Source organism: Equus asinus, chromosome 29 (assembly GCF_041296235.1).
Source record: "Equus asinus isolate D_3611 breed Donkey chromosome 29, EquAss-T2T_v2, whole genome shotgun sequence".
Taxonomy (NCBI): domain Eukaryota; kingdom Metazoa; phylum Chordata; class Mammalia; order Perissodactyla; family Equidae; genus Equus; species Equus asinus.
Window position 1 is genome coordinate 25,802,515 of NC_091818.1, and position 144,179 is coordinate 25,946,693.

The 144,179-nt window shown below is 38.8% G+C and overlaps 1 protein-coding gene across 5 annotated transcripts; it reads right to left on the bottom strand.

Moving 5' to 3' along the window:
* Positions 1-5,163: 5,163 nt before the first annotated feature.
* ARMC3 (armadillo repeat containing 3) lies at positions 5,164-97,248 on the bottom strand. 5 transcript variants are annotated; one of them, XM_014865042.3, is made up of 19 exons: positions 97,148-97,248; positions 93,682-93,730; positions 80,926-81,043; positions 69,957-70,082; positions 68,215-68,283; positions 67,799-67,974; positions 64,907-65,101; positions 62,496-62,679; positions 50,960-51,112; positions 50,745-50,850; positions 33,827-34,076; positions 30,276-30,412; positions 29,260-29,428; positions 26,718-26,818; positions 25,924-26,025; positions 25,398-25,493; positions 13,075-13,275; positions 11,010-11,172; positions 5,164-6,417 (listed from the first exon to the last, which is right to left on the bottom strand). In XM_014865042.3, exons 2-19 carry the CDS (start codon positions 93,727-93,729, stop codon positions 6,208-6,210), a joined length of 2,604 nt encoding a protein of 867 aa, XP_014720528.2. In that variant the 5' UTR covers position 93,730; positions 97,148-97,248; the 3' UTR covers positions 5,164-6,207. The 5 variants fall into 5 exon arrangements, with proteins under 5 accessions (XP_014720528.2, XP_044618318.2, XP_070357250.1 ...); XM_044762383.2 differs by having other exon boundaries at positions 25,398-25,505; XM_070501149.1 differs by lacking the exon at positions 11,010-11,172 and having other exon boundaries at positions 5,166-6,417.
* Between the last annotated feature and the right edge of the window lie 46,931 nt (positions 97,249-144,179).

Consider the following 144,179-nt stretch of genomic DNA (forward strand, 5'->3'; position numbering starts at 1 on the left):
CTAATTGGACTATCACTTGATTTGTGTGTCAGATATGTAAGTGCTTAGAGAGAACACTGTTCAGCTGTTCTCATCAGTATGATTAATGACTACTTAAAAGTGCTTGATTCCATTTGTTTGCCAGCTGTTCTTGTGTAGAGCAAACTGGGACTTTCTTAAGATACTCAGAGTTGGCCTGTCTGCAGGATTTGGGGGCTGCTACCTATGAGCTGGAAAAAGAAATTGGTAGCTCTTTGCTCATCACTCTGCGGGCAGACCCAGACACTTGTGACTGACATGTACCTACAGCAGAAGCTGACTACTGGGGACTTGTAAAAACAGGGGCCTGCTCCTTTGAGAATTCTGGTTGGTGGAAAGATCTTAGCCAATATGGAGCCATATGCATGGTTAGCAAGTTAACCTAAGTAGTCTTAACTACACAAACTAATAGTACTTTAAAAGGTAAATATTCACGATGAGTCATTTAAAATCACAGACAAGCTGGGCCCAAGCAGTAGTACAAAATCATGGAACCATGGAAATAATGCTGTATCCATTCCTAAGGAAGCGGCCACCACAGGTTACACCGTGTGGGCGGGCAAGGTGTTGGTGACGGGGGAATGACACATGCCTAATGGGGAATGATTTCAGACATAAGCTCCAAAGACAGCATTTTCATTTCCTGTTGTTCAAGTTCAAAAGAAGCTGTGCAATCTTTGTACGTGCTACACTGAAAGGCACGGGGAAGTCAGTACCTCATCAGAGATAGGAGTGCTTTTCTTTACCACCCAACCCCTTTCAAAAGTATCCAAGTGAAAATGAAAATGAATGAAAATCCCTTTAATCTTTAAGGTCACTTAGTTTAAGGCATACAGTCAGTCAACAAATATTGCTGCAGACATCCCTGTGCTAGTAACTCTGCCAGTAAGGTGTACGCCAGTCCCGCAGCATCTCTGTGTCCCGCTGGGGGAGATAAAGCATAATAGCTAACAGTTGTCAAGTGCTTGCTGTGCTTAGTGCTGTACTGAGCACATCGCGTGCACTATCTGTTTTATTCCTCCGAGCTACCTTATGAGGTCATGACTGTTATTACACGCCCATTTTAGAGACAGGAAAACTAAGACATCTGCTCAACATCCCCCAGTTAAGAATGGCAGAAGCAAGACTCAGACCCTAGTCTCTCTGACTCTGAGGAAAATGACAATGCAAGGCAGTAAACTTACGAGAAAATGCCAAAATGAGTACCAAAGATAGTGTTATAGAAGGTCAGCAGGAGAGCAAAAGGAATCTGGAGAAGCTTAGGGAAGCAGGTGAAGCTTGATTTGAACGTGTAGACAAAAGATGAGTAGGAGGATATTGAGGATGACTACCACACTTTCTCACAAATATTCCTTTAGTGTTGCCAGAGAAAGAATATTGGTGTCATCAGTCATTAAGCTGATTTACTGTGACTTTTCTTATATAATTATATATACACATAAATTTTTATAAAAATTGATATACATAAATATATGCATATTTTAAGGTATACATATAAATATAGAGACAGAGATACTGGCTTGGGTAAGTTCATATAACCATGTGTCAATCATCTCTATTTTATAGATGAGAAATTCCATAAACCCTTGTATACTGTGAGAATTGATGAAGACATTGGCAGACAATTTTTCATGAGTCTCCTTCATTTCTGCATGTCTTACAAACAGAAGCTGCCTGACCGCCCTTTGTTCTGGACTCTCATTTCAAGGGTGGTAGCAAACAGCCTTGCAAGATATAGTGTCTCCCCTCTGGTGAAAAGGGCAGGCATGCTTACTGCCCCTTTTAACAGATTGGGTTCTCTAAGCTCAGGGTTCCTCTCTTGTAACACAACCCACCACACTCGTAGGCATCCATCTGGGTCTCTCTAGGTAGCCCCCATGAGACTTAGGGGCAAGGGAAACTGACGCAACGTGCCATCTCATGCCGCTTGCTGTGCCATGAGTAATGAAGTCCTTTGTCTCTGATCCAGTTACTTAACATCTCTGTGCCTCACTTGCTAACCATGGGTAACACTGCATATACATCATAGGGCTACTGGGAGGATTAAATGAAGTCATAGAAATGCCTCTGACACATAGTAAACAATATGTAAATATTTGTTGTTATTCATCCTCATTTTCCAGAAGAGTAAACTGAGGACCAGAGAGGTTGAATAATTTCCTCAAAGTCACACAGGTAGAAGGAGGTTGATGCAGAGCTTAATCTTTGCTCTGGCTCCAAAACCTAGGCTTTTTATCACTGTTATTATACTGCCTCTCAGTAATAAAAGCTTATTGAATTTCTAAGAAAAATCACCACAATAAAATTTCTTTACCTTTTCTGACAATTTTTTTTACTTTTTCAGTTGTTATTTGTGGTTTATTTATTGGCAGATCCTACAGGTACTGTGCCCGTTCTGCAAGAGTCTTATTTGAATTTGCAGTATTAACATTTTCACACCTGAACTTTGATGGCTGTCCTTTGAAGTCAAGTCCACTTTTAATACTAAAATAATTATATTCGTGGCTTTAAAAGCATTAGCCTAAGCAAAGATTTTGCTAGTGGTCTATATAATAACATTCATGTAATTTTAAATAAAGAATAGTACTTTTAAATATAAACTCTAGATAAGTGATTCGATACTATTGTATTGCTCTAAGAATATACCAAAAACAGTGATATTTTAAATATAGTTTTCATAGAGTCATTTTATCCTACCCTTAGTATTCCGCTGAGTTAAAAAAAAACAAACAGAGGCAGCCCTGATGGCCCAGTGGTTAAAGTTTGGCGTTCCCACTGCTCCAGTAGCCCAGGTTCAGTTCCTGAGTTGGAACCACATCACCCATCTGTCAGTAGCCATGCTATGGTGGTGGCTCACATAGACGAACTAGAAGGTTTTACTACTAGGATATGCAACCATGCACTGGGGCTTTGGGGAGAAGAAAAAATAAATATCAACAATAAAAAACAAACAACTACTATCAGTATGTGGATTACAGCCTTTCTGTGAATGGTTCTAATGGAAAATTCACCATCTCCTAAACCCAAACCCCTGCATCTTAGCTCCAGATTACCACCTTTGGCAATGGAGGGCTATGGTGATATCTTGCTGAGAAACAAGTTACTATTTAAAGAATTCTGTGTCAGTAAAAAGAAAAGGTCAGTATCCATTTGGTTTTACTTATTATTTTGAGCTTCTGGAAAAGTATTTTTCATGGATGACAATGCTGCTTCTTTGACAAGGAAATAATACTTTTGAAACCTGATGTGTACTTATTAAAAGAATCCTCATTGATGATACTTACTCAAAGGCTGAAAGCCTATGAAAAGGATTCTAACTGTCCATTTCTCCATTTAATTAATAGCTATTTTAAAAAGTTAGATATTAATTTTAATGAAATGGTTTGATTTCCAGAAGAGAAACTGTAGCTTTTGCTTCTGACACAATTAACAAGTTACTTTGTATAAATTGTTTTGAAATCTCACAACAATAGTTGCCAGAGTTCCCACAGTTTTTCAGTGACAGAGTCAGGATTCTAACTCAGACCTCCATGGTTCCAGATATTATCCAATATTTCCTGGGTCTAGTTCTGACCAAATAACATGTTAGTCCAGTCCAAAGCGTGTAATTCCTGAAGGAGATCCTTAGCACTTTCTCCTTCCTCTGGAGTGACTGAGAAGGTCATATATTCCAGAAATGCAGCTACAAAATGGAGAGGCTGCTGTCAGCATGGGTCCTTGAGTACTGTGTGAAGCAGAGACTCCTCTACTGACCTGTGTTTGACATGTAATGTGATAAAAGACTTTTATCTTAAGCTACTGAGATGTGGGGATTGTTTATTATCACTGTATAGATATCCTATTCAAATACAGTTGTCTTTGCCTATTTTCCAAGTGGATTATCTTTTTCTCATTGATTTATAGAAGCTCTTTGTTTATTAAGGATATGAACATTTTGTCTGTTACATATGCTGCAAATTTTTTTCTCCTTGCCTATAATTTTGCTTATATTTTATTTTGCTGAGCAGAAATATTTTTGCTTATGCTGTATTTTTCTGAACAGGAATTTGAAGGCTTTATGTAGCCAAACTTGTCAGATATGTTCTTCTATGGCTTCTAGTTTTTCTGTCATAAATAGACAGTCTCTCCCCTTGCCAAGATTATAATTTTCCCATTGTCATTTACTGAATAGGTTGTCGACTTCCCCACTGGGCAGAAAAGCTACTTTTATCAATACTAAATCCCCACCTATATATATATGGATCTGTGTCTGGACTCTTAATATTTTTCTGCTTTTCTGCCTGTACCATATTAATTTACTCATTATTGTTTTTAAACATATATTCTGATACATCATAGAGACAATTCCTCTTTTCCTATTTCAAAATATTATTGATATTCCTTCTTACAGATAACTTTTACTACTTGTCAAGTTCCAGAAAAGAAAATGTGTTGGGATTCTAATTGAAATTATACTAAATGTATATATTAATATGGAGAGCACTGAAATCTTTATATTGCTGAGTTTTCCATCAAGAAAACTGGTGTGTATCTTCATTTATCCAGATCTCATTAAAATTTTATAGTTTTTTTTGTGTATTCTTTGTTAAATCTATTTGTAGGTCTTTTATAATTGTGGTTGCTATTGTAAATGTGTTTTCTTTTTATAATAGATTGGCTTATTATTAAATTTTATGGCTTTACACTTACCTGGTAACACAAAATCAACTTCAAAGACTTGTCTGAGAATATAACTTAAACTCATTCCTGTTCAATAATTACCTGGAACTTAGCTGACACAGACGGTATGCATAATTGTCTCAAAGATGCAAAAAAAAAAAAGTAGTGTCTACCTAGACCATATCATAGTGGCTCTCTATGGAACTTTTGCCTCATTCCATCTTGATGTCACCCACCTCTAACAAATAGACAGGATTTTCATGGAGGCATTTGAATTCTAAGCTTATTCTTGGCCTTGTTGAACTTTCTTTCCTACAGTTATACCTGTTTTTCATTTATTTTTATCTTGCTACATCTTCTACATCTTTGTAATCCACTTTAAATGCTTTCTGGATCAAAACAGACTTGAAAATGCTTAGATGGGTTTATATCGTATAATCCATGCTCTAATTCATGAAATTGCAAGATAAATAATTACCACACCGTCTGATATAAAGAACTTTATTTTGAAATAAAGAATTGTACATTCTTTGAAATTACATACAGGTTCATACAGAATAATCTTAGCCTTAATTTCTAAAATCAAACTCACTTTTAAAAACCTTCTAGTAAAATGATTACACAAGTAAATTTTAGACTTACAGCCTGACGAGGAAATAAATACTTGATGAGATTCATCATATTACTTGTTTTTATTTCTCTTACCATTTGAAATGCATGTCTCTCCCATTTTGTGCTCAATATCGAAAACGCAATTCCTGAGTAAAGCTTTACTCTATTTCTATATTTCAAAATTTTCTAGAAAAGAAGAATTTTTAAGTGATATAAATTTAAAATAATAGTTTGTGACCCAGCATTAAAATGTGTAGAAGCAAATCAGAATTGTTTTGAATTGAAGGCATATTTCCAAGTCAACACAGACAAGACAAAGACAGTTTATGGAAATCACTTTTAGAAATATTTTTAGTTCAGTGAAGTATATTAAATAGCCTACTTAATCGTAAGTTTTAAGAAATGCGAACAAAAAATTTGTAGAAAGAATTTATAATACTAAAATAGAGCTATAATAATCAAACTATCAATAATCTTACTTTATGAAAGTGGGACAAAGTGACTGAAGACAATAAAAAAACATGGAATTTATTTAACCAAGTGTTCCTGAAGCATTCTGGGTATGAAGAATGACAGTCATGAGGCCATGGTGTTGTCCTGAGAACAGCAGCTGGATGCTTTTCCACATGATTCCCAACAGGCAGAGATGCCCCTTAGGAAATAGTGGGTTGGACTAATTTTGACAATAACAGGCTTTCCATGAGGGACAGTGCCCATAATATGATCTAATCAGACTGAACTCTTCCCAAAAGCCCGGAATCAGAAGCACAACCAAGTTTGATCCAATTCTCCTCATTTCTACACAGAGAGAACATTTCTAATACTTCTATTTAAAGAAACAAAATCAATTGGTGAACTCCGTAGAAAATGCATATAATGAATTTCTGGCTTGAACCCTTTTTGTGTTCATTTGATGGTTTAAAGAAATCTATACAGATCTGCCTCTCTACTTCTCAACTTCATCAGTCCTCCTGGATGGAACATGAGGTCAACTATGTATACCTCGGGAGGAGGCAGACCCCCAATCGCTCCCTTACGAGATTCATTCATCAGCTTAACTTCATTCCAAGCTCTGCCATACTCCCCGCGAACCAGAGAGCAGCCGATGCCAATTTTATCAGCCAGAGCCTGTGGGAGAAAACACGAGATCAACCAAGAGTGAAGAGGGAGGCGGGTGGAGGAAAATCCTCAGTTGTAAGACCCACCTTGGCTGAAGGTGAAATATACAACTCTTGCGAAGACATGCTTAGAAAGGAGGCTGAAAAAATGCGAAATGTTGTGATAGGAGCCAATAAGATGTGATAAGTTCCCTTGTTCCTCAAGATTCTGTGCACTCAAAATCTCTGTGTAGGCCCTGCTGGGAAGTGACATTTTCCAGGCAGTTACGCTGCATTGTATCAGCACAAGATTGATGATGTCATTGCAGAAAAGCTATTCCGCGGGCTTTCAGCGCTGGTACATCTATCAATCTTCCCCTGTTTCTGGGCTGCGCTTTGGGTGTGATACGCGGTGGGATTGCATAGAGGGATCAGATTGGTGGGGACGTGTCTCTAGCCGGTTTATTCTGTGTGACGGAGATGGGTGATGGGGCGCAAGAGGAGGAGGACTGTGAGTGTCTGTCCTGGTGCTGCCTCCTGCCACCTCCTCAGGGGTTGCTTAGCTTCCTTAGAAGCTGTCTCTTCAATTTGTCCTGATTTTGAGGTTACTAAAAAAGTGCCTTTAAAATAATCTAGAAACTTCTTAGCCATATCATAGTGGATAAGAGAGCTGCCTCAGACTGCCCGGGTTTGAATTTTGGCTCAGCCACATACTAGTTGTTGTCACCTCAAGCAAATGATTCAGCCTCTCTGTGTTTCCCTCTTTTCCTCTGTGAAACCAGGCTAAGAACAGTATACCTACCTTCCTTGTAGGGTGGTTTTAAAGATGAAGAGAATTAATACGTGTCAAGTGCTGACAGCCGTGAATGCTGGCCCAGGGCAAGTACACAACTAATGTTCCTACTACAAGAAGGCAAGGACTGTGTTGTTTTAACAACCCATGTATTTATTTATGAATGTAATTTATCAATTACTTACTATGTAATGACGGTACCAGGTAGTCTTGAGTGGATCAAGATGATTAAGACCTGACTGTCATTTTTAGGGCCTCCTGTTCTATCTAGCCTGAGACTGCCTGGTAAGCAGTCAATTCTAACACAGCAGTATCTGAGCGTATGGCACGCATAGTCTAGTGGGGCAGAGAGACAAAGCTAAACATCTAATTATATGATGTTTTCCAAAGTAATAATTACCGATCTCTTATTCTACATCAAGGCACTTTAAATCGTCAAAACAACCTGTGGAATAGATGCTATTGTATTCCACATTTTATAGAGAGTAAAACTGAGGTCAGATACTTTTCCCAACGTCCCAGTAAGTGATGACCTAATGGGAAAGCCAGGGACTCTCAGAGTCTGAGTTCTTAACCTCAGGGTGATACTGCCTCCAACTAAGTTGAATGAGTTTCCATCTGAAAGTCTCTATTTCCTTTGTGAAGCGGGAAACAAGGTCATCTGCTTGGAGGAAGAGGGGGAGATGAAAAGGCTGAGGAAGAAGGGCAGATGTGGGGCGCAGCTGCTGAGGAGGAAAAGCCTGAGACTGGAGCTGGAAAAGGGTGACCAGGCAACACGCATGTGCACCCGCATTGGACACCCTGAATCAGCTGGGGCATTCCCCACTGTCATGCTCTGCAGCCTGAGTATCATCATGGAAAGGGGCAGGCCAACTGGATTGGTGCAGGGTGGGCTGGTAAGGCAAAGGGGTGGAAGGATGGGGCAAGAAAATGAGGGAAATGAGTGAGCCAATTCTAAGGTCTGTGGACGAATTATCTAGGCTGCTAAACAAGAGCCAAAAACCTGGAAGAAAATGGTGGAGATGAAGAGTATATGTAGGGGGAGTGAACAATTTAGGAGGTGGAAGGATAAGAGGTTCTATCAGTGAGTATTGGTGTTCAGGATTTCAGTGGTGGGCAAGAACTGGTAATTAATTGCATGACTCAGCTGAGGGGTGAGAGTAAGGAATTCATTTTGGCATAATGCTGTGTCCTGGATGTTTGTGTCTTCCCCAAATTCGTATGTTGAAGCCCTAATCCTTAATGTGATGGTAATTCCCAGTGTGGGGTGGGTCCTTAAGGAGTTATTAGGTTTAGATGAGGTCATGAGGGTGGAGCCCTCACTGTGGGATTAGTGCCCTTGTAAGAGGAGGAAGGGACCAGAGCGCCCTCTCCCTCCACATGTGAGGCTACAGTAAGAAAGTGGCCACTGTGAACCAGGAAGTGGGCCCTCACCAGACGCTGGCTCTGATGGCACCTCGATCATGGACTTCTCAGCCTCCAGAACTGTGAGAAGTGTTTATTGTTTAAGCCATTCAGTGTACGGTATTTTGTTACAGCAGCCTTAGCAGATGAATACAGTATCTATGAGACACTCAAGTGCAGCCGGCTACAGGGTAAACAGATACATAGATCTGGGATCAGGAGAGGTTGGTGGGACAGAGGAAAGGATCTGGAAACCTTAGGCATTTTGGTGGTATTTAACACCACGTGTGAGGATGACGTCACCATATGAAGTACATAAAGGGAGAAAAGAGAAGAGTCCGGGTCAGAACCTTGAGGCATCCCAACATTTAAGAGAGGGGTGGAGGAAAAGAGGTGCCCAAAGGAGACTCAGATGAAGTGGAAAGAGAGGACAAAGTTACTGAATAGAGTGGTGTCAAAGAAAGAGAAGGACCAATGACAAATTCTTTGACACATCAAATAAGACAGACAATAGATCACTTTGTTCCTTACTGAGGGAGAAAAAGCCAGACTGCAGGGAGCTGAGGAGAAAAATGAGGTGTGCCAGGGAGGGACAAGGAGCTGAGATCACTCAGAATTTTGACAGGGAATGAGAATTATCTACAGATAGAAGTGGTATGGTAACTATTTTTTTTTTTTTTAAGCTTGGCACCTGAGCTAACATCTGTTGTCAATCTTTTTCTTCTTCTTCTTTTTCTTCTCCCCAAAGCCCCCTAGCACATAGTTGTGTATTCTAGTTGTAGGTCCTTCTGGTTGTGCTATGTGGGACACCACCTCAGCATGGCCTCATGAGCAGTGCTAGGTCCGTGCTCAGGATCCAAACTGGTGGAACCCTGGGCCCCTGAAGGGAACTGCATGAACTTAACCAGTCTGCCACAGGGCTGACCCCACAGTACAGTAAGTCTTGATTCAGATAGGCAAGGGTTTACATTCCAGCTGTACCTCCAGCTGGCCTTGGGTAAATTCCTTCTCTAAGTATCAGTTTTCTTGTCTTTAAAACAAGGGTAGTCATTTCAACTTTTGGCATTTTTGAGACCCTTCACAATTATGTTCATCAAGTGCCTCGTTCATAGCTCAAAATGATGGTGGTCATGGTACTAGGAGCTATAGGAGTATTTGTAGATATTACGAGAAAGATTTATATTTTCTCTTTCAATATTGTAGACTTAAGTTTAGATTTTAAAGGAGAAACAGCTAATAGAGAGACGGAGATTTGAGACAGGAAAGAAGAATTGATAGAGCAAGAAATCCAGAGAAATAGGAAAGACTGGCACTTGGATTATAAATAGAATTAACTTGAAACTGGAGGCAAGATATATGTAGATGCAATGAGGTTTATAGGTATCTGGGAGAGGGTAGGAGTTTTATACACTCAAACCATTCTTCCAATTCCTATTATATTCCAGAATTGGGTATAATGGAACAACAAGAACAAAAAGAGATAATCCTCTCTCAAACCTGAGCCTTCTCTGGTGCCCACCATCTCGGTGAATAATGCCATCATTACCAACTGCCCTGACCACAGCCTGAAAATAATTTTACTCTTCTCGTGCAATCGTACACCACACCCAGGCGGTCACCAGCTCCTTTCAGTTTCATCTCCTAAATCTCCCTCTAAATTCACCCCCTCTCTCACACGCTCATGACCATGGCTTTAGCATAGGTCACCCATACTTCTTGCTCCATTGACCTTCCAATTGGTCTTCCCATTTCCAGCCTGGCCCCTGCTCTAATTGATTCCTCATTCTGCTGCCTGAACAGTCTCTCAAAACCATGTTACCACTTTCCCCTTAACAATATTCAGTGGCTACCCACAGATTTTAGGATCAAGTGCAAACTCACACAGTGCTTTGTGATCTGGTCTTTTAGCCCCAATCAACCCCTTCTCCTTTCTTCAGACAAGCTACTCTACATTCCTCAAATGGACCATTGACTCTACACCTGTAATTTTGTATAAAATGTTTGCTTGGTTTAGAATACTCTCATCTTCCTTCTTTACCTGCTGAAATCCTATGTAGTCTCTCATACTCAGGCTACGTGCCAATTCCTCCCCAGAAACTTTCCTTGACATCACCTTGGAACCCACAAGTCTGCATGCAGGGACTGTCAACTTGGTAACTATAGATTCCCAGACCCTAGAAGAGGCCCTGGCCTATAGTAGGTGTATGATAAATGCTGATGAATACGCTTCCAATAGTCTGGTGAATATGTATGCATGTATGTGTGTGTATGTATCTATATACACGTACATATGTATCTCAAATATAAGTAAATCTAAGTGATAGGATTACTAGTGTCTGGTTAAATGTTAGCAACTGGCTCACTCCATTATGATACAGACAGAACATTTCTACCTAATGGCAAATGAGGCAAAATATCTGAAATACCTTGAAAAGCAAGGCTCGATGGTAGAAGGTTCCTTTTTTGATCTGTCCAATTGGTACAACATTAGATTTAAGTTGATATTTTAGTTCACTTATGTGAAGCTCCCAGCCGAAATCGTGGAGTTTCTCTTTCGGAATTTTACCGCCCATTTTTTCTGCCACATACCTGTGTCAATTGCATTGAGATCAAATCAGTCGAGTTTAAGATCTCATTTGGGATGCTTTGAGAGTAACTATATGTATAATTATATGTGTAAAAACTATAATCCTTCTGATTTTTATTGTTTGCTTTACTTTAAAAAATATACTTACTATACGTAGGTTAATGTTGCACTTATTGTATTCAAACTATCATATATAAACTGAAATTCTAACAATTTCATTCAACACGAAGAAAGAAATGAATGCTAATTCTCCCAATATCTGTAACAAGATACAAATCAATATCACAGTAAATTTGTATCAGTATGTATGCAGTTTTAACATTTTCTTACTCTTTAAAAGTAGTTTTAAATGTTTCAATCTGAAATCCAAGACATCATACTAACATATGATCCTTCTTTTAAGGAATTTAAACTCAGAGAAGACAAACACAGAGGAATTTTCCCATTAGATTCACGAATATCTTCAAGCTTTATAATTATTTTTTCTTAAATTTTTTTTTTTAATTTAGAGAAAGACAGGGTATTTGGCTAACACTGAAGTTAGAGGAGAGAGGAAGAGGTAAAAAGGAGCACTAAGTAACAGTTAGGTGGAGAGGCGGGATGCATGTGGTCTACTTTGCCTGTGGGTTTCTCCTAATACTATAGACGTCACTGAAGAAGTCAGTAAACACATCTGCAAAAATCCTCTGTCAACTAAGGCTACTACAATCTTGGAGTATAGGCAGAATTGCAAATTTTAAGGGAACAATTTCCCCTTGCTGTATGTGGAACAAATCGAAGAAGACAATGGTGAAAGGCAACAGAGGAGGTTGGGGAGGAAGCCACTGAACTGACCCAGGGTTCCACCAGCCAGGTGTACTGTAAGGAATGCTAGGAACCCAAGGCATCGGCACAAATCTCTGTATCTCTAGCTTGGGGTGGGCTTGGGTTAAACCAACAGTTATTTGGAAATGATGAAAAGTATTTCTGATAGGAACAAAGCATGAGGAAATTTGGCAAATGTTGAAATGAGCTGCATCAGAATTCTGCTGGAGTCATCACTTCTCAAGGACACCAGGAAAACTTCAGTAGCCAAAAATGTTCTCTTCCAGTTTGGCTGACAAGAAGTCAGTGATCTGGCGGCTGTGCTTCTTGCAGTTGTCACATCCAGGTTTGATGACTGCAACTCACTTCTGTTTGGAGTAGATACAGGCACCTATGGAGACTGCAGCTGTTGCACACCCCAGGAGTTCACCTACTGGTTGGTGTCAGTCATGAAGCCTCTCCTCTATTTCTACTGATCTCTAATCCCTTACAGTCACCAAATCAAGTTCTCAGCTTTCTCTTAGTGGAATCACATTAAACGCTCTAATTGAAAAGGCAACTTCCCTGCTTTATACGGCGCGCAGAGCCGGCCCAAACAGCCATCAATTAGAATATTCACACTTCCGCTTTAGGGCAACGTAACACACAAAAATCAGTCAGACAACATAAAAACAGGGGACGGTTATTTATATGAGAAAATAATTTGTGAGTTTACACTAATTCACACTAAGATTCCTTTAAATTGTGAACACCCCATATACCTAAGGAATAATTTAATTTTCAAACTTTTGACTCATTCCTAACTTCTTCAGGATCATGCTGAAGGATGAATGGTTTAGCTGGAGAAAATGACATAGGCATTTTTCTTTAAGCAATTTCCAGCTCCTAGCTCTGATTCTTGGTGGAAATATGACCTAAAATAGTAATTGAGAATTTTTTCAATTCATTGTGTTTCTCCTTCAGAGTCAGAGGTAGGGTGCTGTCAAATTCAATTTTATTATGGTGTAGTTATCTGAAAATTGGCTAAAACATGCAGACCACTAAAACCAAAAACTTTTTTTCAGAAAATGAAAATGCATGTGTATATATAGACAACTTACTTTGCAAGAACCTCAATCTGTTCCTTAATACTGGTTATGGGAAGAATTGATTTGGTCACTTCATACACATAAACACAGAAGTCAGAATCAGCTGGAGGGTACCACTCTTTATCATAGTTCCCTTCTCCGGGCAATTTGGGTACTGCCAACACTTCTTCTTCCTCCTTCACTTTTTCCTCTTCTTTTTTTCCTCTGCCTTTCCTTTGAGAGTAAACAATAGCCATCAAAATCACGAAATGAATAAATACTAACTGTGCTCTGAGTTAATCTGAAGCGTATGACAGAAATAGAATATTTTCTACCTCAACAACCACATCACGTATAGTTCTCAAATTCTCAATGACAACGATAAAGTTTCATAGTCTCTAATTATGCAGAAGAAATTAATTTTAAAGATAACATTACATGATTGATATATATTATGAAAGTCATGCATCCGTCTTCTGCACAATTGCTTAGCAAGATGTCTGGCATATGGTAGGTATGTAATAAATATTTATTGAATTGGAAAAAAATAGGTTGCCTCCTCAGGAAGTCTAAGCCAGTCTTATCTCATCTCTTGCTTCAGTTGGGACCTTCTACAAGAAGAATGTGGATCACTATTTTTAAGAAAAATTATCCAAACCATGGAAAAACGCAAACAAAATAAGGATGACACAGAATTTCTATGTCATGCAAGGGCAAATACTTAACCAAAGTTTATCTAGGGAAATGCAATTAGTTCTGTACTTAAGAAAAATGAAATGTACTTAGTAAGCAGTAAAGATACTATTAATTAAAAGTTTCAGACTTAGAGAAGTTACTAGTTAACATATAAATTTTTATTTAGTAGAGATACAAATTATTTCTATCCAATGGAAAAGATACTCCCAAAGGTTATAGTCTATTGTCCTGTAGGATGTTAACCAGTCTTTTACGCACTCAGCAATCTTTTTCTAACACTTATTAATTAAACTGGATATAAATGCCTAACTCCTCAAATGTTCTTTGAACCAGTATTAACATCCTACTGGTTCCCTCATTAAATAATGAGTTGCACAAAAACAATGACACGGGTTCTCCCTCCAGGTAACATGGAGTCAGCACACTTCACCCTGTCTCTCCTGTTGAACGCAGTCATAAAATCCGGACAGGATGCATGCAACAGCTGTTTAAAGACTCTGAAAAGCAAATAGTAGCAGGAACATCAGAGAAGACCAACATGTGAATTACTGTTGAATAGATGGTGAGTTTATCTTTTTATTTTCCTCCAGTATTCTCCAAGCTGAACTAAACATAGCCCAAAATCTAGAAGTGGGCATCGGTACAGAAAGAGAGAGAGCTCAAGGAGAAACGCTCTTGAGAAACAGGGAAGACAGAGAATGGAAGAAAGCTCTGTTTTTGTCTTCTGGTTTTTCTTATTTTTCTGTATTCTCTTGTGCCCCAGTTCCTAAGGAATACTCAGACAGTGCTGGCAGTGGTGACATTGGGGTCTCTTAAGAATCCCAAACCACTTTATACTTCTTAGTCTTCCTGGTGTTTTGGCTGTAGATACAAGTGCAGTCATGGCAAGAGTGTATCAGGGCAGGGTAAATCAAGTTTTCTGGCTTAAGGACCAAAAAGGAGACCTCAAAGAACCAGAAAAAACAAGGGAGGTCATGGAGAGAGAGAAACTCAGGAGAGCAAGCTCATGAAATTGTTTATGAATTCCTAGGCTTCCCCCTGAACTGCACATGCATGGTTCTAACCCTAAACAGCACACCATAGATTTTGAGGATGGAACTATTGGTTAGCCAACCACCCAAGTCCCCAACTGGACGCTAGTTGGCACATATGCAGGACTGCTCCAAATAGCACTGCAAAGCCTTTGAAAACTGGGACTGACAGTGGAATGATGACCCACAGAACAATGGCTAGAATTTGAAGACTGAAACCAGCTGGATCAATTGCCTGTTAAAACACACACACAAAAGGAACATTCTTCTTAGAATGTATCTAAGACCCAAAAATAAGACTTGTTGGACTCATAACATAATATAATATAATTACTCAGCATATGAAGAACAAGGAAAGCTTCAATTCATATGAGAAAAGACAATCAATAGACATCAATGCCAAGATCACACGAATGTAAAATACTTCAATAAGTAAGGTCAAACACTGTTGAAATAAGTAGTTAGAAAGTCTTAGAAAGAAATAGAATATATAAAAATGGAATTTTGGAACCGAAAAATACAATAACCAAAACTTAAAAAAAAACCCACAACTCCATGAATGGGTTTAATAGGAGAATGGAGATAACAGAGGAAAGAATCCATGAACTTGAAGATAGATTTAAAAAATTATCCAATAAGAACAATACAAAGAATGAAAGATTGAAAAAGCATTTGACAGAGTCTTTGGGACTTGTGATGCAATAAAAAAAAAATCTAATATTGGTGTCATCAAAGACTTAGAAGAAGAGGAGAAAGGACGCAGTAGAAAAAATATTGAATAAATTAGGGCTGACATGGCTTCCTCAATTTGGTTAAAGACATAAATCTACATAGTCAAGAATTTCAGTGAATGTCAATAAGGTAAACCCAAAGAAATCCACTCCCAGACACATCAAATTCAAATTACTGAAAACTAAAGACAAAGCAGATGACATGATTGTCTATGTAGAAAATCCCAAGGAACCTACCAAGAATACTCCTAGAACTAACAAGTGAGTTCATCAAGGTCTCAAGATATAAGATCCACACTCAAAAATCAATTATGTTTCTATATAGTAACAATGAATATGTGGAAACCAAAAAAACTTTTGGAGCACTTACAATTGCTCCAAGAAAATTAAATCCGTAGGTATAAACTTCACAAAACTTGCACAGGGTCTGTGAGCTAAATATTAAAAAATGCTATTGAAAGCAATCAAAGAAGCCCTAAATAATGAGACATACTGGGTTCATAGATTTAAAGATACAACATATTAAAGATATCAATTCTCCCTAAGATGATCTCTAGGTTTCATGTAACTCCTATCAAAATTCAAGCAAATTTCTTTGTAGACGTAAAAAATCTTATTCTAAAACTTATATGGAAAAGCAAAGGCCCTGGAATAGCTAAATCAATCTTGACAAAGAAGAATAAAGTGGGAAGAAAAACTCTACTCGATATCAAGTTTTACCATATAGTGACAGCAATCCAGACAGAGTACTGGTAGAGGGATAGACAGATTAATGTAACAGAACAGAGAACCCAGAAATAGACTCACACAAATATGCTTAACTGATTTTTGACAAAGGTACAAAAGCAATTCAATAGTAGCAGTACAGCCTTTTCAACAAATGGTGCTGGAGTAATTAGACACGAAGGATCCTTATGGTGATGGGACTGTTCATTATCTTAGTTGTAGTCATAGATACATGAACCTACATGTGTGATAAAATTGTATAGAACTAAATTCATACACACACATCCATAGAAGTAAAACTGGGGAGAACCTGAATAAAATCATTGGATTGTAGGAGTACTACTCAGCCATAGAAAAAGACAAAATCGTGCCACTTATGACAACATGGATGGACCTTGAAGATATGAGGCTAAGTGAAATAAGCCAGACAGAGAAAGACAAACATGTGTGATTTCACTTATGTGTGGAAGATAAACAAACACATGGATAAGCAGAAGGGATTAGTGGTTATCAGAGGGGAAGGGGGTGGGAAGAGAGAGAACAGGGTAAAGGGGCATGTGTGTGTGGTGATGGAAAAAAATTAGGCAATCAGTGGTGAACAGGACGCAATCTATTCAGAAACTGATAATAATGTACACCTGAAATTTACATAATGTTATAAGCCAATAAGACCTCAATAAAATAATTTTTAAAAATCATTAGATTGTATCAATCAACATCCTGGTTACGATGTTGAAAATGTTTTCATTGGGGGAAACTGGGCAAAGGGTTCATGGGAGGGTTCATATTTCTTACAACACCATGTGAATCTACAATTATCTCATAAAAATTTCAGTTAAAAATATATTGGACATGTCTGTGCCATCTATTATTGGACTCCATTCTGTTCATTCATGCCTCTGTCTATCCCTTTACCACCACCATACTATCTTGGTTACTGTAGCTTTATAGTAAGTCATAAAATCAGGTAGAGTAATTCTCTCAACTTTATTCTTCTTTTTCAAAATTATTTTGGCTATTATAATTTATTTACTTTTCCATAAAAGTTTTAGAATCAGCATGTCTATAGCTACAAAAAATCCTGCTGGAATTTTGATAGAATTCTATCAAATCTATAGATCAATTTGGGCAAAACTGACATTTTTACTATGTTGAGTTTTCCAATACACAAACACAGTATATCTCCTCACTTATTTAGTGATTCTTTGATTTCCTTTATGTTTTATAGTTATCAATATATAAGTCCTATACATGTTCTGTTTCACTCTCATTCTTATTTCACATTTAGTTTTTTAGGACTATTAAAAATGATATTCATGGGGCCAGCCTGGTGGCATAGTGATTAAGTTTGCATGCTCTACTTCGGCAGCCCGGGGTTCGCAGGTTTGGATCCCGGCTGCAGACCTACACACTGCTCATCAAGCCATGCTGTGGTGGCATCCCACATAGGAAATAGAGGCAGATTGGACACATGTTAGCTCAGCGACAATCTTCTTCAAGCAAAAAGAGGAAGATTGGCCACAGATGTTAGCTCAGGGCTAATCTTCCTCACCAAAAAACAGAAAAATGGTTTTCAAAATTTTTTGGTTTTCAAAAAATTTTTTCTTTTTTTGCTAACATATAGAAATATGATTGATTTTTATGTGTTGGCGTTATATTCTGACATGTTGCTAAACTCACCTATTAGTTCCAGGGTTCCAGGAGGGTTTTTTTTTTTAAGTGGATTCCTTAAGGATTGTCTATTTAGAAAGTCATGTTGTCTGAAAATAGGAACAGTTTTTTTCCCCTCATTTTCCACTCTGTATATATTTTAAAAATTGCCCTATTGCAATGCGTAGGACTTCCAATATGATGTTGAATAGGAGTGATAAGAACAGTTATCCTTGTCTTGTTCATGATCTTTGCAGCCTTCCACAGTTAAGTACAATGTAATCAGTAGATTTTTTTGTGGATGGCTTTTATTAGGTTGAGGCAATTCCCTTATATTCCTATTTTGCTGACAGTTTTATTTTTTATCATGAATAGAATGTTGAATTTTGTCATATGATTTTTCTGCATTAATTAATATGATTGGGTGGTTTTTCTTCTTTACATTGTTAATATGGTGGATTACCCTGATTGATTTTCAAATGTTGAACTAACCTTGCATTCCTGGGATAAGATCTTCTTGGATGAATCAATCTTTTTATATATTGCTGGATTTGATTTGCTAAATTTCAGAAAGAATTTTTGCATTATGTTCATGAGGAATATTGAGCTGTAATTTTCTTATAATGTCCTTGTCTGGTACTGTCATTAGGATAATGCTGGTATCATAACGTGAGCTGGGAAACATTCTCTTCTATTTTCTGGAAAAGATTGTTTTGAGTTGGTGTTAATTATTGAAATGTTTGGTGGAATTCACTAATGGAACCATCTGGGTCAGATTTCTATTTTAGAAAGGTTTTATAAACTCAATTTCTTTAATGGTTATAGGACAATTTAGGTCATCTATTTCATCTTTGGTGAGTTTTGATTGTCTGCAGTTTTTGATGACTTGGTCTATTTCATCTAAGTTACTGAATTAAGGTGCTCATATTATTATCCTTTAATGTGTGTAGGGTTTGTGATGATAATTCCCTCTTCATTTCTGCTATTGATATTTATGTCTTCCCTCTCTATTGTCAGTCTTGCTAGAAGTTTATCAATGTTATCGATGTTTTAAGGAATCAGCTTTTGATTTCATTGACCTCCTCTATTGTTTTTCTGTTTTCAATTTCATTGATTTCTGCTCCTTTTCATTTTCTTCCCTCTGCTTCTATTGGGTTTATTTTGCTCTTCTTTTTCTAGTTTCTTGAGGTAAGAGCTTAGATTATTAATTTAAAGCCTCTCTTTCTTTCTATTACATTAGTGAAATAAATTCCCCTTCAGCACAGCTTTCGCTGTATCCCACAAAATTTGATATGTTGTATTTTCATTCAGGTCTCTGTATTTTTAAATGTCCTTTGAGATTTCCTTTTGTCCAATAGATTCTTCAGAAGTGTGTCCTTCAGTTTCAAAATATTTAGAGATTTTCTTGTCGTCTTTCTGTTATTAATTTATAGTTTGATTCTATTTTGGTCAGAGACCATATCCTGTAGGATTTCACATATTTTAAATTGCTGATGACTTTAGATCACATGGTTCTAGGAGTTGCTCAGAGGAGAGTGCTGAAGTCCTCAAGCGTAATTTTATATTTGTCTATTTCTCCTTTCTGCTCTATCAGCTTTTGCCTCTTGTATTTTGAGGCTGTCTTGTTTGGTGCATCTAACATACATTAGATCATTATGACTTCCTCATGGATTGATCCACTTTGTCATATGTAATGTTGTCCCTCTTTGTCTCTAGATATTTTCTTTGCTCTGAAGTCTACTTTATTACATATTGAAAAAGCCACTTTTGCTTTTTTTAGATTAATATTTAAGTAGTATATTTTTCCATCCTTTCACTTTCGATCTACCTATATCAATGAATTTGAAGTGAGTTTCTTTAAACAGTATACAGTTAGATCATGACTTTTTAATCCACTCTGCCAGTCTCTCCCTTTTGAGTGGTTCTTAGCCCTCTGTTTTTCTTTTCTTGTCTTCCTATGGGTTACTTGAACATTTTTTAGTTTCCCATCTTGATTTATTTATACTGGTTTTGAGTGTAGCTCTTTGTATTGGTTTGTAGTGGTTATGGTAGGTATTATAATATAAATACATAGCTTATCACAGTCTACTGGTATCCACATTTTACCACTTTGAGTGAAGTGTGGAAACCTCACATCCATTGAGTTCCATTTACCTTCTCCCCCTTTAAATATCATTTTCTTGAGTATCAGATGGTGTTATAATTTTTGGTTCAATCATCAAATATGATTCATAAAACTCATAGGGAAATGGATAGTCTATTTTATATACCCATATTTCAGCTCTTGTTTGTTGTTTCTTCTTTCTTCCTGATCTTTCTAGATTCTTTCACTATTTTCTTTTTGTTTGAAGAACTTCCTTTAGTTAGCCAATCTGTAAGGCTGGGCCTGCTAGCAATAAACACTTTGTTTTCCTTCCCCTGAGAATGTCTTTATTTCCCCTTTTCATTGCTGAAGGATCTTTATTTCCCCTCTTCACGGCTGAAGGATAGTTTTACCAGATAGAGAATACAAAGTTGATTCTTTTAGCACTTGAAAAATGTTATGCCACTTCCTTCTGGCCTGAGAGAGCTGTACTGTCATCCCAATTGGTTTTTTCCTATAGGAGATTGGAGTCTGCACGTTTATGAATTCTGGAGCCCACCTGGACTCAGTGGCTTCCTCGAGTGGGGCTAGCTCACAGGAGAAAATTGCATCCTATGCTATGCTAGCAGAAAAGAAGGACCAGGAGGCCTGTGTGTGACTTCTCCAGCTTTTGTTTGCGTGTATCTTTTTCCTGCTGTCCCTGCATAGTATCTTTTGCTATAATAAATCTTAGCCATAATTATATATATATATATATAATTTCATATATATATGAAAGCTAAGAAAATGGAGCTAGGCCAGGGTAGGCAGCCAAATCTCCTAAATTATGTATTCACAAGTATTGAGCGTTCTGTTCCACTAGTAGTACATTAGGGGTGGGAATGACCTTTAAGGATTATTGAAGTGGTTGTAAGGGAGGGGCGATTAACAAAAGTCCACACGAGTTTTCTCTTTATTTTGAGGGGGAAAAAACCCACAAAAATAATCCTATCAACTGCTATTGGAGAATTACACAAAACTCTATAATCACAACTAATACTAAAAGGTTTATATTTTCTAATTTAATATTCTATTTACTGCAGTTAAGGAGAGAGTCTAAACATGTATGAAATGCACTAACAATATATTATGATAAAATCTCTAAGCAAAAATGACTATTTCCCAGCTATATCATCTTAACCCTTTGTCTTTTTTGTAAGACAGGTAAACTGAACATCTTCATATACATAGTAAGATTTCAGTAAACTAAGAACCAACACTCGGAAGGTCAGTTAGAATGAGAGAAAGCATAGATGAGTGTACCTATTTTCTAAAATTACAGGGTGGCTTTATAAGATTGGAGAGTTCGGCCCTGTGATTCCTCAGAACCACCTACAAAACCAAGCAGGTGTGCTTCTCACTGAGTGTGTTGCCTGAAGTAAGAAGAATCGTCTGGCATGTAGAAGATGACATCCAGTACACCAGGTGAACGCATCAGGGAGGGCAATCTTATTGAGTGATGAAAAAGAGAGAATTTACTGGAACTCCTGAACTATAGTTTTCTGTCGCTATAAATAGAAGTGTTTCATTTGGACTTCTTTCTCACAAAGGCTGCCAAGTTGTGTTAATAAGTGCTTCATTACTTGAATGAATTTCTTTCTAAATAAATATGGAAACAAGCACTTGGAAATTACAAAATTAACTCCTGTAAAATTAATCCTCAGAAAGAACATCAATGTATGACTAAAGATAGCAGAACTTTTACCTTGCTTGCAGACGTTAGCAAAACTACCTCAGAAAAGAGAGATTTACTGTGTGAATCCCAAACCATAGGGATATTCCATTGGTGGAGGAGTAGGTAATTAGAGAGAGAGATTTGTCTGGCTCCAAATTGAGTACTGACATTTTCAAAATTTAATCACTTGCTCCTTTTTGATACCATCAACTATTTGAATATATAAATTACAGGGCAAGGCTAGTGAGGGAAATATAAGTCATGAATCCAGCCTACTTGGGGTTTCAATTTAAGCAGGAAGATTTTGGTATGTGAAAAATAATCACAATACCAGGTAGCATTTGATAAATTCCACGAGTGATAAACATCAGAAACTGGAGAAGCTAAATATTGAAAGAAATCTATTCCAATTGAGTGTCCTATTCCACTCAATCTACTCCATAAGTATGAGAAGAGAGTATTGTACAAGGTGGAGATACATTTATTCTGGGTGTAGAAGGGTACGTTGTGTGTCTACACGTGTTTGCCTGTGTGTGTGTGTGTGTGTGTGCGCGCGCGGGGAGAGGAAGAGAAAAACCAGTAAGGTAAAAAGAGAGTTTGAGAAAAATTATTTTAAAAACAAAAATGTTTTAGGAAGCCATTATGATTGGAATCAAGATCGTCCAAGAAGCAGAAATGTTAAAGTATGTGCTGTAGATATCCAGAAGTCTCCAGAGATGAACAGACTAGAAGGAGACAAAACAGGAGTCAGAAAAACAATAAACTTTTAAGTGTGTATAACAGACTCAGGTGCAATCAACTTTATGAAAACTGGACCGAATACAAAAATATACTACAGATAGAACTCAAAATACATTTCACAAATAGGAATAATAAATGTTTATTGTAAGGAGAATGGTCTTTATAACGAAAAGCTTTAGAGGGCATATTAGACGTTGGTTTCAGTGAAGTCTGGGAAAGCATCAAGAAGGTGACTGAATAAATGGGAAATAAATTAATCTCCTCTCCTGTGAATGTTTTGCCGTCAACGAGAGTGCAACGAAAACCTTCCAACACGAAAATAACATGGTGGCTGCTCACCCGGTGAGAGCTTCTTGCTGAAGGATTTTAATTTACATGGTATGTGGTAATGATATTCATCAAGAAGAGAGAAATCCATACTTTTTTTGTCCGTATTAGGCCACCGCAAACATAACTGACTTGCTTGTTTCCCATCTCTTCTCTCCTCTCCTTTTCAAAAATTCAGCCACTTCGTGGTTCCAGAGGTCTCACTATTCTTTGTCAGTATCTCTCAGTAACTTTTTGTTAACATTAAACATGCCTGTGACATTATTAGATGAGGAGATCTCAAATATTTTACTCTCTCTAGGGGTCCAAAGTTTTTATAGTCATAGGACAAGAAGAGTTGACCAAAAGATTGACAAGAGGACAACAAGATTATGACCAATCTATCCCCCTGTGGACCCAGGGCTAAGAAGGGGAAAGAGACTGGACTGACATCAATCACTTAAATATGGCAAGGCAATGGTGTAGGCACTTTCCATACATCATCTCACCTACTCTCCCAGCACCTCTATGAGGAAGGAATCATCACTTCCATTTTACAGATAAAAAAGCCGTGGACCAGTTTTGTCTGAATCCAAAATTTGTGTGTCCTCCTTTATGCTAACAATCCTCTTGAATATTGGGAGCACATCAGGGTTTATCTTCAAGCAAGAAGTGAGATGCAAGAATATGCAGAGACAAGGAGGAGAATGGAAATGGTATGGAAGGAATGATTATCCTCATTTGTTTATAATTATTCTCCCTGGGCATATTGTAAGGGAGTCAAACATCTATTCCTTCCAACCACCAGCGTTCAATATTTGAAATAATTTGTGAATATTTAATCAATAAATGCTTCTTTACTGTCCCTGATGTGCCTGATATTATTCTAGGCTCTTTGAATAAAAAGATTGAAAAGGCATGGTCCCAGATCTCGAGCAGCTCATTGCTCAGTAAGAAAAATAAATAAATCAACATCAATCAGTTCAGGTTACATGTAAGAGATAGAATCAAATTCACAAATGAGTGGAAACAAAGAGAATATTTAACCTGGAGTGATCAGGGAAGGCCTCACAAAAACAAAAACATAAAGAGAACAAAGAAAGAACAGGAATTTGCCATGGCTACGAGACATGGAAGGCTCGTCCAAGGTATGCCACGGTTGGAGTCTGGACTCCATCTGGAAGATTTAAGGAGTTCTTATTTTAGGCAGAGTAATATGATCAGACTTTTATTTCCAAAAGTTAACTCTGCAGGATATTGTGGAGGATGGGTTTATGGATGGCTATTCAAAAGGCAAGATGCTCTTATAATAAGGAGATTAATGAGATTGAGATATAATATAAAGGCCCGAACTGGGGAAGTAAAAGTGAAAAATGAAGGAAAGAATGATGCAATAAACATTTAAGACACAGAGTGGATAGGACTAAGAGATTTGTTCAGTGCTGGGGATAAGGGAGAAGGACTTTCAGATGACGCCTAGATTTGGGTAATTGTATGGGAAAATGGACACATTAATCGACAGAGGGAATAGAGGTGGAGGAGGAGGTTTGGGAGTTGGGGAGAACAATGACTTTAGTTTGGACGTTTTGTTTCCTGGGTAACAGGATAGAGAAGTTCAATAGGCAATGGATATACAAAAACTTATCAATATGTAAGGTCTTTGTAGAGGATGAGGAGAGAGCAAAGAGGACCAGAGAAGAAAGGACTCATCCATAGAACAAGGAGACATGGGTCAAATGAGATAACGATGTGAGCGCTTCCAAATGTTACAGCAAAACATTAATATCAAATATCACAATTAAAAACTCATGGCTGTCTGAAGATCAGCATTTTGATACTTACAAGTATATGAAATAAATTTCAACCCAGAAGGACTGCCCATTCTTTTCCAAAAGCTTTAGGATTAAGAATCAGACTGAGCTGTAAGAAAAATAAGATAAAAAGAGCCCAGGATAGGAGAACCACCCAAAATCAAAGCTGAGGTGGTATCAGAGATACCAGAGGGAAAGACGGGCTTTGATTGATGATGATATGTATAATATGTCTGTACTGGTCACTCATCAGACCAGTGGCCCATCGTTCCCTTATCAAGGTGGCAGAAGGCCAATTCTTCTCCAGGACCGCAGTTGGGTAGACCAAAGGGAGACACCTGCCTCAGAGCCAGCCAAGAGGCCACGATGGTCTCTCTCAGTTCTAAAGCCCAACAAGTAACGAGTATAATCTCTGTGAGCAAGACGGGGAGCAGATGTGGAAGCACAAGGCCCGAGAGCGAGAACCACCACACTCCAGGGTCTGGGCTCACCCCTTGCGGGGGCGGCTGTGGGGAAGGGCAGGAAAGGTCATTTTAAGTTCATTACTACACAGGGCTGGAGTTTCGAATGACCAACTGGAGTCTGCTGTTTCTGTTGTCGTTTGTGAATTAGAATGATTGTAGGATTTTACAGTGATCAAAGTGAGTTCTCATCCAGAGGCAGGAGAAGAAATTCCCTCTGGGTAAGTTTTAAAGAGACAAAAACAAAGTTACCTTTTAATTACATCTCAGGAGTCTTGCCTCGTTTATACTGATTCCATAAGAAACACTTCCCATTCAAAAACTAGCCCTTCCCTTTCCAACCAACTTTGTTGCGCAATTACAACCTGATGGGATTCTAACGCGAAGACAGTGACACACTTCTTACCTCGATGCTTTTTCTTTAGCGGTGCCTTTGCCAAGAGCTGTGTTTCGACCGGAAGCAGGTTCTGATTTCTCTTCTGTGGGAGATCCAAATGCGGCACTAAAATGATAACTATTTTTTCTTATTTGAAAAAAACCATAACCAATTTCAATCATATGGAAAATAACAATACATTACATTTGCAAAGCTTTTCATAATCCCTAAGGCATTTTCACTCCCATTATATGTTTTGATTCCTTTCAGTCCTGTGAAGCGGGGCTCCGGGCATTATTCCATCTCCAGAGAAGGAGATAAACGTGTGCACAGACACTGAGTCTTGTGCTCAAGACCTCACTGTAGGTCACAGCAGACAGGACGTAAAACCAGGTTTTCTGCCTCCTTTTCCATCAGCAATTTAAAAAAAGCAATTAGGAAATCACATTACTGTAGGAATAATACGAATTAAGTTGCCAAAGTCTAAATTTATTTTTTTTTACTCCCAAATTAAGGGGAGAATTATTTGAGTATAGATAGAACACCATTTTCTTACTTGGTCTTTTCTTTACTTGCTCTTCTTAAGGAAGATGAAGAAGAAATACTCCGTCCATAACCAACGTCTGATGATTTATCTTCCATAGATGCAGGTGGAGAGCTAAAGTTGTACATATTTGAAATTATGCACAAATTAAAATAATTTATTTGCCAGTATTGTCTTTGTCTTACAAAACAGATTTTTTTCTGAAAATCACATTTGGAGCTGCCTTTTAACAGTGACATATTCTTTGAAAAGCATGAAGGAGAGGTCAAAATAAGACAAAAAGAATATTATAAAGCTTTTCACGAGCCAGAACAGGAAATATTTTTATAAAATGTGTCACATAAAATGTATTATATAAATATACAGGTATACATGACCATTTTAAAGAAGAATGTCCAAGCTATAATTTTTAGCTCTATTATTTCTTATTTTATTAAAAAAATTGGACAGCATATACCTGCATACAGTTCTGGAGATGTGCAAACATAATTGATCTTGGTTTGCTCCTGTCTATTTACACTTTTTTCAGTTACTTCATGTTGCCAGAAGAGGAATAAGTCCTGACTGCAGAAATATACATGGAATTGACTGCTGAAGTGAAGTCAAAGGCAAAACTATGGTTGTGGTTATTCCACGGTCTTGACTACATCAAGCTATGAGTTTATGGACCCGTGTTTATTTTTAGGGTGGTCTAAATACAAGGGAGAAAAAGGTACTGTACGGGGAATCTTTACATATTCACGTGATGATGGACAAACCAAAAAATCATGTGTTTCCCCGGATGCCTCCTCCCCAGAAAGACTCACACTTCAGAAGATTTACTGTTAACTAAGAGTATAGCACGGAGATCACTTGGTTCTTGAAAGGCGAGATCCTTCAAAGGCGGAAGTTTGGTGCCAGGATTTATCTGTAGATAATTTAAGGGTTGAAAAATAATATCCGGATGGGGCATCTTTTAAAAAATGGCTATTGATAGAATATGTTCTCAACTGCTTGAGGGGTCTAGTTTTACACACACACACACTCACAAGCACATAAACACACACATTTAGAAATGGGAACCTGAAGTTTGTGGATAGCTCACCTTTGGGCAAGACAGTTCCCCATAATCTCTATTGCTTTGTACTCAGCTTTTTCACACCATAATTATCAGTTTGGCCTCTGAGAGTATTTGACTTTGCAAATTCATCTATATATATTAGGGAGAACTTATGGTCTGTAGAAGTAACTAGTTACTAAACAGATCACTAAAAATGTCACGAGGATGTCTAAAAATAGGCTAGACAAAGGCTAGTCCCAGCAATTTTACCAGCCTGGTGAAGAGGGTTAGACCAGATCGCCTTCTGAGGTCTTTTTCCAGTCATGTTATAATTAGATTCCTCTCTCATCCAAGATGCTTTTCATGATCCTTGTAAAATAAGACAGATCATGTCATTCGTCCACCCAGAACCCTGCCAAGGTTTCCACTTCATTCAGACCAAAGGCCAAAATCCTTCCAGTTGTCTACACGACTTACATGCGAGGGTCTCTCTCTCCTCTCTGATATAGTCTCTACTATTCTGGCCCGTGGTTCACTCAGCCCTGGCTACACTGACTTTGCTGTGCTTTCAATATGCCAAGCCTGTTTACACCCTGTGGCTTCTGCACTGGTCTCCTCCGCCTAGAAAGCTCTCCCCCAGATATCCCCATGGTGAAGTCCCTCACCTCTGTCAAGATTTTGCTCAGGTATTACCCTCTCAGCGGGCCTACCTGACCACAGTTTCTAAAATTACAACCATCAAGCCCACTAGTCCCCAGCACTACAGAGCCCCCTTATCCTGCCTCTGCTCCACATTCCCCCCACCCATAGCTCTTATTTCCATCCTGTGACTTCATTCATTTGTTTGTGATGCTTATTGCTTATTGTCTGTCTCCTCTCACCGCGACCGTGGGAGTAGACATCTGTGTCTCTTCTGTTCACTGACATAGTCAAAGCCTACAATATTAGAAACTTAATATTTACTGAATGAATGAATTAGAGAACTCTCCTTTATAAAGGGTATTGCCTCATTAAATTTTAAAAAAATTCACGCACAAATAGATTTTGCCACAATTTTATCTGATCCATGGCAACATTTTTCTTGTAAGCGTTCCTTGTCGGTTTTTCGTAAAGCATCTTTGTACGAATAACGTTGTACAGCTTTTTAAAAACTACTCATCATTGAAAGAGATAGGCTGTCTTGGATCAGCAACTTCTCAGCGGTTTGTAGGGGTGTGTGTGTGATGGTAGCTGTGGTGGTGGTGGCCGGGGGAAGCAGAAGGAAGAGATAAAGTTTTAGGCTGGCTGGTTTTCATTATTCAAAATGTCTCAGATTTTGTTACCATGAGGGTGTTTCCTGCAAGTATGGCTCAGCTATGTGATCCTCTTACAGCCTCTTTCCTCTGCTTCTTTGAACCGGATTGGTCCAAGACGGCTTCTGCTGCCAGCCTTGCTCACCCCGATTCCTCAGGGCCTGCGCCCGCCTGGCAAACGGGACATACAGCTTTTGCGCTTCTGAGTCCTCTCATCACCTCAGGAAGTATATATTTTTGATGGTGCCTGCTGAGATCTGCCACCACCAGCTCTCTTGTCCCTCTCTGTGCTGTTTTGTTTTCCTTTTCATTCTCCCTCTTGCACAGCTTCTGCCTGATTTCAGGGACTTTTAGTAACTCTTAAATCTGGGGGAAGTCTGTGGATCCTATCTGTTTCCTAGTTTTGCCTAAACTGGGATTGGTGGATTTTTGAAATTTTCCCCATTCTCCTTATTGCTTTTGGTTTCCAGAAGAAGAAGAAAATGCTGATTTAAGCAGCAATGTCAAAAAGTCCTCAAGATTCTAAATTTTAGCTTCCCATTTCTCTCAACATTAACACTGCATTACACTATATGTTGTTTTTAAAATCATAATCAGAAATGTGAAGTCAAATAATATTCTTCTACATTATATTTTAAAATTCAATATTACGATTTCATTAATTTCAATTAGATTATAATTAATAAAATGAAAACATTATACTTCAATTTTTATCACTAACATTGAGCCCTAAAAGTAACAGAACCCCTCAAATGAAATGCTCCTTCTATCTTCTCTGAAACACAAGACTAGCATTAGTCAGCTGATTTAAGCACGAGTAATCAGATTCTAGTTAAAACTGTACACAAATGCAAACTCTTATAGCCAGACAAAGCTAAGGATGAAGTCTGACCCCCCAGTTTCTGTCTATAAAAATATAAGGTCTGTTAGGTGGTTATAGAGTTGCAATGTAATGGCATCATGACTAAAGAAGAAATTATCACACAAACTAAAAGAAAAATTAGGGCTGCCACTTACCCGACCGTAATCATAGAATCCATCACTAATTATGTTACTTGATGACAAATACCCAGTCTGGCTGTATTTCAGAGACAAGTGGTTGTTGAGCAATTTGTTATGAGCTGCCTCACTGAATTTATTTTTTCGACTTACTGAGAGATTAATTTCTTCAAGGATATCTAAGGCCCTGTCAACAAAAGGAAAAAGCATTATTAGCTTTATACAGGCAATCCAACACTAAGTTCTCATTTATATACCTAGCTAAGATCTTGAAGGAAGAATTCAGACGGAAGGTTAAAGCCATCCACTCTTTGAGATAAAGTGATACTGACAGAATGATGAAGACAGAGCAGGCCTTTTTGAGAACATATATGCCACGTAGTAACCCATATTCAAACAGTTAAAAAGGACGCTCAGAAAAACGGTTCTTCATTTAAAGCAAAATTAGTGTTGGACTCCAACTGTTTCAGCTCACCAGGAGATAGATACAAAGAATAAAAATGGTTAGAAATAGGGTAAACCTGTCCGTAGAATCTTAAAACCCTATTTGCTGATATGCTAAAGGCAACTAACTCATCTGCTGGTGGTGAGGAGAGCACATTTGGGGAGGCCAGTTAACCGCATAATTCTAATGACAAGGTTTGGGTGGGGAAGAGAGAAAAATGGAGATGGTAGTTTGGGCGTGTCCATCTTATTTTAGCTTTGAAAGTCAAATAGGATTGTGTTTAGCAATAGTAGAAGAAAGTGAAAGAGAAGCATTTATCAAGATAAAAAAGTGGAAGAGGAAACGTGGAAGAGGATTTCGTAAAGGTGGTGAGGGAAAGCGCTAAGTGGAAGCGAGAGGAAGGGACTCAGTTTCCGCTAGGCAGTCCCTTCAGAGGTAAGGCCGGTGCTGTGACACGCAGAGCCCCTGAGCGCTCTGCAGCCTGAGGGTGGGAATGCAGACTCTGCTTGACCTTCTTTGGGCCTCAGGAGTGTGCTTCTTCATCTTCTGCTCTTCATCTGAGCCAGAAACTTGAGCCAGCTCCACTCACCCGAGCTTGCATAATTCAAAGGCCATCAGCTCCTCATTGGCGCAGACCATTACAGCCCAGCTGGCATTCTTTCTCACTTCATCATTCTTGGAGCGCAGGAGCTCGACCAGGGGCTCCAGTCCACCTGCGTTTCTTAACTAAAAGTAGAAACCAAAATTTACACATTTTAGAGTACAGGAGATAAACATTTACGCTTTAAAAGAATCTCATTATTTGATTGTTAAAAGGTTTTAACTATGTGAAAACATTTTAGGTTGTGTCTATATTTGGATTTATTAAATTCAAGGAAAACCATCTATTGCAAAACCTTACAGACAGGAGCCCAGTTTTCTGTTCAAAGTCAAGAAGAGACGACAGTAAAGCAGTCGAGGGCGGTCATCATGATGTTCCATGGGGCGGGGACCGGACAAACAGCCTATCGTCTCACTGCCTACAAGTGGGACGTCCTGTGTTCATCCTTCTGCTCCTCAACAAAGAATGTTTGTCTGGCCCTGTGGTCAATGGAATAATGGTCCCCCAAAGACGTCCTTGTCCCCTGAAGGGATTTTGCAGGTGTGATTAAGTTAAGGATTTCGAGATGGGGAGGTTGTCCTAGATTATAGGTGGGTCTAATTTAATAACAAGAGTCCTGACAAGAAGGAGATGAGAGCGCCAGGAGCAGAGAAAGGAGATGTGTGGTAGCAGAGACTGGAGTAACGCTTTGAAGATGGAGGAAAGGGCCACAGACAAAGAAAGCAGGCAGATGGGAAAAGCTAGAAAAGGCAAGAAACAGATTTTCTCCTAAAGTTTCCAAAAGGGACACAGCTCTGCTGACACCTTGATTTTAACCTATAAGACCCATTTTCAGATTTCTGGCCTCCCAAACTGTAAGATAATAGATTTGTATGGCTTTAAGCCACTCAGTTACGGCAGTAATGGGAAACTAATACAGTCCCCAAGGCTGGGCAGCAGGAACTGATGCAGGCAAGTGCCACCCACGTCACTGGACACTATTGCCAAGTCAGCAGAGTGGCCAAAGCAACATGGAAGCAAGTGCCTAGAAAGAGACCCATTTTTGTTATCCCTGCAGTCTTCTCTTCACTTCTCCAAGGAGTGAAAAAGAGAAGAAAGAGAACAAGGAATTGGACAGAGTTACATTAATTACATTATTAAAAGAACTTCCTCATGTATAAAATTATTCCTATCAGAAAAAAAAAATATTTGACAGAGCTCTTGTCTCACTGTCCAAAATGCAATATGGTATTATCAGAACCTGGAGGACAAAAAGAATATTCTACCCGTCTCTATGTGTATTATCTGAAGACAAGAGCCCTTGTGGGGTATGATCCACTCTCAGTCATTTTCTTCTCAAATGTTGGGACTCTGGGAGGGATTACACATCAGCGTATGTAACTTGGACTGCTTAGAAGAGTTTTCTCGAAGCATCTTATGCTTAGCAGACCAAATTTCTGAACATCTTTATTTCTGAGTATAATACAAAGTTATTTAACCCCATGTGTTCTTTTGGCAAAGATCTGATTCATTTATTAATGCCTCCATTCATTCCTCCACTTACTCATTTACTAATTAATTTAACAACTGTTTATTAAGCACACACATATGCCAGGTATATATTAATGACACAGACACAGGGGAGAAAAACCTCAATTCTGTTCCCTGGAGCCTCAAGGAGTTTATGGTCTTTCATACAAGAACCATACAATGCAAAACGGAGGACAAGGAAGGCATGTATAGGGCGCAATGGAAGAAGGATGAAGACGCACCCAAGTTTGAGGACTGATGAAAGGCCCCATAGGGGACAGGATGGCTGAGCTGGGTTTTGACGGAGAAACAGGATTTTATTCGGTGGACAAGAGTGAGACTAGCTTTCCAAGCAGAGAAATCAAGGAGGTATAAATAAGAGAAGAGAGCATACTGACAGAATTACAGATATTTCTGGAGGGTAGTTACTCCTGGGAAGAGAATTTGGGCTCAGGCAGGTGGATGCGGATCGTCAAGAGCTCTTGCATAGCACGCTAAGCAGCTTAACTTTCACCATGAACACTGGCATGCCACTGGGCACTTGTAATGATGCAAGGAGGGTCATACATTTGAAAGATCAGTCTGGAGGCAGTGTGGGGACGAGGAGGTGGCAGGGTAGGGAGAGCAGTAAAGTCAGTTGCAGTATTCCAGGAAATAGAGGACTACTCTGCAAGCTGCATGAAGGTGTGATCAAGACCCTTTCATTGATCACCATGTTGCCAATGCCTGCCATATTGCCTGGCACACAGTAGTTGGTAAATAAATATTTGGTGTCCATCTTACCACTTTAAGGACGTATTGAGTCAATAAGAACAAAGAAGGAGGATAAAATAGATATCTTAAAGACAGAGAGAAAAGATTTGTTAGTTGTCTGAGCAGACAGCATAGTGTGAGAGCATGGGCTCTGGACTCAGAAAGATGTGCTCGCCTATTCCTGACCTACCAACTTACCAGCTCTGTTTAAGCACATTATCTCTTTAAATCTCATTTTCCTCATCTCTAAAATGGGGACTACAAACATACCTATTTCAAGTGAGGTTTAAATGCATTTAAAATGCTTAGCACAGTGCCTGGTGCATGGTGAGTGCTCCATAAATGTTAGCTATTGTTATCTACATTGGGGAGAGAGGAACAAAGTCCTAGGCTGTTTGAATGAGTGCCATATGACAGATAAATATGAGAAAGGCAAGAGAAAAAGGGATGATTGTGGGTTTATATAAAGTGTCTTATAAATAGAACCAAACGCTTTCATATGATGGACTTGTAAAAAGAGCAATTCTATATTTTTAAATTTTGAAATACAAGAGAAACGCAAGATTATGTATAACCCATATGTATAATTTAAAGCATCATAGTAAAAGGCACACTTGTTTGTCTACCATTCAGCTCAAGAAATGGCACATTTCAATGACCTTGAACCCCTGCCTGCTCCTCTCAATCACATCTACCCTCTTAATCCCCCAAGAGGCCACCACTTTCTTGAATTTGGGTTTAATCATTCTCCTGCTTTTTTGATAGTTTTGACTTATACGTACATATGCCTAAACAACATATTGCTTAGCTTTGCATATTTTTGAGTGTTATATAAATAGAATCATAAGTATGTACTCTTCTGCAACTTGATTTTGCTCAGCATAATGCTTGTTGAGATTCAGCTCTGTTGATGTCTGTAGCCGCTGTTCGTTCATTTTCAGGGATGTGAGATCCCATTTTATGAATATACCACAAATTTATTTATCTATTCTCTTAACAATTGGACAATCAGTTTGTTTCCAGTTGTGTAGATATTATAAACAACGCTTCCTGGTGCACAGAGACAAGAGATTGTCATAAGTACATACTTAGAAACAAATTATAGAGTACACTCATCTTTTTTGCTAGATAATGCCAATTTGTTTTCCAAAGTGTTGCACCAATTTTGAAGGACTTAAATGATGAGTAGGTTCAAACACTTGAAAATGTTTCCAATTAATCTATCAATATGGTACGGACCAGAAAAACAAGAGAACAATTGTTACTGAAACTCTCACCTCTGTCCGGGCCTCAGCATCACAGGCAGTTGCAGCCACAGTGAGAGCTGCTTTGCTCTGCACGACCGTGTTGGCAGAATGCAGCGGGCCGATGAGGGCGTGCATGATGTCGTGACTCTGTATGTTTACACGCAGGGGCTCCTGCATTGCCATGTTTGTTAACACTGTGGCCGCGTTGGCAACAGCTCCATCTCGTTTACTGGACAGGATGTTTATTAATGGTTCAATGCCATCAGCTTCGGCAGCAGCACTGGGTAAATGAAGGAGAAATGAATGTCATTCATCCGTGTTCAAGAAATTATCTTTGGAACGTACAACCAAGCTGATAAAACAAATGAGTACATAAAGACAATTTTAGAAAGGAATTAATTACAATGTGATGAGCCCAGAATTGAGGCACTAGTGATTTAAATGGAGTCTGGGAAAATGTCAGGTATAAATGAATTTAAATAATCCTTTTCCTACTTCTACAGCTTTTGGTTATAGAAAAATGTATGACTACTTCTTAGAAACCCTGCTACAGCTGTTCTTTTGTTTTTGGCTCCCCAAACCCCAGTACATGGTTGTATATCCTAATTGTGAGTCCTTCCAGTTCTTCTCTGAGGGCCACCACCACAACATGGCAACTGACAGACAAGTGGTGTGGTTCCGCGACTGGGAACTGAACCTGGGCCCCTGAAGTGGTGACTGTGCCGAACTTTAACCACTAGGCCATCAGGGCTGGCTCTACAGCTGCTCATTTTTAACTCAGTGATACTTATAAGACCAGGAAATTCTATCGAAAGAAAGTCTATTAAAATATTCCTAGCCAGTAGGAAAACAAAGCTTTAAATAAGAGGAATGAGCGAGCATGGCAACTCTTGATTAAGTTAAAATTCTTTAGTCTATCTTCTTCTTCAAGTTAGGTTGTTAATTGTAGGCAGAGGTTAACATATTTGAAGGCAGCAAATCATTTGGGAGGTGAACGTTGCTTACACAAATTAAACATCAAAGATCAAAGTCATGATACTGACATAGATAATTTCAGTAATGTAGGCATATTCAGTTGTTAAATTTCCTATTTCTAGTGTAAAAAGACTACAGTTATCCATTATATATGAACATTTCCTCACAACGAGGAAGCCTAATCTTCCTTTTAAGAATATCATACTTTCTATAGTCCTTGCTTTGCAATCATTTAAAAAGCTCATAAAGTAGTAATAATAAAAAAGGGATCATTTTAACGAGTGGAAGACGATTTAATTATGTTCTGTAATGTTTGGAACTGCTTCAAATAAGAGATGTTCTGAGCAACAAGATACATAGAGCATCCTGCTTTTAAAGGAAGACCCCAAATTATGTGTTAAAAAGAGACTTAAATCATCATGGTGACAGAGGCAATGAAGACAATAAAAACATACTTGAGACTCCAATAACATGAATATCTCTTTATCTTTTCATTTAAGACTATATTAATAACCAAAATTTAAAAGAACAAGTGAGGATATATGATTTAGCCCATCATCTTGTATTCTGATGAATTAAATTGAAGTTGGTACTGTCACTTAAATTTGCTGATCGGAAAGGAGAACTGACAACCTCAAGAGCAGAAGTTACTGCAATTGTCCATCAGAAAGCAGAAAACAAATAAAATCTCCATCAGGAGGCTGGTACTCTAGGTGAAAGGAAGCTGTGATGGAGGCACAGACCAACTCTGAAGGAGACTGGACCACAGCGACTGGGCAGCAATGAAATGATGAGAGGCGGCAGCTCTGAGAATGGAGGGTTCCACTGGTGTTAACCCTGAGGGCACCTCCCAGCCCTGGCTTGCAGAACACACACCCTACTGATACCCAGGCGAAGTCAGCGCCTACTTCCATTTCTCCCATAGTCCATCCAGTCTTTGGTGTATATTTAACCCTTCTTGCGCTATCTCCCACTCTTTCTTGGGGAAGACATCCCTTAAAAGTAAAATTTGGTTAAATGACATGTAACCAAAATTTCCTCCTATAAAAATGTTGAGAGGAAGGCCCTGCGTCTCACTTTGATAGCCTGAGGGCCAGCATTTAATTTCCTTTCCTAGGGGATAAAATAAACACTCAAGATATTTTCACTTTCAATTCTCCCTCCTATTATTAATTGACATGGTGGTCGTTTGATTTTATGAACAAGGGAAAATTTGGAGGCCCTACCATGTTAGTTTACCAGAAACTTCTCTTATTTTCACTTATAGTTGAAACATTGAAATTTTCTTAAACTGCCAGCAAAAATTTTAAATTATGCATATATTCTAGTGAATTAATATATACTTAGACCTTTTCAAAGATCATTTTATTTCCTTTGACTTGTTTTTCAAGCACTTGATGCAATCAGTCCCTTAAACCAAATACTTTGTAGTTTTTAATCATTATAAACATGCACAATTCCTTTGTCTCTCAGTGGTTTTTCCTTTGATAATGTTTCCCCTTCCTTTCCTTTCTTTTTTTTTCTTTTGGTGAGGAAAATTGGCCCAGAGCTAACAGCTAAAATGTTACCAATTTTCCTCTTTTTGCTTGAGGAAGATTGTCGCTGAGCAGAACATCTATGCTAATCTTCCTCTATTTTGTATGTGGGACACTGCCACAGCATGGGTTAATGGGTGTTGTGTAGGTCTGTGCCTGGGATCCGAACCAGCAAATGCCAGGCCACTGAAGTGGAGCATACGAACTTCACTACACCACTGGGCCAGCCCAACATTCACTTTTTAAAATGTCTTGGAGAGTGAAAAAAGAGCACACAATGGAGGTATTTCAGTGGTATCCATGATGGAAGCCAGAAGTATTTTAGGTAAATGCATACCAGTAAATCCTCAAAGGCTTTGTCTTTTGTGATATAAGGGGGTTTTTGGAAAATTTAAGTGAGTACATAGGATCACACTCCATCAATTCAGTTTCTCTTGTTTATAAAACACGTGGGTCCTGGAGACACAGGAATTCTCCTTAGGAGTACCTCTGCTCTGGACCCTTCTGCTTGGGTTGCTTCCTCCCTTCTGTACAAAGGCGTAGTTTTCCCTGGTTCATTTGTATCTCTACCTTCTGCCTTTTCTTTGCTCTTTATGGAGGCAGTAAAGGGAAGTACATAAAAACCTAGCTGTTTAAAAAACCAGAGATTCTGGTACACGGTGGAATACAGCTCTTACTAAATTGAACTTAACTGCCAGCACCGGAGAACAAATCCCACACGCACAGCTGGGAGAACAACTTGCATTATATGTACGTATCTGCCCAAATTTGCAATGTGCAGCTCTGTTTAAGTGTAAAAAGCTTAACAGACTAAATTATTATGGCGGAAAAAAATCAAGCTATTATTCTTACCTTAAAAAACGAATTTCATTGATAGAAATAGAGTGCAGAATCTGTCCTTTTTTTTTTTTGAGGAAGATTAGCCCTGAGCTAACATCTGCCATCAATCCTCCTCTTTTTGCTGAGGAAGACTGGCCCTGAGCTAACATCCATGTGCATCTTCCTCTATTTTATATGTGGGACGCCTGCCACAGCATGGCTTGATAAGCGATGTGTAGGTCCAAACCTGGGATCCGAACCCACAAACCCTAAGCCGCCAAAGTAGAATGTGTGACCTTAACCACTGAGCCACAAGGCTGGCCCAGAATCTGTACTTTTTTTTGAAAAAAGAATTGCATTAATTTTGTGTCTTTCAAACCCAAGACATTCTGTTTTATTTTTCCCTGTGTCTAATACACACACAAGCTGAAGCCTGTCATATTTTAGAAACACATTTCAGTTTCCTAGATAGTATAGCATTATCCAAACGAATGGGACAGAAGTCAAACTGCTTTGTTACAAAATCCAAAATTATAGGGCCATATGTCGTCACAATAATCTGAAAATATTTTCCGATATTTACTATCATGAGTCTCCATCCGGTTGGAATTTAATCAAGCACAAGTTTAAAGTGTAAACTGAAAATAACCTAAAAACCAAATATAGAAACGGATAAAAACAGCTGTTGATTTCTTTTGAGATATGTAAATAGAAGTGAAGTTTGACATGTCTTGTGTATCCATTCTACTACCAGGTCCTGACTGTTGTCTTCCATATTTCTCAAGTCTCTCTCTTTTCTAATCTCCATCTCTCCCACCGAGTCCAGTCCAACATCCTCTCTTATGGATTGATATAAACACTCTCCCGGCAGGTCCCTCCTCTCTCCCTTGAATCCTTTCTCCATCCTACATCTAAGGTGATCTTTTGAAATAATAGATTTAATCGTATTGCTCCCCTACTTAGAACTTACATGGTTTCCCATTGGTCGGCATGCAGCCCCAAATTTCTCACGCCGCCCTGAGCCCTGCATGCACAGATCCTGGCCTCCCTCACCAGCCTCCGCGCTCTCCACCCCGCCCCGCTCCTCTGTGCTCTCGGCCTCTCTGGCAACCTGCAACATGCCAGGCTCTGTCCTCCTCAGCGTGTTCCCCTGTGCCAGCCTCACTTCCCGACATACTCTTTTCCCGGATAATTCCCATTCATCTCTTAAAGTTTGGCACAAATCTGTCTTCCTCAAGGAAGCTATCTTGACCCCAAAACTGGATTAGGTCTCTCTTTTCCATGAGCTCAGAGCATTTGCTTGCTAAACATATATATAAATATATATATTTCTTTTCTTTTTGTTTAAAGAAATGACGTTTTGGCACAAATGTTCATAATCAAAGAGCAGCAACGATCTCGCAATATTATTTTATAGCACTTGTTATGGAAAGGAATTCAGCACGAAGTTTTTCATGTAAGTCCCCAAGCCCACAATGAAAAACCCCCTTACAGCACAGACACGAAGAACATTGGTAAGGAAAAATTCAATTACACAAATAGTGTCTACTTAAGGCTCACTGAAAACACTATGCTATTTCATGGCTGTGTGTCTTTGCAGTCACGTTCTCTTTGCCAAAACGCCCTTCCCAACACACACACCTCTGCTTGAGGAACTCCAGTTCACCTTCAAAACCTGCTCAACCGCCCTTCCTCTGCCAACGCATCCGTGACCATTGCTGCCCCTCCTTGTTAATCGCTCCCTCCCCTCTGCTGTGTCTACACTTGGCGCCTCCTTCTTAAGAGGCAGTGCGTGAGTCTTATTCATATCCCCAGGGCCAAGAAGATCAAGATGTTTTAATTGACTTGAATCAGCTCAAGGGGCGTGATGAAGAAGACCTCTGCAGGTGCGAAGGGTGGAGGGGCAAGAACTCAGCTCAGCAGTAAGTACGTTTGCGAGAAGGGACAGGACCCAACAAAATGGGGCTCTCTCCTTGCGTCACTTCCAGCTGCTCTTGAAATCAGTTTCCTTCCTCCCCACCCTCAATGGCTCTCGAATTATTCAGGGAAGTTATTGTGGAGTTTAATAAATAAAATCTTGTACTTTAGACAACTTTTTAGGGATATATCCATTTCATACATCAAGGGATGTCTGTCTATATTTCATCTTTGCAGACATCATTGACGGTTTACTTGGGTCGTGGCATCAGACGACGCTATTTGGTACTTCTCAGAATTTGATCCTTGCTACAGTGTGGAGGTTCCCATTAACCCATCTGCAGAGGCTGGTTACATGAATCAAGGGTGACCTTGGGCCGTACAGAAATCTGTTTAACAGAGCCCACATACAGGGTAATATGTGGAACTCAATGGAACAGATGGTAATATTGGCAATCAGGACCTTGTTTGTTAACAGTGATTACAACCGTTCCCACCAGCATGACTTTTCACATGTCTCCCTTCCTCACCAAGGAAGATGTATCGGCGGCAGACACATTGCACGTGGTCAGGAGGGTGGAAATGTAGCAGCAACTCTGGTAGCTGCCGTTAAGCCTCGCAGGCTCCCGGTGACTGCGTCCAGGTGCGTGGGGGCTGGGACACTGGCCTCCTGCTTCACACAGCCAGATTTGGAATGCTGCGAACAGGATTCCTGACTGTCTTTCCAGCCACATTTTCAACGAAGGTAATGATCCAAGAAGTCGAGTGTGTGGGTGAAATTGATCAATTTCTGGTCTCAAACAGCTCTCACCCCACTGCAGCCCCACCACCGCAGAAGACGGAAATATGTGTCCCCAAACTCAGGCTGAACTCCGGGATTGACAAAGGTAGCCAGGAGAATTTGCTCCTTTTAAAGAAATATTATTTAAAGAAGCTCATCAGCAGTAAAGGAGAGAGTCACAATTCATTGCAGGCAAAAGCTTAAAATGGAGGGTGTAAAGTAACATGATTATTAAAGTAAAACCCAGCCACAGAAACAAATGCGTGAAATTTTGCCTCCTATAGCAAAACAAGAAAAATGCAAACAAATATTTGAAAGTATGTGAAACCATATAGTCTCTATCATATTGCTGTCCCTTAGTAGGCTTGAGTTGGAGATTGTCAGAGCATGCTTTTCTGCTACAGTTGCTGTGATAGCGTGGCTTCTCAAGTGAGAAGTGCTAGTTGCAAAGAGACTAGGATGTGCTAACCCAGCACCTTCAGGTTTTTGTTACCAATTATGAGGCAGTCAATCAAAGTCTGGAGAAATCAAATGTAATCTTCTTACAAGTGACACGGAATCCTTATTGACCTATCTGTTCCATCGCAATACTTCACTTCCACACATGCCGCCTTCTGTTTCAAAAGCTGCAAAACCTGCCAATAATTAACTAGCTGCCATCAGGAAAGAACAACTGTCTTCATTTTCCATGGCTGACTTGTCTCCTGATAAAACAGGAATAACGGTCAAGGTGTTAGAATATTCATAATAAATGGCTTGTGCGGTTACCAAGTGTTTCTCTTTCGCCTGGAAATCAGTCTATTTACATCTCTGTGGATGACGAGGGACACAATCCCAGAGTAATTAGAGATACTATGTTGCCGATTTTCTTAACTAAATAATAAGGGCGCAAAAACCCCTGGCACCTACCAGGAGTGGCTGATTCGTATCAGCTCTCATGTCACTTCTTCAGAGAGGTCTTTGACGAGCTCCAGGTCATTGCCCCCCGACCCGTTTCGCAACCCCAGTGCCATGCATGCCCTGCTCTACGACACTGCGCTGTTTTAATCTACACTGTTATCACTTCTGAAATTACCTTTGTAAAATTATTCCTCTGCTGTCTGTCTCCCTGACTCAAATGTAAGTTTTGAGAAAACAGTTTCACAGACCCTTCGTCCTGTTCCCTACAGGGTCCCTACCACCTAGAACAGCGCCTGGCGCACAAAGAACGGCCAAGGAATGATGAAATAATCACAAAAGAAACCTAAATTCATAGATAATAACTTCCTTAGCCTTTGGGATAAAATGATAAAAGTGGTAAAGAGTGACCCCATCTAACTCCTAGTGCCAGTTGTGTTCCAGGCTCTCTGTGATACTGGAAGACGGGAATCACTCAGAGGCACAAAATGTAATAGATAATCTAGATTCACTTTTATTTTATAGTTAAGAAAGGTAAAATTTAGAGAGACTAAAATTTGCTGATGAAGCAATTCAATCAACAGACACAGGATGAAAACCAAGGTGTTCTGACTTTTTAGTCCCTTACATTTTTCACAAGTATCCACCTGAAGCTTTAAAAAGCACAGTATTTTCTAGAAAAAGGCTAGAATCTACTTGGTTCACTTTTTCATTCCTCAGGGAATGAGAAATGAGGTGGACTGTTGATGTATAGCATAGTAGGAAATTCTAAACGCTGGATACATTTTTTTTTTCCCTCTTTCTTATTCTCTTTATAGGAGGAGGGGGAAGAGGCGGGGGAGGATGAGAGGACGGATAACGGGGTAAGGGACCTGGGAAAAAGGTGGAAGGAGGGTAGGAAGGAAGGAGGAGATGAAAGCTCCCTCCTGCAAAGCTGTCTGTAGGAGTTCAAGGAGCCCTGGCCAGTCCAGTCGGGAGAATTCAAAGCAATCAGGAAGGTGAAGGGAAACATTTTGGTGGGGAAGACCTGGAGAAGTTCAGAAAGCATTGGGCAGGAGGCAGAGAGAAAAAGTCACAGGGGAGGAGACTGAGTTTCAGCTCCTGCAAGCTCCCTATGGACGTATGTAGCAGACCGCGTGAGTGTCCACCCACCTCTGGGACCTTGGGCAAAGACTGTGCTTTTGTTTCCTCATTTGCAAAGTGGGCGTGACCATAATATTCCCTACATGATAGGACCGCTTTGAGGATTTACTGTCATATTCCATTTCAAGTACTTAGCTCCAGGTCTGGCCCACGTTTGCCAGCTACCATCGTCGTCATCATCCACTCATATTCAGTAAGCCACAAGGGCAGAGATTTTCCTTTGCCCTGTCTCAATTTCCTGGATCATGAGAAAATATGATCGTATTTCTAAATTTGCATGTGTGTATGAAATTTTCATTTTCAAACAACTTTTCAGCTAGACGGTCAAATTTCCAGTACTCTCAGGGTTAGAGCTGGGCAGTTTCCTCAGGAATCCCACCCAAGTCTTTCCCTTTAGGTGTAATCAGTGAGCAATAAAGGCCATTTCCAGAGGGAAGAAAAATCATGGAAAATGATGAATATAAAAAGTCAAGGATGAGTAAAAATGGAATATACATAGGTTTTTAAAGTACTGCTTCAAATTGAAAGGGAGAGTGAGAGAAAAATCACACAATAGAAAAGTATCCAAATTGTTTGCTAATTTCCTCTGAAAATCAGTAACACTGGAAATCAGACCTGAAAGAGGTGCCAGCAACTTTATAAGGTGACGCAAACGTCAGCCTCTGCTCTCTAGGTAATAAAAGCACACGGATAATTTTCTCACTGAAATTTCACAGGATTCACCTGGTCTTATGAAACTGGTAGCTAGTAAAATTCAAATTGTTTGTGAAGGTCGAGTAGGCATCAACTGACCTAAAATGGGGATGTGCAAATCAACTTGCTTTATTGCAAAATCCAGCTTTTCATTGTATATATTTTTTCAAATCCTGTGTGATTTTCCCTATCCATGACAGCCTATGTTATAGCAATGTTCCATCAGGCAGAGAAGGCATCGAGGCTCTAACAGGTAGAGATAAAAAATAGACACTCTATAAACTTGAGTGGAAAGAACGCAGGAATAATTCTTAAGTTTACCATAATGACTCTGCCCATCTATTTTATCTATTCATTTCAGAAGCCTTTTACAGTCATAAATAACACTTTATACAACTTCTTTGAGGTATCATCCTTCATACAAGAGTTTGAGACATCCTGAATACGAAACTGAACTTGGTAAAAGGTTTTGAAACTAGCTTGAGGTATCTCGCAGGATGCTCTTACCGTGAGCCTTCTAATTCAAAGGATGGAGCATCTTACAACAAAGCGATATAAACAAGAATTTTAAAACAAAATAATCTTTTCTATTACACAAAGTCGAGAGCAAAAAATCAACTCTAGATGCACTACAATAACAATGAGATGAATTTACGTTGTCCAAGTGTATTATATTATCCTTTATGGTTACATAGCAGGGCAGATATTCAGCCACCAGAACAACGAATGTGTGGAAACATTTTGAAATGACTGCACCTTACAAAGGGACGGAGACCAACGGAAGCATCTATTGACACACATTTAGCAGTAGAATATGGTCTCTCTAAAAGCATCACAATGAAATGCTTTCCGGATCGCAATCTTTTAATAATGTTTTATAATATTATTTTAGACACACTGGACAGTGTTTCAAATTAAATTAGTGTGCGTTTCGCTAAAATACAGAGCAATCCGTCTGTTACCTTTTCCCCTCCCCCATCTTCCTGTGAAACCGCCACTAGGGGTCAGTGTGAAGCCACGGTTCCCCTCACTGTTGGACGGGAAAATGGAACTGACAACATTTCCCTGCGGAAAAACCCTCGTGTAACAAAGACAATCACCGCACAACGTTAGCATTATTAAGACCAACCAATACATTGAGTCTATACCGTGAGTTTGCATTTTTCATGAGACTGCATTTTAATTTTGTAAATTACCGTGGATTATTTCTACGGCCAATGTTTCTTTAATAAAAAAGTATTCTAAGTGACCAGGTTACTTATTCTAACTGAACCTGTGCGTCTTGGCCAACAAGTACGATCAAGATCAGACGCTAAAATTTATTTTTCGAAGGGTGATAAGACACATCTCTAGCCATCTCAGAGGTAAATACCCCATCTCTTTCTATAATGGAATGGAGAGAAGGGAAAGAAACTTGCGGTATTTTGCCAACTTTGAGAGGTGGGTTTTTTTTCCTTCAAAGTGAGTGTGATCATTTACTGCGGTACAGCCTTCAGTGCACAGCAAAATATAGGCAATTCTAAAGAATAGCATTAGTCCATACTTAGGTCTACAGAGTAAAAGACATGGTAAAAATAAGTATACAAATATATTACCCTCCCCCAACTCTATTTAATGGGGTGGGAGTGGGAGGAAAAAATAGCCTTGAAAAGTGTTTTCTGTTTACACTAGAGAGATTTAACATTCTAAGAAGTCACTTATGGTCAGGCCCTCCCCTGACAGTACTGAAATGACTGACAGAGAGTTGGGTTGCTGTGGATAAATGAAGTATTGCCTTTTCTTGAAATACTCTACAAAGTTCCCTAGGCGGCATACCTTTTAAGCATCTTCTCTACAAATTCCATGGCTTTCTTAGACATGGGCCTCCATGAATAATTCTACTAGCTATTAAAATGATTCGGTCAATGCTTTATTTCTTTGTTAGTGAAGAGAAATATGAATACTGATAATACAAAATGACAGGTCATTCATAAATAATGAGGATGTTCAAAAGTTCCCAACGTACTCAAACATACATCCATATAATTTGGGAGCATTCTGTCTCTTTTTGGAGTCCCTTTGGGGTGTACTCCTTACTCAAATCCTCATTTCCTTTGCTGTGGTCCCAACCATAGGTCACACAACAGTAGGACAGTCCCTAGAGAAGAGCTCTTTGTCTCTGATATTGTGGAGGCCAGCAATGGCCCAGCAATCAATCAAATTTTTTCCTTAAGTAATCACTATGTGCTGCCATTTAGAACTTTCTTGAGTCACTGCTGTTGTGAGAAGTCAAGAAAGGATATTAAAAATAAAAAGGAAATGGAGATAATAAGATTTAAGAATCAGTGTGTTTACACATAGAGATTTGAGTATGTATTTTCTATAGCAAAACCACAGTTTTTACTTACTTATCTATAGGCATTAAAAATAATTGTAGTTACTACTCTTTGTATTTTTATTTTGTTCATTGTGTTTTATTTCCTAAAATAATTGTACCTTTTGAAAAATATCTAGTCAACAATCGTACTATTTTCTAATCTTTTCATAGTTTACCAATAGCCAAAATTTAGTTAATGTTGGCAAACAGAAATGAAAAATATTAAACCTTTTCATTCTTGGGATAACTTAAAAACTTTAATTCTGATCAGGTCCAACAGATGGCAGTGATGTTATAAATTAATAGCTTAATATACTCTTATAATATGTAGGATCTGCTCCACAGAAGAATGTCAGCCAAGAATAATTCTTCAGTACTGGCATAAACAGTGTAAAACTTTGAAACGACTAATTGGACAGAAGAGTACAAGGTAAATATAACAAGAAATTCTGCCAAAAATTGTATTTTCTATTTCAAAAATTAACAACTTTCTCCTTTCCAAAAAGTATTACAAAATGAGAATTGTCAAAAACATTGGTAGTGAACCAAGAAAGGATGGATAACAGTGTCTGAATTAACTAAATGGGGTACATTTTTATATAAAATTCATTATTGCTTCTTGGTTCCATTTTTATCTATTTCTTTCCATGCGGGTTGCTTTACCTTCTCACTTCTTACGTATTCACTTAAAAAATGATTTTACTTTTCTTTCTCCTTTTATCACCTTAAATAAGTGAATCTCACTGTTCTTATCCTCTTTTCCTATACCTTCAAATAGTTACTTTTATTCTTATTCACTGCCTTTTCAGGTTTTTATCCCTTTAAATGACCTTTATTCTGCAGATAATAAAGAATAAAAAGTATGAATAGAAGACTCTTACAGGTAAGTCTCCACTGTTGCTTCTGTGATCCAAATTATGCAAAAACAAACAAACAGAACAGTACAGATCACTTTCTGTTTTATGTTATGGGCGTTGGTTGACAGACCTTCTGTTTTTCACTGTCCTCCTTTTGGTTGTATTTTTGGTCTAAGCCCATTTCCCCTGAATGCCTACTATGGGATGGGCACTATGCTGGATGCTTGGTGTGTTACCAGTGAATTACACGAACAGAGGTGCTCCCTTCACGGGTGCTGGTCAGAGGGAGGGCCAGAAAATAAATCATAAACATAACGAGTGAGTTATGTAGTATGTTCGAAAATAATAAGCGCTATGAAAAAGGGCAGCAGGGAAGGGAGAATACGTGTGGGGGGTGCAACTCTAAACTCTGCAGTCTTGCTAGGCTTCCTGGAGGTGACATTTGAGCAGACTTGAAGGGGGTGAGGGAGCCAGCAGCGGGCATTCTGGGACAGAACAACATTCCACACAGAGAGGACGGGCAAAATACTTACTGGAAGTTGAATGAATGTACTTCCAGAACATACTCTATGACTTACTCTTCATCATTTTACTCCCCAACACTGGCTTATTTGTAAGTAAAGGGATTAGTGTTTGTTAGATTGTTTTTTAAACTACAGTCTCATTTATCCATAGCTCACATACCTGGAAACTTCATATATCCAGAATATATATGAGAACTCTCCAAAAAAGAGAAAAGAAATGGCCTCTGAGGACCAAAACACCATTTAGAGAAGCAGCCTCAGGCCCCACTTATGGCTTTTATATAAAATTTGATAAAGCTTGATTACCTGGTACCCAAGCTTTAAACTGACTGAAAGGAAGGGGTTTGAAGAGGACTTCAACAGGATGGCCCTGCCAATCCGATCTATGGCCAGCAGTGAAAATTAATACTGACAGCCTGCCAACGAGGAGTCCATGAAATGCATCACTCCCAAAGGCACTGTGCCCTGAGGCTGTACTCAGAGCGCGGGGAGAGCACCCGCCCTCCCTGCAGGGTCCTGACAGCTCCACCGTAGAGCGTATGATGCCACTCACTCCAAATGGGAACCATAATACACCCCCCCAAAGTTCAATAACAGTATGATCGGTTTCACAAGGTTAGGAGGGAAGGATTTTAGAAGATTTTAATTCAAACTCATTACAAATTTTTTTTTAGGTGAGGAGGAGATTGTCACTGAGCTCACATCTGTGTCCATCTTCCTCTATTTTGGATGTGGCACACCGCCACAGCATGGCTTGATCAGCAGTATGAGGGGTCACGCCCGGGATCCCAACCTGCAAACCCCACGCCACCAAAGTGGAGTGCGCAAACTTAACCACTATGCCACCAGGCCATTCCCCAAACTCATTACACATTTAAAAAAGCTTTGTTGATTAAAGAAGTAAATTTTCAAACATCCAGAAAACTTGAGTGTCAAGGAAGCCTTGTTCACAGAGAATACTATTAGGTAAGATCTTTTGGTACCAATTAAAGTGATATTTGTAATTAAAGTTGAAAATCTTCCACAAAGGGGTATGGATGGTCTGGCTATTTATTTATCATTGCCACCAAAATTGCTCATCATCTTACTATTTTATTACATATGAGCATGTTTTCTTTTGTAAGAAAGCAAGACGTGAAAATTTGAATTCAGGTATTTTAGATTACAAATTATTTTACATGCATTATAAAATTCTATTTTTAGATTATAAAAGTACTTAATTTTAAAAAGTATTTGTCATTTTTACAAAGAGTCACCACAAAGTATGTTTCTCCTTTTGGGTTGATTTTTTCCTTTAACTTAGAAAATTTTAATTTACCCACAACTTTCCAGGCAAAAATACGTTACATAATGGAAATTACGCTAGCATTTCATGTTATCAACACACCAATGAATACTCAGTTCATGAAACGAGCTTCCAACATCAGAAGGTACCCTGAGTTTACAAATTAGAAATCCATCTGGCCACATCAACATACGGGTATAAGAGAAGGGTTACATTTTAACAAACAGAATTAGTATTCACAGTGCTTAACTATATTTTAGCTTAATTAGGACTAGCAATTATCAAGTATCCAAACATCTACCAAATGCACCTGGAACACATTATCTCTGGGTTTTTGCCTTCTTCCCTTACTACTTAGGTGTGGCGGAAAAGCAGCTTTCAACTCTTTCTAACCCCCCACTCCAGCCACCCCAGCAGCAGAGCCAGGACTCAGCCCAGGTCCTATAGCCCTTTGCTAGGAAAGGTGATGGAATGGACCACTTCCAAAAAGTGATGCTGGAAACACTCACCAATGCTGAGTTTAAGCTAATGATTTTTTAAAGACAATCTGAGTAGAAAATATTTTTTTATTAAAAATAAGCATTCACCTTTGTTTTCTCTTCTGCTGTGGTTAACTTCAGTAGTTAATACTTTAGGAGCCTTACCAGAAGGATGGACAACATGGCTTATTTGTTTTCATTCCTTTTGATTGACTATAGAATCTTTTTCAACTCCAGTCATCAGCGTTTGGCACAAACATGTCAAATCTGACTCCATTTCCTCCTTAAAAGCATTTATTTTCACATCTTTTTGCTCATAAAGTCCAAAGTAAAAACTGTATAGACCTCAAAGGACATCTATAAAACCAATTTCATTCATGTCCCATTTCCGTAACCAAACACAAATCGAAAAAAAAAAATCAGAATGGACAGTATATAATACGCTAAAGAAATGACAGCAGTTAAAAATTTATGAAAATAAAATTAACCTACAAAAATAAAGTTGATTGTCATGGAGGAAATGTCAGGCATCATTTAGTCCTAATTGACTTTTCTGTGCTCACAAAATGAAACTGCAGAGTCAGATGACAAAAATCTGTGAAACAGATAATTGAAAGAGAAAATCTGAAGGCAGTGTTCTCTAGAACTATTTACCATCCTAATTTTCTATGTTTACTTAAAATTGTGAAATGATATAAGCCAGGTAAACTCACATCAAATCAAGACATTTATACACTCTGGAGGTCTGTTAAAGTATTCCAGATAATATGTACCTCTAAAGGCACTGGGGGTGGAAGTGTTTTAGTGTCACAGATAAGATTTTTGCACTGGCATGACTATCTGGAAAAATCACCAAATATGCTATTTTCAAATTGCTACTTACTGGGACTCAATACTCTAGAAATTTGTGTGCTTTCATACCCGATGATGATGACCCCGAATTTAGGAAATTACCATGTCAAAGATCGTATCTATTAAAGGAACACAATTTGGCTTTCATGCTTATGCATCTCGGCTATATTTTTATTGGGCGTTGTTAGATTTTTAGTCATTCCATTAAAATATTTGTGTGGGAGTAGAGGAAGGGAAAGAACGGGTAAGAAATGGATTAAGAATATGATGGGGGTGGAGGCAGATTCATTTCAAGTTAGAAAAGGGTAATTTTAGCCACAATGCCGTAAAACAATAACATACCAAAGTTATAACTAACGTATTGTGATGGTTAATTTTATGTGTCAACTTGACCGGGCTAAGGGATGCCCAGATAGCTGGCAAAATACTATTTTTGAGTGTCTGTGAGGGTGTTTCTGGAAGCGATTAGCATTTGAATCAGTAGACTGAATGAAGATCGCCCTCACGAATGTGGGTGGGCATCATCCAATCCACTGAGGGCACAAATAGAACAAAAAAGGAGCAAGAAGGGCCACTTAGCTTGCAGCTGGAGCTGGGACAACCATCTTCTCTTGGACATCGGCACTCCTGGTTTTCAGGTCCTCTGACTCAGACTGAATTACAACACCATTGCTCCTGGTTCTCCAGATTGAAGATGGCAGATCATGGGACTTCTCAGCCTTCATAATCACATGAGCCAAGTCCTCTAATAAATCTCCTCATACATTTCTCTGATTGGTTCTGTTTTTCTAGAGAACCCTGACTAATTCTCATACGAAATATAGGGAGAGTAAATAACTATTCCATTTATGAAAGTTGCCTTCAAGAAATTCTTACTGTTTTATAAGGCAACCTTATCTTCTGTAGGGGAAATAACACAGACTTCGGAGACCAACAGACGTGGCTTTAATTTCCTAAAAGTGGCTATTTTAATAAATGTATGTTCCCACGAAAATGAAGTAACCTGGCAGAGTCTCATTTTCCTCATTAGTTGATGGATTATCTTGATAATTAAATTTTTAAAAGAATGTAACCCACATGCCACAGTGCTTGGAATACAGAAGACATTCCTTTTCAACCTTTCTTCAAAGTATTTACCCATGATATGTTGTTTTAAATTTATTTCTTTTTTCTTTCTTCTTTTTTTTTTTTTTTTGAGGAAGATTAGCCCTGAGCTAACGTCTGCCAATCCTCCTCTTTTTGCTGAGGAAGACTGGCCCTGAGCTAACATTTGTGCCCATCTTCCTCGACTTTATATTTGGGATGCCTACCACAGCATGGCTTGCCAAGTGGTGCCATGTCTGCACCCGGGATCTGAATCAGTGAACCCCGGGCCACCGAGAAGCAGAACGTGCGAACTTAACCACTGCGCCACCAGGCCAGCCCCTAAATTTATTTTTTAAATGTTTTTAGATTTACCTAATGTTTATGTCCTCTTAAAATAGAGCTTTAAAATTTTTTTCCAGATTTATCAAATGTTTCTATAATGTCATCTTTAATATTTCCATCATTATCCAGTTTGATTTGTACTGGAACCTTCCACAAGAGTTAGCCTGTTGTCTGAATCCAACGGTCCACACGTTTTCCCAACAAGCCCAGATAGAGTCAAGATTTTGTAATATCTTTGGAAAACCGGCCTATCTGATGACTTTTATTTCCATGGAGTTCCTAAGGAATAACCTGAGCTATGGAATGAATATGTAAACTGCCTTGAAAGCCAAAAGATTAAAATGAGAGCATCTCGGACGTTAGCTCTCCCATAACAGGCCGTGCCGAATGAGTCCTTTTGTACTTACTTTGCATTCGCAGGATTACAAGTGGTCAGATTGGCCAGGGCGAGGGCGGCAGCCTCTCTGACCTCTTCGTTGTCACTTTTTAGCAACTGAATTAACTGTGGGATCCCTACACAAAAAGGAAAGGTAAAAATGTGACTTTACAAACATCCACGTAAACTAGAGAAGGTGGTAGGTAACCCAAAAAGGTTCAAGCCGGTTTCCCGCGCTCAGCTTACCCTGATTGTTGAAGAACTCTTTGCTGCCGGCATTCTCAGACATGGCCGAAATGGCCTGGGAAGCAGCAATTTTAGTTCCATCGCTCTCGGAACCCAAAAGGGCTACAAGGCATTTTTCAACTTCTTGTTCGTGAAAAAGTTTTCTATTTTCAGCTTTCATAAACCAAAAGGGGAAAAAAAATCAGAATTTGGCTGCAAAAACTGTGCAAGTATAATTACTTCCGCATCCAAAATGTGATAGGTTTTCAAACTATTTGCTAGCTTTAGTCAAGAGTCTGAACTAAACAAAAAATATATCTATTTAACCTTTAGAACACGGTGATTATGCAAAATGAATTATGGATATTGCCTTTTTTCCCTTTCCCCTTATATGATATCAACACTATGGCAAAGAAAATTCTATAACGAGAAAGAGGCAAGTTTCAGATTTAGCAGGAACTTATTTAATACCAGTCACGTGCCTGGCATGGTTCTGTATTTATACATGCTATCTTCTCACTAAGGACAAAAACCTATTTATTTGATGTTTATTTTAAATACAAAACCCAATATTTAAAGAACTAAAATGTACAAACTGGTGAACTTGATGCTCAAGAGAAGAGGAGAAAGTGAAAAATGAGTAATGAAATATGCTCCCAAGTCTTAAGGAATTTATAATGGTATCCAAAAAATCATAGTCATCTTTTCTCTTAAGTTATAATACATGCTGACATAGCAAAAATTAAAAGAATTATTTAATTGCTAATTCACCATAAACATAATCTAAACATACATTAATACAGTTTTCTTTATTTGAAAACATATAAAGTTATGACTCTAAGTACATAGCATGATATTCACCTCATTTATAAAACAGTAAATTAAAAACCAAAGTATTTTTAATGTTCTTTTTGTTCCCTAATTTTTTCTCTTGATTTCGTTTGATTTTTTTATTAAATGGCAATCTCATAGTAATACTAAAGCAAATACTACATTAAACTAAATTAGAACATTAAAACTAATTTTTTTATTTCGTATTCTATAGTTAGTTCTAAATAAGTTACTATTTACTAAAAGCATGTACTAGAAAAAAAATATATTAAACCAACCTCAGTTTTAATGCCGTAAGGGGTACCAGACACTAGTTTGAACAGAAATAACTTACAAATAATTCTTTTATTTATAGTTCCTTCAAAAAACTTTGTCATAGGTTTGCTTCTCCATTAATTAACCTTTATAAAGTCAATTTACATGATTAAAATAGAAGGATGTGTGATATATGCTCTTAGGATGTTGACATATAAGAGAAGAATATTCCTTTAGAGTAAAAATCTCTGCAAAAATGATGATGTTAATTTAGATTATATCTACATGTGGAATTAATTCATTACTTGAATATATTTTAATTAACTTTTTTCCAGAAATAGCTTCAGAAATCATAGTGACTAGGGTTCCATTTTACAGTTAATATGTGATTTCTGTCTTCTTTCAACAACGATTTTTTAAAATCGCCCCCTTTCCCAGAACCAGTGTCACATTCAGGAGTCACCATGTTTGCAAATACTTCTTTGGCCTGCTACACAGATGTGTGCCAAGCAATCTGGCCATTAACCGGCACATCAAAGTTCATAACACTTCTGTTCATTCATCTCAAACCGATCATGAACCATGTCCTGTAACCCTATCATTTTAATCTCTTGCTCTTTTCATATAAAATTAGAATTCAGGCAGGCCATAAGTGTTTCATAAAAAAGCTGCAATTGATACTTAGATTTCAAGAATGTGGCTCCTAAAATATTTTAAAATATATGTAGTTTTCCCTGAATAAATAAGATCAGAAGTCATTCTAGAGTCTCTGACCTAAAATGTTTAGATGGATAAGAAAGACTTCCCTGATGGCTCTAAATGAGCTTTCCTAACACAACACTCTGAGCATGGATTCTATCAGGAAAACTGGCCAAAAGAGTTAATTTGAAGAGACTGACTTCGGAGTGTGTAATTGTGGCATTCAAAAAACAGTATACATGCCATTATTGGAAAGATTTTTAAAACTATTTAGGTACTGTGAGCAGTTGGTTTCTCAACAGAGTGTTCTGAAAATTCAGCTCTGTTCACCAAACCTCCAAAGTGCTGAGCGCAGCACAGCTGTAATGGATTTCAAAGATGAATTAACACGTTCACCACGTATCTGCACCGAATTGCTACACGGAGAAGTATTTATGTTTTAATTATGCAGATAATAAAGACGGTGTGGTAATTATGCTACTAAGAGAGTAATGTCCTTTAAAAATAACGTTTGTTGAGTATCATTCAAATAAAAAGCATGAGGTTTTGTAACTGAAAATAAATCTGTAGGTAATGATGCTTTTCTTCACCATTCTCAGAAGTTGCCACTGTGCCACCCTTGCTCCTGCTGAGATGTTAATGCCAGTTCATAAACCTCATGGCAACACGGTAATTAACACCTTCCTCTTCCTGGTGCCAGGTCAAAGGCATACCGACTCAGCTTTCCATGGTAGAGATGCATGTTAACACTTCACTCAGTGAACAAAACTTAAAAACCGCGTATTATGTGTTTCTGTGATTCAACTGTGTTTTTGACATGCAATGACTATGCATTACCTAGCCTACAGAAATTTTTTTGACGATAATGGAAAGTAAAAAGAAAATGTTATAAATGAATACTAATGGTTACATTGTTCTTTTTTTTTTTTTAAGATTTTATTTTTCCTTTTTTCTCCCCAAAGCCCCCCAGTACATAGTTGTGTATTGTTAGTAGTGGGTCCTTCTAGTTGTGGCATGTGAGCTGCCACCCCAGGGTGGCCCAATGAGCAGTGCCATGTCCATGCCCAGGATCCAAACTGGCGAAACCCCAGGCTGCCAAAGCAGAGCATGTGAGCTTAACCATTTGGCCATGGGGCCGGCCACCTACATTGTTCTTAATAACAATATAAGGAGTAATATTTGTTAAAACCTACTTATGCAGTTTTCTAATTGTGGAAAATTATTTTAAAACTTCTTCATGATTATTTACTTTCTTTCCCTTTTTTTTTTTTTTTGTGAGGAGTTTGGCCCTGAGCTAACATCTGTTGCCAATCTTCCTCTTTGCCCAAGGAAGATTGTTGCTGAGCTAACATCTGTGCCAATTTTTTTTTCTTGTATGTGGGACACCACCACAGCCTGGCTTGATGAGCAGTGTCTAAGTTCGTGCCCAGGATCCAAACCTGTGAACCCTGGGCTGCTGAAGCAGAGCATGCAAATCCAACCACTATGCCACCAGGCTCGCCCCATGATTATTTACTTTCAATACAGAAATATTAAGAGATAACTTTGTTAATCCTCATTAAGTTTGTAGAGTTTATAACTGTTACTAACATAAAGTCAGGCATGTCTAATGTAAAATCTGGTAGATAGAAGTCAAGGCAGGCAACAGTTGATATAGAAAGGCGTTGACAAGAAATATACGTAGGATCTGAAAAGAAGGCAGAGTTTAGAATGGAGCCAGGGAGGATCTGGCTAGGCAAATAGCATTAGGAGGTAAATAAGTCACCAAAATAGAAGAGAATAATCAGGTAAATGAGGAAGATGCCAATTTATCCTCTGGCACTGGCTCTAGGGAACAGGATGTTGTTTCTGTTCTAATATTGTATTCTGGACGGAAGTGGGCGATTCCGCCCAGAAATGTTGTGGCTAAGGCAGTTCAGAGTTGTTAGGGGAATTCTGCTTCTGGATGAATTTGGAATGGAGAGAGGTTCTCAAAGCCGTGTCCTTCCAATCAGGAGAGGGTTCGCTCTTGGGGATGTATTGGGATATGTAGACAGCGAGAAAGCTTGGATCTTTGTGGAATCATTTCTCTTTCTAGAGACTCCAAAGACCAAGCTTCCAGACTAGAGACCTCCTAGGCTAAGAAAAATAAACCGTCTCTGCACTCGTTGGACTTGAAGCCTCATTTGATGTACTTTTCCAGTGTTTGTTCAGTTACCAAACGTGGAAACAACTTAGAAAGGAAGGAGACTGTGCCAGAAAGGATAGAGGAAGGCTATCCTTCCTCTATCTAATTTCTTGAATTAGAAATGCAAGCTTTTACAGTAATAGCTGAAACCTGCCGGGCAATGGTGAAGGATCTCCACTGTAACACAGATGGGCAGTTGGTTGAGTTACGTTAGGGCAGATGTAAATCTCTTCCCACCTGGAAAATGGAGTTCTGCTAAGCAACGGAAGCTAACTTTTTGTGCTATGCTTGCTTGGTATTCCATAGTAGCAGGGTCAGCCTACCTTAGTCCAAGCATTAATTTAGCATAGTAGGGATAGATGAAGGCTATGGTGGGAGGAAACTGATAGCATCTTTAAAGCAGAGCGGGCTACACTCGGTTAAAGCATGAGAAAGTACATTCTGAAATTTCTTACAGGCAGAAAGAAAAACCAGTTATTTTATTGACACCTCAAAAAGCAATAAAATTAGAAAATTTTATTTTCCCTCTATGCCCAGGTATCTGTAGAACAAAAATACCAATAGATCAAAACAGGATTTCCAAAATCAGAATCCAGACCAAGAACCTAAACCAGAGCAAATGTATACAAAATTACAGCATAAGGTATATGCTTGAGAGCACTATGGAGAGAGTCTGAGCAAGATCCAGTTGACAACCAATGGTCATATGATTGTATGAAACAGAAGAATCTCTGATTCCAAGCTGGGGCATCTGGACTTGATCCTGTTCGTCCTAGTCCAAGAGATAGTAACTTGGGGTCCATGGATCCAGAAGGCATAGATGGGCTTCAGGCAGTCCAAGACTCCCTGAAATTATATGAAGAATATTGTGCATATGCACATTTAGGAGGAGGGACTCTTTCATCAGATTTTCAAAGAAATTCAAGACTCCTCAAAACTCGAGTTTGGGCAACGTTGCTGGATGCGCTTGGAAGTGATCAGAAATACAGGCAGGAATTCAGAAGACAGGTCATAAGTAGATACAGGTTTGGGATTCATAAGCAAATAAGGAGTCAGCTGAAACAGTCATAAGCGAGGCCACTCAGGGAGACTGAAAAAAGAACAAGACAGAAGGTGGGAAGGCGGGTTTAATATTGAAATGACAGGCAGAGGAGAGGAAGCTGGTGAAGGCAACGAGTTGGTGTGCTGATTAAGATAATAATCAGAGGGGAGGGATGTTATGAAAATCAAGGGCTAGAAGAGTTTTAAGGAGGAGGGGGCAGTCAACAAAGTGAAAGGCACAGAGAGATCAAGTAAAGCACAGGCTGAAAATGTGTGTGTGGGAGTTAGGATGTGGGAGGTCAAAGTCAAATTCTCCAAGGACTGTTCTGGCAGAACGGTGGAAACAGAAGTCACATGCCGTAGGTTAAGGGATGGAGATAAGATGAAGAGGTAGGGTTATTTAAAGTTGACTAGTCTTCCAAGGAGGCTGAGTGTAAAGAAAAGGAGAAAAAGAGGGCCATGGGGCAGGGACAAGAGAGGAAGAAACAAATCCCATAAGCTACCCCGGGTGAGTGAACAACCGTGGGCTCTGCAGAATGCTCCAAACTTCTATCAGCTTCTTCCTCTATAACCAGTGGACCGGGAGGAAATAGCATGTTAGGGTTGCAACATCACATTGGAGGGAAGCCCCATCATCATCCAAAACTGGGCTGAAGGATTCCATTGCCATCTCAGTTGATGGGGAAAATAGGCAAAGGGCACCTTGTGAGCCTCATCTGTTCATTTAAACCAGGCCTAGACAGAGCACTTCTCCTTCCATGATGAACTAAACATTAAAACCAAAAGCATGAAAGAGTGTGTAACAGGTACAGAAGAAAGAGAACGGAGATGGTCTAAAAACAATAAATATTCCTGGGGAAAAATATTAAATAAAACAAAAATAATCAAAAGTATAATATAAGTTAGGAAAAATAAACAAAACATGATTCTACAGTTCAAAAGACTTCACTATGTTATAGGCAGAGAGAGAGTCTCAGACATTATTTTGGGAAAATTTTTGAACTCTTAGGATAAAGGATTCTACCCAAATAGAAAAAGAAAGACCTTATATACAAAAGAATGGAAATCAGGCTATCCTTAGACTCAGACTCAACAAAAGCAACAATCATAGTAACTTGAGGAGAAACGGCAATGATGAGAATTCCAAACCCAGCTAAACTGTCATATACGTTTGAAGGCAACAAATATTCAAAGGTCAGGTCTTGAAAAATACACCACTATTGACTATCTCTGAACAAAAAAAAAAATTTTAACTGAAAAAATATACTCTGGTTAATTAAGAAATGAATCGAAACTAAAATCTGAAGAATGGGTACGTTTTATTATGAGAAATTCACAAAGTACACTGAAACAGACCCAATATGTACATAATGCTAAAGGGTAAACGTGGATGAAATTGAATGTAATGGCAAAGTGATTCTTAACAAGGAGAGATTTATGTAGATTTCAGAGAGGAGAATCTGTAACCCCTATGAAATTTACAAACATCAGGGAGGGGAAGAGTTACGGAAGCAAAAGTGTTAAATATCTTAACTATAGTAACTTTATCTTTAAAATAACCGTTTTAAACTTTTTTTCAAATCTATATAACGAAGAGAAAGAAAGAAAACAAAGAGACAGCACAGAAAAATGAAAAGTAGAAAGCATAAACATGATGTCAGAAAGAAGTTCTAATAGTGGCAAAGATAAATCTAAATGTTCTGTCGCCTTGCCTTCAGATCTAGTGACAGTGAAGGTTTCACAATATTGCTCATCTGTGGGAACTTCACCACCTTGTTTGTTCCCTTTTATATTTCTGAAAGTTGTGTCTTTATTTAAATCATCTGGAATTTACAGAGCTGTTTTCTGCCAAGACCATGTTTGATAATACATGGCAATCTTAATATCAAATTAGAATTTTATAGTTTAAAAAATCAGAAGTGGATATAAAGCAATATTAAATAAAGCAAAGTTAGCTAATATAAAATTACAAGAGAAAATCAACAGAAATGACATAGTGGGAAACTTTTAACATACCACTCTTCATCTGTGATAGATCAAAGTAGATAAAAAATAAGGACAAAAAGAACTGTACAATATAATTTATAAAGCTGAACTAAAAGACAAATATCAAACTTTACATTCTACAGGAAATATATCTTTTTGTCTGTTCAACAAATATTTATTCACTTATCTCATTCATTGTTTTTCTAGAATAGTGCCTTGCATATAGCATGCATACAATAAATATTTGTTGAGCATTAAGCAAAGAGTATACCTTTTCAAGATTTCATGGAACACTTGTACACATTGATTATATCCTAGGCTTTGGTGAAAATGCATTACCATCCTTGAAGCAAATTTTGCATTTTTTAAACTACAAATCAAAAATATTAGAATTCAAAACTAAAGGCTTTGTGGGGCCGGCCCGGTGGCACAGTGGTTAAATCTGCGTGCTCTGCTTCTGTGGCCCGGGGTTCGCTGGTTCGGATCCCGGGTGTGGGCCTGTGCACCACTCGTGAAGTCGTGCTGTGGCAGGTGTCCCACATATAAAATAGAGGAAGATGGGCACAGATGTTAGCTCAGGGCTAATCTTCCTCAAAAAGAAAGAAAGAAAGAAAGAAAAACAACAAAATAAAATAAAATGAAAGACTCTGAGCTCAGAGTCCTCACTGAGAAATGGGATCTGGGATCCACTATAGGTCTTTCTCTCAAAGGGTTGGCCCAATATGCTGATATTGTTAAAAGGCTGACTAAAATACTAGATTCCTAAGACTGAAATTGAAAATATTCATAAATAAGCCATCTTTATATTATATAAAGTGATGGCACATGTTTTCGAAATGCTGTTCATAACACTTACCACCACACTGCAAGGAGGGTATCATGAACAAGAGAAAGTCCAGAAAAGCTAAGAAAATGATTACAGTTTGGCCTGAGGACATGATGTATGAAGAGAGACTAAATAAGATAAGGATTCTGTCAGGAACAGTGATGGTTGAAGGGAACGTGAAAAAAAATCACAAATGGTGTAGACCAAATACGTACAAATTTAGTCATTAGATTCTATAATAAAGAGTGAGAAGACACGATTTGGAACTGGAAGGTAGTCATTTTAGAACTAACATAAGGAGGTAGATTCATAAAACATTAAGCCAGATGGGACTTAAAGACTATCTGGTTGAATTTCTTTGTCTTACAAATAAAGAACAGATTTCAACAAGAGGTGCTGAGCAAATTGGATATCCACATGCAAAAGAATGACGCTGGATCCCTACCTTACACCAAAGACACAAAAACAACTCAAAATGGATCAAAGACCTAAACACAAGAGCTAAAACTATAAAACTCTTGCAAGAAAATGTAGCAGAAAATGTCATGACTTTGGATTTGTTAATGATTTCTTGGATATGACAGCAAAGCCCAGGCAACAAAAGAAAAAATAGATAAATTGGACCACAGCAAAATGAAAAACTTCTGTGCATCAAAGGACACAATCAATAGAGTGGAAAGGCAACCTGCAGAATGGGAGAAAACATTTACTAATCATGTATCTGATAAGGAGTTAATATCCAGAATATATAAAGAACTCCTACAACTCAACAACAACAAAATAAACAATCTGGTTTAAAAAATGGGCAAAGGATTTGAATAGACATTTCTCCAAAGAAAATATAGAATTGGCCAATAAGCACATGAAAAAGATGCTAAATATCACTAATCATTAGGGAAATGCAAATCAAAACACAATGAGATACCACTTCACACCAATTAGGATGGCTACTATAGGAAAATAACAAGTGTTGGTGAGAAAATGGAGAAGTCAGAACCCTTGTGCCCGACTGATGGGCATATAAAATGGTGTAGCTACTATGGAAAATAGTATGACCATTCCTCAAAATATTAAACACAGAATTACTATAGTATCCAGTAGTTCCACTTCTGGGTAGATACCTCAAAGAAGTGAAAGCAGAGACTGGAAGGGAAATTTGTACATCCATGTTCATAGCAGCATTGTTCACCATAGCCAGAAGGTGGAAGCAGCCCAGGTGTCTAATGGATGAATGGATCAACAAAATGTGGTATATACATACAGTGGAATATTATTCAGCCTTGAAAAGGAAGAAAATTCTGACACATGCTACAACCTGGATAAACCTTGAGGACATCAAGTGAAATGTCAGTGACAAAAGAACAAATGTTGTATAATCCCACGTATATGAGAACTTAGAGTAGTCAAAATCATAGAGACAGAAAGAATGGTGATGCCAGGGTCTGCAGGGAGGGGAAAGTGGGAGTCATTGTTTAATGGGTACAGAGTATCTGTTTTGCAAGATGAAAAGAGTCCTGTGGATGAATGGTGGTGATGGTCACACAACAATGTGAATTTACTTCATGCTGCTGAACTGTACGCTTAAAAATGGTTAAGATGGTCAATTTTATTATCTGTATTTTACCACAATTTTAAAAAATGAGAAGAATAGAACTCATTTCCTTTCCTTCAGTCAAAACCTGCTCCTCTCCTTGAGTTCCCCGTTTCTGTGAGTGGCATCATTCTACTTCCAGCTGTCCAAGCCAGAAACCGGGCCTTGTCCTTGACATCACCTCCTTCCTCCCCAACCCACTGGTCATTCAGTAAACACTATGGACCCCCATTGTGCCAGGCACTGTGTTGGTGGTTCTTCTGCAAATGCCTCTCAGCCATCTCAATCACCGTGTCTGTGTCAGAACCCTGTCACCCCCCACCAAGACCACCCACTGCAGCGATCCCTGTCCTGGTCTCTCCCTGTCTTTGCACACGTCTTTGCAGCAAGAGTGCTCTTTCTTTAAAAAGTGAAAATCCAGAATGTTCCTTCTCCTCTCTAAGTCACTTCAATGGTTCTTTGTTGCCATGAAAATCAAGTCCACAGTCCTTAACTTGGCTTGCAATGCCCATTAGCATTTGGCTCCTCATTACTTCCACAGCCTTAACTCTCAATTTTCTGCTACCTTCTATTCACTAGCCATTCTGAAAACTTTCAGTTCTGGAGTTTACCACGCTCTGTCCCTCTCTGGCGTTTACACACACTGTTCCTTCTCCTTAGAGGACTGCTGGCCCCCCTCCCACCAGGACCTCCCTTGCCCAGCCGGTTTCTATTATTTACCCCAGGTCCTAGCTTGTCAATCACCTATTTCAGGAAGACTTGTCTCACCTAAGTCTGCATTAGGAGGCCCTCCTGGGGGATCCGGTTCTCCCATCATCAAGCACCTTTAACACCGCCTTGTGATTGCCTGTTTACTTGGCAGCTCTGGGTTTACTAACACAAAGTGAGGACTCAATAAGTCATTAATAAATAGGTCTGGAGAGGCTGTAGTGCACTCACAGTCACATCCCCAGGCCACCGCAGTGCCAGCAGCGGAACCACTAGTAGAACAAGAACACCAGGAGCTCTCTATCCAGTGTCCTTTCCATGACTATGTCACATGATGGCTAAACGACTCATGAAACTCACCATCCCACGAGGGCCTGGAACAATCTTCGAATGGCCCAGCCACACTAAACCAAAGAGAAGTGGAGATCTGCAAAAATTTTAGGTTTGCCATTGTCCCTGTCTTCCCACGGCCCTCTCTTTGGGCCTCAAATAGCTAAGGCGGCGTGGGATAGACAGAAAACTGAACTGACCAGGTATGATAAGGTCTAAGTTCCACTGGACAGAATACTGACTCAACCAACTTTTGCCAATATTAAAAACCTTAATCTTACAGCCTGTCTTTAGATTGGGTATTCATAATGTAACTCACAAAGCCCGTCTATATTAACTATGTCCTAGAGTGGAATTCGGCTGACTGCATTAAAACTCGGCCTTGAAGAAATCCAGCATGGGTTGAAAAGGAAATGTTTCCCATAATATACACACAGACATATATACAGATGTGAGTATATATGTTTAGAATATAAATCACTTTCACTAGTCAAAGCTGTCATCATTTATAAGAGAAGTGATGTAGAAGGGGGAAAATAAAATCACATCTTTTATTAAATAAAATACTCCAAATATACATAAATTAAAACTATAATTTCATCTTCGGTGCTTGTGATGTAATTAATCTCTCATGTTTTACAGATTTATATCAACATAGCTTGCCACTGAAATGAAAATTGTATTATGGAGATGGGAGGAACATATTATTTTTCACAGCTATATAACAGGGCACTGCTGGACTCCAGCTGAAACTTGAAATTACTATATAGATTTCACTCCAAATGTGGATTTATTGAAACAATGTTTCCAGGATCACAAACACTGCATACATTCTATATAATTCCAAAATCAAGAGAAATAAAGGCTTCAAACTTAATTTGGGAGTGAACTGTTTACAAAAGCTGGAGGTCTAAGCACACTGAGTTTATTACATCCTGGACAAAGTAATCTCTCCTTTAACTCATTGGCACTGAGATGAATTTTGGCCTTAAATAGTAGGTATAGCACTGTTCTCAAATGGTCGTTTAAAAGCAGATGAATACCCTAGTGTTTGTTAGCACTAATCAAAATTAAGAATACAAGAGGAAATATGTACGCTTAGTTTGTATAAAACGTGACATACAATCAGAAGCCGCTTTAGTGATGGCTTTGGCTGCATTCTTCTGAATGTCAGGAATTGTAGAGTTTTCTGCAAATGACAGGAGCTTCTTAAGGCCCCCTGTCTGCTGAATCAGCACCATGGTATCCATATCTTCAAGGCAATTGGCTACCACTGAAAGTGCTTCTACGTGAAGGTCATTCCATTCCTAATAATAAAAGCAAATACAGCTCTAGAAAGTTCTCCTAAAAGAAATGTATACTTTCCACATTTTACAAGACAGACTAAGGTCAGTCCGAACATAATGTAATTAATTATGTTGTGACAGAGGCTCAAGGAAACAGTTCTGTTTATTCACATAACATCACTCTCCCTTCTCACTTGCCCCATCTTTTCTCATTTCCCCTGCTCCAAAACGTTTTATGTACAAAAAATAATGGTATCCAAGTAAAGCTGCTCACACAACTTTCCACCACCAACAATTTTAAAATCTCAGGAAAATATTTTTTGAAAAATCAGACAGAAGCTGAAGGAAAGTGTATTCCTTAAAATCTCCAACTGGTAGAGGGAAGCTTTGTGAGTGTGTGGCTTTCTTGCCTGAGGAATCTCCCGAATCCCAATCCTGGAGCAGTGGAAGACTGCAGCCTTATCTGAACAGTGAAAAATTTAAGGTGGGAATCCTTAAAGTGAGAGAAACAGAAAGGACGCGCCCCCATCATGGTGTTTCACACAGCATTGCTTCCGATCAAGGAACACGCGTCGCAGCGAAAGAAGTGCAGCAATGGGCCCAAGCTCGCGGAACTCACTGGCCTTGCCATGTTCCCCACCGTCCCGCAGCAGCTGGCGTGATACAATGGTCTTCTTAAGACTGCTTTACAGGCCCAGCTAGGTGGCAGGGCCCAAGCAAGGTTCCCCAGGAGGCTGTATACGCCCTGAATCAGTGTCTAATATATGGTGTTGTTTCACCCATAGCCAGGGTTCATGGGTCCAGGGATCAAGGGGTGGAAATGGGAGTGGCATCACTTATTATTACCTCTGGTGACCCACTAGCAAAGTTTTTGCTTCCTGTCTCCACGACCTTATTCTCTGCTGGCCTAAAGGTCTTAGTTCCAAAGGGAGGAACGTGTCCAACAGGAGACACAACAATGATTCCATTGAACTAAAAGTTAAGGCTGCTGCCCAGCCACTTTGGGCTCTTCACGCCTCTGAATCAACAGGCAAAGAAGACAGTTATTGTGCTGACTGGGGTGAATGATCCCCACTACCAAGGGGAAAATGGAAGCCACTCTACAGTAGAGGTAAGGAAAAGTACGTCTGGAAGACAGGAGGCCCCTCTAGGGCATCTCAGTACTACCATGCAGTACTACCATGTGTGATTAAGGTCGATGAACAACTACAGCAACCCAACCCAGGCAGGACCACTCACGGCCCAGACTCTTCAGGAGTGAAGGTTTGGGTCACCCCACCAGGCAAAGAACCAAGACCAGCTGAGGTACTTGCTGAGGGCAAAGAGAACATGGAATGGGTATTGGAAGAAGGTAGTTATAAATACCTACTACAGCCATGTGACTAGTTATAGAAAAAAGGACTGTAATTGTCATGAGTATTTCTTCCTTATTTTGTTAAGAATGTGTGTGTGTGTGTGTATGAAATATCTTTATTTTCTTCCCTCTCTTATCCCCTTAGGTAACATAAGCTGTACTGACTTTACAAAATAGTATTCCAGTTACGGGATGTCATGGAGAAAAGTAAACACCATCCAGGGACTTTGCATCCTCTTCTGGGCAAAGGGTCAGTGCGTTTGTGGGGGTACACAGGACAGTTATATCATGTTAGGTGGAAATAGGACCCTGCTATTGTCTTTCTTTGGAGATTAAATATGATTTAAGGAGATACATATGGTGCCAACTTGACAAGGGATGGACCTATGATGCTTAATTTTTATGTTTTAACTTAGCGAGGTCATGGTCTCAAGATATTTGGTCAAACACTATTCTAGATGTTTCTGTGAAGGTATTTTTTAGATGAAATTAATACTTAAATCAGTAGACTGAGTAAAACAGATTACCCTTCACAGTGTGAAGTAAATTACTCTCCTTACTTTACCTCAGAGAAACCTATGGCAGACAAAGGTTAAAAGACTAATTCTAGGCATTTCAGGAAGTCTTGAAGAAGATCATAAACAAGAATTAAAAAATCTTAAATCTTGTAACCAGAAGGTTTAAAAAATTATTTTATAATGGGCTTTATCATTAGTCTGATTTAATCATGCCAATAAAGTATGGAGCAATAAGCAAATTAATCCATCATACTTACTCTCATACTTAAATGTAATAAAACTTCATTTTAAAAAAATACTCTACAATTTGTATTTTATAAGAACATTTAGGAAAGATACATTTCCTCACAGAGAGTTGAATGAAAATTAGAAATACCTTAGTTTCTAGGATCTTAATAAGCTGGTCCACGCCTTGATTCTCTCTCAGCATTGTTCGTGACTCCTTGTCATACGTAACAACACCTAAGGTTTTGAGCGCCAACAACTGAATAATTGGATATTCTGACTTCAAGAGATCTAATATAGGAGGGATTGCATTTAGTTCGTGAAGTGTAGCTCGACATTGAAAATCCTGCCATGAGATACAAATGATCAAATAAGCAATTTTTAAAGCAAAATACAGTGTCAAGAAGGGAGAAATTCTATTTTCTAACAGAGAAAGTTATAATGTTCCCATCTTTTATTCCAGATTCCCTTCCAAAATAACTCACAAACAAAAATAAGCAAACTTGAAAATTAACACCACCAAAATATTCTTTTTAACCATGCAGACATTGTCAATAACAGGAAATAGACATCATCTGTGACTTCTGCAGTACCTAGTGTTGCTTTATTATACAAGAAACTCCTATTACCATAAACAACATTACAATAAAATCGATGCATAATAAAATTCTTTTCACACTCTATATCCTGTTTCAAACAGTATTTGATAAAATGAAATGATGGCATCAATTCCTTATTATCTTCATGCAGATGGATTGCTTATGAAATGCTTATATGCACGCAGTGCTGTTGGCAGGCCCTGTGCATGCAAGCTTACATCAGGTTTAGTTCAGACACATGACCTTTATTTAAGACATTGACAATATCAAGGGGTCATTAGAGTCTAGGCGAGTTGCTCTGCTTTGTGTGTCTGTAATTCTATGTGTTGGGGGGGAGGGGTTGGTTGGGGTGAACAATGGAAAAAACAAGTCAAAAAACCATGAAAAGTCTCCAAACTCTGCCAAATCATGACATTTTAAATCAAAACATGGTAAATATAAAATAGTATTAAAGGTGGAAAAGGCCCCACTTAGAGCTTAGCTTTCCTCTATCCATCCTTCAACTGACCTCTAAAATCCAGCTTCCTTCAGACATAAAAAAACAGCGTTGCTGTTGGTCTAAGGGTTGAATTGTGTCCCTCTCCCCCACCCAACCACCAAATATATGTTGAAGTCCTAATCCTCAGTATCTCAAAACATGATCTTATTTGGGAACAGGGTCATTGCAGGTGTAACTCGTTAAGCTGGGATCACAGTGGAATAGGGTGGGTATTGAATGGTGTCCTTGTAAGACTGGTGTCTTTGTAAGAAGAGACAGAGGGAGAGACGACAGGAATGGAGCTGAAAACCAAACAATGTCAGGGATCAACAGCCACCACCAGAAGCTCAGGAGAGTCAAGGAAGGGTTCTACCCAGAGTCGAAGAGGGAGCATGGCCCCACCGACATCTTGATTTCGTCTTCCAGCCTCCAGAACCGTGCGGGAATAAATACCCATTGTTTTAAGCCACCCACTTTGGGGTACTTTGTGACAGCAGTCCTAGGAAATCAATACACTGTTATCAACTAGGACTTCTGTTGATGAAAAAGAGCGAAGGTTAAGTCTTTTCATTTCCATTTGATAAAAAATATAAGAAAATAGAGCTTTGAGGAGTCTTGGAATGAAAAACACAAACATTTATAGGACTATTTAGGCCTCCGGTGAGGTGAAGTAACTAGAGAAGGGAAGCAGCTGGACTTCCTCTTGAGGACGTCTCTTTTAGGAAGGAGTGAGGGTAACACCAGTGAGCGCCCAGCCACGAGGCGTTACATCCAAGGCCGGGAATGTATGCTTCTGCTGCCTTTTGGCATGAGCCCATTTGTCTCTTTTTTTCTATATAATTTGTCTAGATACTTTGCCTCTCAGTAAACCCTCCCTCACCTTTGCTTTGCTATGTCTTTCTTTTACACTCTACTCCTGACTGTTTAAAAAGGTGTTTTTTGTATTTTCTGTTGATCTAAAGCTTATCAAATGTGTGTGGGAGTTGTTCGGGACCCTGAGCAGGTAAAGGAGGAGAGAAGGCTGTCCAAAGTGTCAGGGAGCCGACCCGCTGTGGGGGTGAGGGTGTGCGCACTGGGCTGGGGCACGGGGAAGCGGGCAGAACAAGCTGGGAGGGGGAGGTAGGCTGTTTCTTTCCACCGCAAAGGAAAACAGCACAGAGAGATACAGCACAGAGAGAAAGCATCTTGCAACTGTGAACCATGAGTTCTGTTCAGCATACTTAATTCACTAGGCTTTCAACAATAAATAAGTCTAATCCAAAATCTTGGTACACTGAAGACAGCATATATTACATCCAGTGGGCGTAGATCACCAAGGTTAGATCAATAGGAAACGGCCCAGGTCAAACCTAGTTCAACATGAGTATTAGGTTTCCTCTATCAGAAGAAATACGTTTTATCTGGTATAATCCCACCTTAATCTGCAAGCTATTCTATTCTTTAACATTTAAGTAGGCTTCTAAAATGCCCTTTCATGGGAGACAATTACTTATAAAGTGTGAATTTTATAATTACTTATAAAACTGAAAGTTATCCCCACTGAACTTCTACTATTTTTTCCCTGAATAGTAACTACCAAGTAGTACTGAGAAATACTGGTTAATCAAAACTGGTGAGTTTTTAAAAGTTTTTTCTTTTTTTTTTTCTTTTGAGGAAGATTAGCCCTGAGCTAACATCTGCTGCCAATCCTCCTCTTTTTTGCTGAGGAAGACTGGCCCTGAGCTAACATCCATGCCCATCTTCCTCTACTTTATATGTGGGACGCCTGCCACAGCATGGCTTGACTAGTGATGCATAGGTCTATACTCAGGATCCGAACTGGCAAACCCTGGGGCCGCCAAAGCAGAATGTGCGAACTTAACCGCTGCACCACCTGGCTGGCCCAAAAGCTTTTTCCTTTTTTTAGCAGGGAAATAAATTCTATAATCAGTTTTTGTCAAAACACATTTTTAGGAATTCCTCTTACCTGGACCAAGTTGTAAATGCACTCAATAGAATTCTTCTTCACGTCAGGGTCTGGGCTGCTCAGCAGTCTGATGAGCGGCTCTAATCCACCATGTTCAAATATTTGCACTTTGCTGGTATACTCTGCAGACATGTTTGCTAGGCAAAGACTAGCAAACTCATGGATAACTACTTCTTCTGCATGTCAAAAACAAATAACACAAGTATGCTAAATGTTTATTTAACCATTCTTTTAAAACATGCTTTGAAAACCAAAGCTCTGTGAATTTCACCTTGGTTGGAGCTCATCTTAGTTTGAGAGATTTTAGTGACAATTCACAATTGGTATTTCGTAAACTATTGTCAATAAGTAGTTTAATCAAATGTGAAAAATAAACCAGTCCCATTTTTTGAAATAGATGTAGGATGCAAAATTACCTTCTGGAGCGAGCTGAGCAATGACAGAATGCATGACATCTAACTCCCTTAACAATTTTTTAACATCGTCTACAAAAGAAGAAACAGAATATTAATGTTTATTAACAATAATAGTAATGTCTGTTGAATAGTCCCTTATGAAACAGGTTCTATTATTATCTAATTTCACAGATAAGGAGATTGAAGCTCAGAATCACACAGCGAGTTAGTGGTGGGGCCAGTTTTCATGCCCAGGTCTGTCTGGCTCAGAAAAGTGCAAAATGTGCCTAGAACACCTATTGGGAAAGCTGAGTTACTGTGCCCTACATTTTTTTTTATTATACAGTAGTGTTGGGGAGCTAACTTTGCTATCCCAAAATGTGTCTCTCTGGCAGGAAGATTATTTTAGGCTGATTATTTTTAAGAAACAAAAGACTCAGGAACAGCTTTTATCTCCCCCTTAACTGCCTAAAAGAATTTAGATAAAGGACCTGTTCCAGGAAGAAGGTGTATGACCAGGGATATCTACAAAGAAGATGGGTTAGGTATGGTAGACCGGGGGAAACAACATGGCCTGTTTGATCAAAGCCCTCTCTGGCTCATTTTCTCTGCATAGCATGGCAAACATTTGTTTACCAAACATTGGCTTTCCTCATCTTGTAAACTGTTTTCCTCCCGTTTGAAGTCCCAGACCCCGACCCCTTTTCTCCTTAGCTCTTGGTGGCATATAAGCTTCAACTGCCTGACTGTCAGTGGGCCTCATAGTCTCATGGAGCCCCCATACATATGAAATTAAATTTGATTTTCTCCTACTAGTCTGTCTCATGTCTATTTAATTCTTAGCCAGAAGAACTGAGAAGGGTAGAGGAGAAATTTTTCCTCCTCTACAGTAGTAATTCTTTTTTTTGTTTCATTGGTAGGGTGTTTTTAAATTTTGATTTTAATAAAGCCTGTACAGAATGTAAATAAGAATTATCCTCAGCCTTTTTGGATTAATACTTCTTGTTTCCATTCCATTTAATTATCAGAAATGCCAAAAATGCTTAAAGATAAGTATATTGATTTTTTTTATGTTCACTTTTGTGTTGCTTTTATGAGCCTAATTAAGGCTAGACAGGCATGCCCCTGCTTCTTTCCTGCCGTCCTTAACCCCCTTTTTCTCAGAAATAAGTCACAGCTGCTACCTTAGTTTTACAGTTTCTCTTCTTGGTCACTTGTCTTTGTCTGATATTCTAATAGACAAAACAGCATATTTTAACTATTGTTTCACCATATTAAATGTATGAAAATATTCAAGCAAGTAATAGGTCTGACTTAAGGTGTAAATATATGTCTAAACTTACTTTTGGCAAAATATAGTTTGCAGTTTCAAAAAAATACATATATCAAAACTCTTTACCCTGGGCTTTTTTCACTATAATATGTATGAAGGGTAACTAACAAATAGACAGATAAATTACATTATACTAACTCAAGAAAAACCTATTTTAATTTTAACAGACAATGATTGTTCTCCCAACTTTTAAGACTAGAACATACTACCTCACCAACTTTGAGAGTTTTTGCATGGATATACTTTTATATTTAAAAAATATCCCTTAAAAGAAGAAATCATACATTTGTTGCAATATACTTATTTAACTTTTTCGTTAACATTAAAGTCAGTTTAAATAAAATTAAAATGAATCCCTTCACATTAAATTTAAAAGAAGGATAATGCATTACCTGAGATTATTTGATTATTTTTAAAAGTTCATACTTACTGTTAGAAGCCAGGATCCCAAATATCATCGTAGCATTTCTTCTTACTATTTTGTCTTCATGCGTGAGCAGTTTAGTTAAAGGTTCCACAGCTCCAAGTTCAAGGAGGGTTGCTTTATTTTCCTCACCTGACATCACAGGTAAAATACAATCATCATGGATATTATCAACCTCATGAAAACTCTTCTTTGTGTTATTCCAATGTCTTATTTGCCATCTGCCTTCCGCTTTCCTCTTTGCCTCCTCACATATGTCTCTCAGAATAAACTTTAGACACTGGGCACCCGGGACACTCCTGCTCTCCTTCCCCTGATGTGTGCAAAGCTGGCTTCCTCTCCGTCATTCAGTTCTGAGCTCACTCGGCACCTCCTCAGAGGAGTCTCTGCCCTATCTGTCCAATGTCGCTACGCCCAAGTCTTTCTCTCTTTATCCTGCTCTATTTTCTTCACACTTCTCAACGACCTCCATGCATTGCTGCCTAATCCACTATAACTGAACTTTCCATGAGACCAGATGAGCTTTCTGTTCTACTCTTATATCCTCAGTGCCTAGCATGATGCCAGTCAGGTATTGGCATAATTAATTGCATAATTGCCAAATCAATTATAAAAATTAATCAACACACACAGTCCCCACTTCAAGTTAGAATGTGTGTGGTGGAGTTGGCTCATTTTTCACCCAATGGGGTTACAGCTCCCACCAGGTCATGCAAGATGTGCCTGCAGCCAGCAGGGAGGTGCACATACAGAGGGGAGCCACCAGGGTCATTGGGGACTCCTTAACCGTGGCAAGAAGTGACAGAACCAGAAGGTCAAGTAAGGCCAGAGACTCGCCTAACTGTAGAAGCAATTTACCCTCACCCTGATGAGAGGGATCTCATTCTACAAAGTCAGGAATAACGTCCAGGCCTGATTAATTTCAGCTTTTCAATTTCATGGGCTATGAAAATATAGATTTCACTTTCAAAGTAATTTGAGAGTATAATAAAGTCACTTAGACTTTTTCTGTCTGTTTTCTCATGAAATTATTTTATAATTTATAAATTTATAAATTATAATTAAATTTATATAAATTATATATAAATATATACTTATATATATTTTTATAAATATATATTATATATAAATATATAATTTAAATATTTTAATTTAAATATTTAAATATGAATTATAAATATATAATATATAATAATATATGTCATATATAAATATGTATATATAAAAATTATAAATTAATTTATTAATTTAAACTTTAAGTTATAGGTTCATATTCTGATAACACCATTTCCAAAGCACAGACTATATCTTCCTATAGCCCACGGAACTGCCCTGTTTCTAAGTGATCGAATTTGTCACGTCATTAAAATATGTTGAAGTTTGCATTGTTGACTATTACAAACTTCCTTTTCAAATCTTCCATAATATTTGCATTTTGCTGAAGATCTAAAAGTTAATTTCTTAGATGAAAATATTCTGTCAAGTGAATTTTAAGATAAATTTTAAGAGACTTATGCTTAAATATAAATATATTTTATATATCAGGTTTTTATGAAAATTTTGTCTTTAAATTGTCATTCTGAGACTTTTATCACATAACAAATTCTTTCTTCATTAAAATACATTTATCATTATTATTTTTTAAATGATGGTATATATTCTAATTTCATGACTGGAAGAGAAGCATTTGCAAAATTAATAACTTGCGTGTAATCTTTTATAGCTACCTTTATTCTTTTTTAACAGTTTTAATGAGCTATGATTCACACACAACAAACTGTACATATTTAAAGAGAACAATTTCCTAAGTTTTGACTCGTGTGTAAACCTATGAAACCAAACCACCATTAAGATAGTGAACATATCTAACACCCCCAAAAGTTTCCTCTTGACAGTTTGTAATCTCTTCTTCCTGTTACTATACATTATTTTGCATTTCCTAGAATTTGATCGAATCACGCAGTTTGTACTTGTTATTGTCTGGTCTTGTTCAAAGTATTTTGAGATTAATCCATGCTGTAGCATGCACCATAGTTCATTTCTTTTTACTGCAGAGTAGTATTCCATTACATGGATATACCACAATTTGGCTGGATCACATAGTAGGTGTAAATTTAACTTTTGAAGAAACTGCTGAACTGTTTTCCAAGTGACTGCACCATTTTACATTCTCACCAGCAATGTATAAGGGTTCTAATTTCTCCACATCCTTGCCAACACTTGTCACTGTCCATCTTTTTTATTATAGTAATCCTAGTGGATGTTAAGTGGTAGCTCATCATAGTTTTAATTTGCATTTCCCTAATGACTAATGATGTTAAACAAAATGTACCCTTTTTTTGCCATCCATGTATCTCTTTGGTGGAGCATCTGTTCAAATCTCTTGCTCATATATATATTTTTAATTTGGTTTGTTTTATTATTGAGTTTTGAGAGTTCTTTGTGTATTCTGGACATAAACCCTTTATCAGATACATGATTTGAAAAAATTTTCTTCCAGTCTATAGCATTTTTTTAAAACACAGTTACTAGGCTTTTTTGGGGGGGGGGCAGTTTTAGGTTTATAAAAAATTGAACAAAAAGGACAGAGTTCTCATATACCACCTCTCCTCTCCTTCCTCCATTTCCCCTGTTATCAACATGTTGCATTAGTGTGGGATGTTTGTTATAATTGATGAACCAATTGATACATTTTTATTAACTAGAGTCCATGACCTACATTAGGATTCACTCTTTAGGTTGTGTGTTCTATGGGTCTTGAGAAACGCATAATGTCATGTATTCACCATTACAGTATTATACAGAATAGTTTCACTGCCTTAAAAATCCCCTATTCTCCACTGATTCATCCTTCCTTCCCTAACCCCAAACCCCTGGCAGCCACTGATCTTTTTACTGTCTCCACAGTTTTGCTTCTTTCAGAACGTCATACAGTGCATAGTCTTTTCAGATTGACTTCTTTCAGTTAGCAATAGGCACTTAAGTTCCCTCTGTTTCTTTTCATGGTTTTACAGTTCATTTCTTTTTATCACTGAACAATATTCCATTGTACGGATGTACCACAGTTTGTTTATCCATTCACCTACTGAAGGACATCTTGGTTGCTTTCATGTTTGGGCAATTACGAATAAAGCTGCTATAAACTACAGGTTTTTGTGTGGACATAAGCTTTCAGTGCCTTAGGGTAAATACCAAGGAGTGTGATTGCTGAATCATATGGTTAAGACTAAGTTTAGTTTTCTAAGAAACTACCAAATTGTCTTCCAAGGTGGCTCTACTATTTTGGATTCCCTCCAATGAATGAGAGTTCCTGTTGCTCTACATTTTTGTCATCATCTGGTGATGTCAGGGTTTAGAATTTTAGCCATTCTAATAGGTGTGTAGTGGTATCTCATTATTGCTTTAATTTGAAATTCCCTAATGACATACAATATCTTTTCAGCTGTTTATTTGTCATCTATGTATCCTCTTTGAAGAGGTGTGTGTTCGGTGTGAATTTGATGAAATCCAATCAATTGTCCTTTTATGGATCATGTTTTAGTGTCACATCAAAGAAACTAAGGGTTAACCCAAGGTCAGAAAAGTTTTCTCACCTGTGTTCTAACAATGTTATAGTTTTAAGTTTTATAATTTCATCTATTATATGAGTTGATTTTTGCATATAGTGCAAAGTATGAAGCGCAATTTTTTTTTGCATATGGATATCTCATTGTTCCAGAACCACTTATCGAAAAGATTATCTTTTCTCCATTGAATTGCTCTTGTATCTTTGTTGAAAAAATTGTCCATATACATGTAGGCCTATTTATGGACTCTCTATTCTGTTTCATTGGTCTATTTCTTTATCTTTGTGACAATAACACTATCTTAATTATTGTAGCTTTATAGCAATCTTAAATCAGATAGTGTAAATTCTCCAACTTTGTTACTTTTTCAAAATCGTTTTGATTATACTAGGTTCTCTGCATTTCCATATGAATTTTAGAATTAGCTTGTCAATTTCTACCAAAAAAAACTTGCTGAGATTTTGGTAGGAATTGCATTGAACCTATAGATAAATTTGGGGAGAATTGATATCTTAACAAATGACATCTTCTACTCCATGAAAACAGTATATCTTACCATTCATTTAGAACTTTAATTTCTTCCAGAAATATTTTATAGTTTTCAGTGTATGGATCTTTCACATCTTTTGTCAGGGGTATCCCTACATATTTCATACTTTTTTGGTGCTATTGTAAATAGTAGTATAATTCATGTCAATTTCCAATTGTTCATTCCTAGTATGTAGACATGCAATTGAGTTTTGTATATTGATTTTGTATCCTGAAACTTTGCTCATTTATTAGTTCTAGCAGCTTTTTTGTACGTTTAATAGAATTTTCTATATAAAAGACCATATTATCTTCTATAAATCAAATACAGTTTTGTGTCTTCTTTTCTAATCTGGATGCCTTTAGTTTCTTTTTCTTGCCTGACTGCATCGATTAGAACCTTCCATGCAACACTGAGTGAAAGTGGTTAAGAGCAGACATCCTTCTCTTGCTCCTGATCTTAGAGGGAAAACATCGAGTCTTTCACCATTAAGTACGATGGGAGTTAGCCATAGGTGTTTCATAGATACCCTTCATCAATGCAGGAAGTTTGCATCTACTCCTACTTTGCTGAGACATTTTATCAGGAGTGGACACTGCACTTTATAACAATAATTTTTTCGCATTTATTGAGATGATTATATGGTTTTTCTTTTTTCTTTTAAAAATATGGTCTGTTCATTTCCCGTGGCTGCTGTCACAAATTATCACAAACTTAGTGGCTTAAAACACAAATTTATTACCTGTGGTCTGGATGTCAGAAGTATGTGGCAGGTCTCAATGGGCTAAATTCAAGGTATTGGTAGAGTTATGCTCCTTTTTGAAGCTCTAGGCAAGAATCCTTTTTTTTTTTTTTTTTCCAGTGAGCATTCCTTGGCTCATGAGCCTCTTCTATCTTCAGAGCCACTCTGCTCCCACTGTCATGTCTTTCTCTGACTCTGACTCTCCTGTTTCCTTCTTCCACCTATAAGAACCCTTGTAATTATGTTGGCCCCACCTAGATAATCCGAGATAATTTCTTCATTTCAAATTCAACTGCTCATGAACCTTAATTATATCTGCAACTTTAATTCCCTCTTGCCATGTAACATAACATATTCACAACCTCCAGGAATTAGGATGCAGACATTTGGGAGTTTATTATTCTACCTACTGCACATACCATACCTTGATTGATTTTCGAATGCTAAAGCAGCCTTACAATCTGGGAACAAATCTCATTTGGTCATGATCTATGAGTTATTTTATATATTATTGAATTGGCCAATTTTTTCTTTAGAATTTTTACATCTATGGTCTTGAGGCATATTGGCCTGTAGGTCTCTTTTCTTGTAATGTCTGTCTATTTTCACTATCAGGGTAATAGTGGCTTTTTAGAAAGACTAGGGAAATATTCCAGTTTTTTCAACTTTCTGAAATAGTTTGTGTATAATTGGTATTATTTCTTCCTTAACATTTGGTAAAATTCAGCAGTGAAAATATCTGGACCTGGAGTTTTCTTTGTGAGAAGGTTTTTAACTACAAATTTTAATTTCTGTAACAAGTATAGGGCTATTCAGGCTATTATTTTTTTTAGTGAGCTTTGAGAGTTCTGTCTTGAAATGAATCTGTCCAGTTCATCTAAGTTGTAGAATTTATTAGCATTAAATTGTTCATAGTATTCATGTTATTCTTTTAATGTCTGTAGGATTTGTAGTGATGTTCCCTCTCTCATTCTTTATATTGATAATTTGTCTTCTTTCTCTTTTTACTTATCAGTCTGGCTTGAGGTTTATCATTATTACTTATCTTCTCAAAAAAAAAAGCTTTTCAACTCATTGCTTTTATCTTTTGTTTTTCTGTTTCTTATTTTATTGATTTCTGCTCAGATATATATTATATCCTTCTTACTAAAGACTGGGTTTAACTTACTCTTCTTTTTCTAGTTCCTTAAACTGGAAGCTGAGGTAATTGATTTGAGAACTTCTTGTTTTCTAACAGGCATTTAGTGCAGTAAATTTATCTCTAAATACTCTTTTAGTAGCATTCTACAAGTTTTTATAGGCTGTGTTTTCATTTCCAATTCAGATTTTCCTTTTGATTTCTTCTTTCACACATAGGTTATTTAGAAGTGTGTTATTTACTTTCTCACTATTTAACGATTGTCCAGAATTCTTAGTGTTGTTGAATTTTAATTCAATTTTATTGTGGGATGACATATTTTTTTTTAAAGATTGGCACGTGGAGCTAACAACTGTTGCTAATCTTCTTTTCTTTCCCTCTGCTTTTTCTCCCCAAATCCCTCCAGTACATCGTTGTATATTTCAGTTGTGGGTACTTCTAGTTGTGGCATGTGGGACACCACTTCAGCATGGCCTGATGAGTGGTGCCATGTCCGCGCCCAGGATCTGAACCAGTGAAGCTTGGGGCCATTGAAGCAGAGCACACAAATTTAACCACTTGGCCACAGGGCCGCCCCTGGGATGACATATTTTATATGACTGAAATTCTTTTAAATTTATTAAGCCTTGTTTTATGGCCCAGAATATGGTCTATTTTGATAAAGGTCCTGTATGCACTGGAAAAGAATGCATACTCTGCTGTTCTTGGAGTATTCTATAAGTGTCGATTAGGTTAAATTCATTTATATTGCTGTTCAAATCTTTTATATCCTTACAGAATTACCATCTACTTGTTCTTTCATTTATTGAGAGAAGAGCATCAAAACCTTCAGCTATAATCATGGACGTCTATTTCTCCTTGCATTTCTAGCTGCATGTATGTTGAAGGTCTGACATTAAGTACATAACCGTTTAGCATTTTTCATAGCCTCTTGATTAATTGACCCCTTTATTATTATTATAAAATTACCTTTTTTTTTTTTTTTATCTCTGAGGCTACTCTTTTGTCTATTTTCTGATATTTATATAGCCACTTCAGCTTTCTTTTGATTAGGGCTGACATAGGATATCTTTTTTCCATCCTTTTACTTTCAAGTTATTTGTGTCATTATATTCTAAGTGCATTTCTTGAAAGCAGCATGCAGTTTGGTCTTGCTTTTTGTCTAATTTAATACTCTCCCTGTCAAATTGAGGTACTCACACCATTTACATTTAATCTGATTATTGATATGTTTAGGTTTAAATCTACCTTCTTGTTACTTGTTTTTTATGTGTCTGATTATTCTCTGTTTTCCTTTTCTTCATTTCTGCCTTCTTTGTATGAATTGCAATTTTTTATGATTCCATTTAATTTTCTTTGTTGGCTTATGTGATATTATTCTTTGTTCTTTTAGTGGTTGTAGGATTTATAGCATACATCCTTAACTTAACACAGTCTACTTTCAAGTGGTAATATACCATTTCACGTATAGTACAAGAGCCTTACAATAGTATACTTCCATTTTTCCCCTTTCTACCTTGGTTCTGTTGTCATATATCTTACTTTTACGTATGTTTCAGAGTGCACAACATACAATTATTATTTTTGTTTAAAATAACCAATTTGCTTTTCAAGTGATTTAAATAATAAGGAAAACATCTTGTATGTTACCATTTCTAGGGTTTTATCTTTATTCTTTAGTGTAGATCCATATTTCCATCTGGTGTCATTTTCCTTCTGCCCGAAGGACCTCCTTTACCGTAATTAGTAGTGTGGGTCTGTTTGCAACGAACTACTTCAGCTTTTAAATGTCTGAAAAAAGATTTTATTTCTTTTATGTTTTTGAGAGACATTTTTGCAGGGCATGGAATTCTGGGCTGAAGGTTTTTATTTTTCTCTTAATACTTTAAAGATGCTATTCTGCTGACTTCTTGCTTTATCATTTTTAATGATAAATCTATTGTAATCCTTATCATTGCTTCTCTAAATGTAACATTTTTTTCCTCTGGCTGCTTTTAAGATTTTCTCTTTATCACTCTTTTCAACCAATTTGATTATGATGTCCCTTGGTGTAGTTTTCTTTTTTTTTTTTTTTTTGAGGAAGATTAGTCCTGAGCAAACTGCTGCCAATCCTCCTCTTCTTTTGCTGAGGAAGACTGGCCCTGAGCTAACATCCGTGCCCATCTTCCTCTACTTTATATGTGGGATGCCTACCACAGCATGGCTCAACAACTGGTGTATAGGTCTGCACCTGGGATCTGAACCAGTGAACCCCAGGCCGCTGAGAAGCGGAACGTGCGCACTTAACCGCTGCACCACTGGGCAGGCCCCTTTAGTTTTCTTCATATTCATTGTGCTTCAGTTTCAATGAGACTCTTGGATCTGGAGGCTTAGAATTTTCATCAAATTAGGGGAACTTTTGGCCATTATTTCTTCAAATACTTTTTCTGTCCCTCTCTCCTTTTTTCAGGGACTCCAGTTACGCATACATTGGGTCAGTTTTGATTTACTGATTGATTTATAGCCTCATTATGGATTGTATTTTCCTGCTTCTTTTCATGCCTGGTAATTTTTTATTGGATGCCAGACATTGCGAATTTTACCTGGTTGGGCAATGGATATATTTGTATTCTTGAAATTTGTTCTAGGAAACAGTTATCTGGAAACAGGTTGATCTTTTCCAGTCTTGCTTTTTAAATATTTGTTAGGTAGTCCTAGAATAGGGTTCAACATAGGGCTAATTATTTCTAACTATTGAGACAAGACCCTTCTGTGTATTCCATACTATCCTCTGTGAGGTTTTTCAGTGTGCTGATAGGAAAGGTACTACTGGCCCTGTATGAGCGCCAGGCACTGTTACCTCTGATCCTGTTGGGTACTTTGTCTGACTTCAAGTAGGCCCCACACATGGACATGCTGGTCAGTACTCAGCTCACTGAAGTGACACCCTTTACAGAACTCCTGAGTTCTCTCTCTCTACAGCTCTTTCCTCTCTGTTACTGTCTTGAAAACTCATGCTGCCTTGTCCGCCTGGACTCTCAGATCTGTCCTCTCAACTCCGAGAGTCCACCAGGCCTGCACAGGTTGCCCCTTCCTGTGCCGTGGCCCAGAAACTCTCTGAAGTCAATAAGCTGGGGCAATCATAGTGCGTATTTCCTCTGCTTCCTGTCTCTCAGTGGTCACTGTTCTGCATTTCCTGACAGTGGTTTGCCAACTATTATTTCATATATTTTTCTGTTTTCTTAGTTGTTTCAGTCAGAGGATAAACCTGGCCCCTTACTCTATCTTGGTCAGAAGGCAAAGTCCCATCATTTATCCAAAAAAATTTTTTCAGAAAATACTAATATAAAACACCAGACTTACAATAATTTCTATACTGATTTCACATAAAATACATGCCTACTTATTTCTTCTTCTATAAAAAGACATAACAGATGATGACTCTGGAAGGCTGAATGAGACTCACGCTGCCATGGATGCATTATCCAATGTCCCCTGCAATTTGACCCAGAATTCTATACAATCTACTCATGTACCATATCTTCCAGAACCACTCTGGTTTTTATCTGGATTCCCAATGATGGCTGGCGTGATATAGCAAGGCAAGTAGTTTACCATTTTCTAAGTGAATGATTTGTTGTTCTATCATACAAGCCCCAAAACAATGTTTAAGGTGTCATTTTTTAAAAGTCAAATTGCTCCTATCTTAGTTTAAAAAGTTTTGTTAAAAATACCAAGTTATACTGAACTCTTCCAATATTCCCAATTAAAATGTTATATAGTATAATAAAAGTCTAATTTTATCACCATGTGGAATGAACTAAATTATAACCATCTTTTACGTTTGTAAATCCTCTATGAATAAGCCTTTCAATAGATTTTAATCTGTAACATTTACGATGTTTTAATAAACTTTACTTTCTACAACTGTCTTAGTTTTACAGAAAAAAAATTGCAAGCATAGTACAGAGAACCCACATATCCCACATCCAGTTTCACCTGTTATTACCATTTTACTTCAGTAGGTACATTTGTTACCATTAGTGAACCAAAACTGGTACATTAATATGACTTAAAGTCCACAGTTTATTCAGATTTCCTTGCTTTTGGCCTAATGCTCTTTCTCTGTTGCAGGATCCTATCCAGGCTCCCCCATGACGGTTGGTCACCGCGTATCCTTAGCTCCTCTTGGCTGTGAGAGGTCCTCAGACTTTCCTTGCTTTTGATGGCTGGGACAGTTTTGAGGAGTCCTGGTTAGGTATTTGTAGAAGGTCCCTGACTTGGAATTTGTCTGATTTGGGGGGTTATAGCTTTTTGGGGAAAATGGCAGAAGTAGAACGCCATTTTCATTCTATCATGTCAAAGTCACATATCGGTATGACTTCTCACTGTTGAGGTTGATTTTGACCACAGCTGAGGTAGTGTTTGTCAGGCTTCTCCGGTGTAAACTCCCTCTTTTTTCCCGTTTCCGCGTTGTGCTCTTCGGAAAGAAGTCACTACACAGCCTGCATCTAACGAGTGGGAAGTTACATTCTGCCTCCTCGAGGGCAAAGGAGCTACAGAAATTATCTGGAATTCTTCCACAAAGGGGATTTATCTGTTCGCTCCCAATTATTTAGTTATTCAATCATTTACTTGTATCAATTATTTATTTGTATCGTAGATATTTATTTTCTACTTTGGGTTATAACCCAATACTGCTTTATTTATTTCGTTCCTCAAATGGTTCCAGCTTTGACCACTGGGAGCTCTTTTAGCTCCCGTGACATTTACAATGTTTTAAATGACAATAAAACCTTCAAAATGACTATTCTACCAAATGACTGAATTTCTCCTTAAGGTTAAGTTAGGCACTTAGGGAGATACATTACTTACAGGTAATGCATTAAATGAAATTCTGGTTGTCTGAAAGAATTCATCTAACAGGAAGTAAGCTAAAGACTAGGGAGAAAAGTGCCCATTATGTAGTAAATATTTTAAGAAACTAATGAAATAGAAAGATAAATGGAAAAAATCCAAACCTTTTAGAGCAAATCTATAAATGGCTTCACATGCTTTAGCCAAAATTTCTTCTTCTGGAGAATTAAGCATTAACACCACAGTTGCTGCCTTTTTGCTTTCAATTGTTAATGGATCAAACTGAAACGCAGAGAGAAAAATATCAGGTTCACATATGAGCTCTAAAGCACAGAAAAAATGAATGGTCTCTCAAAACTTAAAGAGAACATAACCTTACAAAAAGGATGCGGTCACTGCCCGCTAAATGCATTGTAAAGTTTTTATTTAAAAAACATCACGGATAGACAGTTGTGAACACTGGCGGCGCTGGAATTCCTGAGGGAGGGATGGCGGGAAAAGTAAAACGTTTTAAAACCTGACAAACCTGGTCTCTCAATTTAGCCCTGTGGAATCAAACAAGTGACTTAAGCTGCTAGAGTTTCAGTTTCATTTTCTGTATAATGGGTATAATAAGACCTATCTCCAAGCATCAGGAGAGGACTAGAGACCTTATATGTAAAGCACTTAGCGTATTGTCTGGCACATAATAGATGCTGATTAAATAAGACATATTAATACATTCTTAGTCAATACATAAGAATCCTCAAGTACCTGGATATAATAGATGCCCTGACAGTCTCAATAATCAGTACCTGCTTTCTAACCACTACACTCTTTCTGGGAAAGCAGGGAGTACATACATGAAACAACTAAAAGGCAATAGAAAACAGCATATAGCAAAATGTAAAATTGGATAAAATCTGGAATGGGGAAAATGGTACCATAGTTTAAAGAAAACACATAGAATTCTAGGAAGACCTGTATCCTGCTATGGGATCTTGAGAATTCATGTGTTGCTAAAACGAATAATGACAAACTATGACCCCTGGGGGTTGTCTTTGGTCAAAGAGAAAACACATTATTACACTATTTTTCTTCCGTTTCCAGAGACTGGTGGTGGAGGGAGTTTTGCTCATGTTAAAGAAAAATTGAATTTCAAACCTTTAGCTGGCTCTTTATGTTGGCTCTTCCTAAATGACCATCTTACTGTGTTTTAGGATATAACAAAAATTGGTGTTCAGTTTTAGGTAGAGGATATAGAGACACATTACTCTGAATAAGGAAACATAATTGTTGAGGTTGGAAGAGTTAAAGAAGACAGAGAAGATGGCAGAAAGCAACAAGCTGAGAGGGCATGGGTGGGATAAAAATTCCCCTTGGAGGGGAATCGGCTGCTGGGTTTTAGACAGCATGATTGAACATCCAAATTAAAGCTGTTGTCTGTGTGTGTCTAACTCTATACTAGAAACTGTAAGAGTTACAAAAATCACGCTGCCTCTTTGACTCTTTTTGGGGGGACGAATCTTCAGAAAAAGCCAGCCATATGCACCAGGTTTGTGGTACTTGCGGGTTTCCAGTGACATGAATCATGGAGAAAAGATGGCCTCTAGCAGAGCCCAGAGCAATGAGTAGGATGCTGGCTGCCAGCCTGATAAGGAGAGCAGAAGGACCCGGAAATCCACAGAAATTTTAAGGGAGAACTTCTGAAAGAATTTAGGGATTGAAGCTTGAGAACCATTTTACTTAGCTACTAAAGGGAAGATTGACAGAGGACCTGGGCTCACTCACCACATTTTTTTAATCTGAAAAATTAGGGAGATGGGTTATACTTTTTTTTTTTTTTCAAGATTGGCACGTGAGCTAACATCTATTGCCAATCTTCTTTTTTTTCTTCTTCTTCTCCCCGAAGCCCCCCAGTACATAGTTGTATATTCTAGTTGTGAGTGCCCCTGGGTGTGCTATGTGGGATGCCACCTCAGCCTGGCCTGATGAGCGGTGCCATGTCTGAGCCCAGGATCCGAACCAGCAAAACCCTGGACCACCGAAGGGGAGCGCGCGAACTTAACCACTCGGCCACGGGGCCAGCCCTGAATTATATCTCTTAAATCTCTTCCAGATATAAAATTCTAGGATTCCATGAAATACAAAAACATATGACAGAGACCACAAATGTTGGGATGAGGAAGGGGAAATTAATTTGAACTGAGGTAAATGGAGAAAGGTCCATGGAGGTGGTATAATTTTAAATATGATTTGAAGAATGAACACAATGGGTAGGTTGAGATAAGGAGGAAGGCTATTCAAACGGCAAAAATAACACTAGGAAGGTTTAAAATGGGAATGAATGTTGTATTTACGGTGGATAAAATAGGAGCTTGCCTAAACTGAAAATATACAATGGGAAGCAGAAATAATATTGAATAATAAGGAAAGATGAGGCCTCAGCAAATGACCTAGGCCCTCCCTTCACCCAACTCTCTACTGAGGATAATCGGCAAAGTTCAGAGGGAAAACGGTTGCGACTCTAGAAATTTCTTTCTGGCTAAGTTATCATTCATACGTGAAAGAGATATATTCAGGCATTCACAAACTCAACAAGTATATCAACTATATACTCAAACAAATTACTTGGCAAATATTCTACGCAAAATTCGGGAGGACAAAATATAAAAACAACGATAAATACAGTAAAATATATACTTAAACTGAATGATGATGTTGTGAATCATAATGTAATTCTTAAGCAAGGATTCCTTAAGTAATGATGACACATTATAAGAAAAAAGGTTAATAATGACTTGGAATTAAAATTCTAGATTTTTTTCAACAAAACTCGGGTAAAGGAAACTTTTGGTAAAGAAAACGAGATTGTTGCCTAGTTATACTTATTTTTTATATTGATAGGAAAACAGGTGTACATATGTGTTCTTAATAGGCTACAGATAGTAGTGGAAGTTCCGAATTACCAAAAGGAAAGGGTAACAATGGAAAGTTGTTTAAAAATACCTGGAATTGCTACATTCCAGTAAGAATGGAAAGCTCCTCAATTCAGAAAAAGAAAAGAAATTCAACATGAAAATGTAGCAAGGAAAACCAAAAACTTAAAATAAAATGACAGGAATAAAACCAAATGTATCACTGATCAAAATAAACCTCAATAGGGGCTGGCCCCGTGGTCGAGTGGTTAAGTTCGCGTGCTCCGCTGCAGGCAGCCCAGTGTTTCGTTGGTTCGAATCCTTGGGCGCGGACATGGCACTGCTCATCAAACCACGCTGAGGCAGCGTCCCACATGCCACAACTAGAAGAACCCACAACGAAGAATATACAACTATGTACCGGGGGGCTTTGGGGAGAAAAAGGAAAAATAAATAAATAAATAAACCTCAATAGAATAAACAAATCTCATTAACCAAGATTGTCAGATTCGGTTAAAAAGCAAAATCTACTTTGTTTTTGTGTATTGATAGATATTTCTTCCGCTTGATCTTCCAGAATATGAATTCAGATCTCTCTGACCAAGATATAGAACGTTTCTATCAACCCTCAATATTTCCCTCACACTCCTTTCCCCCAAAAAAACCCAGAAATATAAACATATAATTTTTAAAATCATGTTTTTCCTGTTCTTGAACCTCATATAAATGGAATCATATAACACGCACTCTCACATCTGCTTTCTTTAGCTCAGCACAATGTCTTTGAGATTCATCCACATTTTTGTGTTACTAAGTCATACTTTTATGGCTATACAGTATTCTATTACATGAATATACTAGTTTGGGTTCTTTTAGTTGGAGCCCATCATGAATAAAGCTGCAATGAATATTGTTGCACACGTCTTTTTGTGGATATATGCTTTCATTTCTCTTGGGTATAAACTGTCAGGGAGGGAGAAATTTTACCCTTCTTCAGTTTTTATGGCTGGACTAATAACAACATTGATGCAAACCAGAATAACAGGAGAAAAACCAATTTAATAGATGCACATGGAAGATCATTAAAAAATGATGCTCAGAGAGGGAACAAAGCAGGCAGTTTATGTATCTTTTTACACAAAGAGACAAGAAATTTGTAATGATATGACAAGACAAAGAAACTTAGGTTTGGGGTACATATTAGTGAGGAATTTAAGCAGAGGTTGGGTTTGAGGTAGTCAATTAGTGAAAGTAACAGGGTTTGTTTACACAGGCTTCTCAGCCTGAGTTCCCCAGCTCTGGCGATAAGAATGTCTCTATCGCCTGGGGTAGCGAAAGGTACCTTTCACATGGGAGATCTATTTCCTGCTTTCAGCGGGAACAGAGAGAAGCAGGGTCAAAAGAAGAAATTTTAATCCAAAATAATCAATATGCCATTGTGGGATATTTTGAGGAGGCCTGCCCTGGGCCCCAACAATACCTAAAGTGGTCTTATCAGTTTACATTCCCACTAGCTATGAATAAGAGTTCCCGTTGCTCCAAATCCTCACCAACCCCTGGTATTATCAGTTTTTTTAATTCTCTTTCCACATCTCTTCAACTACATTTATTTATTATTTATTTATTTATTTTGGTGAGGAAGATTAGCCCTCAGCTAACATCTGTGCCAATCTTCCTCTACTTTGTATGTGGGACGCCACCACAGCATGGCTTGATGAGCAATGGATCCAAACCCACAACCCCAGACCACCAAAGCAGAGTGCATGAACTTAACCATTGTGCCAACGGGTCAGCCAGTCTTAGATTACATCTTTAGATCCATCTGCTCTTCGTAGTTGTTACAGCAGAAGAAATGCCCTACTGCTACCTACTACGACTACATCTTAGCCCGAAGCAGAAACATTCTCATTACTTTTAAAAGTTCTCTTCTGTCTCTTCTACATAGTCTGACTCAATAGCATCCATCTATCATTCAGCATTGTCTTCTGTCATTATGCTTGCTATCCCAGCAATTTTTCTTTGCTCACTCACAGATTGGTTTCCTTTAGCATCCACAGTGTTCAGGCTTTGAGCCTTCCTTGGTAGCCAACCAGCAAGTGGTGAAAGATACAGCTTCACCATTCAGCTACTCCCACCACAGCCATTCTTCAACTTCACTGGGATCCTCAGTCCATTTATTCCCTCTACTTCCACTTCATCAGCTTTCTCATTCCTTCACTTTACTTCTTATCTTGCTTAGATTTTATGATCTCTTATTTTAGTAACACTCCTGCCAAATCCTAATCCTTCCGTATTTTCATTAAATCAATTTTAGAAAACCCAAATCATGAATGCAAACTAGTATTTGCTTTCTTTGCATTTGCACCCAAGCATCCAAGCATTCTTAGAGAATGTTAAACTACAGGGAAAATCAGTATTTCTATGAATTCATAATCAATAATTTCAGAAGGGCCTCAAATCTACCTATATCTGCACATTTTCTTCTATTACACTAGAGAAATGTTTCTTCCACTATCTAAGCCCAAAGCCTAATGTGTGCTTTGGATTTTTAATCCATTCACCTTAATTCACTCATTCATTCAATAAACATTTATTCAATCCTTAATAAGTGCCAGACACTAAGAACACATTAAACAGGATAATCAAGTCCCCTGTTCTCATAGAACCTCTACATTCTCAGTTACCTCATGCTATTAATTATCCCTTCTCTCTCATGTGTGGTCAACTTCTTCCTATCAATTGAATAATTCCCATTACTTCTTTTGAATCCACTCTACAGAGGGCCAATTTAGATTCAATATAACGCACCTATTTTAAGTGTAACTAACTTAGGTGTAACTTTTTGAGTTCTGAGAAATGTTTACGTCCACAAAACCAACCATTCCAAACAATATGCAGAACTTTCCATTACCCCAAAACATTCTCTCCTGCCTCTTCGCAGTTGATTCCGCTTCCCAGATCAAGTCCAGGCAACCACTGATCTGCTTTCCTTCACTGTAGGTTAATTTTGACTGTATTAGAATTTCACATTAATGAAATTATTACTCAGGTACCCTTTACCTATGGCTCCTTTCATTTGGCAGAATGCTTATCAGGTTCATCCACATTGTTCCATGTATCAGTAGTTCATCCCTTTTTAGCACTGAGTAGTATCTCATTGTATGAATATACCACAATTTGTTCATCCATTCCATTTGTTGATGGACCTTTGGGTTGTTTCAGTTCAGGACCATTATGAATAAAGCTGCAATGAGCATTTTCATACAAGTCTTCTTGTAGATGTATGTTTTCATCTCTCTTGAGTAAATACCTAGGAGTGGAATTGCTGGCTTGTCTGGCAAGTATATGTTTAACTTTACAAGAAAATAAAAGTTTTTTCCAAGGTAGTTTTACTGTCTTGCTTTCCCACCAGCAATGTATCTGTCTCCAACACAGTGTATCTCTTCAGTTATTTAGATCTTTCTTAATTTATCTCAGCAATGTTTTACAGTTTTCAGCATATAGGCATTATATTTATTTTTTAAACTTATCTCTGAATATTTCACTGTTTTTGATGATATGGCAAATGATATCTTTTTTTCTTCATGTATTTTAACCAATGCTAATAGGTGAACAACATTTAGGATCATTTTTCCTCTCAAAAAATGAACCTTTTTATTATGATGATATGTACATCTTTTTCTCTGGTATATTGTTTGTCCTGTAACATACTTTGTCCGGTATAACACAGGCACTTCAGCTTTCTTATGATTAGGATTTACATGGGATAGCTTTTTCCATATTTTTACTTTTAGCCTATCTGTATCTTTACATTTAAAGGAGATTTCTTGCAGAGAGCTCATAGTTGGGTCTTACTTTTTTATTCAGTTTGACAACCTCTTACATTTAATTGGAATATTAGATGGTTTACATTTAGTATAGTCATTGATATAGTTGGCCTTTAATTGACCATCTTGCTATTTGTTTTATCTCTCTCCCATTTGTTCCCTGTTTCTTTTTTCCCATCTTCTTTTCGATAAGAATTTTTTTTAGTATCCAATTTTATCTCCTCTATTGGCTTATCAACTGATTTTTCTTCTGGTTATGGGTCACATTTTCCTTTGCATATATAATTTTTGATTGGCTACTGGACATGGGGAAACTTATCTTGTCAAGTGCCTGGATTCTTTGGGGAAGAGGTCTTCTCTTGAAGGATGTTGAGTTTTGTTCAGCTAGGCAATTGCCTTACTTATAGACCAGCTGGATCTATTTAAGGCCTGTTTTAAAGCTTTATTAGGGAAGCCTTTACTCTAGGGCAGGTTTAGCCATACTACTACTAACGTATGAGCCTTCTGGGGGCTCTACGTAATGCCCCCGGTGTTCATTAGGGTCTCTCCACTCTTTATGATCAAAATTAGAATGTCTCCCAGACTCATGTGAACTCTAAAATTTATTCAGCTGACAGCTCCCTAATAGCTGTTCATGCCTGTTCTTTCTCATGTGGAGTTTATCCTGTGCAGCTTAGAAATCAAAGAATCAAAGACACCATTAGACAGATTTCTAGAGCTATTTGTTTACGTAGTCCCCTCCTCTCTGGCACTCTGCCTTGCAAATTCCAGCCACCGTAGCCTCCCTGAACTCTGATTTCTCAAATCTCTTATTTTAAATCAAAAACAAACTTTCCCTAGATATTAATCATCCTCCACGTGCCAACCTGGCTTTCCTTCCCTTTCACAGTCAAAAATCTAATAAACTATTTACTTTTTCCATTTGCTCACTCTCACTTCCTGCTGAATAACTCCAATCTGACTTTCATGCTCATCAACTCACCAAGATATTTCTAAGGGCATCATCAGTGATCACCATGTCACCTACCACTTCTTCATAGTTTTATTTCACTTCTAGAGAATTAAAACAATAAAACAACACTTGAAACTACAGAAGCTTATGGCTTATTTAATTGTCAGGCCTCCATCTTTCTGGATAAATTTTTTATTGTATTTTATTCATGGTAGTTTGGATACTGAAAATCCTTGGGCTTTCTTTGTCTCTGTGTGTGTGCATTTTTGTGGGGAGAGGGCCCACAGTTACCATCCTACCCTCATAAGGCCTCCTGACTCCCCACTGAGCCCTTGACTATCTTTACGACTCAAGCCTGTTTCCCTCGCATTCTGGCTGGATACTGTCTCCACCAACGTCCACTCAGAACAGATTTCCCTTCCATTTTACAACTTTCACTTCAGAGGCTTCTGATAGTTCGTATTCTTAAAGCTGTTTTTATTTATTAAAGTGAATAAATATACTATGTTGAAACATGGGTATGTCATGATCTCCACAGAAGGACTACCATTCTCAAAGGCGTAGAGGACATGAAAATACATTTAAACAAAAACTATCGTAAATATCTTTTAATCCTTCTTCCATGGTTTAGAAAACACTTCAGCATCTTACCATATCTTCTAGTCATCATTGAGAAAGAGGCGATACGGGGCACAAGAAGCTTAAAGGGGAGGTTGAGACTGTGAGAGTTACAATCTAAAGAGCTGTCGAAGGAGGAGAAATACTGATGTTTGGCAGAGAGTGGAGAAACTTGGCGTGACGTTTGTTGTTCCCACAGAGCCTACAGCATTAGAGTAATTTTTTATTAAAAAAGGCGCTGAGAATAAAATGATAGCTATAACAGAATGCCACACAACTAAATAAATAATACTGTGCTGTAATTACATATCCCAGCTGCCTTCCCGTGAGGAACTCACAGTCAGTCACCAACGAGCTGGTTGTGAAATTATAATTTCATGCTCCAGACAAAATAAATGATGAATCAAAATTATTTACAAAAAGAATGAAAGGAAGGGGAAGCATTTGGGCTAAGTTCTGAATTTTAAGCCCAGTCAATTAGAGAAGCCACAGACTTATAGAAATACTTTTAGATCTCTGTTAAGGAAATAAGACAGTCAGGAATAGCACTGTCCCATAGCACTCCAACAATAAAGATGTCCTAATTTTGCACTGTCCAATACAATAGTCACAGGCCACATGTGGCTTTTGGGCACTTATAGTGTAACTAATATGACTGAGGAACTGAATTTTTTATTTTATTTTTTAATTGTGAGTTTTAATTAATATAATTTTAATTATTATAAATTTAAATTTAAATAACCACATGTGGCTAGTGGCTACTGTATTAGGACAGTCTTAAAAGAACACAAAATTATAAAGTTAAACTCAGTGAAAATAGATGAATCGTGACAGTTGAATGATTTTTACGGTACTGATAAATGCAAATAAAAGGCTTTTTTTGACTTCTATTGGATTGTATTTACCACATCAGTGGTCTCAGCTCACGAGGAGTCAATTACACAGGAAAAGAGAGACTGATAAACAGAAGGAGGTATACTGTACCACTCTAGTATAAACTTTTATTAAAGAATATCTAGACATCAGTTAAAATCCACTAAAAAGTATAAAGGTTCAAATGCAAACAGCTAAAATGGCCTCTAGTTTTCTTTACAACCCGAATCAAAATAAACTTTGAAAGCAAGGTAAGCAAGCTGGTAATTATACAGTTTTGTGTATGTATGTTATTTATGAATTTATACTATATTTTTATTAATTCATGATATTTTGTTTATCTGTGATGAGGGAGAAAGATGGGAAAATAAGTTCCTGTGATGCTTCATTTCTAAGAAAGTGTGTGGCAGTGTTGGCAGTCTGTGACAGAGTTAAAGGTTGAGTTCTGAGGTTGATGAAGGGGTCCGGGAAAAACAAGCCCCTGGAGTCGACATCCTACTCTTCTGAGGAACTGGGTCTGGTTGCCCAGGTGAGGGAGCGGGTTCTGCTCTTGCCCGTTGCTCTGATTCAATACTCACCAAGCTCAGCTCTCCATGTGCACTTAACTAGGGAGAGAAGGTGCTGACCCAGTAACAGAAATGTTTAGTTAACTTGATGCTTATTGAGATCCTGGAGCCAAGTCATAGCCTCTCGTGAGTTTGAATACTGTGGATTTATCCAGTGAAGCTCAGTCGCCTCTGAAATATTAAGAGAGTAAAGTTCCCACGCTCATAAACTCAGAGACCTGACCATGAATCATGACGGCCAGGCAACAGGCCTCTGGGACCTTTAGTGGCCGGCTGGTCTTCCACAGCTGATATTCCTGCCTCCTTTGGCAGCTCACACAGACTTCTACAGTTTTGTAGAATGATGAGCAACACCCTCAACTACGTCATTAATGGTAACATTTACTAAGTTCTTATCTAGTGCCTGGCACTGTTCTAAGCATCTCACATTTATCTAAGCTTGCCTCACGACTGGGAGTGGAAATGAAGTGGATATCATTACATCCCCACTGGGGTGGGCAGAGGTAGGAAATTTGCCCCAGATCATAGAGATGGTGGATGATGGAGTGAAGATTCAGACTCTGGCAGTATAACTCTGGAGCCTGCACTCTTATTCAATGAATCTTGCCTTCTATTAAACACTGTCTACTAAGGTCGTTTCTGTTAGTAACTCTTTTATGCAATCATTCCACAGGAAGTTTGCCTTTTATTAAAGCGTCACAAACGACCTTTCAGCCAGACTCAGGAATGATTTGGGGAGGGAGAACATAGTTGTATTGATCGTTCAAGCCATATCTTCTCCACATCTAAGGCATCTCCTTAGCTAGTATTCTCTTTTATGAGAAGGACTGGAGCTCAATAAACCATATATGCACACACTAATGGTGTTAATGTATGTTTTGATAATGAGAATATTAAGAAAAGCAAAAGGAGCTTTTGTTTCAGCCATGTCACCAACCGCTCTTCTTTCAGTCCCCATTACCCATTTTCACTGGTAGGTAGAAGACTAATAAGAACTAAGATATTTGGAAACAGTGTTTTTAGGAAATATATAAGAAGCAAATCATCATTAGTTGACATAGAAAAGGTTATTTTCTTAAGCAGTTAAATCTTTTAAATCTGGTTCTCATTTACAATTGTTACCAAACCTCTCACAGACTTTGAAGTGGTGCACCTTGGGACAAGTTCCAAGTTCAGATACTTTAAATTGTGGTACACTGTTTTGAAGTATTAGAATTTACAAGATAGAAAAGCAGTTAGATATTTCAATACTAGTCTATCAGCTTTATTAAGATAAAGTCAGAGCAGGGGAAGGATGGAGGGGCCCTCAAGAAAGGCAAGAGTCAGGGACCATTGGTAACTGTTACACACGCCTTTGCCTGCCCCCAAGGCTGTTGTGAACCGAGGACACAAGAGCTAGGTTTTTGCTAACATTATGACCAGAATTATTTCTCAAGTCTTTGATTGTGCCCCCCAAGGATCGGAGTACAGAGGACAATACCAGCAAGACATTATAAAATTATAGAAGGCGTATTAGACAAATATATCTATGTTTTAATAGTCCCTTAATTCTCATTTTAATCACAAGGTGTTTGCTGTCAAGTACTGTATTCATGAGTCCACTTTCTAGTAATAACATGTCAATAATGATATTCGATGGGACTGGCCCTGTGGCCGAGTGGTTAAGTTCTCGCGCTCCGCTTTGGCGACCCAGGGTTTTGCCAATTTGGATCCTAGGCGCGGACATGGCACTACTCATCAAGCCATGTTGAGGTGGCGTCCCACATGCCACAACTAGAAGGACCCACAACTAAAAGTATACAACTATCTACTGGGGGGGAGGGGGATTTGGGAAGGGGAAAAAAAGAGATTGGCAAGTTGTTAGCTCAGGTGCCAATCTTTAAAAAAATAAATAAAAAAAGTAATGCTATTCGGCAGCATAAAGAGGGGTAATGTCAACCTAGGATGCAATGAAGAAATAAGAGAATTTGGGACATTTTAGGAGCATGTCCAAAGGAGAGCAGCCAGGCTGATGAAACTACATCAGGAGACCACAATGACGCCCTCTGTAAAGCTTTCCTACACCTGGGCAGACAGGTTCTTCTGTCGTCTTTGTTCCCAACGATACTGAAGGATCATACAGGTAGTTACATAAGGGTATCTGTGTGTGCGTGTGTGTAGCAGAGTCTAAAGGATTCCCATACAATAGATCTTAATTCCTGAGTATTAACTGTGTGCCAGGCACTGAGAACTTTATGTGCTTTATTTCATTTTAACTCACACAACCACCAAAATGAGTTGGACATTGCAATTTCCACTTAAGAGATAAAGAAAAACTGAAATAACTTAGCCAAATTTGGCAACGTCTCCAAAATAACACAGTTGGTGAGAGGCAGAGCTGGGCCGCAACTCGCATTCATGACCACAATGCTCCCACGCTGTCGAGGAGATCGTTGCACGAAGCTCAGCTTCCTTCAAACTGTAAAATTCTGGGAATCTGTCACCTACACTCATATTTTTTCATTCACATTTTATTTGAAGAAAATCACACCAAATGTCTGTTTCAAAATAAGTTTCTAAACTGAAAATTGCCAAGGTCATTTATTATTTTTAGCACAGTTTTTCAGTAATTCATAGACTTTAATGAGAGAAGATAAAACCACACTTTAAAAGAGAGAGAGACAGGGCCTTGTTTTGCAGTGAATAGATTACTTAAGCATTTGGAACAGAAAAAAATGACGAACCCAGACTTCTCTCTCCATAGAATTGGAAAATACAGGACCTCTGATGTTCAAATGGTCATCCTCAGACAACCTTGTATATATATGAAATAGCTGTACCATAACTTCCAGTAATTTTTGAAAATTCACTTGGATAATTAACATCAATGGCAGACTGGCAAAGTCAATGTGAAGTATTTGAAAGAACAAACTCAAATTATTTATTCATTAACTAGGCTTATAAACATGCCATCCACATACTGGAAAAGCTAATAATTACTCTCTAATTGTGCTAATTGTGTAATGACAATGTCGTAAATGTTTGTTTATATAATGTTAGATTTCTCTGACTAATCTTATCATTAGTCAGACTTTGGACTTCTGCCACTGTGTACTCATGTATATACGGGTACATGCCAAACTGTCTGAACAGTTTATTTTTAAAACTGGTCGTTAATGTGCTACTAGTATTCAAATCAGAAACTTACCACATCCTTCGGAGGAGGTTCTGCTTCCTTCTTTATCTTTTTACCCATTCTGGAAAAAAGATGCAATAAATGTTTAAAGTGTCATTTGTACATCAAATATGTACAAATCTCTCAGTTACCTATGTCCTTAGGAGGAGGTTTATTTCCTTCTTTAAATTTTACCTAAAGGGAGACGACGCAACATATGTAGAAATTATTGCACATGTACAAATATGTACCCACAGCCCTATTTCAAACTCTACAATTTGAAAGGAACTTATTGATAAGAGTGTTGAACGTTAGTTCTGGCTTCCAGTTTGGAAAGGAGAATATATTAGTGACATAACTTTAACTTACACAACAGGAAATAGTTTATCATGATTATAACTCACTTAGGCAGGGCTTGGGAGACTGAAGCCAAGTTACTTTTGAGATCTGCAAGAATGTTTTGCCACAAAGAGAGGGATTTTTGTCTGTTTCTTGCACTGATCTGTCCTAAGCTCTTAGATCAGTGACTGGCACATAGTAGGCATTCGATATTTATAAAAATCATTGGCTCCATTTTTCCTGGGAGTGACGATTTTGTGAATGGTATCCAAGATCTACCAGCTCCAAATAAACATTTATGTCATTTTCCCAGATAACAAAAAGTTTTCTCTAATATAATCCAGAGCTCAATAAAAAAGTAATTGAGGGGCTGGCTGGGTGGTGCAGCGGTTAAGTTCGCAAGTTCCGCTTCGGCGGCCCAGGGTTCGCCTGTTTGGATCCCGGGTGCAGACATGGCACCACTTGGTAAGCCATGCTGTGGTAGGCGTCCCACATATAAAGTAGAGGAACATGGGCATGGATGTTAGCTCAGGGCCAACCTTCCTCAGCAAAAAGAGGAGGATTGGTGGCAGATGTTAGCTCAGGGCTAATCTTCCTCAAACAAAAAAAAGTAATTGAGACTCTGAAGAGATGTATTCTGGGGAAACTGGGGTTACTCCTTGCAAGACTCTTCTCCACCTGCCCTCATATGTCCACGTCCGTGTGGAGAACAGTCAAAGGAACAGTATACATAGTTGCTATACCACAGGGGGGTAACTCCACCTCGGTGCAGAGAACTTTCCAAGATGTTGGTGACTGTTGGAATAACCCTAGAAATCTTTCAAATTTTCTCTAGCGAGAGTTTGTGGAGTTAAGTTGGATATTAGGACCATCTCATTTGGTATATTCTAGTCTCAAGGAAATTACTGTTGTCTCAACAGAAATCCTGGGAAGTAGAAAATCCTTGGAGAGAATCTATAATGTCAGAGTTAGTTCAGATGGCTTATCAAGGGACAAAAGCAACTCCCAGCATTAGGGACACTGACCAGAATTTATCACATACGTTAAAAAGCCACATGGTCATAGAAACTCACAGGGACTTCTGAAAGACATCCATTCTAAGTCCCTAACTTCAGGTCACATATATTTCAAGATCTTTGAGGACAAGCTTACTCTGTGATGCACTACCTCATGCTGTATCCTATATATTAAAAGATTAAAGTGTGCCCACATCCCACATTAAATATAATTTTCACCATAAAAAGTTATGAAATTTTGCATTTGAAATTACTCAGCAATCGTTTTGCACACCTGGAAATTCTTGCAAAATGGGGAAATTGTTTTCAAATGTAATTTTAACATTAATTTTTCCGTTTTCTTTTCATATTTTAGAGCTAAATTTTTCTTTTCAAATCTCAGACATCTTTTATAGGTGCTGGACCTTGTGCCTACAACGTTTCAGGCAGACACACAGAAGCTATTCCAGAGAAATGAAAATCTATCCTATGATTAAGCTCTAGGAAAAAGAGATTTCAAAGCTCTTTATAACCAATTCCAAGATATAACAGTCTTTGATTCACAAAAGAATTCTTTACGAATAACGTTCAAGAAGCAATTAAATTACACCTGCATAGAGTTACCTTCAGTCATCTGATTTTCAAAGGAATTTATTTTTTCCCGTTTCAGGATAGTGATTTTTAGCAATTGCATATTGAAGAGTACAGAGGCTGGAACAGCCTAGATATAGAGGATTACAGCGATGGAGCTGGTCCTATGCAATGCTGTGAGGTACGAAGTGTTTCATTTGTGTTATTACCATATTGGGTGTAACAGTTAATGGGGGAGACAGCATACAGCTGACATAGGCCAGGGGCAATGAGCCTCAGAGATGACCCTGCCCCAAGGGTTCTTTTTAAACTTCGTAAATTTGACATCCCACTTAAAATCAACCCGATACAACTAAATTATCTTATATTGTTTTATTCTTAAAAGATTTGTTTCCCTTTAAAGCTACAGAGATGTCAAATTATGAAAACAAATCCTCTTGACTTTTGAAGCAAAGTATACCTGTTTTCCTTGACTATTTCACCACCTGCACATTGATTTTTTAAATTGTGCTAAAATATATATAACATAAAATTTACCATTTCAACCATTTTTAAGTGTACAGTTCTGTGTCCACTGTCCCTTTATAAAGGTAACACATTTCATTATGGAAAATTTGGAAAACAGAGAAAGGCACATGGAATATAAAAAAAATCATCCAGAATAAACTCAGGGAGACCATTATTTCGATGTAGTTCCTTTTTGTGTGTGTTTCCCATAGTGACTTGACCATCCTACCTGGATTTTTCCCCCTATTCTCACTTTCCCTTCCTGGGACCATTTTCCTACTAAACTCTTCAACTAACGGACAGGTTCATGAAATCTCAGTCTCCCTTTATTGCTCCATTCATCTCCAATGGATCAGCATATCACGTCATTTAAAGTAGTATTTTAAAATCCACTATTTATCTAGCCAGTCCCCTGGTGTTGAGCATTTTTTTCCCCCAGTTTTCTGGAATTATGGACGAGGCAGCAATGAACATTCTTAGACATAAAATTTTCATCTACGTCCATTTCTTTAGGATAAATCCCTAGAGTAAAATAACCGGGTGAAAAGGTATGAACCCCACCACACTGGGTCTGAAAACCTCTGCTCGATATTTCCATCTTCTTGATTGTTGGAGAGGGGCCACATTTTTTTCACGAGTTTATCGATCATCTGTATTTCTCCTTCATAAACTTTCAGCCTATGAGCTCGGAAATATTTTCTAATGGGGAGATTTATTTTGAGAAGACTTAAAGGGGAGGAGGAGAGCTGGAGCAAGTGGGGACCCACTTTTTGAGCTGCACACAGTCAAGTAACGGAATCTTAGACTCAGATCCCCGCTCGAGGCCTCGGTTTTGCTACCTATTAAATGGGAGGTGGTGGCCAGGATGCTTATGAAACCCATCCCGACCCCGGTCTAACACTGTGGGTGTAGGACAGGTAACGATGATCCCTCACAAGGTGTTTCCTTAGCTGCCCAGACGTCCCCACCCGCGGGGAACCATCTCCTTCCCCAAGTCTTGCTGGGGCCTCTGCCCTGGGCCTCTCCAAACCGCGGAGGTGGCCGTGCCGCTGCCCGCCCGCCTTTACCTGCCGGGAGATCCCGCAGAGCAGCGGCTCCTCCGACTTGGAGAACTGCACCCGCCGCCGGCGCGCGCCTCCTGCTTCACTGTTGTCCCTGGTTGCTAGGCGACACCGGGCCGCGCCTGCGCGCGCCTCCGCCGTGGAAGCACGCGCTCGGATGCCGGAGGCGCCCATTGTCCCGCCAGGGACCGCGCTCGGTAAGAGCAGAGCCCTATGCATCCTCAGTTCCCTGAGTCCCGTACTTTGGGGCAGGATGGACACGGGGAATCCTCCTCTTCTTAGTTGTTGAGGGCCAGCCCAGGAGAAAACTGTAAATCAGCAGGCAGCGCAGCCTGGCCAGAGACCGGCTGTGGATTCGCATACTCTGAGATGCTATTGCATTCTCCCAACGACAGGCCTCAACCGGGATCTCTGCGCAGAGGACTTCCAAATCGCCACTTCCTGCCCAGACTGCTAAACTGCAGACCTGCATTGCCAGCTTTCCATGCACCAGGGTGGCCAGTCTTTCCCCGCGGAACTTGCCATGTCTCTTCAAAACCTCCTCCTCCTTTCTTTCCTTTTTCTGCCATTCCTCCCAGTCGCCTAGAACCTCAGTTTCTCCTCCTCTCGCACCCCCTGCCCCCCAGCTCCAGTCAGCAGTTGAGTCAATGGGCTTTCTACATTTTGGCCCCTATCCAGTCCCCCTCTTAAATCGTTGCTGTCACCCCAATCCAGGTCATCATTTTTGGCCTTCTAACTGATAACTTCAGTTCCTCTCTTCTTCCAGTTCTTTCTGCAGACCACAGACTGATCAACCTTCCAGAAATTATTGCTCTAGTCATGTCACTCCCCTACTCAGACTTCGATGGCTTCCTAAAATAAAGTCTAAACTCATTAGCCTGGCATTCAAGGCTGTCTGCCCATCCCTATTCTATCTGTGCAGACTTATTTTCCATCATTTTCCTACCACCCAAACCCCAGCCAAACTTACTGTTCCCCCCCAAATTTTCCTTATTTTTCTATATTTTGTCTCACTCTGTTCCTTCATTATTTCATCTATTCAACAAATATTTATTGAGCACCTCCAGTTTGCCAAGTCACATGCAACTCCTGGAATATTCTTTCGTTTCTACTTAATTAAGCCCAGCTCAAAGGCCACTTCATAAAACACTCTTTGACTGACTTTAGCAAAAAGTCTCTCCCTCTTCTGAGTTCCCCTCACACTTTCCAAACTCCGTCTCCTACCAGCTTCCCTGGGTCCCCCAGCCCTGAGAGTGTTAGAGACATCTTGGAATTGCTACTTTCTTGTACCTTTGTGTCGTCTCCTCACCTTTTAAATTACCCGATAGCAGCTTTATACATATTTAACAATTCTTTGTATTAAATTTTCTATGGTCAAAAACATGTGATTTCTGTCTCCTGAATGGCCCTTGAATATTACACTCCGGTATCTTCAGCCTCTCCCTCTCTTCCAGCATTTTCCCCTTCAGTATAGGAACACTGTGAAGTCTCTCCTTTGCCTCATACAAAAAAAACAGAAACAAAAAGAAGAAAAAACCTCCTTTGAACCGGTATCTCCTTCCAGCTATCATTCTGTTTTTCTTTCTCTTCTTGACCATGACTTTCCAAAAACGTAGCCTGCATTTGATACTTCCACATTTTTAACCTCCATTCACTCTTCAAACTATAACAATCTGGTTTGGTCCTGCTGCTAAAACTAGCTAAATCCATTGACTATTTCTTGGTCTTCATTTGCCTTGACACCACTGCTGCATTGTAACCTCTTGATGATACTTCTTTCTGGAAACACCTTCCTTGGTTTCCTTGATACTTCTTGCTCTTGATCCTCCTCCTGCTGCCATAATCATTATTTATAAGGTCTTTTCTATACAACCTTAAAAGTTGGTATTTTCCAGGAATCCGCCTCTGGCTCTCTGCATGTTATATCCTTTCCAGGGGTCATCTTATTTATTTTTGTGACTTCAACTGCCATGTATATAGCTCCATATCAGACTCTCCAATATTTAGCTCTGGACTCAGATAGCCTTCCTCCTACTCTTATCCTGCCTCCACCTGGATGTCCACAGGCACCTCACACATCAACTCTTCTTATCTAAACTCATCATTTTCCTAATATAAACATGTTTTCTTTTTATCAAGGGTACCACCACCCACCTCGATACTGAAGCATAGACTCTGACAGTCACCCTAGACTCGTTCTCCTTTATATACAGTTATTTGGATTCCCCTAAAAGTCTCTTGAATGTATCCTCATCTTCCTATTTCCATAGTCCAAGGACAGAATGTCACCATCCTTTACCTGATTTCATCTGACAGGTCTCCTGTCATCTGGCTTCATCCATCTCCAGGATGACCAAATTAGTCTTCGTAATTTGTCTCTCTTCTTGCTGGCTCTCAATCACTCCACCACATACGTCATGGCATTCAAGACCTTGTCCTGGCTGACTCCTTCCTGCAGCAGTAGTTTCTCTAATCACTTAAAAAAAAAAGTAGCAAACTGCTCATAACTTTCCAAGTACACTGTGACATTTTGTGCCCTTCACTCTCCTAATCAGCCTGAAAACCATCTATTTGTCTTTCAAAATTTATTTTAGTCAGAATTTTGTTCGAAAGTCTTCACTGGCTTCTCCAGACATAGTGAAACAGTTCTCATTTTGCACCATCACTGTACCTTACACTTGTTCTATTCCTGCTATTTTCACATGATACTGTAATTTGTTTGTTTATATATCTATCTCCCCACATCGGCTATTTCTAACGTTCTTCAAGTAACTAACATTTGTTGAACGCTCATTATGAGCCAGCAATTATGAATTGATGAAAGTGCATCATTAAATCTCCACCATAACCCTGTGAGGTACAAATGAAGTAATTGGCATGAGGTCACTCTGCTAATAAATGACAGAGCCAGGACTTGAACCAAGGTTAGCTTGACTCTTACAGCCGTGTTCTGAACCAATACATGATAGCAGCTCATCCTGAAAATACAGTTTTGTAACAAATTGTAAAGAGTTTTCATGAAATAATTAAAACTACTATTCTGATTCTTTTTGTCACAGACTTAGTCTTTACGGCACAGGTGTATTTTGGAGGGTCCTATTTATTTTAACATACACAGTTGGATGAGTTTTGACAAATGTTTACGGTTGTGTAATCACTACCACAATGGAGATATAGAACGTTTCCATCATCCCAAGTTTCCTTCATGCCCCTTTGAAATCAAGTCTTTCCCTCTACCCCACTTCCCTGGGAACAACTGATCTGTTTTCTTTCCCTATAATTTCACATTTTCTAGAATGTCTTACAAATAGGACTATACAATCTTCTGCCTTTTGTGTCTGGCTTCTTTAATTTAGCATAATGCTTTTGAGATTTGTCCATGGTGTTGCACGAATCAGTAACTTGTCTCTCTCGATTACTGAGTGGTATTGCACTGCATGGATGTACAACATGCATTCACTGGTTGATGGACATTTGGGTTCTTTCCAGTTTTGGACTGTTATAAATCAATTTGCTCTAAACATTTATACACAGGTTTTCATGTGAACATATGTTTCTCCTTTCTTGGGAAAATACCCAAGAGTGGAATTTCTGGGTCTTATGCCATGTGCATGTTTGATGTTGTGAGAACTTGCCAAACTGTTTTCCAAAAAAGCAATAGTATATTTGCATTCCCACCAGCAATAAGTGAGAGATCCAATTGCTTCATATGCTCTACAACACTTGTTATTGTCAGGCCTTTTAATTTTAGCCATTCTATTGGGTGTGTAGTGATATCTCCTTCTAGTTTTAATTTGCATTTCTTTCACGACAAATGGTAAAGAGTTCATTCTCTGTACTTGTGAACCGTGTCTATATCTTCTTTTGTGAACTATCTGTTCAAATATTTTTCCTACTTTTAATTGGGTGGTTTGTCTTACTACTATTGAGTTGTAAGTGCTCTCTAAATTCTGCGTAGAAGTTATTTGTCATATATATAACTTGGAAATATTTTCTGCCCAGGTTCATTTTAGTGGAAAATGGGATTTAGAGACCATAATCTAAACACTAGGGTTGCTCATTGCTACTGGGTTAGTCATTGCTTCTAGGCCTTTTCAGAAGCCTAGTGATGCTGTGAATTCAGCACACGTTAAAAATCAGAAATCTACAGATTCAAACCTTGGTTGCAAAAGATAAGATATCATCGTGTGGCAGTCATAGGTACTCTCTGGTTCTCTAGCCATGGCTTCTATTGGATCTTAAAACTCTAAGCCTGTCATTTTTTGTCTCAGAACTGCTAAATATAATTAGAAGTAACTCATCCACCCCACATCCCTTGTAGTCCTTTTGTCCACCACATTGTGCTACAGCAGTAGCCACTTGCTCTGTCAAAACTGATTCCAACAGGGACTTCTTTCTAGGAGACCACAGGAGACTCCCAATAAGACAACCTCTCAAAGTAACCAGGTCTGCACTGTTTTCAAATTCAACCAGGTCAAACACCCAGTCCCACATTTACATCTTTGAGCTTCTAAGGTCAGTAACCACTTCTGATTCCAATTACTGTGTCATTTGAAGTTCCATTGCAGACACCAAAATCTATTCTAGTTAACAGAGGATTCAAGATTTACAGCATTATTGTAAGGGCTGGAGGACCAGCTTCTAGGATGAGCCTTCAGAGATGACTTTAAAAACAATACTGCTGGGGCTGACTCCGTGGTTGAGTGGTTAAGTTTGCACACTCTGCTGCAGCGACCCAGGGTTCGGATCCTGGGCATGGACATGGTACCGCTCATCAGGCCACGTTGAGACGATGTCCCACATCCCACAACTAGAAGGACCTGCAACTAAGATATACAACTGTGTACAGCAGGGGGTTTGGGGAGATAAAGCAGGAGGAAAAAAAAAAAAAAGATTGGCAACAGTTGTTAGCCCAGGTGTCAATCTTTAAAAAAAAAAAAAAAGGCTATCCATGGACCTATATTCTATGTTAAGTGGGATTCTCAAAATGGTGACTCCAAGCCACTGTAGTCATAGCTGTTTACAGTTTTATGCAAAGAATTAATATTGGAAAAATACTCTGCCGGTTCATACCAAAGGGGATGACCAACAAAAATTTCCTCTAGAGTTTCTGAGCTAAAAGAAGAATTGAAATTGTGGGTAGAAGTGTGGGTATAACTAATTCTTACTTTGCAGACTAAAAGTTGGTTTGTTGGCTTAAAAAATATGTTAACTAATATTTTGAGCTTCTTAATGAACATGATCCAAGTTTGGAAGGGCCACACAAAATATAGTAATGTGCACTGCCAACATTAATGGATGCAAAGGAAAAAAATCACTGCTGATGCTTATTAAGAGTTAGAATTTGAATAGTCAAGAATTAGTAAGACCAGTAGAGCAATATCTTTACGCTGGAAGAAAAACTTCATTAAAATTTTGAAATACTTAGTATGAAAGCATTTTAAAGGATTCAAAATCCACTCATTATCACAAAACATTTCAATGTTGTATTTTTCAAAGATAGGAGAGTTTTTATCTTAAAAAATGATAAACCTATGAAATAAGATTTTAAAAGATCAAATTATCTCATTAAGGGCAAGAAAGCGGTTTTCATTCATTGAAGCACCAGTGATAATTTGCTATTTGACACCTCTGCTTGTATAAACATAGCTTCTGACCAAGATGACTATGAAGAAGTGAAAGCTTTTGATCAGGAATTACATGTAACAGTTTCAAGCTGTACATCAGATGCGTGTGGGGGGGGGGAGGGTATGTATATGTGTGAAATATTCCCAGAAGCAAACAAGTTTTTCATTTAAAAATGTAAGGCTGTTTTATTTGTAAGTTTTTTACAAACTCAATATTTAATACATCTTTGCTAATTTTTATCTTAACATAAATATGTAATAGAAAGAAAATGTAATTGTTTTTTCATGGAGCCCCATATTGGCTCCTCCAAGCCTCTGCAGTCCATCTCAGCAGGACTGAGGAATATTGTCATTTTCCCTATATGCCATGATGTGGGAAAGTGTGAGAACCTCTGATCTATGGTCTTGCTGACCACTAGAAGGTCCATGTGAGAGCTACAGGACTTGGTCCCCAACCGTCTTGGTCCAGTAACCTGACATCCGTACATGCAGAGACCATCAAATGTGTCCATATTAAACAATTTATAGTGAGAGCTATTCCCACTTCCACTAAATCAGTGCACTTTCTCTCCTAGTATTAAGGCCCTTGAGCAGTAAATTAGCTATCAGGACATTGTGAGTGAATATGAACTAGGACTACGAGAGCTAAGAAATCTGATGAGTTTTTCTACCCCACCACAGACAACACTTATGCCTCTGAATTATTACTCAAACTCAGCATCCTCCCATGGATTTTTTTTCTTTTTTTGGTGAGGAAGCCTGGCCCTGATCTAACATCTGTTGCCAGTCTTCCTCTTTTTGCTTGAGGAAGATTGTCCCTGAGTTAGTATCTGTGCCAATCTACCTCTATTTTGTATGTGGGACACCACCACAGTATGGCTTGATGAGTGGTGTGTGGGTTCACACCCAGGATCCAAACCTGCAAACCTGCGCCACCAGAGCGGAGTGCAGAAATTTAACCACTACACGACTGGGCCAGCCCCCTCCCCTGGATTTTGTTACAGTCTATGTGGTTATTTCCATAGCTAAGGCAACATTTTATCTCCTCATATTATGCATGTTTTAAAATCAGTATACTTAGGTATTGTCACTCTCGTGCACCACACACAAGTAGTGTGATACTGGGAGCTGGTTAAATCACATGATACTCTCAACTCTCCCATGTTAGCAACTTAAGAGTTTTTGCATAACAAACTTTGTTTGATTCAGTAGATATGTTCCAGAAAATACGTTTTTGAAAAGAACTTTTGAAAACTAATTATACTTCAAGAACATTGAGAGTTCACTCTTTAGAGAAATTTGAGGATGAATCATTTTACACAGAAAAACAAAAGAGCCCTTCAGTAAAAAGAAAGCAATTGTCTATTATTTATCTACTTTATAAATCTAAATTTGCTTAAAGTGAAGGAGTACCTCTGTATAATATTAGGTAATTTATCATAATATGTTCCTTTTAATGTATTCTTTGAGTTCATTCCCATTCAAATTGAATTAGTCATATGGTTGATTGTCATGAATCAATTGAAATCGGTTGAAGATAAATAATAAAAATGTAAGACTTCTGTTTGTGACATTCAGTTCAGCGTTAGCGATGTAAGGAAATCCATAAACAGCATGGTAACCTTCCATCTTTTCTAGAGCTTAAGCATCCATAGTTTGCCAACAATTGCTGTAAATAGCTGCTCTTTTTCTCAACAGTAGATTGCCACAGAGCAGTTCCTTCCACCACATTGTGTTGTTTAAAAGTTATCTGTTTTTTTGGCTGCTGTTCAAGGGAGTTCTTCGCCTGTAAATCCTCTTTCTCTCATGCTATGGTTGAGACAAAATCTTGGCACGATTTCAGCGCATTTGTCTTGTTGTACCAGGAGAGAAAAAAATTAAGGGCCCCAGAGACCGACACTGTTGGGCAAATGGTCATGAAACAGTGGGAAGCCTGTTGGCTATTCACAAGGGTCATCTACTAAACACCCGTTGCAAAAAAATAAGATCTCTTCACATGACAGGCAGCCCCACTATAAACAAGATCATTTAAAAGCCTGAAAGATAGAGTTTCAAAGTAAACAATGTTCATTGTGTACTTGACTCCAGGCCTTTAAAATCAGCTTAACTTAGCAGACTGGGTCCATAAGGAGCAGTCGTTTAGTTCTTAGTCTGGTTTTCACTTTCTTTTAACTCTGAACTCAGTTTCTGTAGTTTGCACTATGGAGATGTCTGCTGGGTTGCTAAATTCCAGCTTCTGAGGTTTAAGAGGAAAGTGGGTACATCCCACATAGAGAAAAAGTGTTGAGTTGTCCAAGATAATATATCTCTTTGAGATAACATCTCATTCTGTGAGGGATGCTCCAGAATGACTTCTTCCACCATTGGCTACTAGCCATTCCCTCTTCATAGACTGTGTGACCCATGCTGGCGGATAAACAGTAGGAACTACTGTCAGAGCAATCCCTTGACACGAAGAGAATCCCCTAGTTTGGCTTCTGGCATTCATCTTGTTTTAAAAAAGAAGCTGGATAATTGTGTCTGTTTAAGGATGGATCCCTTGAACTGAGAATAAGTGGGTTGATCTAAAATACAAACCAGATCAAAATCACCAGGAAAACCTTTATTGAATATAACGCAGTGGTGGGACTCCCCAAGAAAACCAGTGTGTTGGTAGTAGCGGGAATGGTTCTCTGAGCTCTTCTCTTCACCTGTTATGGTGAGTTGTAAGGTAAACCAATAGCACATGGTACTATTGAGGTCAGGCTCCTGGGTCTGCTCTCTCCTTGGCTTTTTTAACCAAATTGGGCCAGAGATTTCGGCTGGATCATGACTGATACATGATTCCTGCTAGAAAAGGAGGTCTGAGCTCAAGCCCTTCCAGTGGCATGTGGTGACTGTTATCCTGACCTGTGGAGGGTCCTTTGGCCCACATTTGGAAGGCCCGCCTTATCTGAAGAGCTGGGACACCCTCTATGGCTCTGGTCCCAAGGCAGCATCATTTCAGGGATAGTGAGTTTGTTTCCACAAATTGTTGGAGTTTGGTGTCTAATTTGAGGCAGAATCATCAGTCTTTCAACTCAAAATGATCATATTTTCCCTGACTTGCTTCAAGAAATGCCAAGTAAAACAAGTTTAAAAAACAAAGAAATACTTACTTAAAATTAACAAAGTGCTTGTACGATAGAAAAAATAAGCAAAAAAGATGCATAACAATCAAGTGTTGTATCTTTTGAAATAAGTAGAGGGGAAAGATCCCCACTGTTTGTTTGTATTTTTAAAAATTGTAACAGATAGATACATCTACCAGTGAAAAGTCCTAATTATTAAATATTTAAGGAAATAATTTTTAGTTCCATGTAGAGTATAATCTATGATATTAACAAGTGAAATTATATACAATGATGAAAATTATAACTGACAAGAGGTCAGAGTCACCTGCAGTGTATCTTTGATTTTGACTAGACCTCAAATTTCAGGGCAGCTTAAATAATAATTATTATAGTAATAATAATTAATAATTCCTTGAACAGTTGATTTCAGGGGTGTAGGGCTTGTTTTAAATGACTCCTCTCTAAGAATCAAGAAATTAAAGAGGGCTAAAATATTGTGAAATTTCTTTATTTAATAGAAGACTGAGACCAAGTTCATACAGAGGTTAAGAGACAGAACAAAATCTTAAACACAAATGATTTTCTCTATCACATTAACCTAATTTAATTTTTTACCATGGGGCTGAGATATTGAAATAAAGAAAAAGTCCAAAAAGAAAAAAATATCGAAATAAAGAGATTTTATTCTCTTCTATTCAAAATAGGGTTCTTCACTTCAATTTTAGTCTCTATCTCTTGTAAACATATTTCTAACTTTGCAGAAAATGTACTTCTACATATATTCCATTTATTAGCAATTTGCTTTCATTGCAGTCACAGCATACTACTTGGTCCTTATACGTGAGAACGTAAGCAGAAACCTATGTTCCTCTACTGGTCTTACTATTTAGCATTCAAATTCCAAGAGTAATTAAACCCTGGTGACTTTTTTTTCTTTGAATCCATGAGTGTTAACTGTACACATTACTATATTTCATGTGGGCCTAGCAATTTTGGATTATGTTCATTACATTTGTTAGCATCTTGATGAATATAATCCAAGTCAAAACTACCATTCTAAGCTTGGCATTACTAATTGTAGCACTTAGAAATTAGTTAATTCAAACAGAAAGTTGATATGCTTTATACTTATTCAAAAGAATGTTGCTGAAGAATTTTACAGTCCTTGTGATGAGAAATATTTGCAATTTCTGTTCTCTAACTACAACATTTTTTTCTTTTAATTGATTCTCCAGAGTGGACAATAGCGCATCACGCCAAGATTTCTATCATCCGCTATTCCTGAGTGCTGCCATTTGTGATTTGAGAGCTCTAAGATGGTCCTCCAAGTAGCTTCAGTCAAGGTATAATTCATCTTAAGGGCTAAAGTCAGGGAAATGATTCATATCTGCTAAAATAATCAGCTGTCATTTATTACTTTGGCCTTTAAATCAAGGCCACTGAATTCCATTTCCATGACCATTTGTGCCACGACTCAAGGAAAGTTTCTAGTGTTTTGGGGGTATGTAACTGACGCAAATATTTAGAGACATATTTAAGTCTGAATGTGGAATTGCCAATATAATGACGGTTGAGAAAATTACTTGATGGTCAAAACTAATAAATGGAGCACTGTTATGTGGTACCAGCAACGTTAGTAGAGATTCCAAAATTCCTTAAAGTAATATTTATAATCTAGAATTTATAGAGATTTTCATTCCTTAAGTTTAAAAAGAACTACATTTTGAAGATTTTTTATGTATATAAGATAATAAAAATAGTATAGTAGGAATAAGAGCTGAAAATAAAGTTGCTGACCCTATTGGAGTAAAGGATATATCATAGGATGTGTGAAAAACTTTCATACAAACAAAATAATTTGCTGTGGACCAGAATTCAAGTGGCAAAAGATCACAAAGAGTAGTGCTGAGAATACACAAATTTAAAATGTTCTGCATGAGAATTTCATATGTCTCTATTAATTTCTCCAGTTTATTGGTATGTAATTCAAGAAAGATGAGTTACTGGTCCCTTTTTTCTAGCAGCCTGATGTTACTGGATCCTTAAAAAGGAAATAGCACCACAAAGAGAAGAATGGGGAATTCGTTTTTTCGGTTGCTAATGATTCAGGCTCAGGGCTTAATGGTACTTCAAAGTCCACTGTAAAAAAATAAAAGGGCATACTGAGTCTTTAAGGAAGAAATAGAGGACCTCTGAAAACTACAAGGTGGGCAGGGCCTTCTCCCAGACAAGAAGGAGTCTCCTCAGACTGGTGGAATGAGGTGGCCGTGGACTGCAGAACAGCGAGGCCCCAGGCTCTGCTCTCTGTCAGTGCCCCAGGAAGCTGTAAGAGCCAGAGAAGAATGGCTGTATTGCTGATTTAGGAGAAAAGACTGTAAGTGCTAGGCTTCCCGTCTTGTTAATGTCAAAACAGAATTAGATGTGCAAAAGATTTATTGGGGAAACACCTGTGAATGATAAAGCGGAGAGGAAACTGGAATAGGTGGACAGAGCCCTCAGACCTCCACGTGCGACTGAACCTGTGACGGGAGAGAGGGAAAGGGGAAATCGGGTAGGAAGAGCCTCAGGCTGCAATGCAGCTCTGAGAAAGTCTCCAGGAGGCTGATGGGGATCCCCAGAGCAGACTGCCCGTTAGAAGAGCTCCAAAGTGGGCAGTGTGGCCTGGCTCAGGATCCCCGTCATGCCCAGAGCAAAGGCTAACAAGCAAGGATAGCCAGGAGAATTCTGAAGAAGAGAATAGTGAAGGAGGATTAGCCCTATGCCTATTCATTGAAGTACAAATTACACACAGTAAAATGCAGCAAAGTGTAACTTGGTGAATTTTTACATATATGTGCCTGTGTAACCACCACCCAGATCAAGCTATGAAACATTTCCAGCACCATAGCAGGCTCCCTGGTACCCGCCCCAAGTCAACACATTCCAAGGGTAGCCCTCGTTTTGACTTATGACATCATGAATAATTTTGCCTGCTTTTGAACTTCGTATAAATGGAATCATACACCATGTACTGTTTTATGTATGACTTCTTTCACTCAACATTACGTCTGTGCGATTCATCCCTGCTGTTATCTATAGCAGTAGTTCAATCTGTTTCATTGATATGATTATTCCATTTTATGTATTCCTTCTATTGTTGATAAATATTTTGGTTGTTTCTAGTCTGGGGCCATTATGAATAAATATTTATAATATATGCATTTAGACACTATTTTAACCGTATCCTACAAATTTTGATATATCATATTTTCATTATTTAATTTCAAATATTTTCCAATTTTTCTTGTGATTTCTTCTTTAACCTATCAGTTGCTTTGGAGGGCCTTGTTTAGTTTCCAAACATTTCGAACAGTTTTAGATATAATATTATTGTTGATTTCTAGTTTTTTTTCACTTTGGTCAAAGATGATACTCTATAATTTCGGTCTTTTGAAATTTGATAAGACTTGTTTTATGACCTAGGTTATGTTCTATTTTGGTAAATGTCCATGTCCACTTAATATGAATGTACATTCTGCAGCTGTTGGGTGCATTATTCTCTATATATCAATGAGGAAAAATTGGTTAATTGCATATTCACATCTTTTATCCTTACTGATGTTTTGCCTACTTTCCCCATCAATGACTGAGAAAAGGCTGTGAAACCTCCAACTTCAACAGTGATTTGTTCCTTCCTTTTATTAGCACTTTCAAATTTTGTTGTATATATTTTCAAATTATGGTATTAGATACCTCCAAATTTTGAATTTTTATGTCTTCCCCATTGAATTGATCATTTTATCATTATGAAATATCCCTTCTTATATCTAATAACACTTCTTTTATTAATTGATAATTTAGTGTCTTTTAATTGATAACTGCATGGTGTATCTTGTTTTCAACATTTTATTTACTTTCTTTTTACTTTAGTGCCCTTAAATTTGCAATGTGATTCTTTTAAAGGCCATAGAGTTAGGCTTTCTTTGTTGTGTTTTGTTTTCTTTTTATCCAGTCTGGTAATCTTTGTCTTTTTGAATTTTTAGTTTTAAAGTAATTTTAGATTACCCAAAAATGACAAAGGCAGTTCAGAGAGTTCCCAAATACCCTTGACCCAGCTCCCTTTATGTTAACCACTTATGTACAATAAGATTATCGCAACAGGCAATTAACATTGATACAGTATTGTTAAGTAATCGCCAGACTTTATTTGATTTTTAGTAGTTTTCTCACTAATCTCCTTTTTCTGGTCCAGGTTTGCAAATTGCATTTAGTTGCCAAATCTCTTTTGTCTCCTCCAATTTGGTTATTCCTCAATGGAGAAAGGATAGTCTCTTCAATGAATGGTGTTGGGAAAACTGGGTATATCACACATCATACACCATGCACAGAAATCAGCTCAAAATGGATTAAAGACTTGAACATATGATGTGAAACTGTGAAACTCTCAGAAGAAAACATAGGAGGTAAGCTCCTTGATGTTGGTCTTGGCAATGATTTTTCGGGTTTAATACCAAAAGCAAAGGCAACAAAAGCAAAAATAAACAAGTGGAACTACATCGAGCTAAAAAGCTTCTGCACAACAGAGGAAACCATCAACAAGATGAAAAGGCAACCTATGGAATGGGAGAAAATATTGGCAAAGCACATGTCCGCTAAGGGGTTAATATTCAAAATAATCAAGGAAGTCATACAACTCAATAGCAAAAGAACAAATAACCCATTTTTTAAATGGGCAAAATATCTGAATAAATGTTTTTTCCAAAGAAGATATACAAATAGCCAACAACTACATGAAAAGTTGCTAACATCACTAAAAATCAGGGAAATGCAAATACAAATCACAATGAGATAGCACCTTACACTTGTTAGGATGTCTATTATCAATAAAACAGGATGTGACAAGGGTTGGCGAGGATGTGGAGAAGTGGGAACCCTGTACACTGTTGGTGGGAATGTAAATCGGTGCAGCCCCTGTGGAAAACAGTATGGAGTTTCCTCAAAAAATTAAACATAGAACTGCCACATGATCCAGCAATCCCACTTCTGGGTATATATCCAAAGGAAATGAAACCATTGTCTCAAAGAGATACGTGTTCTCCCATGTTCATAGCAGCATTGTTCACAATAGTCAAGGTGGGAAGAACCTAAGTGATTGTGAACGGATGAATGGATCAAGAAAATGTGCTATGTATACACAATGGAATATTATTTAGCCTTAAAACAAAAAAGGAAATCCTGTCATTTGCAACAACATAGACGGAGCTTGAGGGCATTATGCTGAGTAAAATGAGAAAGGCAAACACTGTATGATATCACTTACATGTGGAATCTTTAAAAAAAAAGTCAAACTCATAGAAACAAAGAGTAGAAAAGTGGTTTCCAGGAGCTAGGGGGTGGGGGAAATAGGGAAAGGTTGGTAAAAATGTACAAACTTTCAGCTATAAGATGAATAAGTTCTGAGGATCTAATGTATAACATGGTGACCATGGTTGACAACACTCTTCTGTATAATTGAAATTTGCTAAGAGAGTAGAACTGAAGTGCTCTCACACACACAAAAAGTAAATATGTGAGGTGATGGATGTGTTAATACCTAGATGGGAGAAATCCTTTCACAATGTATATGAAATCATCACGTTGTACATTTTTAATACATTACGATCTTGTTTTCAATTATACCTCAGTAAAGCTAAAAAAAAAAAGAAAAGAATATCCATTCTAACATTGTGTGCAATTGCAAGGGATTGAAATCAACATAAATGTCCCTTAATAGGGGATTGATTAAATAAATGATGGTTTATTGACCAATAGAATAATGTGCAGTTGCAAAAAGCAGAATGATATATATGTATTGATTTGGAATAATCCCAAAAATATATTAAGTGAAAAAGTAGGATGCAAACCAGTGTGAATCTTATGCTACTATTTGTGTAGAAAAAACTCTGAAAGACACAAGCAGGTGATAACAGTGGTGGCATCTTCGGGGAGAAGTGAAGGGTCGGAGAGCTAGGGTGGGAGGGACGCTTATTCTCCGTGGTATAACATTGGACAGCTTTTGTGTAACGTGTGATTATATTACCCATTTAGAGATAAACAAGATTATTTTTTTAATTTTTTAATTTTTATTTTTTTATTGAGTAACATTAGATTATAACATTATATAACTTTCAGTGTACATTGTAATATATTTCAAATTCTCTATAGATTACATTGTATTCACCACCCAAGGACTAATTACAATCCATCACCACGCACATGTGCCTAATAACCCCTTTCACCCTCCTCCCTCCCCCCTTCCCCTCTGGTAACCACCAATCCAATCTCTGTCTCTATGTGTTCGTTGTTGTTTGTATCTTCTACTTATGAGTGAGATCGTACAGCATTTGACTTTCTCCCTCTGACTTATTTCACTTAGCATAATACCCTCAAGATCCATCCATGTTGTCACAAATGGCCAGATTTCATCATTTCTTATGGCTAAGTAGTATTTCATCGTGTATATATACCACATCTTGTTTATCCATTCGTCCCTTCATGGGCACTTAGGTTGCTTCCAAGTCTTGGCTATTGTGTATAATGCTGCGATGAAAATAGGGGTGCCTGTATCTTTATGCCTTGTGTTTTCAAGTTCTTTGGATAAATACCCAGCAGTAGAATAGCTGGATAATGTGGTAGATCTATTCTTAATTTTCTGAGGAATCTCCATACTGTTTTCCGTAGTGGCTGCACCAGTTTGCACTCCCACCAGCAGTGTACGAGGGTTCCTTTCGCTCTATATCCTCTCCAAAACTTGTTGTTTCCTGTCTGTTAATTATAGCTGTTCTGGCTGGAGTGAGTGATATCTCATTGTAGTTTTGATTTGCATTTACCTGGTACTTAAGGATATTGAACAACTTTTCATGTGCCTGTTGTCCATCCATATATCTTCTTTGGAGAAATCTCTACTCAGATCTTTGGCCCATTTTCTAATTGGATTGTTGTATTTTTTGTTGTTGAGCTGTATGAGTTCTTTGTATATTTTGGATATTAACCCCTTATCTGATATATGGTTTGCAAATATCTTCTCCGAATTGTTAGGTTGTCTTTTCGTTTGGTTGATGGTTTCCTTTGCTGTGCAGAAGCTTTTTAGTTTGATGTAGTCCCATTTGTTCATTTTTTCTATTGTTTCCCTTCCCTAGTCAGACAAGGTATTTGAAAAAGTGCTGCTAAGACCAATGTCAAGGAACGTACTGCCTATGTTTTCTTCTAGAAGTTTCATGGTTTCAGGTCTTACATTCAAGTCTTTAATCCATTTTGAGTTCATTTTTGTGCATGGTGTAAGGGAATGGTCTACTTTCACTCTTTTGCATGTGGCTGTCCCGTTTTCCCAACACCGTTTATTGAAGAGACTCTCCTTTCTCCACTGTATGCTCTTGGCTCCCTTGTCAAAAATTAGCTATCCATAGCTGTGTGGGTTTATTTCTGGGCTCTCGATTCTGTTCCACTGATCTATGTGTCTGATCTTGTGCCAGTACCATGCTGTTTTGGTTACTATGGCTTTGTAGTATATTTTGAAATCAGGGAGTGTGATACCTCCAGTTTTGGTCTTTTTCCTTCAGGATTCCTTTGGCTCTTCAGGGTCTTTTATTGTTTCATATCAATTTTAGGATTCTTTATTTTATTTCTGTGAAAAGTGTTGTTGGAACTTTGATAGGGATTGTGTTGAACCTGTAGATTGCTTTAGGAAATATGGACATTTTTAACTATGTTAATTCTTGCAATCCAAGAGCACAGTCTATCTTTTCATTTCTTTGTGTCTTCTTCAATTTCTTTTAAACATGTTTCACAGTTTTTGGTGTACAGATCTTTCATCTCCTTGGTTAAGTTTATTCCTGGGCATTTTATTCTTTTTGTTGCAATTGTAAATGGGGTTGTATTCTTAATTTCTCTTTCTGCTACTTCGTTGTTAGTGTATTGAAACGCAACCAATTTTTGTATGTTGATTTTGTATCCTGCAACTTGACTATATTCATTTATTATTTCTAAAAGTCTTTTAGTGGATTCTATAGGATTTCCTATATATAAGATCATGTCATCTGCAAATAGTGGCAGTTTCACTTCTTCTTTTCCAATATGGATCCCTTTTATTTCTTTTTCTTGCCTGATTGCTCTAGTTGGACTTCCAGCACTCTGTTAAATAAGAGTGGTGACAGTGGGCATCCTTGTCTGGTTCCTGTTCTTAGAGGGACAGCTTTCAGTTTTTCTCCACTGAGAATAATATGAGCTGTGGATTTGTCATATATGGCCTTTATTATGTTGAAGTATTTTCCTTTCTGTATGCATTTTATTTAGAGTTTTTATCATAAATGGATGCTATATCTTGTCAAATGCTTTCTCTGCATCTGTTGAGATGATCATGTGACTTTTATTCTTCATTTTGTTAATGTGGTGTATCACATTGATTGATCTGTGGATGTTGAACCATCCCTGGAATAAATCCCACTCGATCATGGTATATGATCTTTTTAATGTATGGTTGTATTCGCTTTGCTAGTATTTTGTTGAAGACTTTTGCATTGATGTTCATCAGTGATCTTTTCTGTAATTTTCTTCTTTTGTGTTGTCTCTCTCTGGTTTTGGTATCAGGATAATGTTGGCTTCGTAGAAGGAGTTAGGAAGCTTCCCTTCCTTTTCAATTTTTTGGAAGAGTTTGAGGATGGATATTAAGTCTTACAAGATAACTTACAAATGGAAAAGTAAAGCAAAAGAGTAATGGATAACTTGTACCTGAGCAGCCCATACCCAGAATGCCCCATCAGGCTTGGAAAAACCATGAGTGTATCCAGTTGTCTCCATAAATCAGCTTTCATGGTCCTCACCTATAGGGACAGTCTGAGGTGATGGGATGTGCAGCCAGCTCATTCCACTGCCAGTGAGAACACCAATGCCAGTGTTCTCCTGCTCCAACCAGTGGAGGAAGAATCTAGTTCTTTAGAAACCTAAGCATTTCAGAAACAAATCTACCCCCACCTCTCTACTGAGAGTGGGCACTTACCCTATATAAAATGGTAAGAAGTTCTAATGCTGATCTCCCTACGTCACCAAAGACCTGTCTTATATTTCCCCCAGGAGACAGGAGGGGGCAACAAAATTTACTGTGTTTTACCCGTACTCCATCTCTGGAGCTAGAAAATGAGTCCTTAATTAGACTAATAGTTTCAGAAGCAAACTTTTGATAATACCAAGAAAACTCTATTGAAGAATTACATTCAATTACTTAAATTTCTACCTCACTCCTCTATTGAGATTTTGGCCCATCCAAATATTTCGTGAACTAAGTATAAGGTCCCCTTTTTCAGGAATATGTACTAAAAAAAAATAACAATTAGGATATTCATACTAGTGCTTTATTTTAGCAAGGTGTTTTATTTAAAATCTATTGTTTCACAGATGTTTTCTACTTCCATTCATCTGAATGATATGAACAGGGTTAGAAATAGATGCACTGTATTTATAAGAACGATAATATGGCCACAAAATCTTAGTCTTTTATATAAACTCTGTCAATAACTCACCAGTTCTCAGTCTCAATGATTAGACATAAAAAGGATCAGAAGAGAGCAAAAAGACAGGACACCTCCAGGTCCAGGAGAGAAAGAAGAGAAGTGCGAGATGGTTCCAAGGACTGGATAATACAAGCTGAATTTCAAGAAATGATTACATTTTAGCCCAATGGACCATGGGTAGATCCCATTTCAGATAGAGAAAATAATATTAACAACATGCATTTTGCAGACAGCAAGAAAGGTATGGGGACATGAGCTCACAGAGCCTGTGGGAGGGGACAGGGGACAAAGCTGGAGGTTGGGGAGGGTAGGCAAAGACCATATGCCCAAGGAGCTTATGCAAAGCATTTTGAGTTTTATCCTATAGACTTTGGGAAACCACTTTAAAAACAAGCCAACTATTGAGGGTCAACATTAAAATAGGCGGGTTTGCACAAAGGAAATTTTACATGCAGATGTCTGTATCACCTGTAGGTATGATGAGGACCCTTTCTCATCCCACCAGGGATGTCCCTTGCAACCCTCTTTGGGGAGGGATCATCAAGAGAAGTCAAAGTTGGCAAGTTGTCCTTCCTGATGGTACAAAATCTCAGACAGTGACCTACAGGGGATCAGGAACAGGAACAGTCCCTTCCTAAACATTGCTGTGACTGTTTTTTCAGATTAAACCACAGTGAACTGGGATGGAGGTAAAAACAGCCTGTGCCAAAATTTTTAAAAAGTTATAACTGTTCCAGGAAGCATCCTCAAGCAGCACAGCATCACACACTGTTGGTCGAGATTTTGCAGGCTAAGATCTCTTTATAGCGCCAGTTTGGGGGCATGTTGGTCATCCCACAAGATAAACAGCCTCGTCCCCAGCTTCTTTGTGGGCTTGCAAAACCTGCCGACCCAGACCCTACTTGGGTGTAGATGGGTTTTCCTCTGTCCAGCTGTGGCTTGGCTCTGAAAGAAAGAAAAGAGGCTCTGGCTCCTTATGGGTTGGGTAAGACAGTTTGGCCTCTCTCTCTCATCCCAGTGATAGATTGCAGCTGGCTTCCCCTGACTCAACCAGCAATTAGTATTCCGGGACCACAGACAGCCTATTCCCCCTATGGCTGTGACTCAGGCCATACATCTTACAAAATGATACCTCTTACTATGCTAAAAGAACATTTTTCTTCTACCTCAGTCCATTTTCATTAAAATGTACTCTCAGTTTAGCAGGAAATATCGCTTTGTGAGCCAAACAGGGACTATTACCTTTCTTAACGTGCTTGACTTTGATTTCCAAATTCCTCCCACGCTGGTGGGGTGGAGGACGAAGGGGAGGGCCACGGGTTGGATTCTCCAGGAAGCAGTTGTGGTGATGGAGTTAGAGGGGTAGATGTTTTACTGTAGAGCAAAAGTTACAAAGGAAAAGGGAAGGAAGTAGGCTGTCAGACCACAGCGCAGACAGGGCAGAGTCTCTGTCACCAAGACAGGACTCTGGAGCAAAAATTTCCCTGTAGAGGATTCTTGCATTGGGTGGAAATGACCAGACCCGTGATCATTGCCTTGCTCATCACCGACTGGAAGCTGATTCGGGGTCGGTGAGCTGAGGAGTCGAAAGAAAGATTTCTTGGGCTCTCAAGATCTGGCAGTAGTGCTCTTTTTATTTAGAGAATAGTGTGGAATAGCACTGGGACAGGACCATGGGCAGTCAGAGCTTCTGCTGCCCTGAGTTGAGGGTTAGGGCTAATTTTATAAGGCATGGGTACGTGACTTATTTTTACTGGAAAAAAGAAAAGATGATGTAAAAAGTCATTAAACGATTTCAGTGCAGATGGGGTCTGGTTATTGTGCGGTCATATAACTTTAGATACGAATCTGGCCATATAGATCGGCATGCAGGTGAGGATGCCCCGGGCTTCTCTCCCTGGGGCAGTCCTAATTCATACCATAAAAAAAGTCCACTGGGTCATATAGTTTGGCATGTAGGCCAGGTCACCTTGGGCTTCTCTAGCTGGGGCAGCCTTAATCCACATCAGAAGCCATCCCAAGAACGGTGTGATGTTGGCTCAAAATCTGAGGCAGATCCTGCCAAGCCATCACCTGGACAGCAGGTGCCCTGCAGAGTCTCACAGAAACATGAAGAACTTTGTATGTGTGAGATATCTGTTGTTTTCAGCTACTGAGACTTGAGAATCTTGTATATGTGAGTTCATAGCTTTCACCAAGTTTGAAACTTTTTGGCTCTTATTTCTTCAAACATTTTTCTGCTCTCCCTCCCTTTCTGGTTTCTCCTGACTGATAAAAGTACGTGGATCAGTGCCTAGTAACGTGCATCACAGTACATGTGAGCTCTGGAGATGCTTTATTCCTTCCTCTGCGCTGTTTCCTCACCATGCACTTCCACCATTGTATGTGTAAAGCTGTGTGTTCATTTCCTAAGGCTATGGTAACAAAGGACCACAAACTGGGTGGCTAAAAACAAGAGAAATTTATTGTTTCACAGTTCGGGAGGCTAGGAGTCCAAAATCAAGGTGTAGGCAGGGCCGTGCTCTGTCTGAAGGCTCTCCAGTGGAGCGTCTTTTCTTTCCTGTTCCGAGCTTCTGGTGATTGCTGGCAATCCTTGGCATTTCTTGGCTTGTAGATGCATCGCGCCCATCTCTGCCTCCATCTTCACATGGCCTGCTCCTCTGTGCGTTTCTGTGTTTCTGTCTTCACATGCCATTCTCCTCTCTGTGTGTCTGTGTCCAAATTTCCTCCTTTTTATAGATCCCAGTCATTAATTAGGCCACCCTAATGCAGTATGAACTCATCTTAACTTCATTACCTCTGCAGAGACCCTATTTCCAAATGAAATCACATTCACAGATATTGGCGGTTAGGACTACTACATATGTTTTTGGGGGACACAATTCAATCCACAGCAAACTGTATTGCTCTTACTTGCGTATGTGTAAATTTCCCTTAGTAGACTTAGCTTCTTGAGAGCAGAAATTTTATCTTTACATTCTGAGTGTCTAGCATAGCATCTGAATTCTATTTAGGTATTCAATAAATGTATATAGAAGGCAACTGAACTGAGTTAGAACAATACTTGCAATGCTAAAGGTCAATTTGAGAAAAAAATGTAGGAGAAATAATAGAATACTAAATAAATATTTCAGTTTGGGGCTGTGAATCCAAATCCGTATATAGTATATCACTTAGGATACAAATTTTGGTTGTAGGCAGCAGAAAAATCCAACTCACACAGTCTTAAAATAAAAAGGAAATTTATTGGCTAATGTGTCTAAAAGATCCAGAGGTAGGTCATTTTTCATGTGATTTGTTGGCACAATGATACAACCAATAGAAAATGTAGAAGATTTCTTCTTTCTGCCATGACAGAGTAACTGGTACTGAACTAGCCATAAACAACTAAAAAATTGGACAAAATATCTGAATCAACAATTTTTTGACATTGTGTATAGTCAAAACTGTGATACTTGAGAGAAATGAAACAAATAAGGTAAAACCGATGATTACCATTGGTTTCTGCCCAGAGGCACATTCCAGATTATACCAAGCAGACCCCAGTAGTCTCACTGAGGGGAAGGGACAGGGGTTGAAGTTTGGGAATGCCACAGTGAATGGAATTTTCAAAGCAGAATGCTGGGAAAAAAGGGAACCGTGCAGAGCTAGAGGTCCAAAAACCTGCAAATCTGCTGAAGGGTCTGTTGAGTTTATGGCTGAATACTAAACTGCATGTGCGCGATGCAGAACTCCACAATGCCCTGCAAAAGAGTTGTAGGCTGAAAAATTCCCAGAGCTCACACGGGGGTAGGAGATGTTTGATTTTTTAACTAGCTAGAATGGAGAGACAATATTGAAAACCTGGAGCATTCAGTAGAGGCCAAAGTGGAGTTACAACTTAGTAATGATGCTAAAGTAACCTAGAATAAAGGCTACTGTAGACTCACCTTAACAAAGCTTATAAATCAGCATCAAAAAGTTCAAGCTGATCCAGTCATAACAAAATTCAACACTCTTTGAAGGAAGTTTTTAAAAAAAATTCAGACACTTGACAACATAATATGCATAACATCCAGCATCCAATAAAAAGTTATCAGATGTTCAAAAATGCAGAACACTATGACTCATATCCAGGAGAAAAAGAATTTATTTAATAAAAATAGACCCAGAATGACAGTGACAATGAAGTTAGTAGAAAGGGACTGTGAAATTGCTATTAAAAATATGCCAAGGAATAAAAGTAATACATGAGCATAAAAAGGAGAGAAATGAAACTATATAAAAGTAACTTCTAGCACTGAATAATACAAAACCTGAAAAAAAATATTTACCAGATGGACTTAACAGCTGATTAGATTCTGCAGAAGAAAAGATCAGTGAACTTAAAGAATAGTAAATAAAAACTCTCTCCTATAAAATATATAGAGAAAAATAGCTGGACAAATAGTGAAGGATCCTTAATTATCTATAAGGCATAATTATACATGTGAAATTGGAGTCCTAGAAAGATAGGGATAACAGAAAAATATTCAAAGAAATACCGGCCAACAAGTTTTCAAATTTGATGGCAGGTATAAATCCACAGATCCAAGAATCTTAACAAATCACAATCAGAATAAAAAAGAAAAAGAAAAATACACCAAGACACATCATAATCAATTTGCCAAAAACCTATGATAAAGAGAAAATTCTAAAAGCAGCTAGGAAAAAAAGGCATATTATATGCAGAGAAACAAATATAAAAATGAGACAAGCCTTCTTGTCTGAAACTATGCAAGCCAGAAGATAATATCAATATAGTCATGCTAGTTTTCTTTTGTTATGGCTTATATTTATCTTTTTCTATGCATTAACGTTCAACATTTCAGTGTCTTTTATTTAAAATATATCTCTTTTAATAAACTTGTAGTTATCTTCTGTCTTTTTAATCTTATCTGACAGTCTTTGTCTTTTAATTGGAGTGTTTAGACCATTTACAATCAATGTAATTTCTGATATAGTCGGATTCAAATCTGTCATCTTGTTCTTTGGTTTTTATTTGTCCCATATGTTCTTTTTTCTTACTTTTTTTTGGATTATTTTTTAGTATTCCACCGTATCTTTTATTTCATCTTTTCAACAGAGCTATATTTCTTTAGATTGTTTTTTTTGAGAGGACCAGGGGGTTGTTCCAGAGTTTGCAATATTCGTCTTTACTTATCACATTCTACCATCAAATAATATTGTACCAATGCATGTATAATATAATAACCTTACAACGGTAGACACTAATTCCTCATCTTCCATGTTTTCTATTATCACATGTTTTACTTCTATATATGTTATAAACTCAGAAAGAATTTTTTTTTGCTTTAAGCGGTCAATTGTCTTTTAAAGATATTTAAAAATGAGAAATAAGTATTTTATATTTACCTACATGTTTACCTTTACCAGCACCTTGATTCAGTTGCAAAGTTTTAAGTTTCCGTCTAATATCACTTTCCATCAATAGAACTTGTTTTAACAATTCTTATAGTGCATTTCTGTAAGCAATAAATTTTCTCAGCTTTTGATTGCCTGAGGTTTTTATTTCACCTTTTTGTTCATGCTTTTGTAATTTTAAAATGCATCCTTAAACTGATTTTTTGGGGGGTTGGAATTAATCAGTAGCTGTATCTTTCCCTGAATCATAGCAGAATCTTAGCAACATTTTGCTTTTCCTTTCCCCCTACTCCTAGCTGCCTTACTCCTGCTATTTCATATGTTGAATTCCTCTAAAATATTATTTCCAGTTTTTTATTGCTTTTAAATTTTAAAAAATCAACACTCAACTTAAATTTGATGTTTCACTGATTTCTTTATTTTGTTTCTCTCATTCTACTTTTTCCTCTTAGATATATTTTTCTTCTTCCTGGATGTGATGCCTCTGTAATGTGCAAATTTGGCTAGGCTGAACTACATTTCTCAGAGTTCCTTCTCTTGTATATCTCTGGTTAGTATGCTCACACATGCGGTTACTGATCTGTTAATATATCTCACAGACATGAAGCAATTGCAGCTAGGCCTGCAATCATCCTTCTGCTTCTCTGACTCCTGAGCCAGATTTGCATGGTTACCTTTATAATACAGAGCCTGGCTTCTGCAAGATACCCTTATCACCAGTGTCAGAGGTAACAAGAATGGGCATAGGTTTCAGTCTCTCCTCATGGAGTTCCAGCTTGTGTTGGTGGGTTCCACCCTACTGGTGATCTTTCTGCCCAGACTCCCCGCCCTGTGGGCTGCCAGCTCCAGCAACAAATGCAGCGACGACAGCTTACCAAGCTCCCATAATTGTGCAGGTGGGTAATCTAATTCCCTGTAACAAATCTCTCTGTACCGTCGGAGATAGATATATAGATATAAGATCTTTTATAGAAGTTCTTCGTACATTTCCAGCTATGGCTTTAAAAATGTGAACCTGTCTTCTTCCTATATTTTAGAAGTGCCTCTAGTTTTTGGTTCTTCAACTGCTCCCAAACCTCCAGGGTTCAGGAGGTGTAGAATCAGGATCAATATGCTGTCACGAACCAGACTCCTTCAGCTTATTTTGTTTTTTTAACTATCTGGAACCATTCTTAAAAAGGCTTAGAAAAATATCGTGATTCTAGATAAGCCTCTTTGGTTTGATCAGTATGAATTTGTGAAAGGTTTAAATATAGAAATTTTAAAGGAACAGTGGGTGAGGGCCTGACTTTCTGCATCTGAAAACGGCTGATAGGTAGATTGGCATAATGTCAGAAGTACTCTCTTACACATTCTCAAAAAGAGACACGATAGAATCTCTACCTATTTAGGGAAAAAAGGGCAAACATTCTGCTTAAATGGCAAATAGCTTCCTTCCGAGAAAAAAATTTTATTATCTACTTTAGCTTGATTTTTTCATGTCACACTAACATAAGTTTGATTTTACAGAAAACAACTCAGAAACTCCTGCCTATCAAATTCTGAACTTTCAAATTCATAAAATATCTTGAGCTATATTAACAAAGCATTGTCACATAGAGTTCCTAGATGAATCTTAACTAGCATACCAATTGTTGCGTAAATGATGCAAGAAAAATGAATTCTTTTAAGAATTAAGTTGCATAATCTTTTTGCTCTGCTAATCGTTACTCAGTTTTTTAATTCTTTATTTATGCTCTTTTTACACTATGACTAATAATCCAAGGGAGAAGGTATGTGAAGCATTTTGTAAATTATAAATCACCAGGAAAAGGTAGGGTAAAATTACTGTAGCCTTTGGCTTAACTAAACCCTACTACAGTGGTCATTGTCTAGGAGCGTCATCTGTCACCTGCGTCTGGTAATAAATCTTCCCTGTCAATGTGCCTTTAACATTCTTAGAAGGAAATTCTGCCATGAAGCTTAAGTAATCAAAGACAAAAATAAAGTGTATTGATGGCATTTGAAAACTGAAGTCTCCCTAATCTGCTTTTTCTTGGTCTTTGACCTGATATATACAGTTAGGGAAGGAATGTGGTCTGTCTGTCCTGGGCACCAGCCTGCCAGGTCTAAGATGCTGTACAGTAATGAATGAACTTCGCTCAGAGAGATCTGGCCTTTGTCCCTGCTCCTGGGAGTTAATCTTTACCCCCTTGGAATTTTCTGAGTAATTTCAATAGGAATGTGTTGTTATTCACAGTGGGCCCCAGACCACAGCTAATAGTTTATGCTCATGAGATGACTCATGGTGGGCACCTGATAGGCTTTGCTAAGATGTGACTCGGTGTCAGGGCCCTGTCTACACCAGTAGACTTAAAGTGAGGGCTGGCCATGCCATAAAGACCAATCATGTGATTGGAGAGTTGGGACTCTGACTTGATAGCACTCTTACCTCCAAGGAGGGGAGAGGACTGGAGACTGAGTTTAACCACGTGGGCCATGCTTCCATCAATCACACCTACCAATGAAGCCTCATAAAATCTCTGGACACCGAAGTTCCAGTGAAAGAAAGGTTGACAGCACCCCATGTGTGTACTGCCAGACATAGATGCTGGGAGAGTAATACATCCCGGAGGACATGGAAGCTTTGAGACTGGAGCCCTCTCAGTCCCAGATTCTGCGCTATGCATCTCTTCCTTTGGCTGATTCTGATTGGTATCCTTTGCCACAGTAAAAGCATAATTGTACATACAATACCTTCCTGAGTTCTGTGAGTCATCCCCCCAAATTATCAAACCTGAGGGAGTCCGTGGGGACCCCTGCATTTGTAGCCAGCTAGTCTGAAGTGAGGATGGCTCTACGGACGCCCAGACTTGTGGCTGGTGTCGGACGTCTTGGGCAGACTTGGCAAGTTGGAGGACTGTGCCCTTCACCTTAAGCTGAAGTGGATGGATCTAAGATATGCAGGGGTTAGAATCCGTAGGATTTGGTGACTGATTAGAAGTTGGAGGACTGATGTGGAAGGTTGTCATGAATGACTTGAGCCAGTGAGATGCCTGTATTCTTTATCTCCCCTGTGCCTCTGTTCAGTGATTTCCTTCCAGTTCTGATGGAACCAATGAGTGACTTTTTTTTCATTCATTCATTCACAAACATTTATTGGGTGTCTATTGTGTACCCAACAATGTACTAACCCTGGGCACCTGTTCTCATGGACTTTACAGACCAGTGAAGCAGATAGATATAGAATAATTACCCATGCAAACAGCGAGAACACATTACAGTGGGCCCTGACCTAGTCTTAGGGGTCAGGGATTCGTTCCTAGAAGTAAAAGAGTATTCCATGTAGAGGTACTATCATATGCAAAGGCTCTGAGGCAGGAAGAATTACACTACATTGGAAGAACTTGAAAGGGGCTACCATGGCTGGGCAGCAGAAAGTGAGGAGAGCAGAGGTAGGGGAGGGAAGAAAGAGTTGTCTGCTCATGTGGAGCCTGGTACATGCTGTTAAAGATCTTGGAGCTTTTCTTAGAGAAGCAGGAAAGCTTTGAAGAGTTTTAAGCAGTAACAATAAGATCTGTGTTTTTAACAGTTACTTGATGTACATGGAGAAACCCTACATTCACGTTAGGGATATGACTGGTACAAGATAATCCTGTTTTGATGTGCTGGTAGTACAGTCAGGGGTGGTGGAGAGAAGTGGATGGGTTTAAGATATGCAGCAGCTAGAATCAATAGGATTTGGGGGTTGATTGGAAGTTGGAGTACTGATGTGGGAGGTGTCATGGACGACTCCTAGGTGTCAGACTTGGGCAACCAGGGACATGGTAGTGCCATTCACTGAGGCAGAGAATAATGGGAGAGGACAAGTTTGTTGGGGAAACATCCCAAGCTCAACTGGACTTGCTGAATTTGACATACCTATAGACCATGTGTTTGGAGATGTCTATGGTGAAGCTCTGCTTATGGGTCTGGAGCTCAGAGGAAAGGTCTGTGCCACGTGTAGGTCAAGGAGTTGTTGGTATATAAAAGGCATCTGAATTCATGAGAGTGATGAGCTTACCTGGGGAGAATGTGCACAATGAGAAGCCCTAGTGCAACTTTAGCTTTGTACTTTGCTCAAATGCATCAACCCTAAAGAGCTTTATCAGGGAGTTAAGGCTCCGTTGGGGCACAACATAGGTGGAAGAGCCAGAGGAAGTCGAATTTCATGGTTTCTTTTACATGTAGTCACCATCTTTCCCTCCTTTTCCTCCTTCCTCCCCAAGCTTGAAGTTAGGGACTGTTGTAATGGAGAAAGGTAGGTTTTAGGCATTGTCTGGGGTTCATCCAGAGATCAAATTCCTGCTGCTCTTGAAAACTGCCTTCAGAGAGCTAGATCTCCACTCCTTTTGCTAAATGCAAGCAGTAACTATGGAGCTAGCACTGACTTTTCCGTGGGGTGATGGATGGGTTAATTAACTAGATGCGGGGAATCTTTTCACGGTGTATACAGATGTCAAATCACCACGAGGTATACTTTAAATATCTTACAATTTTATATGTCAATTAAACCTCAATAAAGTTGAAATTTTTAAAAAATAATAAATTCAGAATTCCCATTATTTTGTTTTGTGGTTTTCCTTGGAGGGAGAGGCGGGGGATCTGTTTTGTACATAAATATTTAGATTATAACTTCTTTTATTCTTGAATGTCCTAATGCCATTACGCAACTGGGCAAAGAGTTTCCCAGAGGTACTCAATCAAGCCACAACCTTTCTGGAAGTCTTGTGGGGAATCAGAGAGGTTTTACCCCATGGCTCATCTAGCGTTGCAGTCCCATTTCCCAGCCAAGCCCTGAGATCCCATGATGATACGGCTTTTCATCATGTTCAGAAACATCAAGGGTTAAATCATATTCTATGAAATAGAACAAGTGATATAACATAGAATACTCAGCCTCATTCAGCGCCAATATTATAAAATGATTTCATTCTCTTCGGAATAGGGTGTGACAAAATAGTCACTAAGCCATGGAAAGACTGGGTTTTAGCCAATATCATTTTCTATCTTTAACCGCTTAAATAGCTGTGTGGCCAACCAGCTTTCATTATGACCTTCATTTGTCAGGTGCTTGAAAATAGCCCAGACACTTTTTCCCCCAAAGAAAGGCACCCTGCTGGGAAAGATTCGCCAGAGAGAGAGAGAGCCATCAGGCTCACAGCGGGAGCCAGGCGTTCTATTTCCTGGGAGAGCCATTTTGATTTGCACTGTTGATGAAACTGCTCTCTGCTTGGGAAGGGCCTTTAAGTCGAGCAGCGCTCCCATCCCAGGCAGAGGCTCCTAAGGGGAGGGGAGAGGTGTGTAACTGAATCTCTAGCTTGGCCGTGTTTGCATCTCTGCGTTCATACTTACCTTCACTCTGACCCTTTCTATGCATCCTCCAACCCCGCCAACCTGGCTCACTTCACATCTAGAAACCTCAGAGAAAGCCTTCCAAAAATTTTTTCTGAAAAATACGTAAAATGCTTGGCTGCTTGCTCTGACTCTCGTGCTCCTAGTTATTAAAATATTTCTAGAATGCATGTTGTACACCCACTTCTTGTTATGCCAAAAGAAAACTTGCCTTATCAAAAATGTTTATTATCTTCACAACATCCCGTAGAAATTGAGATAACTGAGAATGATTTTCTCCTCATGAGTCTACTTTCACGTGTATTGACCACGTGAAGAAAGAAAGCAAATTAAGAAGCTATTTTGAATCTAAATCTCCTTGTATTTGAAACTAAATGAGAGCCAGGACAAATGTAGACACACTCAATTTTTCAAGAAGTCAGAGATGTCCTTTCCCAAGCCTCCTTTCCTGGCATGATCCCATGACGATTTCCTCACGTTTGTGAGAGTCCGTAATCTACGTTCTTGGCCACGGATAAAAATGCCCTGAGCACCAAAGTATTGGCTTTCAACGAGTCAGCAATATCCTCTTCCCGGTTATATAAGTAGATCCACTTCAGGGAGGGAAGACGAAGTGAGTAAGATCTCGATACCTGTGATATTAAAAGAAAATCCAAAGGGATCACGAGGGCGCTTCTGTGGTTCTGTTAATGTTCCAGCTCATGATCTGGATTCTAGTTAAATAGCTACGTTCTTCATGAGCACTCACCCCGATGCACTGATGCTCTCTGCATTTTTTTCTGTGTGTTTTATACTTCACTAAGAAGTTTACATTTAAAAAATCCATTCATCTTATTTGTCTTCTGATAGTCTGAGAAGCAGATGATATCCAACCCATGGCAAACCTACCTAGAGCTGTGCCGTCCAACGTGGTGTCCGCTAGGCACATGCGGCTATTGAGTGCTTGAAACGTGGCTGGTCCAAATTGAGGTTTGCTGTAAGTATAACACACAAACTGGATTTTAAAGACATAGCATGACAAAAAAAAAGTCAAATATATTGTTAATAATTCTTGTATTGATTACATGTTGAAATCACATATTATAGATATACTGGGCTAAATAAAATATTTTATTAAAATTCATCCCGCCTGTTTCTTTTTGCCTTGTTATACGGCTACTAGAAAATTAGACATTGCCTATATGGCTCTCACTATATTCTCTTGGACAGCATGGCCCTGAGTCTAATTATGCCATGAGACTGGGTATGAGGTGAGGGGTTGTAGATCCCGGCTTCACATACTCACACCTATTGCATGTTTTCCAATTCCCAATGAAATATCACAGGGTATTTTACATTCTAGGGGGAAAAAAGAACAATTACCTTAATTTGTAAACTTGGGTTAAATATGTACACATTATACTTTACCTTTTTTTCGTTAACACTCAACTAAATTGTGAATAACAGTGAATAGTGTAAAATGTTTTAAAATCAAAAATAGTAAAAAGTAACACTTCTAAAATGGACAAATCCGAAAGCTCAGGATTCAGACAATCACTAGTCTAGATCACTCCAGCCAAGGGAAATAATACATCCTTTCTTGGATTTGTAGTCTTGCCCTTTGTCTGATGTTTCTGTTTTCTGTTGGATATTTTTTTCAGGATTGATATTCAAGCTGTGAAAAACATTCTTCCTTGAACAGAATCTGGCACAATAGCAGGCTCTTCAAATAGCAGGGCTGGCATCTTTAAAATTCACTCGGATTTGTTCAGTGGTTTGCAGCTGAGAAGCAAGACGGGCTGACTTTCCACTGTGTGAATTTTAAAAACGCTCAGAGGCAAGCGTCTCCTTAAGGATTATGCTATTCTGTGGGCCATGTAATCAGTACATTATCCAAATATATGGTCTTCTGATTATTATAGTAATCTAAAAACGGCTAATTATATAATAGCATGCTAACTAAAACATAATTAAAGATAATACGTTATTTGTTGTTATTTGATGTGTATTCCTTTTATTGGCAAACCCTGAAACTGGTTACATATTATTCCTAAAGAAATCGAAATATGTCGCAAAAGTGTTAGACTCAGTCAAGGCTAGAAGCACTTCAGGAGGGTTAGGAATATTACAACTTTCTTCCATGACAGTCACTGGGGAAATATCTATCAATGGAAATTTGAGAAGATTGTGTACCGTGAGCAAGGATGAGGGAACAATTATTATAATTGCATTCTTCTGTTTGCAGGCGTTCTAATCCCCACTCTTAAACCGACTATTCCATTGCAAAGAACTCGTGGTTAGAATATTTATTCATTTTAGATGTAAGACTCACTATTTTAACACTTAACAGCCATTGGAAAAATCCAGGACTCAGCATCTGAAGGACAAACCTATTCTTTGAAAGCAGCAACACTATCAAACACATCTCATTTGTTATTACACTTGACTCAAAGATTACTCTACCTGTGTTACCGTAGAGAAGATATCCAGAACAAAAAGAGTGGAGACAACGAGAGAGAGAGGAAAAAGGAAAGAAAGATTGTCAAGTAGGGAGGGAGGAAGACAGAGAATGGAATGGTCCAGCTTCTGGAAGTCATGAAAATCATGGGTTTGAGTTTGTCTAATACTTAATGTAAATGGTATAAGTGTAGGGCCATCTAAATCCTTGGAAATTTCTCTGATTGGAAAAAGCAAGTAGACTGATGAAGCAGCTATAGTTGAGTAATGCTCAGTAATTAGTCTTTAGAGCCTCTTCGCTTAAGAATTTAAAATATATTGTCCACACAGCAACCAGAAGCCATCTCTTCCAGGCGTTTGTTGGCTGACTCTCCATACTCACACGTTTACTACTTCTGGTCTTCTTCATTCCTTTACATAGATCTGAGTTTTCATCAGGTACAATCTTTCATCAGCCCAATGAACAAACTTTCTTAAACGTTTTTTATAATGTAGCTTTGCTGTCCATAAATTTTCTCTGTTTTTTCGTTTACCTGACAGTTACTGTATTTTTGCCTGTCTTTTTGAAGGATAATTTTGCTAGATAGAATTTTAGGTTGATATTTTTCCCCTTTCATCACTCTGGAAATGTTCAGTCTTCCAGCTTGCAGTGTTTCTGATGAGAAGTCAGTCATGGGGGCCTGCTCCGTGATTAAGTTTGTGCGCTCCACTTTGGCAGCCTGGGGTTAACTGTTTGGATCCTGGGTGTGGACCTACACATGGCTTATCAAGCCATGCTGTGGCAGTGTCCCATATAAAAGAATTAGAAGGGCTTGCAACTAGGATATACAACTATGTACTGGAGTTTTGGAGAGAAAAAGAAAAAAGATGGCACCAGATGTTAGCTCAGGGCCAATCTTCCTCACCAAAAAGAAAAAAAGAAAAAAAGTCATTATTTTTTTTTCCTCCCGTGTGTAATGCCTTCCCACTCCTTCTCCTTCTCCCCATAATGCTTTTTTAATATAACACATTTATCAATGTTTCTATGATTTTTTTTGTTTGATTTGGAAATTTGGGGGCCATTATTTCTTCAACTTTTTTTAAATGACTTTTTTTTCTCCTTTCTTCTCTCCAATAACATATATCTGAATCACCTGAGTATTGCCCTCCAGGCTGTTAAAGCTCTGTCCACTTTTGTCATCCTCTTTTTGCCTCAGTTTGGGTGGTTCCTTTTTGGCAAGGAATATTGGCCCTGAGCTAACATCTGTTGCCAATCTTCCTTTTTTTATTTTTTTGCTTGAGGAAGATTGGCCCTGAGCTAACATTTATGCCAATCTTCCTCCATTTTGCATGCAGGATGCCACCACAGCATGGCTTGATGAGCAGTGTGTAGGTCCACGCCCAGGATCTGAACTTGCAAACCCCTGGCCTCTGGAGCAGGGAGCGCAAACTTAACCACTACACCACCAGGCCGGAATTTCACTGATCTTTCTTTTTCTGCACGTCTAATCTGTTCCTAGTCCCATCCAATGAAATTTTATTTCACATATCCTATTTTTCTCTAGAAAGTTCCATTTTGTTGTTTTTAAATATCTTTTCTCCTCCTCGTTATGTTCTTGCTTTGCCTTAGATGCTTGAACGTATTTATAACAGTTATTTTAAAGTCTTTTTCTGTCGGTTCCATCATTGCTGGATCTTTTTTTTCCTTTTTTTCTAAATTCACTGATTTTTTAATTAGATGCCAGACGTTCTGAATATTATGTTATTGTGTATCTGAAGTTTTGTCTTCCTGTAAAGGGTGCTGAACTTGGGCTGGCAGTTAAGTGACTAGCAAGCCTATTTGACCATTCTGAGGCTTGTTTATAAGCTTTTTTCAGGTGCGTCTACAGTAGTCTTTAATTAAGGGCTAATTTCATCCTACTACTAAAACGTGGCCTTTCTGGGATCTCTGTCGACGGCCCTGAGTGTTCCATAAAGGAGTCTGCATTTTGGCCAGTCAGAACCAGAAAATCTGCCAGCCCTCATGATCCCCGGCAACTGCTCAGCTTGTGGTCCTTGTTCTTCGTCTGTCTGTGGCGTTTCAGTTCACACGTGTAGAGTTTGCTATTCAGCCACGGACTCAAAGGCACCTCTCTGCAGATTTACACAGTTCTGGAACTCTCTCTGCGGGCCCTCTGCTTGGTTTTGCCCTCCCTACACCATCCTCTGAAAGAGCCTGCTGGCTCCAAAATGTGCCACCTCGGCTGTGTCAGGGAACCTCCACCACAGCTACCAGTTTCCAAACCACACCGTCTCCACAGCCACCCTGACAGATGACACCTCCTCAGTTTCATCACTTCCATTTGAGTCTTGTGATGCTGGAACCTACATCCTCCCTGGGACCCGAGCTGGAAGGGAGTCGAGTTTTTAGCTTTCCAGCCTCTGAGCTCAAGGAGGCACACCAGAAGGAGATTTGTGTGGATGCTAAGCAAGGCAATACATATTTGCCTCATAAAATATTTCAAACCATCAGAAAAACACAGAGTGAAATTCGTTTAACATCCACGAGCCATCCACCCAGCTTACCGAATGTTAAAGTTCGTCACACTTGCTTCAGATTATTTTTAAAGACATAAAATTTAACAGATACGTTTAAAAACCTATTTGTACTCCTTTGTAGATTTCATTCCCTTCCCCAGAGGCAATCCCTATTTTGAGTTTTCATTTATTTTATTGATATGTGCCAAGAAGGTATAGTGAGAATAGATAACATACAAGTGTGACTAACATCTCCAGTGTCAAATGTGCCATTATTTTTTATCAAAGAATGTTTTTACACGTGCGTAAGCCCTGTGATGGACACCTTCTTCTGGTCTCCTTATGTGTAACCCTGGCTTTCCTCTGAGAAGAGGGAATTTGGAGAAAAGACCTTTCTTTGCTTTTCTCCAGCTGTAGCGTTTCTCTCAGGTGCGTGCGCTTCACTGCCCAGACCACAAGAGGCTGCTGCCTCTCCCCATCGTTGACCGAAATGAACAGGGATGTGCCTCCTCCAACTGTCTCAGATGTCGCCTCCCTGGACCTGAAGTGAATATACACAGGAATCCAGGCAAATTGAAACAGTTCTTGACTGAAGAGGTTTGAACGCCTACAGAGTTGAAATAGACTGGGACAGGGGTCTGGGAGGGTGTCTGGACACCGGGTCAATCAGTTCTCTCCTAGAAGATCTAAAATCGAAGAACTCTCACCACCCAAGACAATCCATTTCTTTCCGAACCTGCTCGACCCATAAAAAATTTATATTTTTCCATTAACATCATTTTAACTTTATTTCTCGCAAGTGAATGCCCTGACTTGCTTATGCACAGAGAGCATTCACAGCTTCCCTGACCAGAGTTACTTCACCATGGAGAGCCTCAAATCCGAATTAGTCCTCCTAATTCTGAGAGAAAGAGGAAGACGGGCAAATGATACTGGAAGGAAAGTCTCAGTGCGCAAACTTCTCACAAAACACATCAACAACCTAGACAAAAGGATGAGCTACCTGATACTTAAGATTTTTCCAATATGTGAGTAACAAGACACCCCCACCTTTAAATTCTTTTTCAATATAACTCTATAAAACATATTGTGTCAAGTGACAACCCCCAGCAGGAGGTGATAGCATATTTCTGTCAATAGGGAACTGTTATACTATGGTTGTGCTATATGAAACTGGAGATATGATTCTAATTACCCCATTTTTCTTTTACTTTCTTTTATTCGGTGACACACTTATCTCTACAGATCTGGTTTCTCTGTAGAAGAAAGTAAGAGTGATTTTCTCTCTGTTGCTTTCTACCTTTATCTTTGTAAGGGGTAATGGTTTCTCTATAAAAACGTGTTGCCCCACTATTAAATTTTAGAAACCAAGACCTCTTCGATACATCTAATATGTATCATTTATTGTCAGAGCTGCTTTATTCCTGAGGTCTAAAAAAAGAGATAGCTGACCGAGGCCCCTGGCTAGCTTGCAAAACCTTAAATGATTTTTCTTTTCTTAATTTAAAAGATGGCAAAATGATTTTTCTTTTTTTAATTTAAAGGAAGGTGATTTATCTGAGAAGAATTGTCAACAAATAAATGGTCCCAGGCCATGTACCATCAATGTCCCTGAGTCGGGGTAATGCACGGAAAAGCACACAGGCTGTATGGTGAGAAAATACTAAGGACTAAATCCTGGCTCATAAATTGCATAAACGTGTAATTTTGCACGTAGCATTTTACCTCTCTGATCCTATCTCCTTATCTGTAAAAGGGGATAACAGTGTCTAACGCACAGATTTTTCTTTTTATTGGGGTCATAGTGGCTTACAACATTGTGTAAATTTCAGATGGACATCATTATATTTCAGTTTCTGTATAGACTGCCTCGTGTTCACCACCAACAGTCCAGTTTTTATCCATCGCCGTTTCTATGTGCCCCTTTACCCCTTTTACCCTCCCCCAACCCCTTCCCCTCTGGTAACCACTAATCTGCTCTCCTTATCTATGTCCTTATCTTCCACATATGAGTGAAATCATTCGGTATTTGTCCTTCTCTGTCTGACTCATTTTGCTCAGCATAATACCTTCAAAGTCCATCCATATTGTCACAAATGGCACAATTTTTTTTTTTTATGGCTGTAAGTCAGAGCTTTGTGAGGATCACGTGAGAGAAGTTTCAGGGGCACCTGGCATCTGGTATTCCTTCATTCTGTGCTACTTTTTGTTATTTACCTTTCCCAAAACATAAACTATTTTGAAGAATAATCTAATACTAAGCTTACAATGGTTAATTTTTATCATTTGCAGAAATAAAGTTGATTAAAAATTTTGCAATAGAAATATTTGGCATAGAATTTTTAACTAATTTTACTGTTAGTACTGAAATAGATATGTATCATATGTTGACCAGATAGACACAGAACATTCAAAATCAGAATGAGCCTGTGAAGTGTTATTTTAAATGTTTTATTACAAATTTTTGCTGCTCGTAACATGGATAATAAACATGAAAAGAACAAATCTTCTCATTCATAAACACTTGCCCAGGGACTCTCAATATTTAAGGCAGCAGTAGATAACTTCATCAGAAATTTTGTGGAACACTTTTTCCCATTGACTTCAATTATAATTTCAAGGAAAAAATTTAGTATCATCTGTTAAATTTTGTTTCAGACACATTCTATTTCAAGTTCATGTCACCTTTTGTTTAAGACTGACTGAGCCAAATATCCATCAATAGTGAAGCATTTAAATAAACTATGGTATCACCACACAACCAATGCCCGAAATTGAATAGGACCCCAATGCACTAACGTGGGAAAGATCGCCCTGATGTTAAGTGAAAAAGCAAAGTGTAGCAACAGTGTGTAGTATGAACTTATCGTGCAAGAAGGAGGGGAAATAAGAATGCAAATCTATGTGTGCTGTGTGTGCACAAAGTGATACTGGAAGGCACAGGAGGAGCCCCTCACTTCTATTATGGAGATAAAAAGTGTGGATAGGCACAAAAATAGGAGTGAGATTTTTTCTTTAATTGAGTTAATGATAGGTTACAATCTTGTGAAATTTCAGTTGTACATTAATGTTTGTCATTCGTGTTGTAGGTGCACCACTTCACCCTTTGTGCCCACCCCCCACCCCACCTTTCCCCTGGTAGCCACTAATCTGTTCTCTTTGTCTACATTTTTAAATTCCTCGTATGAGTGGAGTCATACAGAGATTGTCCTTCTCTATCTGGCTTATTTCGCTTAACATAATTCCCTCAAGGTCCATCCATGTTGTTGCAAATGGGACGATTTTATTCTGTTTTACGGCTGAGTAGGATTCCATTGTGTATATATACCACATCTTCTTTATCCAATCATCTGTTGCTGGGCACTTAGGTTGCTTCCATGTCTTGGCTATTGTAAATAATACTGCAATAAACATTGGGGTGCATAGGACTTTTGGAATTGCTGACTTCAAGCTCTTTGGGTAGATACCCAGTAGTGGGATAGCTGGGTCATATGATAGTTCTATTGTTAATTTTTTGAGGAATAGGAGTGAGATTTTTTAATGTATATATTTTTATAATATTTCATTTTTTAAAACATGTGATGGAGTACCTATAAGAATGTAGTTTTTTAAAAGGCCATGAAAACGACTTAAAAAATACTATTTCATAGAAAGGTAGGTTATAGAGTAGTAAAGTAGTGTATGTAACATGAAGCCATTTTTTAAAAATTGCAAATATATCAATTCATATACATAGACATATATAGTGGAATTTTCACCAAAATTGTAGTGCCTGGTAAGATTTCAGATCACTTTGACTTTCTCATTCACGTTTTTCTGAATGCAGTCATGCATCACTTACCGACGGGGACGTGTTCTGAGAAATGCATTGTCAGGCGATTTCATTGCTGTGCAAACATCTCAGAATGCGCTTAGACAAACCTAGATGGTACAGCCTACTGCACAGCTAGGCTATACGCTCCTCATCTTATGGGACCTCCGCCATATATGCAGTCCATTGTTGACCGAAATATTGTTATGCCACTCATGACTGTAGTTTGAATATCCATGTCTTAAAATCAATTAGACTATTAATATAGACTAAGAAAAATCAAGGAAGTATAGGCAAAAAAAACATAGGAGGAAGAAGAGAGGTTGGAAGAGATGAGGGAGAAAGCGCAGCTGTAAAAGTTCACCTCTTCCACTCTTTCAAATCTGTGCTCACATTTCACCTTCTCTGGTCTCACCAGTCTATCAACGGCCCAATTTGTCCCCCTCCCCCACCATCTAATCCCCTTTACTCAGCCTTTCTACTCTATTTTTTCATAGCATCATCACCTTCCAACACACGGTATTTTTAATCTGTTTGTTTAAGCACATAGAAAAAACCTTTAGTAGGTGCTAATAAATATTTGCTGAATAAATAAGTGAGGCAATTCTTGTCTCCACCAGAAGTCAGCACTCCACACAACTGAGTGATCAAACACGTTTCATTGAGTGACATCCCTGTCGCAAAAGACTGAGAATTTTTCTCACTTTGAATTTGCAATTCTATGCACAAAAGCATGGTTTTCGGAATAGATCATCATCGCTTTTTGGAATGGTTCAACAATAGGAAAGTTTGTAAATAGATTCTGTACATTATCATATGTCACTAAGAAAATGGTTGTTGAGCTTTCAAACAAGAAAACTTAATCACCTGTTCTCTTTTTTCAATATATTTTTTCCTACGTCTCTACCATCTTTCCCTTATTTTCTCTTTTGTTTCAACATCTATCTGTTGTAACTTACATGGATTTGTTTTTGTTGTGATTGGGACCTCAGCAACATGAGGTCGTAGGGAGGATGAAGGGTATGGGCTCTGGATGGGTTTGGGGTTAGGAAATAACCCCTTTAGAGAGAGCAGGCCTTTTTTGCCAAGAGAAGCAGCAAAATCCAGTTTGATCCAAGCAGTGTGGCACCAAAAAAGATACGAGAACAAGAACTATGGGGATATTGCAGCAGGAGTCCAAAAAAGAGAGCTGTTCTTGAGAGGGGAGCCTAGGAAACGTTCTGAGTCACCATTTTCCAAGACGTGTTCTGCAAGATACAAATTTCCATGGTTATTAATAGATCACATGAACACAAAGGGCTCTGTATTCAAATCAGTTCAGGAAACACTGAGTTAGGTAGTGTTTCTTTAATGCAAGTCTTCCCCAAGCCTTGAAGATGCTACTATATAATGTGAATCTCCAAGAGGGAATTTTCTTTTGCAGCATTTTCCCATGTTTCTGTTCCTGGAACCCATTTCTCTGCAGATCATCTTGCAAAACAAGTCTTCCATTAAGTACATTTTGGAAAAAGATAGAGGGGACTGATTAGAACTGGGCAGGCTCTCAAGTTTTCTGCCAAGCAGTTTGAAATTCAAGACAGGGCTTACTCCAATGCCAAAGGACCAAGGGGTGGGCCCAGTCTTCGTGGAATGACAGAAATGGGGTGGCCCAGGCTGGCCATCAGGTAGATCTGGTTTGGAATGCCACCACCACTGCTCTCCAGTTGGGTGATTTGGAGCAAGTCATTGAATCCTCTGCAATCTTGCATTTCTTCATCTACAAAATGGCAGTGATAATGCCCCTCATAAGTTGGGGGTGATGAATTGAGTGAAATATTATACGTAAAGCATTTAGCATCATGCCTAACACAGAGTGAAATTTCAATCAACGATAGTAGCTGTATTTAGTATTTGGGGAGGGTTTATATTTTGTTTATTAGTGCTGGTGTTCTTTAGGCTGGTCCAACTCTTCATGGAGTAGGCGAGTTTTGCAACTCAATGGGTACTCCGGTTTCCAAATTTCTCTCTAAACCTGCAGAGGTCAGTAATTGCAGAAATCATTCCAGACTCTACTGGATAATGGGCTCGGGCTGTTGCTTCCCTCCAGGTCTGACTGGAGAAGCTCAGGACTGGATCCTGGTGAGCTTGTATGTCGAAAGAGGTGACACCTCCTGCCAAGAGGTGTCACAGGAGGCCAGGGCTCGCAATATCTTTATTTCTTCTTCCTTTATGACACATAACATGTGAAACATCAGCACAGAGGCTGATCTTTGGTTAATATAGCAAACTGCACTAAAATAGGTAGTTGAGCAGATGATTATTTTTAATATGTTGCCATTTTGTTCTCTTCAAAACATTGAAGGTTGGGGCCAGCCCCATGGCACAGGGGTTAGGTTTGCACATTCTGCTTTGGCAGCCCGTGTTCACCAGTTGGGATCCTGGGTGTGGACCTATGCACCGCTTATCAAGCCATGTTGTGGCACGCATCCCACATACAAAGTAGAGGAAGATGGGCATGGATGTTAGCTCAGGGACAATCTTCCTCAGCAAAAAGAAGAGGATTGGTGGCAACGTTAGCTCAGGGATAATCTTCCTCAAAAAAAAAAAAAGTTGAACATGCATTTTACATTAGCTAAGACTTTTTATAAATTCCGTAGAGAAAATGCCAAGCTGTAAACGTGAATAGTCCTATGATGCTGCTACATCCTTTTGGGCCCGGTGCAGTAGACTGCCTGACACATAAAAGGTTATTTATTAACAGGAATTAATAGTACCTACAATAATCATTATTGCAGATAACAGCTTTCTTAGCCTGGTCTAGATAATTCTGCATGTGTAATGACAGTATAACAAGGTATCTGATTTATATGTTTAATTCAATCTAATTTTTCCCAAACTGCCTCGTTCATTTTTAATGTATGCTTTATCCAGAAATACTTGCTTGCATATGTTTTTCTGCTCATAATCAGATTGTTTGGAGGAACCAGGATCCAGGCATATGGTTCTCACTGATTTGCTCATGTCAGGAACTGTGGGAGCCGCCTGCCGGACAGTTCCGAACATTTTGTCCAGCTTTGAGAGAGGCAGGTGAAGTCACAACCTCCTCTCAGGTTCACTTACGAAAACAAATGAGTGATTTTTAAAGAAAATCCACAAGGGTTTCCCCTCTTCTGCAAAAACATCTTTATTTCTAGATTTTATACGATTTTTTCATTCTTTTTAGCTTTTAAATCAATTAGCTAAAGTTTCTAATTGGAAAGAAGAAAGAGTTTGATTAAAATTAAATGACTGCAAAAAAAACCCAACTTGGGACTAAACTCTCGTAAATTGCACACATCCTTTCATTGTTCACTCAGTCGGCAGGTATTTCTTGAGCACTGACTGTTGTAAGACATTACGTAAGATACTGTGAGTGAAACAGGAGTAAACTCGTCACCAACCCCGTCCTCTGCAGGCCTATAGTTTCACAGGGGAAAGAAGCTTTAGATGCTAGTATTGTAATAACACTTACGAAGGAATCAGGAGGATGAGAGGAAAGGAAGAGAGAGGGAAAGCGCCATCCGTCATAAGTCACACAAGGAAGAGACTAGATCTTCCTGAGGGAGGAATTGTGAATGCCATGGTATGGGCTTTCTAGCATTCCCTGACTCTTTAATGGCTCTTTTCTTTCCATCAGTGCTTGACATGCCCTTGCTCCCTGCAATGGTTGCATTAAAAATTAGAACCATTACACAATGTTATAAACCAATGTGACCTCAATAAAGTGATTTTTTTAAAAAATTAGAACCAGATATCTCACAGGATCACACAGTCCTGGTAGGCAGAATTGGCCCTGAGACATGCAGTATATACAAGAAATTTTTAAAAAATACTAATCAAGGTGTTGATTTTGAATCTAAAGAATCAAGTTCTTGTTGTCTGCACATATTAGCTTAGAAATAGCCCTCTGTAACATTAACATCTACAAAAGCTTGAGCTAAGCTTTGAAACATTAGGGAATTAATTCTCTTAACACTTATAAAGGCCAGAAGGAAGATGATCAAGGCATGACCTGCACAGAAAGCGTCCCCTGCGCAGAGAAGCAGCACAGGACTAGCAGAGAAGAAAGCAGGCTGAAAATGTTTGCAAACAGATGCCCTTGCACACAGCATCGGTGTGAAGGGAACTCAGATCGCATGAGTCACTTCCTCCCTGAAGGAATGGGAATGCCAGCACCAGCCTGCTGGTGAAGAGCAAACTTTAAAATAACTTGACTAAATTGGAGAAGTGGTCAGAATGCTTTTTTAAGTTCACTGAAGATAAATGCAGGGTAGTGCCTTCAGGAGAGGGAAACGAAGGATACAAATAGAAGACGAGAAGTGACTGGCTGCAGGCGAGGATGTCTAAACTGGAGCCAGCAATGAAAATAGATAAGCTGGAGTCAGTCAGAACACCAGCTTTTTAAAACTTGCACGGGGTCAAGATGCACAAACAAGCAACTGGAGAAACAGTGAGATCATCCTCCCTTTATACTCGGTGTCAGCCAATCTTTTCCCGGAGCACAGTGTCCATTCCTGAGTTCTGTAGTTAGAAGGATACCAAGAACTTGGGGAACATTCTATCCCTAAATTCAACCAGGATTAGACAATAGGACCTATGCAAAAAGGTAAGAGACTGAGATTGTTCAGTCTATGGAAGAGAAAGGCAAGAGGTCATTAGATTGGTGTCCTCAATTGGCAAGCTTGTGTATATATATATTATTCAACTATTGTTGTTTTCACTAGGAAGCAAACAAACTTTTTTTAGTTGCAATATGAATATTTGGAGTTAAATATTAAGAGAATTGTCTCAAATGAGGTTCGAACCCTAGTTAAACAAATTCTTCTCTAAATTGAAAGTCTCCTTTGCTTTGGGGCTCAGAGATCTCCTTGGGGGTCCTGCTCTTCTTGGTTTGAAGCGGTTTATCATTGGTAGAGATTAGTAGGTCATAGTTTCTTTTGCTTATGATTTTTAAAGCCGTTTTCCTTCTCCCGGTCTATAGTTTGCGGTATTCTGTCTCCTGTCTCTCTCCTTCCAGGTCCTCATCTACTGCTCGGCCATTTGCCCGCCTCCCAGACCCTGCCCCGCTGCTGTCACAGAAAGCCTCCCAACTCCTCGGCTCTCGCTGACCTTCCTTCATTCACCTGGCCTCGGCTGAAACCCGCTTCCCCCGCAGGACGCTTCTTCCTGTTGCCCTCACTTTTGTCCCCTCCCCTCCCACACACCTGAGTACCAGGAGGGCGGGCTGCCATCCTCCTTGCTCCTCATTTCTGCTTCCATCCACTGCTACTGTTTCCTCCTGCAAAAAATCCCACTTTTTTGAGCTTCCTGGTTTTCAGCTCTACTTCCCCTTCTTGTCACTGTCTTCTATCAGATTCCTGGTCACTCACTTCCCTGTTACTTATCAAAGTCAGCATCTGGCCTACAAGCCCTGCCATCATGCCCCCCCAGCTTCAAGGCACATGTGACAATCCATTTGACAAAACAGCCCCTCATTACTCAAGTTCTCACGTCCATTAGTTCTCTCTACCTCAAGTCATCTACTCCAGTGCACGTGCATTGGGTCTTGCCATCACCCACAACTCCTCCACCTTCAGAATCACCAATACAAACATCCTCCACACACCACTCCTCCCTCCCCTGCCTTGCTCACTCCTCCCGCTGAGACCATCCTTCAGTCTCATCAGGACCTTGGGTTGGTTGCTCCAGCGTCAGTCTCACAGTGCATCAACCTCTCTTGACTTCCCTCTTTGTCCAGCAGGTCCTATGGTTCAGCAATTTTATCACACTTCCACCCATACTTTATACTCCCTGGCCCTTTTAGCATTGTTGTTTCCCTTGTCTAGTAAAATCTCATTCCTGGTGAACCCAGCGATCTACATCCAGCCCCCAGCAGCTGAACCCTTCTGAAGCAAGTCACACACCAAGCAGATCGGTTTTACAGTAAATGCAGAAAATCTCATCTCAGATGAATACACTTACTACATTTCTCTGATTAACTCGCCCTCCTTCCTTTTACAAAAACTTTTGCAAAGCTCCTCTCCGCCTTTGCTGACAGCTGCCCTCACACCACATACACACGCAAACACATTTGTCCCTCCCTCATTCTCAGTAGAAAACTTGCCTGCCGCAGTACAAAGAACACAGAAGCTGTGACACGAGGACTCTGTCATTGTCTAGATGCCAAACATTCAAAACTCTCCCTCCACCTGCGCTTTGGATTCCTTCCCCGCCCATCTCCTCCGGAGCCTTACCCTCTCTATAACTCTTCTCTCTCAAGGATAGTGTCTCTCAGCTGAATCCTTTTGTGCACACCTAAGGACCTCCCACGTACTGAGCCTCTTACGCCCACTCACCCACTTCTCTAGCTCTCTCATCACAATCAAAACGCTTGAGTTTTCCATCCTCACTGTCTCCTTTCCTATCTCTCCGTTTTCTACATGCTCCCTAACTTCTCATTCTGGCTTCCACTCAGTTCTCCATTAAACTAGTCTTGCTGGGATCACATCCCTAGGTTTAATGGGCATTTCACAGTCCTCGTCTCACTCCACTGCACAGCAGCAATAACGCCACTGATCACACCCTCATCGTTTGAAACACGTTCTCTCCTGGGTTTGGGTACGCAGGACTCTCCGTGTCTTCTCCTTACCTCTCTGACTGCCACCTCTCCTTCAAACATTCATTCTCCTCCACTTGGCCATTAAATATTCAACACGTGGTGCTGGGCCTTATTTTTTTTCACTCTTTGTTCTCTTCCTTCATGTTCTTATCAATTACAAACTTGCACAGATGACTTACAAATGCACATCTCTAGACCAGACGTTCCATCAGAGCTTCAGACGCATTTATCCACCTGCCAACTTGTCATCTCCATATGGATGTCTCAAAAGTGCACCTACAGTTCCAGAATTAAATTCTTGATCTTCCCATCCACCAATCTATGATCCTTTTCTACTTCCATGATCTCGGCAAAAGACACTCCCATCTTTCCTGTTAAATAAGCCAGATATCTAGGAATCAACCGTAACTTCCTTTTCGCCCTCACTCACATATTGATTCTAACATCTGGTCCTTTCGATTTTACCTCCTAAGTATCTCTCAGATCCATTCTCCCCACAACCCAAGCCACCATCACCTCCTGTCTCTATGACTTCGGTAGTCTCTTTCTACAGCAGCCTAGATCATGCAACATTCTCCCGGGAGCCACACTTTACCCCTCTCACTCAGAAGTCAAAGTAATCTTTTGGAAATGGAATTCTGAGAATGCCACTCTTCTGCTTAAAACCCCTCACCAGCTTCCACTGCTCTAAGAATGAAGATGAAACTCTATCCTGCTTCTCCAGGCAAATGCCATGATCTTTCAGGTCATGCTCCTTCCTGCCACAAGGCCTTTGCACATGTTGTTACCTCTGTTTGGCACTGCCAATTCCTTAGTTAAGATTTCTCTTGTGGCTCGAAGTCAAGTCTCCCTACTATAAAATATCCTCTGGTGTGGTTTCAATTTTACAATTATCGGTGTGATTGTTTGACTAACGTCTTTCTTCCCTAGCTGGGGGAAGCTCTGTGAGCACAGAGACCACGGTTGGCCTGGCTCACCATTGTTCTGCCCAGTGCACAGCGTAGTGTTAAGAGTAAAGTAAACAACCAACAAATATTTGTTAAAGCAATAAATGAATGAATGATGTACGACCAGTATTTTTCTTTGTGTGGCTCTACATGAATATAAATATATCATCTAATTCATAACTTAATTCTTGGAAGAGGATAATTTTCTTTAAAATTAGCTCTTAGAATATAGAAGTAGTATGTAGTAAATCCTCTGTAACCACATGTTCCCCTTAGATTAAAAAAAAATAGTAATCTGCTTGTCTAGCAGTTCTATTTCAGATTTCCTTAATAGACTGCAATATTATTCCAGTTACTGTGGAATTTGAAATAAAGGAAGTATTTTGGTTTTCAGTTTGAAGCTCTTCGTTTCTCTTCTTTTTTTCTTTTTCACTCACTGATTTGCATTTCAGCTTCTACTTCACCCTACTCACCAGCCTTTGCTTCCTACCAGAGGCCTTCCAGGATGAAAAGAGCTGCACTGGGGGCTTGGAGCTCAGCCACGTTGGGGCAGTCATAGTAGCTGCATTGTCCAGGGCGGCGCCTGTTACTGTCAGAGCCCGGGGCTCCTGGGCTCCAGCTCTGGTACACATTGTCTGCACTGCTGTTCCTCTGACGAGTTGTTTCTCTCGTTCAAAACTTGGCTTTGCAGTCTGCGTTATTCCTATTGTAACCTCACATGCAACACAGGATCCGTCCGTATCCGCTGAGAAGGTTTTCTCTCATGCTTCAAGCTGAGAGAGCCCTTGGTCCCTGTGTGTGGGCTACACCCTCCCGCTCTGTCCTCCAGGAAAGGCAGGAGGTGCTCCTTGCAGAGGTCACTTAGACGCAGATCCAAGCACATTTGTCTCCAGTTCCCCTGCCCATCCGTACACACCAGCTTATTCCTCCTCCTTCCCCTCCCCGCTTCAAAGCCTGAAGCAGCAGCATCTCCTCTCTCAGTTCCGGGGCCACGCTCCACTCTGTGCTCTCCCTCTCTGCCCCGCTGTGCACAGTTTCCTTCACACCCTCTTCTTTCCCCCGCCACTCAAGCACGAGTATTCCTCAGGCCACCACCTTATCATCTTCTCTTTGCACTTGGCCCACTCGCCTTGAGAAATCTTTACTCTGAACTGTGTAGTGCCAACTCAAACCTACACCCTGATTTTTTGGTGTATATATTCAACACTCACTTGCAGATATAACTATTCACCACTGTTTTCATTGAACATAAACGCGTGAGAGGCAAAATAGAAAGGGTGACACTTGCACAGGAAGTCCCTACTTCTAGGGGCAGAGCCTTGCAGTGGCCTCTGGTTCCCATCACACAGGATCTACTCAGCTATAACCAAGCCCAGGTTGTGCTTCCTCTGAGTGGGGACAGGTTGCAATAACCATCCTCCTGTGTAATAACATCTTTCTGAAGGGGCAGGGGACATTCTTGTCACATCACCAATACAGCCCAGAATATTAATATGCATGATACATTTATGAGTATACTCTCTCTTCCAAGGTTTGGAAAGATATGGGAGAAGTCATATAACTCCAGAAAAACTTCATTGATATTAGCCATGGAGAAATTGTCGTCTGAAAACCTAGTGGTAGAAATTTCAGGCCCTCGCATCAAGTACATTTGATATAGAATGTTGTTTTATAAACTTACCCTTAAAATCGGACACTATATACAATGAAATG

Coding starts and splice junctions, on each gene's coding strand:
- ARMC3 (XM_044762383.2), bottom strand. CDS start 93,729: ATGGGTAAAAAGATAAAGAAGGAAGCAGAACCTCCTCCGAAGGATGTG. Junction 62,680..64,906: donor TTAAGATCCTAGAAACTAAG/GTATTTCTAATT, acceptor TTTTATTATTAG/GAATGGAATGACCTTCACGT. Junction 50,851..50,959: donor AGAGTTCTTCAACAATCAGG/GTAAGCTGAGCG, acceptor CTTTTTGTGTAG/GGATCCCACAGTTAATTCAG.